Source organism: Ochlerotatus camptorhynchus, unplaced genomic scaffold (assembly GCF_037179485.1).
Source record: "Ochlerotatus camptorhynchus isolate MF236.1 unplaced genomic scaffold, CSIRO-AGI_Acam_v1.1 ptg000357l, whole genome shotgun sequence".
In the NCBI taxonomy this organism is placed as follows: Eukaryota; Metazoa; Arthropoda; class Insecta; order Diptera; family Culicidae; genus Ochlerotatus; species Ochlerotatus camptorhynchus.
In genome coordinates this window covers 3,687,120-3,831,298 of record NW_027040845.1, presented here as the reverse complement: position 1 = coordinate 3,831,298, position 144,179 = coordinate 3,687,120, and the positions used below count along the sequence as shown (strand labels likewise).

General features: G+C 40.0%; 6 protein-coding genes across 8 annotated transcripts; 3 read left to right on the top strand and 3 right to left on the bottom strand.

Moving 5' to 3' along the window:
* Window positions 1–28,702: 28,702 nt before the first annotated feature.
* Window positions 28,703–32,932, bottom strand: Tgs1 (Trimethylguanosine synthase 1). Of its 3 annotated transcripts, none has more exons than XM_065231421.1 (5): window positions 32,846–32,932; window positions 32,438–32,742; window positions 30,948–32,235; window positions 30,112–30,880; window positions 28,703–30,057 (listed from the first exon to the last, which is right to left on the bottom strand). In XM_065231421.1, the coding sequence occupies exons 2-5, from the start codon at window positions 32,643–32,645 to the stop codon at window positions 29,365–29,367; spliced, it is 2,958 nt and encodes a 985-aa protein (XP_065087493.1). In that variant the 5' UTR covers window positions 32,646–32,742; window positions 32,846–32,932; the 3' UTR covers window positions 28,703–29,364. The 3 variants fall into 3 exon arrangements, with proteins under 3 accessions (XP_065087493.1, XP_065087494.1, XP_065087492.1); XM_065231422.1 differs by having other exon boundaries at window positions 30,118–30,880; XM_065231420.1 differs by having other exon boundaries at window positions 28,703–30,880.
* Window positions 32,933–37,599: 4,667 nt separating this feature from the next.
* Window positions 37,600–38,506, top strand: maf-S. The gene is made up of 3 exons (XM_065231574.1): window positions 37,600–37,696; window positions 37,898–37,933; window positions 38,017–38,506. Exons 1-3 carry the CDS (start codon window positions 37,658–37,660, stop codon window positions 38,383–38,385), a joined length of 444 nt encoding a protein of 147 aa, XP_065087646.1. The 5' UTR covers window positions 37,600–37,657; the 3' UTR covers window positions 38,386–38,506.
* Window positions 38,507–66,681: 28,175 nt separating this feature from the next.
* Window positions 66,682–83,490, top strand: GstS1 (Glutathione S transferase S1). Its single transcript, XM_065231647.1, has 7 exons — window positions 66,682–66,762; window positions 68,405–68,559; window positions 69,503–69,670; window positions 75,368–75,510; window positions 75,608–75,773; window positions 76,465–76,632; window positions 82,789–83,490. Exons 2-7 carry the CDS (start codon window positions 68,427–68,429, stop codon window positions 83,097–83,099), a joined length of 1,089 nt encoding a protein of 362 aa, XP_065087719.1. The 5' UTR covers window positions 66,682–66,762; window positions 68,405–68,426; the 3' UTR covers window positions 83,100–83,490.
* Window positions 83,171–84,623, bottom strand: LOC135709262 (enoyl-CoA hydratase domain-containing protein 3, mitochondrial). The gene is made up of 2 exons (XM_065231561.1): window positions 84,510–84,623; window positions 83,171–84,451 (listed from the first exon to the last, which is right to left on the bottom strand). Exons 1-2 carry the CDS (start codon window positions 84,543–84,545, stop codon window positions 83,657–83,659), a joined length of 831 nt encoding a protein of 276 aa, XP_065087633.1. The 5' UTR covers window positions 84,546–84,623; the 3' UTR covers window positions 83,171–83,656.
* Window positions 84,624–88,892: 4,269 nt separating this feature from the next.
* ScsbetaA (Succinyl-coenzyme A synthetase beta subunit, ADP-forming) lies at window positions 88,893–107,666 on the top strand. Its single transcript, XM_065231541.1, has 8 exons — window positions 88,893–89,101; window positions 89,712–89,803; window positions 100,324–100,476; window positions 100,543–100,705; window positions 100,769–100,897; window positions 100,971–101,106; window positions 106,069–106,493; window positions 106,565–107,666. Exons 1-8 carry the CDS (start codon window positions 89,036–89,038, stop codon window positions 106,739–106,741), a joined length of 1,341 nt encoding a protein of 446 aa, XP_065087613.1. The 5' UTR covers window positions 88,893–89,035; the 3' UTR covers window positions 106,742–107,666.
* Window positions 107,667–114,577: 6,911 nt separating this feature from the next.
* LOC135709218 (transcription elongation regulator 1) lies at window positions 114,578–130,734 on the bottom strand. The gene is made up of 7 exons (XM_065231468.1): window positions 129,647–130,734; window positions 128,495–129,572; window positions 128,281–128,431; window positions 115,851–116,123; window positions 115,468–115,781; window positions 115,245–115,407; window positions 114,578–115,185 (listed from the first exon to the last, which is right to left on the bottom strand). The coding sequence occupies exons 1-7, from the start codon at window positions 130,653–130,655 to the stop codon at window positions 114,892–114,894; spliced, it is 3,282 nt and encodes a 1,093-aa protein (XP_065087540.1). The 5' UTR covers window positions 130,656–130,734; the 3' UTR covers window positions 114,578–114,891.
* Between the last annotated feature and the right edge of the window lie 13,445 nt (window positions 130,735–144,179).

Genomic DNA, 144,179 nt, shown 5'->3' with positions numbered 1-144,179 from the left:
AGTGAAAACGCTTTGCTATTGTAGTTTTAGCACATAGAACGGAAATAGGCGCCATGATACGACGAAGTAGCGCGGCTCCCTACTAGCTTCTTTACAGCAAACAATCAGATAAAGATTTCAAGGGCATTCACAAGAACCTCAATACCTATTTTGGTTTGTAAAATTCCTCATTGCACGAAGAATGATTTTTTTTATTAAAAATTGTTTTTTTTTTTTTAATACATAGTTTTTAAAACCAGGAATTTCAAAATGGAAATTCACTTGCCACCCTGCTTACCGCTAATCGGACGGTGGTGTATTATAATGCAATTCTGCTTTACCCAACTATTGTGTTGCTCCTCTGGTGAAAAACACACCCATTCTCTGCTTGACCGTCAAGCAGTACAGTTCGGTTTTTAGCGTTTTTACACGCTCTCTCGAGTTGTTCGCTAGTTCGATGCGATAGTGTTCGCGCTTTTTTTTTCGCGGTGTTTGGTGAAGCATCGTTCCACCCCAGCATAGGGAAAACCGTCGCGTGTTGACGCGACTGCTATTCCATGACGGAAAACGCTCCCAATCGGACACCGCCAGTGCTCGAATGGCATCGAAGAGGTGTTGGCGTACAATCCTTACACCATCCTGGAAAACGGCGATGAACCGAAGATGGAAAAGAAGGAGAAAATTCCACCGTTCTTCGTAAAAGGATTTTCGGAAGGCTTGCGGGAGAAAATCGACTTTTACATCGGTAAAGGTCTCAAGTGTACCATGCGCCTGTGCACTGACGGCATCAAGCTGATGGTCCTAGCGATGCAACACTACAAGGCCGTCGAAGCGTTTCTGTAGCAGAAAAACGTAGAGTATTGAGGTGACCAAGCCGCTCAAGGTGGTCTTGCGTGACCTTCCCGACATGGAAACAGTCACACTGACAGATGAATTGAAGCAACATGAACTCAAACCACTCAACATCTTCAAGATGAATCGTCATGACGCTTCAGGTAAGGTAAGTACCGCGACCAACTGTATTTGGTCCACCTGGAAAGGAATTCAACATGCTTGAAGGACCTTCAGAACATTCGGGCCCTTTTCCGCATCGTGGTGATTTGGGAACATTACAAGCCAGTCCACCGTGATGTGCAAACTGCATGCTGTTCGGGCATGGAACGAGAAACTGCCACATGGCCTACCGCTACAACAATCGTGGCAAGCAGCACGCGTCTGATGCCTGCAAGATAATGGAGGACGCAGACCCCAATTATCGATGAACATTTCAAATGGTCCTATCTGCTTTGCACTGCTATTCAAACAGATTTTGCGTTATTTTTACCACATAGTTTGATAAAGGAGGTTCTTATCTACTGTCCAAAACGTCAAATTCAGCAGGCAAAGGTTTTGCAGCTGAGTTATTAACGAAAGAGAAATTCGTTGAAGAGAATCGATCAATGCAGATAGGACCTTTTGAAATGTTTATCGAAAATTTTGGTGCAGCCCATCAGGTACCAGTAAGACACGCCCGAAGCGAGTAGAATTCATTAATATCAGCAAAAAAGCCTCTAGGCAGAATCAACCTGGCCGCAGAAGGGTGCCGAACAACAACGGACAGATCTTTCCAACGGTGCCAAATTCCGGTGCTACCACCACTTCCACTCAACAACCGTTTTGCTGTTGCTGCTTCATCGGTCCCTCCAACATCTGGGGTACCTAACACTCCGGTCGACAGTCATATGCAGAAACTGCATCTTGAAGCACATCTCCACCTCCGGGGCTATCGTGAATGCATGCTCCCCCTTTACCAACGATTGAGAACGCAGACACGCCGCTTACAAGGGCGGAACTTGATACACTCGTGACAGAAGTCATCATGGTCCAACGCACCTGCAGGACCCGAACTGAACAGCTTCATGCTGCCGTATCTTTCATCAATAAGTATGAACAGTGAAGCCAATTGGAACGCCTGCTTGCTCAAGAGTAAGAGCATCGAGTTCGTTGAATTCCTCAACAACTGAAACATCGATATCGCCATCATCACCGGCAACAGTCGGCGCAATCAAAACGGCACCATCCTGTACAACATCTTGAGTCCGGACACTCCCATCCGGTTGAGTAGGTCTGGTGCCCCGTTACGTGGGTAGATCACCTTTTCGTGGTACGTTACGGGATGTAAGATCTACCACCGATTCCTAGTCTTGACTACTTCAAACTAGGGGTACAGGATTTTTCAGTAATCCAAGGAACACATCTTAGTCCTTGGTACTTTTTATGCCTTGTTGATAGTGATAAGTCCTCGGGTTGCCTGGACCGAGGATGATCTTGAAACAAGGAAAAAATGAGTTAGCTAGTTTTCATCTATGTGATTCCTAATCTTCTATTCATTGTTCTCTAGTTTGAAGTGGTTAAGACTAGGGTTCTGATGCATGGTCATTATGGGTGTCATTGCTTATTTTTGTTGCTAAGGAATCCAATTTTGACTGACAAAGGGGCGCGCCTTTGGAGTGTGTTCCAACTTTCCGCAGGGTATAAATAGCGGGATCTTTCATTTAGAATCGATTCGGCATGCACTAAACTAAGGAGACGGGCTATACTACAATATATCAAATAACTGGTCGCAGTGATGTTATGTCCCAAACAAAGGAAAGAAAGAGTAGGTCTGGTTCTCTCGCTACCATCAACATCTACATCAGCATCTTGGCCAACAACATCTCGCAACCTATGGTTTACCAAGAACTCAGTTCGGACCACTATCCGGTGGGTTCCTCCGTGAACTGTTTTGAAGTTTCCCGACGCAACTATCACCGCGCTGACTGGGCGCAGTTCCAACGCTGCGACTATGCCGTCCAGTCGGAAACGACCGACGACATCGACCGGTGTCTGCGCTCCATCGATGAACTGATTTCTCGGGCCAGAGAGCAAGCCAGTAATCAGACAGGTGAGTAATACTCTGAACCTTGACAGACCCGCTAAAGACCTTATTAGACACAACACCATTCGTAGGCAGTGGATGGTGGATCTAAAAAATAACAAGATTCGTTCTCTCCCAGATTGTGCTAAGCCGTTCTGGAAAATAGCAAAGATTAAAAAAAAATAAACCGAGGCCCATCCCTCCCCTTTCCACTCTTAATCAGAATTCTGATCCACCCTTACTCATAACCCCAGTTGAAAAGGCCAATGCTCTTGGTCAACACTTTGTGAATTAACATAACTCTGGCCAAGGTCCCACGAGCCTGCAGTATCGGAGGCAATGTCCAGAGTCGCTGACTTCTTTGAACACCTTGCAGCGGTCTTCAATAAGTGTTTGGTGCTTGGCTACTTCCCTGCATGAAGTCATTCCAATCCACAAACCTGGCAAAGACCCTACCAATGCCAAAAGCTATTGCCCCATCAGCCTCTTGACCTCCATCTCGAAGCTATTCGAAAAGTTGATACTCAGCCGTTTACTGGTGTTTTCAAATGATAATAACATCTTTCTCAAAGAGCAACTCGGGTTTAGGAAAGGCCACCAACTCGCACGGGCTACTAATATCATCAAGCGTTAGCCATGGCATTTTTGGACGTTGAGAAAGCGTTCGACAATGTTTGGCATGATGGCCTAGTGTACTAGCTGCATCGATACAATTTCCGGATCTTCCTTGTTAAGATCACCAAAAACTACTAGTCGGGCAGGTCATTCCAGGCCTTCTTGAACAATTCACAATTCACGTTTAACGTTGATGCAGGAGTCCCTCAGGGTAGCCTGCTTGGGCCTATCCTATTCAACATCTTCACGACAGATGCGAGGTCAGATCTTCCTCCTCTTCCGGGTGATGGTATTTTGTCAATGAGCTTACCATCAATCATAATGTCGTTGGTCGAAAGGTACAGCAGCAGCAGCTTTCCCACCCGTGTCTCCTCGAGATCGTTAGGTTGACGTTGAGTTTGGTAAAGACGATGATCAACCCGATTCGTGCCTTCCTCAAAATTGACCTTTGCTCGTTTTCTACTCTCTATATACTGCTGTGCTCTAACGGAACTATCAACTCTATACTTTCATCTCCTCATCTATCGTGTAACATTACCACTTTAATTCTGATATTTGACGTTAGGCATTTCCAACTGTGTAAATCGTTAACTTCACGCATGGAGTAATATCAACCGGTGGAAACTAACGATTTTAAACTGGCTCACTACTTGACTAGCCTATTGGTCCTAAGCAAATCGATTAACGGACGAAATTCTAGTACTACACAATGTTTGTTTTGATTCGCTATGAAAGTTTGACAGATAAAATGAGGGGTTAGTGGATTTTCCTATGTTTCGAGGGGTGAATCGATTAGCTTGGGACCAAAGATAGTACCAGAGCTGAGCCAAAAAGTTTAGCACGTTTCTTCGGGACCTTCTGGACTTAGGGTTACCTCTATGATAATACAGACATGATTAGTTAAAGTAAAATTAAATGTTTTGTTTAGAAAATATCGTGAAAAATAGCAAAACTAAAGGCTGACTAAAAGTAAATTGGTACGAACAAAAAGACCTGTATTTCATGATTCAATAAGTTTAAAAAGTCCATTAATGGTTGCTTTACAGCAGGGTTCCTTCCATTAATTTTGGCTAAAAAAATGTTTTATAAAATTATGGAATAATAAGATATTATAATAATATTTTGTTTAAGTAAACAACAAGAAAAGATTGTGTAGTTTGTGTTTGACACATAATACCAGCCAATGTTGCTGCATGAGAGTCGCAATAAGCGATTTTGTTATTTATCTCACCCACTCTTCACTCTTCACTCTTCGCGAAGAGGCGATCAGAAAATCGCTCATTGTGGCTCTGTCAAAGCTAAATTTGCAGGTTTTATGTGTCAAACACAAACTTTAAAAATTTGTCTTGTTCCTTACACATACAAAATACCATCATAATATCGTATTATTCCATAATTTCCTAAAACATTTTTTTAGTCAAAATGAATGGAAGGCACCCTGCTTTACAGTACTTTTATTAAAACTTCAAAGTTACAGCATCAGATGGTTACATTTCTCCATTTCGAACGAAAATCTCGAACCTTCCTCTTGATGGAGCCCATCAGCGCCCGCACAGTGGAAACGGACACGGAATCAGCGTATTTCCAACAATCAATACGAAACTAACGATATTAAATTGGCTCACCACTTTAGTAGCCTATTGGTCCCAAGCAAACGATTAACGTACCCTATTCTAGTTGAAATTCTATTACTACACTATGTTTGTTTTGATTCGCTATGAAAGTTTGACAGATAACATCAGGGGTGTGTGGATTCATGCAGAACATGCAGGGGTGAGTGAAATAGCTTGGGACTGCTTGGGACCGTTGTTCTGGTACTGAGTGAGCCAAAAATAATAATGATTTTCTTCGGGACCCAGTGATCTTAGAGTTACCTCTATGGTATTTCTTCCATTTGACTACCCCGTCGCTTCGTCGAAGTCGCTGCTTTGAAATTGCTCAGTATTTTTCGGTTGGTCGAAATTCCGGGCAATTCGGAGGATTCATTAGCTTTGGGACCAAATCGATCTTGTTGGTAGCAGAACAACCTTGGAGTAGTGGCAGCTGGCCAAATCGGGCCAAAAGATGACTTTGCCACTATGCTTGGGGATGACCGCTTTTTCAGGCATTCTTCGATGTAAACTTGGGATGTCATCGTCGAGGATGTGACGAATGGTTCCGTTTTCAGGCCACAACTGCAAATCGCTTGCCAAATCATGGCCTTCTTCGCGATCTTGTCTGGCAAACACGAACATGAATCTTCCCGGCACATCCCCACGTCCAGTCGCGATGTGAAAACTTTTGATCGAGAAGCTGCTTTAAATCGAGTTTGACGTATTTTTCGTCTTCGATCAAAGTGCAGCCCTTGTGTTTCGTCAAAACACGGTCGTACAAGAACCGCCACGGAATTCTGCTTCATGTGCCGGTTCGGATGTTTACTGGCTTTGTACGACCTGTATCCTTCCCTGGCAAGGATGTTCCGCACCGTTTAAAAGTTGGCGTTGTACCGTCTGGCACATCTCGGATCGAAAGACCGGGGTTAGCTTTAACGCACCTTAACACCTTGCTGCGCAGCTAACGATCCCTGGTTGCAGTTTTTTCGTAGGTCCGCTGACTCCTTTCACTCAGGGTTTCCTTGTAGGTTTTGAGCACTCGACAAACTGTTGTTTTCGGCATCTCCCGCACTTTAGCCAGCTTGGAACCGGACCACTCTGGATTTTCCAGGTGTTTGTGCACACTATTTTTTTCTTCTTTCGAGTTCCATTTGACGTTATTTCCGAGGGGGCGACTCTATCTAAGATGCAGGAAAAATGTTGCTTTGCTGTTGTGAGATGCTCGCACACTTAGTAGATATAAAGAAATTTTAAGAAGATTTTGAAGATTTCCTGTAAAAAGGTGGCGAACGATGCGAGTAGATGGATTTATAAGCAAGAGCTGAAAAAAGATTTTTCGTAGATTGGTTTGCTAGCGTGATATTTTCTGACCATCTTAAATTGAGATTTAGATGTGTCGCACCCCCTGGTTATTTCTGAACGCGATCGACTACTTTGATCAAACTTGCACCAGTTGTTCTCTATAAAAGTGTAAACAAACCACTGTCAAAGATTTTCGATTCCCAACACTCCTCACGTACTGCTAGCAGCGTGAGGAGTGTACAAATTTACTTTTAGTCAGCCTTTAGGTTGTCACACCCATAGGAGCCTATGGCAAAATAAAGTTTCAACTGCGTTTTGCTGTTTTTGTAGATGGGACTGATATGCTTTTATTGGAAGATTATTATGTAATCAAATTGCCCCCGGATTACGGTACGTATTTTCCAGCCGTTAGCGAACCCTTTTACTCAGTTGTTTAAATTTAGTGATAATTAATCATACGAACTAAAAATTAGGTATTTTATAAAATATCTCTCCAGCAACCGTCCAAAATGTACTGGAAACAATCTGGTTCGTGTCTTATGAATTGATGTCTCCCGGTGAAATATCAGTCGTTAAAAAGTGGAGACGACTGATACCTAATTCAGAAAGTAGTGTGCAAACATTTGTTGCCACCATTTTAACGATAAATGGGTGAACGGCCAAACTACAGTTCACGATATAAAAAACGACATTCAATACTATTACAACACTACACTACACTACACTACACATCACATTTCTAAAATATATCAGTGTTTGTATTTGATAGCTATGCCAGAAACTGGATCATCTGGAATATGCGGTGCGTTTGCACGAATTTACTTTTCTCAACGATAAGTTCATTTAAAGATCCTCTTCCTAACCTATGGGTAGTACCATTTACTATTCGGCACTCTTTTCCTTGCATTCTCGATAGCGTAGGGCACGTGCTCACGAATTCTTCGGTGTGTGTGTGTCCGTCCTATGCTCCCATTCAACAACGTTTTGATAAGTAAGTACTACGGCGTGTAACCATCGTGACATCCATCACCGACGCGGCATGAACAGTCGAGTGGTTGCTATAGGTACAAATTTGTTGTACTGCGAACGGTTACCAAGCAACCAAGCAGCTACCACCTACGTTTAACGAAATTGCTCCAACCTTACCCAAATATCACTATAGGACTGGCCCTGGTACACGGTCATAATTTCAGACACAATTGCACCCTCGGGACGACATTAACCCTTCGAGAGTACACTGTGAGGAGATGGAAGAATGTGACAATGGTATCGTGAATTACGGAATCGCATGCTGTGCTGTGTCGAATGTTCAATTCTCAATAGCGTATAGGCGGATAGCATGCCCACGAGCACTTTGGAAGTTGTTCAGTTCTAATATATTGCTCAATCTATATAGCAAACATATTTCACAGAATTTAAGCTTCTTGTTGCCTACTTCATTGAATTTTTCATGTTTAGTCAAAAACAAACCTTGATCTCTTATATTTACAATTTACACATTGGTCAGCTCCAAGCAACGTCGTCTAACTCGAACTCTTTTCTTCCGAGAAGAGAGCGAAAACCGGTCCTGGTGTAAATGATGCAATCTACTCAACTGCAGTCAAGATATGCAGTATGCGCGGTGTCCGAATCAGCCGACATTTTTATTCGATTCTATCATCAGCGGGGGTTCACTCACGTCTTGATTCATGATTACATGTAGAGGATAAATTCTTTAGCTATATCGATTAAATCTCTACTACAAGCTAAAAGCAATCATCATCATCGATAAAAATCTGCCAGTCAGGAGAACATTGGTCGATTTGACGTGTTGCAACAAAAGCAGGCTTTGCCCTCCTGATGTAACCTGTTTCGCTGAGAATGTCTTTCGCCATGAACCGTCATCGCATTAGAGCATAACCACACAACACAACTCCACCTGCGATGGCCGCGTGCGTGCAGAAGACCTTGAACATGAACTTTATGACATCTCATCTGCCTATGCGGTCGGTCTGAATGGTGCTGGTGCTGGGGTGTTACGTTTGTGAGGACTGTGGAACATGACGATGATGACAATGGTTTCGTCCGTACTTTTCTGCTCTTCGTAGTTCACCTATACCTGGTGGTGGGGAACATTTTCTTATCATACCACCGACGCGTAGAGTGTACATTCAAATTCCGCGGTATTCTTCGGAACAAAACTACAGCGTTCAATCTCGTCGAGCTGAGTCGATAGTCGGCCCTCGGGGTCCCGGATCGAAAGCCGATTTTTCTAGCAATATGTATACCCTTCTCTGTAAGAAGGATAACAAATCTAAGGCAAAACCTTCAAGGAAAATACCATCATGGGTGAAACTATTAAGCACTAACAACTAATAACTACCATATCCGAACGATAACCCAAATGATTGAACAATTTCTTTGGGGGTCTCCCGCATAAACGCAAACCATCACTTGACCTTACCGATAATGGTTATAAATTGTTTATAATCCCTCCTTAACTTTAACTGAAATGGTTTTGGAACCTTACATGAACGTTTGTGTGATAAAGTTTTAACCTTATGTATTATGGTTTTTAGGAAGCGGACCTTACAAATAATGGGTCGTTAAGAACCATTACCATTCCAAATTCTTGTTTTCTCCATACACGCAGAGAAATGGATTGTCCGTTCAACAAAATATTGGGTCAAAATCAATAAACATGTTTGTTATCAGAAGGCTAACAAACTTTTTTTTTTTGATTTCTACCCGGTATGTTTATTGATTCTACAATCGTGATAATTATCACCACCACTAGATATGATTGTCGTTACAACAATATTTTTTGGTTGGGTCCACAATCATGTTTGTTAAATCAACTATAATGTTTAGTTGAACTGAAAATGGTAGGTTAGTTGTATTAACAAACATTTTGTTAACTTAATAATGTTCGGTAAAGATTTTTTTTTGCTCACGAAGAAAAGTTCATGATTTGTTTTTTATTGAATTTTTATTGTTATTCCATATTTATATTCAAATTACATTGCTGCCTTGTCCTCAAGACAACAAATCAAGAAGACTGGCAACTCTTCCATTTTCTCATACGAACGCTTTGAAACAGGTACAATCACGTCATCTGCCGCTTACAGGCAAATGCTTCGAACGAATTTGATAGCAAAGATTACATCCTCAGAAGAAAGGTTTGAGCACAGACAAACAGACGTAACTCTTTGAAAAAGTTTTTCTTGAAAACATAGTATCTCAAAACATATGACCTCAGTAACGACATCTCTCGGGCTTCTCGCGGGAAACAAGCTTGCTCGCTAACTCGTAAACAATATTGCATAAAAGTTCTATAGAATGTATTGAAACGTCAAAGTGATCAGATGCCAGCGCTGCGGCGAGTAGTTCGCGGAACTGATAATATTCAAATCAATCGTTAATTGCATGAACGAAGATACACAATGAAGAGTTACGTCTGTTTGTCTGTGGTTTGAGTATTTGCTCATTTTTCTATGCGTTGCTTCCACCTTCACTCAAGCGTAGCGCCATTGTATCTACCGCTTGGATTCTGACAAAGTTGCCAGTCTTCTTGATTTGTTGTCTTCGCTTGTCTTGACAGAAGCTTGACATGATCGATCTTTCTTTTGCAGAGTGAGTGAGTAGATAGGTTGCAGTACACTTTTCTCGAGATACTGAGGTTTTCTCAACGTGTCCGATAGGAGCTTACGTGTGTGACAGAGTTGGAAGACCCTGAAACATGAGAAATAGTACCTGTTACTACGGTGAATAGAAATTGAGGGGGAATAGCAATAACAATTAATTATATGATTTGAGTAGTAGCTATACTGAAGATCCGAGAGATGTCGCCCCTTCAGTGGTAGGAAAATCATTTTTGCAGTATGGAGAATATCAGAAAATCCACGATTTGTGGCTAAACATGCTTTCACAAAAGGAAACAAATAAACGAGTGTTTACCTTATCACCATAGTAATGTACTCGTGCAATTTTTGTGCATCTAAAACTGCCCATAAAGACGATAATGAATAAAAACTGAAAATTCTCATGCATTTCCAAATGGTTTCCTACCATTCCCATACATTCGAAGTGACTGGCCCTCTGGATGTGGATGATGTCAAAAACAACAAAACATGATTAATTTTCAAGCGATGTAAGACTTAAGTAATCTGTTAACACATACCTTATTATATCGCCACTGGTTCTGTCCATGGATAACCTTAGTACTTTCAGCTAGGAACGGCACCTGGACTAGCTCCTCGACCTCCTTCCTCTGTATAAGCCGGAGCGTAGGCAACGAGTACTTATTTGCTGATAAAAAAGCGTCGCTCATTTTTTAAATTTGTTTTTGTTTTTTTTGCGGGTTTTTTTTGGGGTGATACTTACTGATGAATGCGATAATAACCTCCAAACACACGTCGAATTGCTTCAACAGTTTACCCGCCTCCAGCTCTTCAGGGTCCAGTTGATCAAAAAGTACTTCCTCAAGGAATTCCTCGACGAGCGACTCCGCATCCGCTTCCGCAATTTCTGAATTCTCGTTCATTTTGCGACAAAATGGTGCCAATATTTACACTCTGCATTTTTTGTACACGCTTCGAAAAACATACTCACTATCAACAAAATAATTTGTAGATTCGAATAACATCATTGTCGGTTCTACAAAATACGTTTGTTCAAACGCTAAAATGGGATTGTTGATTTAACAAACCAGAGAAGTTGAATTCAACAAATAATTTTGTAGATCCAACTTAGCAAAATTTCTGTGCGTGATACATTTTCGGAAAGAGAACTATATTAGAACGTTTTTACTTATGGTTTGAGAACATTAATGATTATGGTTATGGTAGTCAGTAAGGTGCATTAATCGTTTTGTATTATCGCTCAACTTTACGTGGAATATATCGCGAACTGATAATTATTAATTTACAGGCAACCAATTCGCGATATATTCCACATAAAGTTGATCGATTTTACAAAACCATTCATGGGCCTTACTGACTACCATAACCATAACCATTAATGTTCTCAAACCATAAGTAAAAACGTTCTAATATAGTTCTCTTTCCGAAAATGTATGGAGAAAACAAGAATTTGAAATGGTAATGGTTCTTAACAACCCATTATTTGTAAGGTCCGCTTCCTAAAAACCATAATACATAAGGTTAAAACTTTATCACACAAACGTTCATGTAAGGTTCCAAAACCATTTCAGTTAAAGTTAAGGAGGGATTATAAACAATTTATAACCATTATCGATAAGGTCAATTTATGGTTCGCGTTTATGCGGGCTGGTAGGGGAGAACAGCCCATAATTCACCCTTGGGGTAAAAAGCCCACTTGTAGAAAATTAACGTTAACTTTTCCTCAAATGCAATTTGAGGGTAACGTATGTGATCATATGAATGTTATGTGAATTTCAGGTAAAAATAATTAATGTTGTTATTGGAAAAATATCAAGTGCGTTCCCAATGGAAACTATATGAAAACTTTTTTCAGTGTATGGATCTAAGATTTTGCCTATCGCTAAAAATATGCTATTTATCAATTGTATCTAGGTGAACGCGTCATTGGGACCGTACTAATGGATATTTTGGTAGCTATTGAAAATCTAGTCGATTGTATTTCCTCCTAGTTGTTAAAATCATCGACTACAAATTAAGCATATGTCAAGAGGTAATCAACTCTGCACACTGTGCCAATACACAGCATGGCACACTATTCGGCACTTTAGGACAAACGTTAACAAGTTGAATACAATCAACATAATATAAAACGGCATCACTGTCGAGAGTTGACGTTTTGCCAATTGTTGCTAAGGTTAACTTCTTTGTTTACTGTATTGGGCTTCACAAGGGGTTCGGATTTCAAGGAAAAAATCTGTGAGGATTTCCTTGCACCTATTTGTATCATGAAACTAAGTTTATCTCATCCGATTCGTAGCGAAAATTCCAGCGGCTCGTGGTTTCGTCCAGAATAGCTTCTGGCCAACAGAGTTATTCCACACCATGGTCGGTCGGTCGAGAGGGTCGCTACGACACTCAAGATGGCCAAAAAAGGTTCCCTCCAGCAACGGTTGGTCAAATGCCTGTAAGATCGTCCAATACGGCGGTACGGTGCGAAATACAATCGGCGAACTGAATGAACAACAATACTCTGAACGACGACGATATTGTGCCAGCTGCGGAGGATTTTTGTTTTGTTTTACAAGGTTGTTATGCAGAACGAACGATAAAGAAAAAAAATCACATCATAGAAGGTGTGTCTGATGGGTCTTGTATTTCGGCCAGGTTTGAATCCCGGTCTGGCCAAAGGTCTTCCGGGATGAACATTTTATCGTTTTCTCCTACGTTTTTCCTCAGGTATCCTTGCCAGTCATTGGTTTCAATTGGTATGGACTTCGATGGGAAGTCCACAGGACTTTATAGGGATGTCCATACAAATCCTGATATTTATTGGGGGATGTCGATACGTATTAACCTCAAATATTCCATCAGATCTGGACGATTACCTTAGCAAAAAAATAAAGTACCGTATGCGTGATAATGTTTGCACCATCGTACAAATAAGGTTCCCGTTTCACCTGTGCATACAATGCTTTGGTTTTCTTTGCATACACGTAGCCTATAGCTTATACCGTAGTAGCAACAATCAATACGAAACTAACGATTTTAAATTGGCTCACTACTTGACTAGCCTATTGGTCCCAAGCAAACGATTAACGTACCCCATTCTAGTCGAAATTCTAGTACTACACAATGTTTGTTTTGATTCGCTATGAAAGTTTGACAGATAAAATGAGGGGTTAGTGGATTTTCCTATGTTTCGAGGGGTGAATCAATTAGCTTGGGACCGAAGAGAGTACCAGAGCTGAGCCAAAAAGTTGAACAAGTTTCTTCGGGACCTTCTGGTCTTAGAGTTACCTCTATGGTAGTAGCATAGAGGTAACTCTAAGACCACTGGGTCCCGAAGAAAATCATTATTATTTTTGGCTCACTCAGTACCAGAACAACGGTCCCAAGCAGTCCCAAGCTATTTCACTCACCCCTGCATGTTCTGCATGAATCCACACATCCCTGATGTTATCTGTCAAACTTTCATAGCAAATCAAAACAAACATAGTGTAGTAATAGAATTTCAACTAGAATAGGGTACGTTAATCGTTTGCTTGGGACCAATAGGCTACTAAAGTGGTGAGCCAATTTAAAATCGTTAGTTTCGTATTGATTGTTGGTAGTAGGCTGTGTATAAAAGAAAATGATTTACTTAGTTTGACAGTTGCACCACAGACAAACAGACGTAACTCTTCATTGTGTATCTTCGTTCATACATTTAACGGTTGATTTGAATATTATCAGTTCCGCGAACTACTCGCCGCAGCGCTGGCATCAGATCACTTTGACGTTTCTATACATTCTATAGAACTTTAATGCAATATTGTTTACGAGTTAGAGAGCAAGCTTGTTTTCCGCGAGAAGCCAGAGAGATGTCGTTACTGAGGTTATATGTTTTGAGATACTATGTTTTCAAGAACAAGTTTTTCAAAGAGTTACGTCTGTTTGTCTGTGGTTGCACCATAACGAAGTGGCAGCGTATTCGTTATTTGTTCCACGCGCAAATGTCACAAAAAGACATTTCAATCGCCGTGGGAGTGTCCCAGTGAATCCGTCAAAAGAGTTTTAGACCGAGAAAAGAAAGGACAACTATCCGCGAAGGTGGCCGCAGGTCGTCCGAGGTCAGCTCGGGTTCCGAGGGTTATCGCTGCTATCAAAAGGAAGATTCGGGTGAATCTAGTGCGTTCAATAAGGGAAATGGCAAAGGAACACGGGATCAGTGACTTTACGGCACGGAAGATCGTAAAGGAAGATTGCGGGGTGAAGTCGAGGGCACGAAAAAAAAACTCACATGATTACCAACCGCATCCGGGAGCTACGAGTCGAACGATGCAAGAAAATCTTGAACTTCCTTAAGCGAAAAAATCCGGTAATCCTGGTCACCGACGAGAGTATGTTTACCGTCGATCCCGTATCAAATTCCAGAACCGACCGGTATATTAGTTCTCTTCCGGTAAAAGACGTGGCCGGCGAGCACAAGAACGTGTATCTGACCAAGCATCCTGCTAGCGTTATGGTGGTTGGATTGGTGGCTTCCGATGGCAAAAAAATCGACCCGGTGTTCATTCCAGAAGGCGACAAGGTCAACACGGAGGTCTACATCGGGATTTTAAGTAAGTATGTTCTTCCGTGGATCAAAGAACAGTAAGGTCCGAAGCCATATGTTGTATTTCAACAAGATGGGGCTCCGTGCCACACCTCGCCTTAATTGCAGCAAGTGAAAACTCGATCGACGATTAACATAGTTTAACCACAGTGACCTCTATGGTTGTACTTTGTACAACACACATGAGTTTTCCATTGCCATTTTGTTACTGAGTTACCAATCGATCTGAAACCAACGGGTATTCCTCAAAATACTTGTTTTAATCGAAACAAGCAATACTTTGATTACAGTAAACACCTAAACATGTGGATAATAGGGAAAATGTAAATGGAAACCGCGTAAACTGTGACCATACTACGTGGAATTTGACTTCATTGATTACAACATGGAATAAATCGAGATCCTGATAAGGTAGAAAGTTACTGTCTCCGGAGCTCATAGTCTTGTCGCTGGCAGACAGTGGTTCAGAATTTTCTCACTAAGTAGCGCTAGTATACATGTGAAATTTTCCCATGTGATATTTCTGGAGATCCTGACCAAATAGAAAGTTACTGTCTTTCAAAAAGTTTTTCAGGCGCTTAAAGCCTATTGCTTGGTGCTCAATAGTTTAGAATTTGCTCACTACGTGACGCTAGTATACACGTGAAATTCTCATATAAAAAATCTCGAGTTCCCAAACAGATAGAAAAGTACTGTCTTCGGCATAGTTGTTCAAGCAATCAAGGCTTTTTCGCAGGTGGACAGTAGTTCAGAGTTTTCTCACTTTGCTGCGCTACTATACATGTGAAACTCTTACATATAAAATATCTCTAGATCCTGACCAGATAGAAAGTAAATGTATTGGGCAAAGTTTTTCAGGAGTTCTAGACCCCTCGATAAGACATTTTGAAATTAGCCTAAAATGAAAGGGAGACTCTAAAAATTAATTTGGTGGCAGCTTCAGCGATATTGATCTTTTAAGATAATGTTTTCCATCTGAGATACGTGTTACCACTAATTTGTCAGAGGTATACAAGTGGAACGACTCACCCCAATTTATGTATTCGCAAATCTACATGAAAATCTTCGCCAGTTAAAGAAATCCAGAATATATTTGTGCGACCCACTTAGGCTGATGTAAATTGTATTTTCATTTTATGATATTTGATATGCGAGAATTGCCGCCAAGTTTTGAGAAATTTCTGAACTACTGTTCATCAGCCAAAAGATCTTTATCTCCTTAACAGCTTTGCCAAACACAGTAAATTTCTAGCTATTCAGGATTTCGAGATGTTATATATATGCGAAGATTTCACGTATATCCTAGCACCGCATATTGAGAAAATTATGTACTGTCGACCAACGAAAAAGTTTTGATCTCCTGGACAATTTTGCCAATGACAGTTAAGCAGGTCTCGAAATATATCTAATGCGAGAATTGCACGTGTATACAAGCGCAATTATGTCCACCAACCAAAAGGCCTTGCCCCCCTTAACAACTTTGCCGAAGACAGGAATATTCTATTTGGTCAGGATCTCGTGATATTTTATTTGTGAGAATTTCGCGTGTATACAAACGTCACGTAGTGTGAAAATTCTGAACTATTGTGCACCAAGCAATAGGCATTGACCTCACGAACAACTTTTTCGAAGACAGTAATTTTCTACCTGTTCATAATCTCGAGCTATAGCATACGCGAGAATTGTACACGTTTACTAGTGCCATGTGGTGAGAAAATTCTGGGCTACTGTCCACCAGCCAAAAAGTCTTGACCCCCTGAAAAAGTTTGCCAAAAACAGTAACTTTCTATCTGCTCAGGATCTCGAGCTATTATATATGCGCGAATTGCATGTGTATACTAGCACCGAGTAGTGAGAAAATTCTGAACAACTGTCCACCGACGAAAAGATCTTGACTTCCTGAACAACTTTGCCAAAGACATTTACTCTCTATCTGGTCAGGATCTAGTGATGTATGAAATGAAGAACTTAACATGTATACGAGCACTACCTAGTGTGAAGATTCTGAACTACTGTTCACCAGCAAAAAGGCTACGATCTCCTGAACAGCTTTGCCAAAGACAGTAACCTTCATTGTAGTTTCATTTTTATACCTGTGATCTTGACTTTTATACCTAGGGGATGAGTACTTAGGGGGTTAGATTTTGAAAAGTTCTTTAGTGGGAATGACACTGATGAAGACTGCACATTGTAGTCGAAATACGTATCTGTCATGGATACCAAAATTAATTAAGTGGAATTAAATGGAAGATAACCTTTTTTGCTGTTTTACAAACCGGATGTAAAAAAAATACTAAACTATAGTTTGCATAAAAAAACTTATTTATGAGGATACAAATATGGTGTGTATTGTTTCATCTTGCCCCATACAGTGGGTAAGTTGAAACACACATATGTATTACATCAGTTTCACGATGAATATTCTCATCTATTTGCTACTAAAACATCACGCAGAAAAAACACTCAGGCGTAAATTAACAAAATGTTTTGTTATTTTTAAATACGATATTTCTGTTTGCTTCAATTCATAACAATGTTTTAAATAAATGCAGCACTCCATTTAAATCAAACTAATAAAATTGTTTGAAATGCATGTGTCAAACGGCCAGTCTGTGTCGGCATTCATTTCATGAAGATCTTCACCACATCTTTTCAACTATGTAAATATTTCTAATTTATTTCATACTAGCTGAGTGTGCCCGGTCTTGCTCGGGATTCAATATTAGCTTGAGTTTATGCGCCGATTTAAAAAAAAAGCATGCCATATTGTACGTAGCCCCCCCCCCTATTATCTAAGGGGCTACCCCCTATGATTATCTCCTTATACCCCTACACTCGCCCCCACATGCCTAATTTGGTTCCATTTGCTTGATTAGTTCTCGAGTTATGCAGAAATTTCTGTTTTATTTGTATGGGAGCCCCCCCTTACAGAAGGGGGAGGGGTCTCGAACCATCATAAGAACCTTCCACGGCCCCAAAAACCCCTGTATACAAATTTTCACGCCAATCGGTTCAGTAGTTTCCGAGTCTATAAGGGTCAGACAGACAGAAATTCATTTATATATATATAGGGTAGACGTACCAGTTATGGCTATACGTTCCCATTATGGTATGTTACAATTATGGCCTATGGAATTCCATAGGCCATAATTGAAACACACCATAATGGGAACGTATAGCCATAACTGGTACGTCTACCCTAGATAGATTATTTCTTTAAAACGAAGAGTTTGATTCGACCGAGGTTTCGGCAATTCCAAGCATACCGAAAACTACTAGGCCGAAATCAATGGCAAATGTATCTCAACCAGGAGAACCAGATAGGTGGAAGGTGAAACTTTCAAAATAAGCATTTACGAATCTTCCAGTGCGCAAAACAGTCAGGTTCATTGAGTCATTTTGATATGAATATGAACTGCCATCTGCCTCATCATTCACTGCCTCGTGAGAGTCTGAATGATTGAGAGGTAAACGAGTCACTGACAGCCGAGCACTCAGTCAACACGTTTATTCTGCCGTGAGGGTACCCAATATTTGTTTTGAATGATTGAGCGTACATTTTCTATGGAAAAGTGACTCAATTACATGCTGTGTGAGCGAAGTCAAGCGATGTGCGTCGCCTGCTCGTGAGCGACTGAATGTTTTTGTTGGCTCTTTCATTGCCTCGTCCTTTACCGTTTGGTACAAACTGTCTGCACAGAGCAATGGATTGAATAGTGCAGTGCTTTCACACTCAGCCTAGGCAGTCAATAATTTTACTCTCTGGAATCTTCTATTATTTCACATTTCCAGATGCGGATATGCTCAGTGGACACAAACCATAACAACAAGGAAAAAAAATAGGACAAGCCCAACTTCCATCAAGCAATCGGAGATGAGACGAACAACGACTACCGATACCGATTAAAATTCCTCCACCGTTGAATATGTGTCCATCCAGATAATTTTCCCCTATCAGATAGTGACCCTCACTATTCCTCCAAAATATGGCTCCACCAAACTTCCAGGAGCGAAATCATCCATTTTCTAACCACAACGTCTGGCTCGGAAGATTTAAGAGAACCATCTCTTGTTGAACCATCATCGTCACCATCAGCCACCATCGCTGCACTTACAGCAGATGCACTCGCTTCCAGCAACACAAATAGTTAACATTAACACCAACAACATCAGAATCAACAACAGAATGGCTCTGGCTATGGCGAATGTGACGAGAATGCCAACTTAATTAAGCGAACGTGACAAACAGTGACTGCTTAATTGTCTCAATCGAACAAACGAGAAGTTACTTCAATGTTTACTACTTTTACATGTTATTTGCAATTTTTTTTTTCAATAAAGACAACCTGGGCATTAAAAAACGATTAATAAATAATCAAAATTATGTTTCAAGACAACACAAAACGTACATTGCTTCAAAAAATGCTTCAATTTGATCCAAGCAAACATTTTGTTTAAATCAATAATAACCGAAGACCAATTCAATAAAGTTAGTAGAATTATTTCAACTCAATGTTTTGTTGAATTACTCTATCAATTTTATTGATCCATATTCTATTCAAAATTTTGTTTAAAGTGAAACGAACTTTATTTGATTCACCTATGTTTTTTTCTGCGTGCACTATTTGACTAGCCTATTAGCAACAATCAATACGAAACTAACGATTTTAAATTGGCTCACCACTTTAGTAGCCTATTGGTCCCAAGCAAACGATTAACGTACCCTATTCTAGTTGAAATTCTATTACTACACTATGTTTGTTTTGATTCACTATGAAAGTTTGACAGATAACATCAGGGGTGTGTGGATTCATGCAGAACATGCAGGAGTGAGTGAAATAGCTTGGGACTGCTTGGGACCGTTGTTCTGGTACTGAGTGAGCCAAAAATAATAATGATTTTCTCCGGGACCCAGTGGTCTTAGAGTTACCTCTATGCTATTAGTCCCAAGTAAATTGATTAACGTACCCCATTCTAGTATAAATTCCAGTACTACACTATGTTTGTTTTGATTCGCTATGTAAGTTTGACAGATAAAATGAGGGGTTCGTGGATTTTCTTATGTTTCGAGGGGTGAATCGATTAGCTTGGGACCGAAGATAGTACCAGAGCTGAGCCAAAAAGTTGAGTTCGTTTCTTCGGGACCTTCTGGTCTTAAGGCCGGTGCACAATAGATACGTTTTCAGGTTTTTTGACACTTAGCCCATGCATTATCTGTAAAAAAAACCCGAAAACTTATCTATTGTGCACCGGCCTTTAGAGTTGGGGGCGACCCCAGCGTAGTGGTTAGCATTCATACCTCTCACGTCAAAGTCACGAGTTAAAATCTCACCCGGACAAGTCACGAATGACCCAAGAGCGTTAAAGTGACTATTATAAAAAAAAGTTCTAAGCTTTTTGAATTTCAAAACCGCGTCCTTCTATGTTTTTTTCATTGGCCCAAAAAAATGCCAATCTTTCCTTACTTTTTGGCCATTTGAATGAGAACCTCCTCTTAAGACTGAATTGGTTAATTGCACTGTCGATACCAAATCAAACATGCTTACCGCCATAAGACCATTCAAGTATTAGTATTCCAAAAAAACAATGTACACGGTAAAAAACATCATGTTCGAGTGAAGTGATTTGCTGTTGAATTTGCACTACTTGCCAAACATTGCAAATCGATGTGCAAATCCCTTGGAAGAGATCATATCGAAGCACGATGAAATCAACAGCAAATCACTTCATTTTAGATTGTATTGAACTCGAAATGTTAAGCATACTGATATTAAAAAACTACCACTTGAATCATTATCATGTTTGACATAACATATTGCCTTGTTATATGTTAATCAGAATATGACCATAGAACATATATCATATTACTACCCAGATCACATGTCTCCAAGTGATATTGAACAACATTAAAAGGCTTGTAGTAGAAGCAACAATCAATACGAAACTAGCGATTTTAAATTGGCTCGCTACTTGACTAGCCTATTGGTCCCAAACAAACGATTAACGTACCCCATTCTAGTCGAAATTCTAGTACTACGCAATATTTGTTTTGATTCGCTATGAAAGTTTGACAGATAAAATGAGGGGTTATTGGTTTTTTCTATGTTTCGAGGGGTGAATCGATTAGCTTGGGACCGAAGAGAGTACCAGAGCTGAGCCAAAAAGTTGAGCACGTTATTTCGGGACCTTCTAGTCTTAGAGTTACCTCTATGGTAGAAGTAAGATTGAGCAATCAATTTGATAAGTTTGACAATGTTTTGTAATAGAACTTATCTGAGTAATACACTATTATTGAATACAGCATTAATTTCGTAATACTCGCGCTCATTATTTCGGGTGGAGATGGTGAATTATCGCTTCTCTCGCTCTTAATTAATTTGTTGTTGAATTGCCATCTTCGCGAGTAATGCTTGGCATGTGCGTTTTGACATTTGCTTCCAAAAGCAAAACTAATCAAATTCAATGGATGAAAACAGTGGTGTCAATTCAAATGATAATCTTTTTGATTTAAAGGTGTTGTACAGTATTTATTTTTCAACAACAAATCACTTTGTTTCAAAACGCAAATCACTTGAAAATCAATGATAAATCAATTCGATTCGTAGTGCCGCATGACAGACTGAGTCAAGTGCAAAAGCATTTGGATTAGACTTCACCCCGGTAATCCAGTTCATTGAGTTCTACACTCTCGAGGCAAGGTTATCAATCATACGGTAACATGAAAGTAACACTGGCGCAAAATTTGTGCTGAATTAAAGACAGACCTCAAAATATCTGTATAAACATTTACCTTATCAAAAAATCTGTATATCTGTATAAACCTATTCTTGGTTTAAAAACTGCTAAAAAAATCTGTATGAATACAGATTATTCTGTAGTTTTGGCATCCCTGATCATCAGCAGCGAGTGTTACATTTTGCCTGTGAGCAGCGACCATTACTGGTGATTGTTGTTTGCTATCAATGAGCTGGATTACCGAGGTGAAGCAATCGGTTAAGTTGTGTGAATAAAACCCCTGTATGATACAAGCAATTAGTGACGTCACTACTTGCGTTTACGTTGATTTTTTGGTTTACTAATCCAACAATATTTCACGATCTGCTTAACCTCTCTCTGTACCACATTGGTTTGCTATGGCTCCACCTCTCACTGCGTGACAAAATGTTCTGTCAGCGATAGTCCGTTGATGCGTTGACGAGTGTCGAGTGAGTGTCATGATATTTTGCATCACTGATACTGTCATTACTGTTCATACTATCATTGTGTGTGTGTGTGTGTGTGTGTGTGTGTGTGTGTGTGTGTGTGTGTATTCCCTATAACCCCCACTGGCCGGCAGTGTTATTATGGAAGAACTCTCTCTACAATGTCGCATTTATGGTCATTGTAGACAGCTTTAGTCCGGGAGTTAGAAGGTGATAGCTCTATTGCAGATCCAGCAACCCATTTCAGAATGTCTGGAGAGTCACGCCCATTCCGAGGTTACTTTCACTCACAATAAGCCCCGCATGTATGCATCACCGTTATCAAATGGATATTGGTGATACATACACACTTCCAGGTTCGAAAATATTCTTTTCAACCCTGGCATGTATTTAGTGTAATTTTGATATTTTTTTTTTAAATAAATGGAAAGCTCTCACCATATTCTGCTCTTCCGCCGTCGTTATTTGCTTCTTTTGGAATCCCTTGGACTTTTTCTCTAAGGCTTCGTATTTCATTCCGTGCTTCACCGGCAATTTCCTTCCGTAGACCGTCCTGGTTCTAATATGATTCTGCCTTTTTTGGTCGGTTTGATGTCCACCATATGTTATTGAATTGCCATGGTGATCTGGGACGAGGCTCACGTCCAAAGTCACTGGTCCATCGAGCGCTCCGTTTGCGAAAGGAGAATGAAAGAAATACGAAAGGAATCAGTTTCAAGAAGTTACAGTTTCATCAGATTCCCCAACTAACCATACTCAAGCACAGTACGAATATACAAGCTATATTGCGACTATATGGTTACTTAAGGGGGTATTCCCAATCTTTTGCCTTTTTTCGGCCTGTTTTTCAATTAATTTTTTTTCAAGGAAAATGAATAGTAATGCGCCTAACTCTTTGGGATTCTTGTTTATTGAACATTAAAGTTTACAAATAATTTTTTTTCGACATAAAAAAAGACATTATTGACGTCACAAAATGGCGACAAACAGACCCCTGTTCGCCGCAAACGCCTGGACGGGCGAAGACTTTTCTCTGGAACGGCTTCATCTGAAACAGATTTCGTGATGAAATAATAATCTGCATAAGATTCTCTGGAGCTTCTCCCGTTGGCAGCAAAAAATCTTGCAAATTAACAAAATGGCGGCCATATGAAAAAACAGGCGATTTTTAGCCCGCTTTTTTGCAGCTTTAAGGTGCTTCAAACAATGTTAAATGTTAATATTTTTGGCTGAAAGTGGGAGAAGCTCCAAAGAATTTAATAAGGAACAAAATGCGCAAAGATTCAAGTCAATATCTCTTATAGTTTCTGAGAAAAATCTTCGCCCGATAAAAAAAATGTGGTTTCGAGAAAAACGCGTTTAAAGTTTTGACTTTAGTTAAAACCATTTGGGGGTTCTTACCATTAGTCAGCTATGCCTAGACACCGAATTCGCTGATCGGAAAACGGCTTGGAGGGATGAAAGTATATAGTCTAAAGTACAAAAAAACGTGAAAAAAAAAATTTGATTTTTTGAAAAAAAAAGGTCGGGAATACCCTCTTAAGTACTCATATGGCCGTCAGAATGGTTCATCGGTTGCGAAGTGAAGTATTTCTGAAAGTGATGCGTAATATTCCTCAATGTTTTGAATTTATCCTACCTCAATGTTATTTCACAGACAAGCAGACACAACACATTGAAAATTTATAAATGTAAACCCTACCGCCATCTGTCGTATATACTTTGATGGGCAACACACTCAACAGATGGTTGTAGTGTGTAAACGTCAAACGCTAGGGAATTGATTATGTGCACCACAAATGGCAGAACTACCAACTAAGAAACATTTAAATTGACCGTTAAAAACGACTTTGATGAACGTTTTAAGAGTGTTATGTCTCCTTTTCTGTGATCATACCTTCACTATCGCAACTTCGGGTAATCTGCGAAAGTACTTGCATTTTTCTCAGGCACTTTTGATCTAACTGCAATTACTCTCTCATACTCGAAATGTGCCACGACCAAATTGGCACAACGACGCCCTATACGCTCTCTGACCGAAGCGCAGGGCTGTTCATACTATCATTGCAACTAAATTAGTTGCAATGATAGTATGAACAGTAATGACAGTATAATATTTATACTAATTGAATAAAATTAATATTTACCTGTTTTTAATGATCGAGATTGCTGAAAAGTAAGAGAATTTGTTAGTTGATTTTTTCCATCAAAGAGAGGAATCCTGGGAAAGCATCATCCTCGTTGTTAGAGAAACCTCTGAAATCCGGGATGTTCAGTCGATCATCGCTACTTGAATCACTGAGAGTATCTTCCGAGTCTTCGTATTCTGATTCCACAATTTCAGTGGACAATCTTGTCGTGGCTGTTTTAAACTCGCTTCAGTTATTAGTCACCTCTTGATGCCAATAATCTGCCGATCGACCGCTTTCTTATACATGGTGCCTTGCGCTGGTCAATTTTCTTCTTCTCCCGGATCCCGTACTAAATGGCATCAGGAAGATCTGTTGATGGTTCTGTTTCTATGAAAATAAAATGATGTTCTATCTCTCTGTCATGGCCAGGCATGGAAAATCATTTGCATTCATTTCGTGCATTCATTTACATTCATTTGCCTCTAACTTTTTTCTTCAACAGCATTCCGCAAATGTTCCGATGATGTATAGAGCTTTTGTAGGTTTTGTTATTAGTTACAACGTTTGTTAACAAGTCTAATCCGTATCTCTTATGCATGACGAAGCAGAGCGAACAGAAGCCACCACTGTTTTTCAGTGAATGTATTTTACATTCACTGAAAAACAGTAACAAGTTCTGCCCGCTCTAGTTCGTGATACATAATAGATACAGATTTGAGTTGTGAGCAAAATATGTAGCTAATAACAAAACCTACAAAAGCTCTATACATCATTTTGCGGAATGCTGTTGATGAAAAAAGTTAGAGGCAAATGAATGTAAATGAATGTATGAAATGAATGTATGAAATGAATGTATGAAATGAATGCAAATGATTTTCCATGCCTGGTCATGGCTACATGTTGATCCAACGTGCAGATAGTTAATATAGTTGCCTTCTTCAGTACCCGTGTGATGTCGCATTCCAAATGTTTTGAACCAAATAAAAAAATTGCAGCCATCAACTCAATCATTTAGAAAAACAATTATTTAATTTTTGCTAGTAGTTAAATTAAGACGCATTTTTTTTATTAAATTTAATGCTTTAAACAAATGTGCGAGAGCCACAAATGAAGAAAAACAAAAGATTTTTCAAATGGAATGAAAAGTTTGTAAATCGGTTCCCTCCATTTAGGGATATTGACAATTTTTTTTTTTTTTCTTTGGTTTGTTTTCCGTCGGTCTTGTTTTCCGTGCTGAGCACCAATGCTACCGACGCCAGGAAGGCAGCTCCCACACCTGGACCCTACCTATCGACCCATCAACTCATGAACCGGGGACCAACGGCTTTACTTCCCTTCCGAAGGAAGGCGTGATCAGAGATGTTATGCCTCAGAACATCCCGGCGGCGATATTGACAATTGAAAAGAGCAATTTTTTTCAAAGAAAATCGCCTTTAACTTTCTAATAAAAAAAGATAGTAACCTGATTGCTTCAGCAAACATATGCGTCATCAAATGTTCTACATGTGTTCACAACAAAAAATTTACGAGAAATGAACGTATGAAAAGATATTCAAAGAAAACCGATTTTTAGGAGCCGCCCTAACCTGCTTGTTTAAAATAATCATAACTTATGAACCATAAGAGATAGAAATGTGATGTCCTTAGCAAAGTTGCTTCAAATTGATTGTTCTATAACTTTTTTAAACATTGCATTGATTTATCTCAAATAATAAAAAAGTTTGTATTTTTAATTCACCAATGTTACGGACCACCCTAATTAAACTACATAAAACGATACACTCTAGAAAATCTTCACGTCCGATTTACGTGAAATATCACGTAGCTGATTTGTATTTAGAAAATCTCAAATGTTACGTGACGTTTAGTAACTTTGACCTGCATAACACGTCATGTCCACTAAAAATGTTGGTGAAATTTACCGTATATTCACGTAAACAGATTTAGTGTACTTGTGTTTGTGTGTTTGGAAATTCGATACTTCCGTGAAACGAGATTTACGTGATTTTCATCAGGTACGCAAAAAAAATCAATATGGCGTCACCGAGCGTGGTGGAAGAACTCCTCAAAGATTGAAAATTCCTCAGCGCTTGCTGCAAATGTTGGACGGTAATTAGATTCTTTTATATTAATTTATTTATGATTATAGAGCTTTTTGACGTTTAATCGGCGCACACTACTGCACCATTTAAATCGAACGAGTGCAAGCAAGAGGGAAACAGATTAGTGGGAAAACAAACCGTCCATTCATTCATGTGTGCTAGATAGAGAAAAACGATTAAACGTCAAAAAAGGTCTATACGTAGCCTTTTTCAAGTATTATAATTTCAGACGGTGACATCAGCATTTTGAGTCTGCAAACAGTTGTTAATATTTTGTCAGAAATAAAAAAAACTCATACACGTTTCTACCTTATAATAATCAATTAGTCAATATTGTTATTGTTATTGTTGTTGCTCAGTTCACACCCTGGCAGGCTGCTGCCTACCGATCTGCACTTAAGCCAGGCATGAACCTACGGAAATTTAGTCGCAGCCTATGCTAGACCGTATAGCATAACGACTTTCCTTTCACTAGCAGGCTTTTTGGTCCCACTAGCGTCCGATTTGGGGATAGTAAGAGATTGAAAGAATAAAGAAGAGAGATAAAAGATTTTGTTGTTTTCCTAAAAAAAAAAAAAAAAAACACCGGCTTGTTGTGTAACATCAGGTTTGTTCACTTTCATCCGTTCCAAGGGGCAACGTCCATCGTCGTCGTACTCAAATACCTGGGAACATCAAGAGGTGCACAGGGCCAACGTGAAAGACTTCCAATCTGGGCAGCTGCTTGACCTGGGCCCAGGTCAAATTCCTATCAAACACTTGCCTGCAGACTTCGTTTCTATTGCTATCGGCTTCTGATGACATTTACATCTAAGATCCATTTGTGAGGCCACCACCCACAAGTTATATACCGCAGGCAGCGGTTGATGAGACCTGCAGCTTTTGAGTGTTCTTCACTGGTGCTGCACAGATTCCACGTTTTAATCGAAGTTTCGAATTTTGGTACGTTGACCAATCTGATTTGATCTCGGCTTTTTTGTAAATGTCATATTATCACCGACCTTATTACCATCACCTTAGTGTGTGACATAGGTGTACGCTCCTCTGTGTTTTCGTTACCAATGCAGTTAATTTGACACGTTTGTTGCATTCCCGTATGTCTCAATATTATTCTTGCTGAACCACCGTCAAACCCACTATCCAGAGGCAGCGAACCACCTTAACACCTGAAATTATACAAAAACAAATTAAACATTAGCACAAAACCACCCCCCCCCCCCTTTCCCCCTTCCTCGATTGCAACAGCTCCAAGAGCCATGCAACAGGATCATTTCGTGCCTCATGACAACTTGATCCAGTTGCTTCCAGGTTCATTGTTTTGGCGCCAGCCGGGAGAGACTTGGTCCTGTACCAAATGCTTTCCTTGTCTCCATTCCGCTCAGCTACTCGCAATTGATTGTGATATTAGTGGGCGGAATATTACAATGTGAGACAATTCAATGCAGACGTCTTCCAAATGTGGCCGATCGTCAGGTAAAATCAGTGGGTTACCACCTGGCACCTCTTAGCAAGCACTATGCTACGAAGCGGACCGGAAGTTTTAATGAACAACCTCCCCCTATAATAATCAATTAGTCAATATGTTACAATTTTATGAGTAGATATAAGTATTAATTTAAACACGTGAAATTTATATCTTCCCGATAAAATTGCATAATATTGACTGCTTCTATATATACTTCCCATTATTCTCATTAAAAATTCACGTACAAATTACATGAAAAGCATTTTAAACAAAACGGAAAGCTACGTAAAAGTTACCAGATGTCCAGTAGTTTTCACCCCGATTTCACGTAAGCAGTACGTGGAAATCAGGTCTTATTTACCTGACTAATCACGTAGACAATTGAATTTTGATAGGCTACGTGCAATTCCGGCAAAAGTTACGTGAAAAATAGGGTGGACGAAAACCACCTATTTTCTCACGTCAATCGGACGTGGAGATTTTTCAGAGTGAAACTTTCCCGAAGACACTATACAGGGGAAATGGCTCTAATGTTGGCCTATGGATCTAAGATTGGGCCCATCGCTAAAAATCTGCTATTTATCAATTGCATCTAGTTGAACGCGCCATTGGGACGGTACTAATGGATATTTTTGGTTGCTATTGAAAATTTAGTCGATAGCTGAATTTATGTATGGGCCCAAATTAGGGACACTTAAGCCGACATTACATACATTTCCCCTACCTAAAAGCGAAGACAACAAATCAAGAAGACTGGCAACTTTTCCAGAATCCAAGCGACAGATACAGTAGCGCTGCGATTGAGTGAAGGTGGAAGCAACGCATAAAAAAAATGAGTAAATACACAAACCCTTCGTCTGAGGATGTAATCTTTGCTATCCAATTCGTTCGAACCATTTACCTTTGAGCGGCAGATGACGCGATTGTGCCTGTCTCATGCCGGTTGTTAGAGAAAATGGAAGAGTTGTTGTTGATTTGTTGTCTTCGCTTAAACTGACAGTTTGGGCTCAAACATTTTTGTCTTCCTAAAAACGACTTTGGGACCATGATGTCAAAAAAAAGTAAGGTTAATTTGACGATGCAGCTTCCTATAATATTTGAAAATATTATAAAACCTACAATCCTCCACTTTAGTAACGTCGACCCCCATGTCCAGCGGGAGGGGGAATTCCCTCCGGTGAATGTTCGAAACAAAAACAAAGCCGACCACTGTTTCGTAGCTAGTTGTCATGATACACGCAGTTGCTTTATTCTCCGTAATCCGATCGTGACGCGTGTAAATCCACTACAAGTTGATATCCGTCTCCCGCACCGTATAAATGGATGAGTAGTTCAATCGTATCCGTCTGCTGTCGTCGAAATTCTTCTCTTTGCTATGATTTTTTTTTTTCATTTTCAATCTCTTAAAAAACTAAACTAAACTTAAAAATTGCTGCAGTTCATTTGCTATGGAAAACGAGAATGTTAAGTTAGACATTGAAACTATTGGCATATTGGTGTTGCTAGTATGAGCCGGAAAAAAAAGCTAAACGAGATTGTCGTTTATTAAAGTAGTAAGTAGCAAGCAAACCGAAAGAACGAACGGTTTTCAGTTTGTTTGGTGGTACGTTAAATGCGCGTATCTAACTAATCAAAAATTGGCTAACCAGTAAATCAATCTATAGTATTTTGTCTTACACATTATGTTCATTATTGCTAGGTATAAAAAAATAAAAATCTGCTTTCTGGTGGCTATTGCTATCGAGCTGATATTTTTTATCTGATTCTCTGCTTATGCCTCTTTGTTTTGTGTGTATAAAAATGAACGCAAGAAAACAAAAAATCTCCAAAAACAACACTCTTTTCCATTTAGTAATCATCCGTGGTTAAGTAAATCTGCTAGCTCACTCATTGACGAGATCGCCGTAGTACGCGGTCAGTGCAATCAACTTCCGATCGAGGAAGTTCTGCTCGATCTCCACCCCATTGTTCGGTCCGGCCAGCATCGTCAGCTGTTGGGTGTTGGAATTGCGAGGCAAGTACATTGCAACGTTGTGACTTACCATGCGAGCCTTGCGCATCAGTTCCGTCGCCGGAACCGGAATCAACGACCCCTCCAGATCGTACACCTCATCCTTCAGATAGCTGGGGCCACCCCACGGAGGAGACAGGAATATCGTGTCCGCTCGAAGCTTATCCGCCAGCTGGAGGAAATTTCCCGTGATAAATTCGATCCGATCGGCCACTCCGTACACCGCGGCGTTGTGTTTGGCCATTTCGATCTTCTTGGGATCGATATCGATCGCAATGACCTTGCTGCAGGTGAAGGCGAACTGGATCGAGTTGCCACCGCAGCCGCAGAAGGCATCCACAATCAAATCGGACCGGCAGCGTACGGCCGTGTGCGAGGCTACCTTTTCCGGTGTCACGGAGAACCAGCTTTCCCGGTCCAACTTGATGCCGGCGTCGAAGAGCGAGAACAACGAGAAGCGCTTGTACCAGTACTTCAGCAGGGACTTGTCGTTGGCTATCTCCGGCGGCAGACTGGCTACGAACTTCGGCTTGCGCTTCTTCTTTTTCTCCTTCTTTACGGGGAGCTGAAAGAAAGCATGATGATTGAAGATATGCTGCGTTAGAGATGGGCCAATTACCTGCACCTGATCCAGGGCTTCCTCCGACGGTGGATTCTCGTCCTGTTTGTGTTCCTCTTCGGTTCCCTCTTCCTGCGATTCCGATTCCTTGTTTTGCAGCTGACTGTACTCCAGAATGGTGCTGGATCGCACGCTCGACGAGACGCTTCTCGGCGGAACCGCTCCGCCCGGATCGTCGTCATCGGAGGAAGTGTGCATCAGCGCTTCCGGTGCGGCATCTTCTTTCTCCGATCCTACCGGTGGTGCAATCTCGTTCCCATCGTCATCGAAGTACGTGTGCTTAGGCTTGTGGTGCTTCATCTTCAGCACCCGATTGTGCAGTCTTATGTGCTTCTTCCGGTAGACCACCTCTCCGGTAATGTTGATGATGGAATCGGCCGACTCGCTTCGATTGGCCGGATCGGAAAAAGCATAACCCATCAGTTCGAAAGCCGCCTTTAGCCGGTCGTTTGGTGTTTCCTCGGTGTCACTTTCGTGACTTCGTTTCAAATTGATCGGACGGTCTTCCGGAGGGTCATCGTCATCATCGCCTCGATTGGTGGTCTTTTTGGACTTACCGAAAGACGTCGGTAGGCCGTACGCTTCCAGAGCGCTGGAAAGATCCTCTAGGACGTGGTCTGGTTTACATTCTTGGTTGGTGTTGTCGGAGCTTTTCTGCTGATCGGATTGACCATCCGATGGGGCGTGCGATTGCTCTTTGTTTTTGGGAGATGCTAGATCTAGCTTTAATTGTGCGACCATTTCGGGAAGCTGTTCGTTGGCTGAAGATCTATTAAGATAAGACAACACAGTGTGATTACAAATTCACCTAACAGTACATCACAAAACCGACTTACTTGTTGTGCAACATTCCGGATCCGCTGCTGCTATTCCTCTTCCGTTTGTGTAACTTGGTCCGCAAATCGCAACCTTCCTGCTCACCACTTTTTTCCGCCATGTACATGTTGTAATGTGTGGCGTACATTTCCTGGAAGTGCTTCTGCCACAGGATCTGCCAATACTGCTCGCCATCCATGGCGGACTCATCCTCGTGTATAATCGATTCTCCTCCAATCGCCAATACCATGCCACGGCTTCCCACCAGGCATTCCGTCTCCAGCATGTCGGAACTATTCGAACTCTCTGTCTCGGACGAAATCTGTTCACTCATACTGGACTCGCTCAGATTCGATGATTCCGAACTAACTTTCGAACTGCAGAAGTCATAGCTCGAGATTGTCATGCGTGTCACATTGGTCATCGAATCCGTGGTGCCAATGGTCAATGGAATGCTGGAAGTAACCGAGTCGCATCGTGGACTCAACAGGGCTTCATTCTCGGTCGAACCAGATCGATGTGTGGTCCAAATGTCATTCCAATCATCTGCACGGGTGCACGGATGGGGCGAACTGGTGGTGACAATAATTTCTGTTGGTGCTTTCGGTTCCGAATCCGCCTCCATTGTGTCGAAGGAAAAGTGCTTGGAAGCATCGTAAGTCGTGTCCGGAGTGGCTTCACTCTTGGAATGTGGTGAATTGCAATTCGTTTCGTGCTGTTCGTGCTGGTGAGCCTGATCCAGGTACTCCGCATTGATGTAATCGCTGTACTTTTCAATCCACGAAGCCCAAATCAAAGACTCCCCGTGCTTGTTCCAGTACGATTCCCAAGCCTCCTGCAAATCCTCCCTTCCGAAAACCTCCGGAAGACTATTGTTCCGTTCTACATGCATCATCGAAGTTACCTTTCCGTCATCTACCAGTGCTTCCTTGACACCTTCGAAAAAACACTCCTTCCTCTCGAAGTTCTTTTCCGAAATATCCGCCCCGCTATCGCTCGAATGCAATCCATGGTGAGCCATCACAGTACCTTGGAAAATATGCTCATGCTCGTCGGTGCTACAATAATTGGTATCGGAATGTGAAGCACTTGCACTGAAGTAACAACTTGCATCACTAGCACCGCAATCCCGGTCCCACTTGACCACACTTCTCCCAAAGCTAAGTTGCTTCCTCAATGGTTCCTCGCTAAATACATCGTCCTCGACTTCCTCCACGGCTTCAAAGGTGTTTACCTTCGCTACTTCCCGTTCGCCAACTGTTTTCTCCCTTGGCTGCTCATGATCCACTAGGGGCACTTCCGACATAGCTGGAAAATTACAAAAACAAAAACCATCACCAAACAATAAATCTAGGTCACTCCCAAAAATAGCTTCCCCAATGAAATCAAAAAATCACATCCATCCTCCATATCAATGCACAAAAATCGCTGAGCCAAGTTCTTTTTTCTACACAGACATAACACAGAGACATGCAAAACAAGATGCAGAAAAACTGGAAACTCTACTTACTGGGCTCGCCCCGTTCCAGGGTCGACACGTAAACATCGTAGTAATTCCTAATGAAGACACGGCTGCACAGGCAGTAAATGCCCTTTTTCTTCTCCTTGCCAGCAGCTACGACAGCACTACCTAAACCAGCTTCTCCATTCGTCCCCCCCGTCGGATAGGATAGATAAATCTCCGCCAATGGTTCCCAGTGAGCTTCATTAGAATTCATTTTTTCACTGCACTTTTTCCTGATTTAAATCCTCCCCGCCTGGACTCGTCCAGGGGTTGAGGTGCTGCTCGAAGGTTGCACAATGCAACACCGCGAGCTGAAAACAATCGAAAACAGCAAGGAATGATTAGTTTAAAACCCGCAAACTATGGCGATGGGAAAATTTGAGCTGTAACATTGATTTTTCACCAATAATTTACCTAACATGGGAGGAGACACCAAAATAGAGTCGACATTTTCACTAACCAGAACGCGAGATGGACGGACGGGACGAGAGACGATGTCGCGATGCAATATGATGGCTGCTACACTGAACCAAATCGACCTCCATTTATAGAATGAAACATCATTCAGTTGCATCCAATTTCAATGTTTCTGAAAACCGTATGACAAAATCAGTCGGATGATTTTCGTTTCGGCACAAATCTATCGGTGGGAGTATTTAATTTAAACCATCAACATAGTCATTTTGCCAATGGATTTTTTTATCTGTGTAGCTATAGGGCTTGAGTGAGCCAATAATCATTCGATGCCAGGATGATGTTTTGGTTCAGTGTAAAGAGCACTTTAATGGCTGCTTTTGACAGTTGTTTACAAAAAAGAAAGGGGGTTCGGTATTTACACCATTTACACCGATCCGGCCAGCGTTGCCAGATATACCGATTAACGCGAGGATTAACGCTATTTATAACGATTTCCTATTGATGAATCTACGTTACGGTCGGCCAGTAGATGGAAATGATGTGAAAATGATAATGACGTTTTGCTAGCTGTCAAATCGTATGGAATATTTTTTAGTACATTATCACTTTTGTGGTTTTGGATTTCAAACCTAGGTGTCGCATGCACTGGTGCAGTTTTGCGTAGATTTATCAATATAAGGCTGCACGAAACGAAAATTAATTATTTTATTCATGTGTTTCACTTATACATTTTTGTCAAAACATCAGCCTTATACAGTCCATAATACTAACCACATAGGTACTAAAATTTATTTATTTATTTTATTTCGTCAACCAACGTAGACTATAAAGTCTAAATTTTGATGCAAGAAATCCGTGACCATGATGCAAGAAATCCACGGAATACCAGATCACCATCGGTCGATGGTTGTTCCCTCAATTTTTGCAATCAAGTACCACCATGTAAGTAACGATAAAAGATTTTTCACAGATGGGTCAACCATAAATGCTTCCACTGGATTTGGTGTATTTAATCAATTTCATAGCGCCTCTTATAAACTGCAGAAACCATGCTCAGTATACGTTGCGGAACTCGCAGCTATATTTTACGCAGTAGAGCGAATTGCCTCACTACCTTCTGACCATTATTTCATTTTTACGGGTAGTCTTAGCTCATTGGAGGCTATTCGTTCAATGATGCCGATGAAGCACTCCTCGTATTTCCTGCCTGAAAAACGATCTAAACTGAGTGCTTTATCTAACTGCTCCTATACTATCATCTTAGCTTGGGTCCCATCTCATTGCTCAATTCCGGGTAATGAGAAAGCGGACTCGTTGGCTAAGGTGGGCGCTATGGAAGGCGATATTTTTGAGCGACAAATTGCCTTCAACGAATTTTTCACCATTGGTCGTCAGCAAGTCCTCATCAGTTGGCAACACAAATGGAATGATGGTGAATTGGGAAGATGGTTACATTCTATTCTCCCACAGGTGTCGAACAAACCATGGTTCAAAGGGTTGGACATGAGCCACGGTTTATGTCCAATCACTGCTCGTTAGACTCGCACTTCTATCGAATTGGGCTATCAGACAGCAATTTATGTGCGTGTGGCAGTGGTTATCACGATATCGAGCATGTTGTTTGGTCATGTACCCTACACCGTGTTGCCAGATCTGAGTTATCCACATCCCTCAGGGCCCGAGGAAAACAACCCGCGATACCCGTTAGAGATGTCTTGGCGAGCCGAGATCTCGACTATTTGAATTTAATTTATGTGTTTTTAAAACGGATAGATCTGTGGATTTAGTAGTTAGTGTCATCTTGTGTTCTCCCAAGTTGTTAGCTGCCCATCGGTGTACCCCCATGTTTGTCTTTTTCATCAGAGTGTCGCTTAGTTCGAGATCAAGAGCACATTGCTCTCCAAACCTTGTGTTCACAATCCCTACCCTGCCATCAATTTGTTACAATTTGGCACCCCTAACCTCGAGATAGCCGCGAGTAATCGGCCCCCACTTTACTAACGTTAGTTTTAAGTAATTTTGTAATCAAATCAATGAATATTGGCTCCGCAAAGCTATAGCAAATGAGCCTGGAAAAATAAACGCATTATAAAAAAAATGCCTTATGGAGTAAAAATATTGTTTTAGTTTATGCCGAGACATTGTAAAGTCAATGGTATCGCAGTATTGATTGTAAGAGGCCATCATGCGGTTTAATGGCCCATATTTTGCATAATTTGTGCGGTGATGTTTTATGGCAAATAAATCGCTTTCGGAGTTGCATGGAGTAGGTGCATGGAAATTTAATTTTGGTAAAAGTTCTGGGTAGTCAATGCGCTGCGAAACGATATCGTTTACAAATGAAACCATTGCATATTCACGACGCTCTTTTAATGTTTGTATGTTTATAAGCATGCAGCGTGGTTTATATGATGGAAGAGGAAATGATGTCCAACCTAATTTACGAAGAGCGTATAATAGAAATGGTTTTTGTACGGATTCTAATATTTCTTCGTGCGTGATTGAAAAAGGAGACCATACAATGCTGCAATATTCCAGTATTGACCTCACATAGGCAATATACAGTGTTTTAATTGTGTAAAGTGCTTGATAAAGCCTAGCATGTTATTTACCCTGTGAATAATTGTGTTTTAATGGTCTATGAAAGTTAGTTTAGAGTCTAAGATAATTCCTTAATCCCTAACTCTTTCACATTTTTCTACATTTTGATTTCCTATAGTTCAATTGAAATATTTGAAATTGTTCTTTTCCTGCTAAATGATATTAAGTTGAATTTTTTACATTTAATTCTAGTAGACTTTTTGGCACCATATGTAGAATATGTGTATTTCATTCCGGAATATATTGATGTCTTCTTCCCCTAATAAAAATAACCATAAAAGAGAACTTAACGACGTGTTCGGGGTATCATCCAGACCATTTGTGGAATAGTTTACCCATTCGGGATACAGTTCGTTTATGGTATTTGTTTATTAGGGTCATTTCTTATTTTTAAAAAGAGCTTCATGTCGTCGGCATAAATAAGCAATTTAAGTTTTTTGAGAATGAAAGAAATGTCGTTTACGTATAGAATGAAAAGAAGAGGTCCCAAATGAGAGCCTTGGGGGACGCCTGAAGTGACTTGAATTGGGCTCGATTTCTTTCCGTTGAATTTAATTATTTGTTGGCGGTTAGTTAAATATGATTCAAGTCATTTTAGGAGCCCTGACTCAATTCCAGTTTTTTGCAATTTAAAAAGTAGCATTGGTATGTCTATGCGGTCAAATGCCTTGCTAAAGTCTGTATAGAGAGCTTCTACGTGGTTTCCATTATCCATTGCATTCAATGAATAGTCTATAAACTCAAGTAAATTTGTCGAGGTCGAGCGACCCTTGAAAAAGCCGTGTTGCATGTCAGTAATTCTATTTTTGATTTGGAGAAATAATTTTTCGTTGACAATTGCCTCGAAAAGTTTAGGAATGCAAGAGATAATGGCTCAAGATGCTCACACTAGTGAAAAATCTTCTCTCAGTCCTAGCATCTACTTGCATGGCACATCATATTTTTTGCAGGAAATCTTCAGAAACATCATCAATCCATAAAGGTAACTCTAAGACTAGTAGGTCCCGAAGAAACGTGTTCAACTTTTTGGCTCAACTCTGGTACTATCTTCGGTCCCAAGGAAATTCCACTAACCCCTCATTTTATCTGTCAAACTTTCATAGCGAATCAAAACAAACATTGTGTAGTACTAGAATTTCGACTAGAATGGGGTACGTTAATCGTTTGCTTGGGACCAATAGGCTAGTCAAGTAGTGATCCAATTTAAAATCGTTAGTTTCGTATTGATTGTTGATCAATCTTCTTTCTATCTATTCAGCGTGCGCACAGCTATCCACAGCAAAACACAATTATTCCTGCATCGTAGATAGAGTCTCGGGTAGATCTACTCGAGACTCTATCTACGATGCAGGAATAATTGTGTTTTGCTGTGGATAGCTCGAGTCACCCCCTCTCGGGTAAAATTCGGTATCCCAAATAAAAATCACCAAAGTTTTAAAAGCTCGCAACCACCGAGTTTCGATTGTAATAGTAGAGATTGCTGACGTTTATCGTATCGGGAAAAAAACTTCATAGCGGAAAATTTTCCAAATCACTGTCACAACCTTATTTTAGAAATCTCTATAGAGATTGCTGACGTCTATCGTACGCACACTACGTCACGTATACGTATACGCAAAATGTTTTCATCGGGAAAAAAAACTTCATAGCGGAAAATTTTCCCGATGAAAACAAATCACTGACACAATCATACTTTAGCAATCTCTATAACAATTAATAAGTTTTATTTGTGACAGAAAGAAACTTCTCGATGACGCAAACTGAATACCTTCCTTGATCTAATTTTACACCGCACTTTTCTGTACATAGAGATGTGAATCGTTTATCATGCGTCAAAAAGTATCATCGAAATCTCGAGACCATCAGCAGATCGTGCAGTTGAACAATATCGTATAAACAAAAAACAAAAATAAGGTTGAAAATCCAGTAAAACCACCCGCGTTTCGTATATAAATTAGTATTTTATGTTTTACATACGCTGTTTAGTAGATATTTCGTCGAAAACATTAGGAAAAGTTAGGTTAAACACAGAAAATAAATCTTGAACGTTCACAATTCAGCACAAAGGAACGAACGACAGGTATTAATTATATGAAAATGACTTGCAGTTTTTATTCTGCTTCAATACGGGTTTCCCTTTACCATTCTAGGAAAAAAAACTCCATTCCAGTAAGCCTCAGTACAGTTTCCAGCATAATCGTTCCAGTAATGCCACAGGACATCAAACGGGAACGAAAAAGTACACAGGTAAGCATCGTTGAAATACACTTCCACGACTTGCACCATTACTGCTACCGCAAACGCACTATGTACTCGGTGCCCTTGAAGAAGAAGTGCCAGTCAATTCGAGTTCACTCTCACGGTCGCACACGGTTACACAGCTTAACACCGAATTCACAGCATAAAGCACCAAAGTAGAATAAAGTTTCCCCCTCTCTATCCTTGTAGTCAACGATGCATTCGAAAAGAAGTCACTGGAATGAAGTAATTATCACAAGCCACGCTGGAATAAATCTCAGAACCTTTATAATTAAAACTATTTTCCCGATTGATTTACCTCGTTGCAGGCTCCCCTCTCGCCGTGCCCCATTCCGGACATCAGTGACGATGAGCTGGTGTCGATCTCCGTCCGGGACCTGAACCGCACGCTCAAACTGCGTGGATTAACTCGGGATGAGATCGTCCGTATGAAGCAGCGCAGAAGGACGCTGAAGAACCGCGGCTATGCTGCCAGCTGCCGTATCAAGCGGATCGAACAGAAGGACGAACTTGAGACGGAAAAATCGCAGGAATGGCGCGATATGGAGAAGATGCACGAACACACCAACAGGATGCGGGACGAGGTCGATGCTCTGCGCAACAAGTACGAGGCGTTGCGGAAGTTTGCCATTGACGAGAAGATTCCACTGCCGCCGGAGTTGGATATTTTAGGATAGATAGAATGTGGATTCCATTAGTAGGTAGCTGTCGAGTGGCGGGTGGTTTCGTAGTTTTACGTTACATTTAAGTTCATGTTGTTATATTTACCTGATCATCTAGATTAATTTTTTTAACTTATATATTTTCAATATTTAAGTTTAGTTTTATATTTAGTTTGAAGTTCAAACTGTGCAAATATACGTGCAAACCTACTAGGTAAACTTGATAACTGAATCTATTTTTTGCTATGTTTAAGCTGCGTGTAGCAATGGGAGAGTTAAGAGAAATACTTCAAGCCGAACAATGGATTAGGTTCTAAGTAGCATTGACAGATTCTCTTAGTCGATGTTCACGGCCATGACCAGTTCGATAAAATATGCTATTATCTAGCATCTAACACGGCAAACACGGCAAGAAACGGGCTTTGATGTCTTAATCCTTTCTACCCAAGGTGTTTTAGTGTAATCAATTAGAAAAATCAGTTACCCTTATTTTCGTTTTCGTTCGAACCGTATCTCTGGAGTGTCTTTAGATATTGGCCTGGGTTTTCTTCCGATAATAGAAGAACTAGTACCAGACTGTTATATTATTTTTACAAAAATCGGTTGTAATTTCAGGAAGTTATAGCTCACAATGTCAAATGCAGGAATGCAACGAGTTTTGCCTGAAATTAATTATTTTATTGGTCTCAACATTCGAAATTCTCATGAACATAAATCACATTTCCTAGAACAAGATCATGATTTTCAGAACAGAGTTCTCGATTCTTTTACTTTTGTTGCCTTTGCTGGTGCCCTATACACTTACGCGGTCGTTTCGTTTATTTTGTGGAACAATGTTCATGATTTCATGATTTTTATTCCATGGCTTTCGTAAACGAAAAATTGACTTGAGGTTCACGAATTTCGGAATTTTTTTTCCCGTGTAGGTAGTCCAATTACCTTGCTGAACATTGATAGCAGCAGTAACGGCGCCGGTGATGTAGTGGTAAGCGTGATTACCTCTCACCCCAACAGGCCTGGGTTCAATCCCAGTCGGCGCCGCCGGGATGTTCTGAGGCATAACATCTCTGATCACACCTTCCTTCGGATGGGAAGTAAAGCCGTTGGTCCCCGGTTCATGAGTTGATGGGTCGATAGGTAGGGTCCAGGTGTGGGAGCTGCCTTCCTGGCACGTCGGTAGCATTGGTGCTCAGAACGGAAAACAAGATCGACGGAAAAAACAAACCAAAGGAAAAAAAAAATTGATAGCAGCAGGTATAGATGAAGAATTTGAAGCCTGTGAGCTGACGTGATGCGTTTCCTACCTGTCGCCTAGAACGAGATTGTACGATCGCTTTGCATGTCTTAGATTCCCAAAAATTGGATTTGTGGTTTTCACCACAATTTGAACATTTCAATTTCTTAGGATCTTCCTTCACAGGACAGTCGTCCTTTGCGTGAGAGGAATCACCACAATCATGCATTTAGCTGGCATGTACCAATGTTTGTTCCTGGCACTTACGGCACTGGGTTTGGAGGTTTTGGAAATTTCCTCCAGGCTTCCTGAAGTGTTCTTACTTCACTCGGACAAGAAGCACAACGTTAGCTATTTCCAAGGCCTTAAGGTTATTTAGCTCACTAGACTTGAAGTGAACTAAATGAAAATCATTAGAAATCTCGTTGCGTGAATCGCCAGGACGGTATTTAATTTTCATTTTGATTACTTGGACTGGCTGAACTCCCAAGACATCTTGTAAATTCATTTTGATCTGATCTAGGGATTCACCATTGAGCAGACCTTTCAAGACAACATTGCAAAGACGTTCCGTTTTGATGTCTTAAGTTAAAAAATTGTGTTGCTTCTCAGTAAGATACTTGAGAAGACGTTTGAATCCGTCCAAAGATTTAGCCAATACACAACATTCACCCCGAAGGCTAATTTTAAGTGAAAACTTGATTATAACGAAGTTCAAAAGTACCGTGCGAAGAGCATGGAAATCAGAAGTGGTTACCACAATAGGGACAGGGAGGACCTTTTCCTTCTTGGTATTAATCCGGAAAGTTTATTAGATTTCTTCCTGGATGATGGATCATTATCATGGCGGCAGAACAATAACTAATTTTATCTGTTAGGTTCAATTTACTTTGATGTTTTTTCGAAAAATTCAAGAGCAGTTTTTTTCGACGCATTAGTTCAGATTGCAAAATGTTCGCACTATTCGATTCCTTTTGCTATTCGACACACAATGACGCGAGCTTTTAGCAATCTGAAATAATGCGTCGAAAAAAACTGCTTTTGAATTTTTCGAAAATGCATCAAAGTAAATTGAACCTTAAACTTGCATATCGAATCAAAACAAGCATAGTGTAGTACTGGAATATTGACTGGAATAGGGTACGTTAATCGATTTGCTTGGGACCAATAGGCTAGTCAATAGACTGATGCAAAATTTGAAATTTTTGCTCCACAGTACTCAAACGGTTCCAAATCGGGCCCTGATTAGCCTCCCAAAATTTGAACCCATTTAGTGAAAAACTGGCTTGGCACAAACCATTTGAAGTTTATATTGGAATTACTATGGAGAAACCATAATTTCGGTTCATAACTACCTCAAAATTCACCAGTTTACTATACTTTAAAAAATGATAGCTGAGCTTGTTGAAAATTTTCTCAGCTACAACTTTGTTAAAGACCACTTTTCAATCAAATGTAAGGAACAAAACTTATAAATGATTCAAGTCACTGATGTCTTATGATTATGCTCAATCAACTGTTCAGCAGGCAACATTGGTGTTCATGGCGCGTAGAATAGAGGACAAAAATCATGACTACTGTGTCACACTGCAGAATACAGTGCTGCCCACAATACAGTTGCTTAATCTTGCCGTAAGATTATCAATCTCTTAAACAATTAATAACTATTTAATTTGACGTTTGGCTGAAAAACGATTTTCTGCAAAGTTGTAGCTGATAAAAATTCCCATTAGAATAGTAAAAGAATTTGTTAACAGTACAATTGACCAATGCACGGAATGAACCGCATGGATAAATTTGAAGTTTGAGCGGTGCCGTGTTTACTAAAAATGAACACATGAATAATACTCGCGTAACATTTAAAATTGGTCTATCAACTTATGTACACAAAACTTGTTAGACATTTTTCGCGCGAACCGAAGTACGCCCATGCAAACCAACAACACCATCGGGTAGGGTGAATTCTCCCTTTTCCGATCGTGGTTTGGTTTGCGTGGGTGTTCTTCGGCTCGTGAGAAAAGGGCCTTACAAGTTGTTTTTAAAAGTTGATAGGACATGTTCTAAAGCTACGCGAGCATTACATCATGTGTTCATTTTTAGTAAACACGGCACCGCTCAAAAATCAAATTTTTTCGTAAGTTCATTCCTTGCATTGGTCAATATGTAAAAGGGCTAGACCATATAAACTTCAAATGGTTTGTGCCAAGTCAGTTTCTTATCAAATGAGTTTAAACTTTCGGAGGCTAACCAGGACCCGATTTGGAACCGTTTGAATACTGTGGAGCGAAAATTTCAAATTTTGCATCAGTCTACTAGTCAAGTAGTGAGCCAATTTAACATCGTTAGTTTCCACCGTAAGACTGCGGTAAGACCTCGGGTAAGACTTCCTCCAGCAAAAAGTAAATAGACCGCACAAGAGGCTTGACTGGCGGCCATGTTTTTGATGCTATCATCTGCTTTTGTGTTTCTGCTTGTAACACGATTTTCCGTCGCTTTCCACCATGTACACGTCTGGCACGTCAGGCGGCCCGTTTTTAAATAAGGCCCGGGATGTTGCCGTATATGATTGATATGGGGTTGCCAGCCTCCTTGACCGCACGGCAAGAAATCACAATGCGGAATGAGAATAATCAGGGTGGCCAGATAATTTTTGTCATTATCGGTAGCTTCTCAAAACTTTTATCGGTAGTTATTGGTAGGCCGTCTTAAGAAGCCTTTCCCGATACTTGAAACATTTGTGAGCAGGGGGGACTCTGCTCCAGAACAATACACTGTCTTTCAGTTTCTTCTGCTTTAAACGTGTCGAAATCAATATTTCTAATTCTAATGCTAATTCTGACCACAAGGAAAACAAAACATTGGTATTGCACATTTTTCAAGATTACAAAAAATCTGTGATTCTCGGTAGGAAAATTAAAAAATCGGTAGTTTTTAACCTTTCGTCTGTGAATCGGTAGGCATCCCGAAAATCGGTAGGAATACCGATAAATCGGTAGGTCTGACCACCCTGAGCATAATCATTTCCTTTCCATGGTAGCACAGGTCCGTCTTAAGTATGTGAATACAGCATAATTCATTTCTCGAGTTTTTCAAAAGTTCGTAAGCAACAAATACAACAAAATCGAGTTAATTTATGAAACCTATCGCTCTTCTATCATTGTATGTGCTACAAAAACACCCATTTAAAATTTATAATCATAAATATCAAATTGTCAAATGTACGTTTATGAATTATGGGCGCTTGATTTTACTTCGGTCATTTTGTCTGCCTAGCAAGATTGGTACTCATTTTCTAAAGCCGGGCCATGCAAAAGCAAGCTAACGTTATAAGTAGGGGTACCAGTCATTTTCCCGGTGTTAGGTACTCTATTCTGAAGTCTGTGAAAGGGAATCTAGAAGATGCAGAACAAAACGACCAATGTAACACTCATTGAGGAAAATCATCCAATGTAACATGTCTGAAGTACAACTTGACTAGTCAAAGTGATTTTTTCCCAAATCCAAAAAAAAAGTGATTGGAAATAAATCAAACGTAATCGTTATTAGATTTCACACATAAGATTTCAATTGTCCAGTTATAGATTTTATTGTAGGAACATATCCTTTACATTCACACATACCCTCAATGTACACTGCTTATTATGTCAAAAATGTGCTCCATATTTTGCAATGGAATGTTGAATGAGACTTATTTGTTAAAAGTGCTAGTCAAAACGGATTCTGTGATACTACCCCGAATGTCACTACCCCGAACGCCATAACCCCGAACGCCGTTACCCCGAACGCCATAACCCCGAACGCCGTTACCCCGAACGGTACACTACCCCGAACGCCGTTACCCCGAATAGTACACTACCCCGAATGGCCATTACCCCGAATGGCGACTACCCCGAAATTAAGACAAATAGAAGAACAGCAAGGGATAAATTTTTGAGAAGGAAATTTTCTTTTCTAATTAACCACTTCATTCGAGCACTTAAAATGACGTTTACTACCACTCGAACTTTGAAATAAAACATTATTTTGAGATTTTTTCTTCTAGAACCTCGAGAAAAGTAGCCAACATTTGTGCGTTTTATAATTAAAAATAGAAATTAGTTGGTCCAGTTTTGTGAAATCGCTGGTAGAAAGTCACGCCAAAACTGCTTGACAAAGTGGTCAATTTATACTGAATACAAATGATAGGATTCTATAACATTCCCCAGAAAACCATTCCCCAGAATGCACCATTCCCCAGAAAAGCATTTCCCAGAATGAACCATTCCCCAGAATGTACCATTCCCCAGAAAAGTATGCCATGTATTAGATTGACTATTTTTGTTTATTATAGTCATTCCTGGAATATTCTTTCGCGTATATAAAAAGAAAAGAAAAACTTATTAGGATATGTTTATAAATTACGTAGACAGTTTAGGGAAGGGGGGGGGGGGGTTGGCAATTGTGCACGGTCCATACAAATTTAAAAAAATTTGTATGGAAAATTGTCTACGCAGGGGAAGGGGGGTCAAGAATCCCAAAAAAACTGTCTACGTAGTTAATGAACAGCCCCTTAATGGCTCAAGGGGGTTTCCCATCTTTGAAAATATAACAATAGGAAATAATTAATTCTTTGGATATACGATAAAGAAGGGAATATTCCTTTCTTTTAATATATAAGGAAAATATGTAATCAATAGCTTTTGGCAAGGGATTCGGGGTAATGACCATTTGGGATAATAACGTGTGGAATAATGTTATAAATTTGTAATCAATAGTTTAACGTTCCATGCACCGATTTTTCAATCCATAACGAGAAATTCTTCAACTCAGGTCTAGACTCAGGTCGAACAATTCTTTGATAAGGTTTAACAGTTTCCGACTGGTATTGCATATTGAATTGGATTGCATATTAGACCCTTTGACTTTTTAAATGGTGAACGAAGTGCTCGAAAACTTGAAGGTTGTCATTTTCTAAAGAGCTTTAATATGGTTTGGAATTGATAAATATATAGTTCCATAAAAGTAAACGTAGTGTATCATCAATTTAGTAAAGTGAAACTAATCAGAGAGTTTAATCACAGACAACAGACACAACACTTTGAAAAAGTTTTTCTTGAAAACATAGTATCTCAAAACATAGGTCCTCAGTAACGACATCTCTCGGGCTTCTCGCGTAAAACAAGCTTGCTCGCTTGCAAGCTTCAAAATTCCAATAAAAAATTATCATTTAATAATATAAATATATATAAATATATATATAAATTCCAAAACGAAATTTCCTTCTAAAAATGTACCCTTCTTTTGACCCCTTGCTGTTCTTTCATTTGTCTTAATTTCGGGGTAATGGCCATTCGGGGTAGTAGGGCATTCGGGGTAATGGCCATTCGGGGTAGTAGGACATTCGGGGTAATGGCGTTCGGGGTTAAGGCGTTCGGGGTAGTGACATTCGGGGTAGTGTCACAGAATCGTCAAAACGACATATCCTAAGTAACAATTTAGGTTTTATAAGAGTTCTGTAGACCATGATTTAGACTTGTAGCATGCTTTAAAACCTCCATAAAACTAGCAATGTTACTTGGGGTGATTTTTTTTTTCATATTGTAGTACGCAATTCAAAATATACACACTTAAAACAGATTCGCGAGGTCGGCATTAAAAAAATACTGAGCTGACACGGCAATTCATAATTTACTGATATTTCGACAACAAAAATATTTTCTTCCGAGGTTGATCAAAAACATTTGCCGAAATATCAGCATCTAATTGTACCGAAAATTTGCAAAGTATTTCACTGAGCACATCAGTAAATAGAAATAATACCGAAATCAGCAATCGCGTTTACTGAGATTCCGGTATTGGCCTCATCCATTGCCGAATTTCGGTAATACAGCTGTCACTTTTTTTCCACCCGCAATTTTTCAGAAGATCAGAAGTCAATCGTTGTCTGCGTCTTTTGTATCGAAATCAACTTTAAATCGCGGAACAATGAATGAATTTCTGGTTCAAGTGCAAAAGGAGGACGTAAGGATCTACGATCTTTTTCGCACACTACCGATCATAAGTTTAAGGACATCCCCAAAAAACCATGCAAATATGTTTGTTCAATGATCTCTCATTTTACGTTCAATTTTCGATCTCCAAAGGTTATTTGTATGGTATGAATGGTATAGCATAAGTGTTCTACTACTACTTTTATTTCAAAATTTGGCCAACCCAATTCTGAAAAAATCAGTCACGATTCTTCAGAGTAAATTTTGAAAAATATTGTAACTTTGGGTGAACTTCTAGCACACAAAATTTAAAAATTATATTGAACAATTTGCCTACGAGGAAGGTTTCATTCAATACCTTTCAAATGATCTAAAGAGAACGAAAATTGGACGTAACATGACAGAGATATGAACATAAAAAAAAATTCATGTTTTTTTTGGGTGTCCTTAATCTTATGATCGGGAGTGTAAGTACCCAATTGTTGTTAATATCGCAAATATATTTTTTTAGGATAACTCGTCTTCTATCACCTGTTTTTTTGCCAGCAACCAATTTTTGGTTATGTTGAAGAATTTCAACAGCATATACACATGCATATCCAGAATACGCATTTTAATCCAAACGCCGTATTTTACGACTGTTTGTTCCCTAAATGCAATCCCTATATAATCATTTCAAGTCTTCGAAGCGTCATATAGTACAACATTATCCTGTTCACTGTTTTGTTTCCACGCTTGCTAAAAAAGTAGAAGGGTCTGTGCCTAGGGGCACGAACGGAAGCTTGACGTAGGACCGCTAGTAGACGGAATAAATGTGAAGAGCATTTAGTTCTTTTAATTGATCAATTTTATATTATCTCAACTCTTTCCGTTTTTGAATTGTAGGCGTACCAAACTTGTAGTATTTTTTTTTCAAAGAGAAAGTTGATTAAGAGAATCAATCAAAATCACTTGCACCCCAGCTTCCAAGTTTTGTTACAAGATTACAACCCTGGAGAGCATTTTGTGTGGTCGTTGGGGGATTGTGGTTCTGAATATGGACAAACAAGCACAGATAAATTCTATTCCCACTCTTTACTGATGTAAGCTTGATGGTCCTGAAAAGGGCCGTTTTATTGAAGAAGACATCCATGGCCACTTACGCTTGGCGTGTTTAGTGTAGGTGACAGCATCACGGACCTTATTTTCCAGGAACACCTTCAGCACACCTCGTACATCAGACCGGAGATACGTTTGACACCACCACGGCGAGCCAGACGACCGATGGCGGTTATCTCGAAGAACTTTGCGATGACGCTTGGCGCCTCCTTTACCAGACCTTTTTCTCCTTTGCCACGACCAGTCAATTGTTGCTTGTTAGGTGTGAAGGAGTGGACTAGCTACCACCTTCCTACTGCTGCTATTGCTGTTCACCTCGCCATCCGAAGCGATAATGAGCTAATGCCATTTAGTTTTTAGTTAGTTTAAATGATCTTTATTTTAGTTTAACTTGGACGATTACCATATAAATTTTTAACTAAGTGATTTAATGATTTCTTCATCTTTAGGTATGGGCAAAATTCAAAATTTGTTTTACAGAATTAGTCCTAGACTTAGTACACGGTCGACCACCTTGGTGGGATTGGTTTGTTTTGTTTTTAGAATTTGAAGAGAAACTACTTAATACTACTATTTACAGCTTAAAACTAACCTACTCTACTATATACACTTAACCTACTATGTACAAATTGCTTATTAAAGCATGTTCAGAAAGATTGCATTTTTGAATAAATTTAGTTGTCATATCATCAATTTTGGAATCTACTTTGGGAATTTCTGCCTCTTGATGGAGGTCTGCTATTCTTGTGTCGAATGGACGATCTAGGATCATCCTCAACACTCTATTCTGTGCAACCTGGATTTTGTTCCTGTGGGTCTGAGCGCACGATTCCCACACCGGGGCGGCATAGAAGATCGCGGGGGCTATGATCTATTTGTAAACAGCCAGTTTGTTTTGCCTTGAGAGGCGGGATCTGCGGCAAATGAGCGGATACAAACACCTAACCAAGGCGGAGCACTTAACTAGGGTTTTCTCTATGTGCGAGCGGAACAGGAGCTTCTCATCGAACAACATCCCGAGATAAGTAACATCAGTGGACCACTCGACCCTTGTGCCATCCATTATTACGGTACAGGAGGGAGACGGTTTAAGTTTTAATGATTGTCTGTGAAGGAACATGATCGCTTGGGTTTTCGAGGCGTTGATTTTGATTTTCCACGTGGTGGCATAATCAGTAAAGGTGTCAAGGCATCGTTGGAGCTTGTTCGTAATTTCACGAGGCATCCTACCCTTGACAGCTATCGCGGTGTCATCTGCAAACAGAAAGAACACGCAACCGTCTCCTAGAGGAGGGATGTCCGACGTGTAGATGCTGTAAAGCAGTGGTCCCAGCAGACTCCCTTGCGGAACACCTGCTGGGATCGGAAATTGTCCCGAAAGGGAACTATTCAACGACACCCTGAACGACCTTTGCTGGAGATAGTTACGGGTGATTTTCACAAGGTATGGTGGAAAGTTAGAGTTACAAAGCTTGTATATAAGTCCGTCGTGCCAGACATTGTCAAACGCCTTTTCGACGTCTAACAAGGCCATGGCTGTGGACTTGGATACAGCTTTGTTACTTCGGATGTTATTCATCACCCGCACTAGCTGATGATTGGTGGAATGCCCCTTGCGGAACCCGAACTGTTCCGGAAGAAGAATGTCATGTTCCTCCACAAACTTGTTTAGTCGGCTGAGGATCAATTTTTCGAACAGCTTGCTCAGCGCTGAGAGCAGGCTAATCGGTCTGTAGCTTGACGGTAGTGAAGGGTCTTTCCCAGGTTTGCGGATCGGGATGATTTTTGCCACCTTCCAGATGCTTGGAAAGTAGTGCAGCTCCAAGCATCTGTTGAAGGTGGCAGCTAGCAGCGAGTACACCCTCGGGCTGAGATTTTTCAACGCTAGGTTGAATATTCCGTCAAACCCGGGAGCCTTCATGTTCTTACTGTATTTCAGCGCTGAGCAAATTTGTTCCTCTGTAATCCGTTCTTCTGGAGGGACGGCACAAGGGGAGGCATCTAACGTCAGGACGCACTGCGCAACCTGGTTCTCGAGTGGACTTGGGATTTTAGAGCCAAGCAAATGCGACTGGGCAATGTGCTCCCCAATCGCATTGGCCTTCTCTTCGTTGGTGATAAGCCGTTCGTCATTGACTCTAAGTGGTGGAATGGGCTTGGGGTGAGACTTCAGCACCTTGGCAACCTTCCAGAATGGTCTGGAACGGTCGTCCAGGTTCTGAACGAGCCGCCCGAAACTCTCGTTCCGGATTGAGACCATTCTTGAAGCGATCTGCCGATTCAGATCGACCATTTCGTATTTACGCTGCAGATCCCCAGTCCGCTGAAACTGGCGTCTACGAACATTTCTGAGCCGAATCAAGAGTTTGGTGTGGGAATCAATTGCTTGAAACTTACCCCTCACAGGAACTCGTCGAACGCACTCTTCGTCAGCCACGGATATGGCTTGATGGAGACCCTCCAGGGCCCGGTCGATGTCATCCACTGTGTCGAGCGGTGGGTTGTCGTCGATGTGGCGGTCGACCACGCGTCGAAACTGAACCCAGTTGACTCGATGGTAGTCCTTCCGCTGGCACGGTGCAGGGGCCACGTTGTAGCCCAGCTCGGTCAGCACCGGTTGGTGGTCCGAACTCAGGTCGTGAGCTAATGCCATACAGCAGCGCTCTTTTATATCTTTTCAGGTTAAAGCAGAATGATGTGCAACCAAGTGGTATAAAAGCTACAAAGACTCCTCCCATTATGAGTAGTTTGCTATCAAGTAGCGACACTGGCTCTTTTCCTTTTGCGTACACGGCGAATGAGAACGACCCAAATTTGAGTTTAGTTCACTCATAATCGCCAAAAGTTCAGGAACTCAGCGATGAGTAAATTTGTCTCATGGTTTCCTGTGGAAAACCTAAAACATCTGCCAGAAAATGAGGAAATTGACGAAAATTTTATTCAGTCTCGGAGTAGTACCAATAGACTGAGTGGATCCAATCTTTACTTTTCTCAAATTCGGGAATTTTTCCCTGGAAAATCCAGGAAAAACCTGCGAAAACATGAGGCAAATTTACTCATCACTGAGCTCCTGCACTTTATTTCTTATTTCTGAGATAACTAAACTCAAATTTGAGTCGTTCTCATGCGCCGTGATATCACCTTGAAAGATATCGGCGCCGGTGGTTAGCGTGATTACCTCTCACCCCAGCAGGCCTGGGTCCAATCTCAGTCGGCGCCACCGGCATGTTCTAAGGCAAAACATCTCTGATCACGCCTTCCTTCGGGAAGTAAAGCCGTTGGTCCCCGGTTGAGTTGATGGGTCGATTGGTAGGGTCCAGGTGTGGGAGCTGCCTCCCTGGCGTCGATAGTATTGGAGCTCAGTACGGAAAACAAATCTCGCGTCTCTTTTCAATAGGTCCTATCTACATTGATCGATTCTCTTCATCGACACTCTCTTTCGTAAATAACTCGGCTTCACAAATGTTTCCTGCCGTCTTCGTCGAATTAGATGCTAGATTGTTGCTTCTTCCATCGAAAATATCCGGCCGTGGTGGTTCAAAGTTGATCAAGTACGATCAAAGTAATTTGTACCCCTGCTTCCAGTTTAATTACATGAGCATTTTGTGTGATCGTTGGTTCTGAATATGGACAAACAGGCAGATGAATTCTATTCCTACTCTTTACTGTAAAGAGCCGTTTTGTTGCCAAAGTTGGTGGTGATTTAACCTCAGAAACCAAACAGAGTGCGTCTCTGTCACTTCAAAACGTAGATGGCATCCATGGCCGCTTACGCTTGGCGTGTTTAGTGTAGGTGACAGCATCACGGATCTCATTTTTCAGGAACACCGTAAATCAGACCGGAGATACGTCAGACATCGCCACGGCGAGCCAGACAATGTATGGTAGTTATCTCGAAGAATTTGCGTTTGGTTCTGAATATGGCGATGAATGTGCAAAATATTACGCAATTCCATCCTCCCTATTTGCACGCGCCCGAGGATCGGAGGCGAATGCCACTTCGACTTGTTTCGTCTACTTACTACTCTCTGACGACTGTGCTGGGGAAGCAGCATATGCATGTAGGTAATTGGTGGATTTGTTAGTTAAATCAACGCTTTCGGGCAATGCTGGACATTTACCAGTTTTTCAATAGTTTCTTGTTAAAAATCAACATTCGGAAGCATTGTTGTCGATGCGTAGCCATATTTCTGATCGATTGGAGATAAAACTATTGAAATTGTACCAGAGGCAGCTGAGTTATTAACGTTCAAAATCTTTCTTAATTTGTTACATGTTCCATTTTCGGTTTTCACAAAGTGTACCCCCATATAGAAATCAAAGACGTAGTCCTACGTCAAAAATCAAAATATGGGTCGAAAATATGAATAATTCCCCGAGTACTTCCCAACGCATCCCAATGATTCCAGAAGCCTACGGCTATTCGTTAAACCGGATCAAGGAATGTGTATCGCTTGGTATTTGTCGTCTTTCAAAGGACATTTCCCTTCCTCAATCAAAAGTAAATGATATGATTAAATTTTGTGAAACATTGGTTCATATGTTGGGTGAATATTTCCAATACATTTCTGGCACCAAATGGTATCGATCAAGCATCTAAGGAAACTGTGTAGAGTCCACAAATGGCCACCACGTAGATACATGCACTTCCACTTCGAATTTTCAACTACACAAATCTCGGAAATCAGCGCCCAATTTCATTTGAAATTGCTGCTTCATGTATGCTGCAGTGCAGCAAACATGGAGTAACAATTTGAATGTTGCACGTGTCGTAGAATCTGATATTTGTCCACTTAAAGTTTCGAAGTGGTCACGAGAATAAATATGTCACAGCGAATCACCATAAGTTAATCCTGCTCTTTATGCCGGATTGGGAGGAATAGTGTTTCAAGTAGGGGATAGTCGGAGTAACAGTAGGGTTTTTGATCTAATTTCCGTCCTACTAAGGACAATCCTTGCTTTATCCCTCTTTCTTGAACGGGTTTTAACAATAAATGAAATGTTTCTATCAAAGATGACTTCCAAATTTATTCCCCTTTCATTAGTTACCGTTTAATTTGGTAAAGAGCCACACATTGTTTTTTTATCTAGTTCATTTATTTGGAAGGCTCAATCGCGTTAGCTTTACGGAGCCGATAATTCATTGTTCACTGTGTGTAACAAGATTCACTTAATTCTATGTCTAGTAGGAGTTGGGCCGATTACTCGCGGCTTACTCGAGGTTAGAAGGGTACATTTTCGAAGGATAGGATCAGGGGAGGAGCTTGGGGTAGGGTTTCGTTTTCTCATCAGAGCGTTGTCGCCAGTATGAACGGTAGTGCTGTTCTAGCTTCGTCCGGAGTTCGACCGGCTATGGTGGGTGACCAGTGGGCGACGATGAGACTCATCGAGACGGGGGACAAGACAAACAAAAACTAATAAAGAGAGACAAAAGACAAAAGGAATTAAATTCTTATACTAGACATTTGAAGAAAGACATAAACGGACTGCATATAGCAGAGATCACGGGTTGCCAACACGTCTCTGATAGGAACATAGGGTTGTCTTCCTTGGGCCTCGAGGGTATTCAAAAGTCGCTCTCTGGCGGCGTCATTATCCGTACATTGCCAAACTGCGTGTTCGATGTCATCGTAACCGTTTCCACACCGACAGATGTTGCTGTCCACGAGGTTTATTCTATTGAGATGAGCATCTAGCGAGTAGTGGTTGGACATAAGTCTACTCATCACGCGAATGAAGTCACGACTTAAGCCCAAGCCTTTAAACCACGCTCTCGAAGAAACATTAGGAATAATTGAATGTAACCACCGTCCAAGATTTCCAGTGTCCCAATCGGTTTGCCAACTCGAAAAGGTACTCTGACGCACTAAATGGTAAAATTCATCGTGTGAAATTTGCCTGTCATACAATTCGCCTTCCTGCGCGCCCACCTTTGCGAGAGAGTCCGCCTTCTCATTGCCTGGGATTGAGCAATGTGAGGGGACCCATACAAAGGTAATCATATATGATCTTTCGACCAGTACACTCATCTGCTCCCTTACCTTTGAAAGGAAATAAGATGAGTGCCTACTTGGTTTCATCGACCGAATAGCCTCAATGGAACTGAGACTATCCGAGAAGATGAAGTAATGGTCTGCGGGCATGTTGGAAATCATCCCCAATGCGAAGTTGATTGCTGCCAGCTCAGCAACAAAAACGGAACAAGGTTCCTGAAGTTTGCGGAAGGCGCTAGAGTTTTCATTGAAGACACCGAAGCCAGTGGATCCATTGAGACGGGACCCGTCTGTAAAATATCTTTTCATGCAATTGACTTGTTGGTACTTTTCAGTAAAAATACGCGGAATAATAATAGGTCGAAGTTGATCGGGAATCCCATGAGTTGCTTGTTTCATGGTCAGATCATATTCAATTGAGGAACTGCGAAGCCACACATTGTTGAGATATTGTTAAAAATCTAACACTGCTTCCTGATTCCAAATTCGTCCTACGAGTTTCAATTCCGTCCAAACGCATTGAAACGCCATTGGATTTTCTTCGTCGTACGGGTGAAGGTAGAAAAAGCGTGTTTGCTAGGAGCGCTTCTTTTGTTTTGAGAACAATGAGTGTAAATATTTACACAATACGCTCAAATAGGCTTTGTGTTGTAGCTTGTGAACTAACGCATCGGTACAAACGTATTACTGATTTGTGCACGGTGAAATCATTGATTATACAGATGTTTTTTGCTAGATAGAACGGAAATGGGCGATTACGACGAAGTAGCGCTCTACCCTATAGTAATAGTAAAAGTTAGAAAGTAAATGTACAGAGGACCATGTTTTGCAATGCCTGTAAATCTTGTTTTATGATTTCATTTACTCGTGTTATTGAATAGTTTAGTGATTGATAATGAACTTACATTTTGTCATTTAATTAGTGTTCAAAGCTGCTCAAATCCGTGGAAAGACTCCTCTTCGCTGTCCGGAGTAAAAAATCCTTCGAAGTCTGACAATCGTATTTCATCTTCAGTGTTTTCCGTCTTCACGGAATCTTCTGAATTTTCTTTTTCTGACTCGATCAGTGCGTTGAATAGTTTCTTTGTAGTCGTCTTGCATTCGCCACGGTTGTCTTCTTCAAAACTTCATCGTCTTGATCTAAAGAAAAGAAAATCACCACTTGATCAAGCCGAATTCAAAGGTAGTACCTGTGTGATGTCGCATTCCAAAAGGTGTTGAACCAAATAAACAAAAATAATAATTTATTTTTGCAGCCATTAGACTCAATTGTTTAGAAAAACATTTCATAATTATAAACTACACAATTATTTCATTTAGATTTGTAGTTAAATTCAAACAGACTTTTAGTCCGCTACATTACAAACTGACATCACTAGTATGCATCTTTCAAAATGTAAAGATACAGACAAACCCTGGGATCTGGTTACAGTTAAGCAATCCTCAAGGCCCAGGGCAATAGACTGAAAAATATTTTATATTTGAGGTAAAAACAATCGTAATTGCAATAAAAATGTCCGCTTATTTATTAAAACTTTTTATGGGTCAATCGAGATTGCTAAAGTATGATTGTGTCAGTGATTTGTTTTCATCAAGAATTTCCGCTATGAAGTTTTTTTTTACCGATGTAAACATTTTGCGTATTATACGTGACGTAGTGTACGTACGATAAACGTCAGCAATCTCTATTTTAAAACCATTGGTTTTTAGTTTGACAGTTCTACAATTTGATTTGACAAGCAGTTGGTAATCAGGAGATACATGGGTTCGAATCCCATTAAACGACAAAAATGTAATAACATTTCTAATATAAATTTATCAGTACAATAATTGTTTGTTCGGTAATCCTGGATTCAATGGAGATGTACAATATATTGAATAGATGGGAATTGAATCTTCCTTCTTCGATATCATCATTGTGCTTATCCGGATGATACGAAAGATGGCAGCCCTACGTTCCGCTACGAACATAAGAAGCCTAAAAGAAGAAAATCAGACATATTTCAACTTGACATCGGTTTAAATAGCAAAATGTTACTATTACAATCTTGCCAAATGAACCTCTCTGTGTAACGCATAAAGAATGATCGTAGGATTTCGCCTCGGCGCGGCCTATTTACGCCTAGCGATAACCGATCGAAATCGAATCTAAGATTCACTAAAACCATCACTCGGTATCAGTTCATTCTCTGTTCGTGGCGGAAATCTGTGTTTCTAGTACGAAATCAATCCATCGCAGCACCACCGTGCCAAGTAAACGAACCCCGTGCTAAACTGCATTCTGCAAAAGGTAAACTGTTTGGTCACCACCATTCGGAGACAGCTGTACGTGTGCTCTGCTCACAGAACTGAATCATCCCACATTCTAGTTTAGCAGCAATTGATGCCAACCAGAGAGCACATTGGGGCATTTTTGGTTTCTTAGAGGTTAAAGGCACAAGATCGTTCTTGCTTATTCGTCGTCGTCGTTGTCGTGGCCAAGCTAAATCAAAACGAAAGACTCGTGATCGTGAAACGTGCACGACGCGATCGATGGCCTAGCGAGTCTTCTGATGCCGACCGATGATCGCATCAATAGAGTGTGATTCGATAGCACTAAAAATAAGTATTGTTTTTGCGGCGTGGTGTTCGAGGTTTTCGCTTTGACCGCATTTTTTTAGGCTACCTACCTAGATCGCACACACCTAATCAATGATCCTAGGAAGGATGCGGTGCCGAATTGAGTCATTAACAATTGAGACATTTCGGCCAAGCTCATCACTTAAGGCATTATTTTGAATATGATAGGTGAAATGTATGTAATGTCGGCCTAAGTGTCCCTAATTTGGGCCCATACATAAATTCAGCAATCAACTAGATACAATTGATAAATAGCAGATTTTTAGCGATGGGCCCAATCTTAGATCCATAGGCCAACATTAGAGCCATTTCCCCTATATCAAACAATAGGTTCACGTTTTATTCATACTGTCTAATGTATGTGATAAGATAATAATAAGACGAATAATTCGGGTGTCAAATTGTCATTGCAAATCATTGCGAAGTAGAGACTGGAAACAAACCGCACTGATAGGAAACTGAGAAGCTAATTTGTATTTTGCAAACATGAACAGAACGTTATCGAGTAAAAAGCGCTATGTCACTAGGGTTGCAGTGTGAAGAGCGTGAAATGATCATGCCACTTTCTATGGAATGAATTAATGTAGTGATAAGATAACAGAAATAGGTACATTTCGTCATCGTTTCATGACATTCATTTTTTCCACTGACGTCATTATGAAAAATAAACCACAATTGTCTAGTCCAGTGCTGCAAAATCTCGACAGTACGAGGTGATATTCCAAATTCTGCTTTGGTCACTCATTTGAGCTAACAGTCATTGTCAAGGCAAACCATGTCAATTGTCAGTGACGAACATGTGCAAATTTTTTTTATTAGCTAAATTTGTAACGAAATTAAATTACTTGAACAAAATAATTACATGGAGCCGTTAAAGCGAACAAGTATCTTCACCCTTATCTGATTGGATAACAATAACACTTTTTGCTACCAGGTTAATCTTCGTCATTGATGAAAATTTAATGAGATTTTGACGAAAGTTTTTTCTGAGGATCAAGTCAATCAGTGACTACAAAACAATTTTGTCAATATCGCGTGAAAGTCGATCAAAGACAATTTCAAATCTCAGCACTGGTCTGGTCTCTTTCTGGAAGACTTCCTACCGTAGCAGCTCATTTTATTGGAGTGATAAGAAAGCCTTATATGGTCAATACACCCTACAATCTGGTTGTTCAACCAGATAGGGTTGATGCTCGATTGTATCGTGCATGGAGTGGTTGTACGACCAAAATGACGGTTAGTCTATCGGTTGAAGTAAAACCAAAGAGGTTTGATTTTACAAGCGACCGACTAGTTGTAGTGTGCGTGAAGAAGCCACATAAGCTTTTATTTTAAATAGGTTGGCCAACAGGTTGAAGCACTGATTGGTCCACAGATTGAGGCTTAAGGGCCACCCACGTTAGATCCAGATCTGACGCGTTGCGGCAAAGTGACAGCTAAATCTATTGTCTAACTGTCAAATTTACGGCAACGCAAACGGATCTAATGTGGGTGGCCCTTTACAATCAAGTTGTAGTTGGACCCATTATCGATTAAATAAAATGAAAATCACTCAAAATAAAGCGAAGGTAATTTTGAGCAAATGACGCAAATTATGCGTGCAATTTAGATAAACCCCAAAAAAATTGCGGGCTAATTTGCTTTAAAACTCACACATCAACCAATTTTACCCACACTTGAAACTTACATTGGATAAACTATGTATGGAGAACAACTTTGTCGAAGAACGCAAATCGAGTTATTACCATTATTTTGGTCCAGTACTTCGCGTGCTAGGCGCTTAATACAAAGGTGTCACACAAAGAAGAAGTCGACAGTGAGCATGCATAAGGGCCTATACGCGATGATCGATTCTCTTCGTCGATTTTCTCTTTTGTTAATAACTCGCTAGATTTAACGTTTCTCGATGCGTTTGCTGTTGCTTTTGATAGCCAATACAACCTGTTACTACTCTGCATTGAACAAATTCTAGAAAATTGTTTCACCTAGCTGTAGCAATGCAAAGAGAAAATCGATGAAGAGAATCGATCATCGCGTATTCGCCCTTATGAATGCTCACTGTCGAAGTGTCAATTTGTTTTCTAAAATGGACTAGGACAAGTTTTGCTATAAGAAATGCTCCTCGTGTTTGTCCGCGAAATTTACATCAAAGATTGATCACTTGCATAGGAAATCAATTTGGCAAGGCATTTGTGATCGATCATCTAAAACAGGCAAACCTGTCAAAATCCGTCCGCGTTTTTGTTTTTTTTTTTTTTTTTTTGCATGCTTCCCGCCTGTAATTAAAGCCCTGCCAATTTAGAATCGGTACGCTTTCAATCGGATGTATCTCAGAATCTGTTTGATTTAGAATAAAACGTTAGGGTTCCTGGGGTAAAATGCACCAGTTAAGGAAATCAAGGTGTTTTCCTATTAAAATTAAAAGCAACAGTTAATATCATGTATTGCATAAATACTCTTAAGCATTATTTAGTTGTTTATATTCGCAACATGCATTGAAACTTTGGAAAAAATACCTTAAATAGTGATTCTGGATAAAATAATCTGGAAATGCCAATAATCGGGACAAAACGAGGAGGGCAACACATCTAAATCTCAATTCTCGATGCTCAACAAATCTCACACTGGCGAATCAAACTTCGAAAAATATTCTTTCATTTCTCACATCTACTTGCATCGCGCATCATCTTTTTGGAGGAAATCCGCATAATCGATATCAATCTTCTTTCTATCTACTCAGCGTGCGCACAGCTAACCACAGCAAAACACATTTTTTCCTGCATCAAAGATAGAGTCGCCCCCCTCGGGACAAAATGCACCCATGTTGGGATAAAGTGCACTACAACAAAGGGGCAAGACGCATCATAATAATGAGCCAAAATTCTCCACAACAATGGGGCAAAATGCACTAAAATATGAAATATGACTCTCCTTGCCGTCTTATAAATTATCATGACCAATTGATGCAGAAGAACGCCTTCGTTTTTGACTGCCTCCAGTTTCGATCGTAGTTTTTCAAAGGTCCATGACCGCTTAGTAAATAGACTTCGGAACGTCGCAATTTCTGAAAAAAATAATTGAACTTTGTTCACCGACGCTTAATAATATTTGAATCGCTTAAAAATCTTAACAATGCGGAGTACAAAATTACAGTATATCCAATGCAAACTGTTTTTTGTTTTTATTTACATTATCTAATTGCATAGAGCTGCCAAATTGATGCACTGTCCAAAGCAAACATAGATTTAACTTGTAGGGTAACTAATTTGTTGTAAAAATGTATTTTGGGGTTACCGGCAAACTTGTCCGCAAAACAAATTTATATTTCTTGGGAACATCCATGTTTGCTGTCCACATCCACGTTCGAAAGTCCTAGAGTCACGTTAAAAAGCCTTCACGACGTTCTGACGCAGTTTCCGGTCCACTGTACCGCTTCGACGACGACTTGATTTCACCTTCCGGAAACAGACAAACGTTCCTTGAAACGATTCAGCCCTGCATAGACGGTGGTTTTGGCCATTTTCAACCCCTTGCGATCCTCGTACCCATTCCTCGTACCATGTAGAGTTTTCATATGTTGTGGCAATTCAAGAAAACATAAACTTTATTTTTTAATTTTTGAACAGTATTTCAAGATAAAGACATTGTAAATAAATTTCTGGCGAAAGATTCCAGAATCGACCACTACGAGCGCTGTACCAGACAAAAATAATCATTCTCACCCCCTCCCCCTCCTTCACAATCAGGCTAAGGCCTTGTTGTCCTCTGCTGTTCGAAGAAGTCAACTCCACTCTCCTCGATCCATGGCCACACGTCGCCAGCCTTTCGAGAACCATTTTCACTGGCTCGTCGTCTGGCATTATTACGACGTGCCCAGCCCACCGTTGTCGCCCAATTTTTGCAATGTGGACGATAGATGGTTCTCCCTGCAGCTGGTGCAATTCGCGGTTCATTCGCCTCCTCCACGTTCCGTTATCCATCTGCACTCCATCGTAGATGGTACGCAACACCTTCCGTTTGAAAACACCAAGGGCGCCGTTGGTCCTCCACGAGCATAGTCCAGGTCTCATGACCGTAGAGGACCACACATCTCCTCAAATTTCGTCACCGTCAATCTGAACTCGGGGTAGGAGGCTAACATTGTCTTCCCTAGAACCTTTTCCTCTCATGTATTTCGTCTTCGATACGTTGATAGCAAGTCCAATCCGCCTAGCTTCAGCCTTCAGTCTGATGTACGTTTCCGTCATCGTCTCAAAGTCCCGTGCCATGATGTCGATGTCATCGGCGAAGCCAAAAAGCTAGAAGCTAAAGATCATGCTAGTCGTGTCCATCCCAGCTCTTCTTTTCACACCTTCTAACGCGATGTTAAATAGCAGACAGAAAAATCCATCACCTTGCCGTAACCCCCTTTGAGGTTCAAAGGGTCTCGATAGTGTCCCCGATACTACAACAACGCACATCACTCGATCCATCGTCGCCTTGACCGATCGCGTCAGTTTATCCAGAAATCCATACTCGTGCACAATCTGCCATAGATGATCTCGATCGATTGTGTCGTATGCGGATTTGAAATCGATGAACAAATGTTTTGTGGGCACGTTGTATTCGCGGCATTTCTGCAGAATCTACCGAATCGAGAAAATTTGGTCCGTGGTAGCGCGGGCACCCATGCATCCCGCCTGGTATTGCCCCACGAACTCTCTTGCAAATGGTGTGACAGACGGCGGCATAGAATTTTTTGAGAGTACCTTGTAGGCGGCACTCAGCAGTGTGATCGCGCGGTAGTTGTAGCAATCCAACTTGTCACCCTTTTTGTAGTGGACATACGACACGTTTCATCCACTCCTCCGATAATATCTCCTCCTCCCAAATCTTGGCAGTGCAGCGCTCTAGCCAGTGCTGCACCACCGTATTTTGATAGTGGTAGTTGATTTATACACCAGTTGCTTTGTTGTTCTTCAGCCGACCGATCTCCTCCTCAACTTCGTGAAGATCAGGGGCCGGTAGCCTGTCGTCTTCTGCGCGTGCTCCAAGGTCTGTTGCCGTGCCACCTTCGTTTTCTGCTACTTCACCGTTGTAGTACTTCATCAATCTTCTCTCTATTTACTCAGCGTACCCTGAACGGTAGCCGCACGCTGACTAATATTCGATGTCTACAGTTTCGGAACGGTTATGACGCAGGAAGTTAGTGGTAACTGGTAAAGCTGGCGGTCGTGTTTGCTCCAAGTAATCCTCCCTCCGATTGTGCTTTTTCATTAAACAAATGGCAGCAAAGGAGTCGCAGGGGGATCTGTCATTTTCAGTTTTATATTATTATGGTTGAGGATATGGTTGCACGTAAATATATGTTTTCGGTTGTAGTTTTGACAGCTCGGTCAACCCGATGAAACACCCAAAAACACACATGAAACACAATAAGCACAGGCACAAGGTGGCAGAGTGACTTACCCCCTGGCCGTCGTACACCTGCTCCAGCAGTTACCTGCTTACCCAGTACTACAAAGCCGGTTCCCAGCTCTGGTAGAAAGTAGCCGCTCGATGCCCCCTTTTCCATACCTTTTGTCCCGTCCAGCAAAGTTCCTGCAGTGCTACGACTTCGAAGTTGCGTGGTTGAAGTTCGCCATAGATTAACCTATCGCAGCCCGGGAAGTCGAGCGATTTGCAGTTCCATGTTCCGAGTTTACTATCGTTGTCCATATTTCGTCGCGTATCGCGTACTTATCAAAATCTTACCCCCTTAAGTACTCATCCCCTAGGTAAAAATGTCAATATCGCAGGTATAAAAATGAAACTACAATGAGTAGAATCGGAACCTACCTAACTGATAAAAACCAGAGATTTAAATAAACTAAAGGAGATTGCAAGTAAGAGCAAAATGTACAATAATTTTGAGGATTTTTTGATGCCACGTAATAGAAAAGTTGTAAACAGATGTGTAAACGAGGGGGACGACTCTATCTACGATGCAGAAAAGATTGTGTTTTGCTGTGGCTAGCTGCTCGCACGCTGAGTAGATAGAAGGAAGATTTATGTCTATTTTGAAGATTTCCTGCAAAAAGATGAAGCACGATGCAAGTAGATGCGAGAAATTAAAGATGATTTTTCGAAGATTGATTCGCTAGCGTGAGATTTTTTGAGCATCTATAATTGAGATTTAGATGTGTCGCCCCCCTCGTGTGTAAACAAGAGAATATGATGGTGTATGTGATTTAAAATTGATTGATTCAAAGAAACATTGCAAGTTTTATAAAGGTTTAAAGGATTCTTCAAGACCAAATTATGGCCTTCAAGACTATGATAAAACCAAAATTATTGCTTGGGATGAGTATTAGACTGATGCAAAATTTGAAATTTTCGCTCCACAGTGCTTTAACGGTTCCAAATCGGGTCCTAGTTGGTCTTCCAAAATTTAAACTCATTTGCTAAGAAACTGTGTGACTTGGCACAAACCATTTAAAATTTATATGGGAATTCCTATGGGCAAACAAACTTTTTGTTCATTGTCTTCTAGCCTTTTTCTTTATTGCTAAATAGTTCTATCACAGACAAACAGACATAAAACTCACAAGTTGTTCATCGAAAAAGCATTTAACGGTCAATTTAAAAGTAGTTGGTAGTTGGTAGTACCACCAACAATCAATACGAAACTAACGATTTTAAATTGGCTTACTACTTGACTAGCCTATTGGTCCCAAGCAAATCGATTAAGGTACCCCATTCTAGTCAAAATTCTAGTACTACACAATGTTTGTTTTGATTCGATATGAATGTTTGACAGATAAAATGAGAGGTTATTGGATTATCCTATGTTTCGAGGGGTGAATCGATTAGCTTGGGACCGAAGATAGTACCAGAGCTGAGCCAAAAAGTTGAGCATGTTTCTTCGGGACCTACTAGTCTTAGAGTTACCTCTATGGTACCACCACCTGTGGCGCGCATAGTAAATTCCCTTGCGTTTGTCGTTTACACACTACCGCCATCTGTTCAGCGTACTACCCACCACAGTGTACTCAACAGATGGCGATAATGCTTAAGCAACGATGTTTTACAGTGAGAAATATTCAATGTGTTATGTCTGTTTGTCTGTGGTTCTATATCCACTCTTATGAGACATTTTCTCTGATACAACTTTGTACAACTAGCGGCGCCGGTGGTGTAGTGGTAAGCGTGATTACCTCTCACCCCAGCAGGCCTGGATTCAATCCCAGTCGGCGCCGCCGGAATGTTCTGAGGCATAACATCTCTGATCACTGGCGTCGGTAGCATTGGTGCTCAGCACGGAAAACAAGATAGATGGAAAACAAATCAAGGAAAAAAAAAACTTTAGTCATGATTTTTGTGATGACGCAATGTTGCCTACTGAACAGTCAATTGAGCCTAATCATAGGACATCAGTGACTTGCATCATTGATAACTTTTGTTCATTTCATTTGATCGATACGTGGTCTTGTAAAAAGTTGTAGCTGATAAAATTATCAAAAACACAGTTATCACGTTTTAAAGTGGAGTAAAATGATGAATATTGAGATAGATTTGAACAAAATAATTGGTTTTCCCATAGGAACTTCATATAGTTTATGCCAAATCAATTTCTTACTAAATGAGTTCAAATATTAGGAGACTAATCAGAACTCAATTAGGAACCGTTTGAGTACTGTGGAGCGAAAACTTCAAATTTTGCATCAGTCTAATGAGTACCTATACATCAGGGGAAACATGTCAGAAGGGTATAACTTCAAATGTAAACAATGACTTTGATCGTCGATTTCTCTTGAATGACCACACACCCACGGAATCTGACTACATCAGCTCGTAGAACAAACATTTCTCTGTCAGATGATTTAGAGTTAGTTTGAGTGGGTGTGTTGTCATTCGTAAGAAACCGACGATCCAAGTCATTGTTTACGTTTCGAGTTAGACCCTTCTGACATATTTCCCCTGACATGATCTTTCCATGGGGGAGGACGGCTTTAATGTGATTGTCTATTTAGCTTAGAGTTACTCAGAGTAAAGGCCGGCGCACAATGCAAACGTTTTCGGGTTTTTTGACAGATAATGCATGGGATAACTGTTAAAAAACCTGAAAACGTATCCATTGTGCGCCGGCCTTAACTCTGATTTGCTATGATCTGCATCGGAAAAAATAAAGAACAAGGCAAATCTCGCGTAACATTTGAAAAGGGCCTATAATCAAAATGTAAACAAATCTATTTTTGATACTATTCTATAGTCCCGCTTGATAGCTATCAATCGTGTAGGAATGTTCCGCATAACCGGTAAAAATCATAATAAATAACTCGATTTTCAAAACGGCCGGTCGAAGAAAATTTTCGAATCATTTATAGATGCTAACAAAAAAAACTTAGATTAGAAGTAGGCAGATTATTTACAACCATTATCGCATCAGTATCACACAAACGTTAATGCAAAGTTCCACAACCATTTCAGTTAAAATTAAGCAGGGATTATAAACAATTTTTAATTATTTTCGGTAAGGTCAAGTTATGGTTCACGTTTATGCGGGTGCAGCTGCAACCTGAGTGTGACTCCCATGATGAAGGAACATTATTCTGTATCCCGATGTTTGATTCGGATTTTAGTATTCAAGACAGTTAAAATCAACAACAGTGCAATGTAAGTCTTATGCTTTGCAAACGACTTGAAGATTTCAAAAAGTCTTGAACGAACCTTTAACCCGAATTGTTGTAAACCATCCTTTCGGTTTTAGAGTACGGCAGTTTTTGCTTCCAATCCGCAGCAAAAACACACATCCTTAAGCTGCAACGGATTCAATACCGTTGCCTTCGTATTGCTCTAGGCTGTATGCACTCGACTCATACGATGAGCCTCGAAGTACTCGCGGTTGTTCTCCCACTGACAGATCGTTTCGCTGAGCTGTCTTTCTGGTTTCTCATCTGTTGTGAAGTAATGAATCCTTTGGTAATAGAAAACTTTGATAAGCTGCTCGACAGAAATCCTCAAACAAGATTCATGAGTTTGTACTATGAGTACATGACGCTGGAGGTTGGTGCTTCTTCATTAATCTCCAATCGTGATTGCTTTCAAGCCTTCTATAGTTCCTCTGTAAATTTTGATCTGACCATGATGCAAGAAATCCATGGAATACCAGATCACCATCGGTCGATGGTTGTTCCCTCAATGTTTGCAATCAAGTACCACCATGTAAGTAACGATAAAAGATTTTTCACAGATGGGTCAACCATAAATGCTTCCACTGGATTTGTTGTATTTAATCAATTTCATAGCGCCTCCTATAAACTGCAGAAACCATGCTCCGTATACGTTGCGGAACTTGCAGCTATATTTTACACAGTAGAGCGAATTGCCTCACTACCTTCTGACCATTATTTCATTTTTACGGATAGTCTTAGCTCATTGGAGGCTATTCATTCAATGAGGCCGATGAAGCACTCCTCGTATTTCCTGCCTGAAATACGATCTAAACTGAGTGCTTTATCTAACTGCTCCTATACTATTACCTTAGCTTGGGTCCCATCTCATTGCTCAATTCCGGGTAATGAGAAAGCGGACTCGTTGGCTAAGGTGGGCGCTATGGAAGGCGATATTTTTGAGCGACAAATTGCCTTCAACGAATTTTTCACCATTGGTCGTCAGCAAGTCCTCATCAGTTGGCAACAAAAATGGAATGATGGTGATTTGGGAAGATGGTTACATTCTATTCTCCCATAGGTGTCGAACAAACCGTGGCTCGAAGGGTTGGACATGAGCCACGACTTTATACGCGTTATATCAAGGCTTATGTCCAATCACTGCTCGTTAGACTCGCACTTCTATCGAATTGGGCTCTCAGGCAGCAATTTATGTGCGTGTGGAACGTGGTCATCACGATATCGAGCATGTTGTTTGGTCATGTACCTTACACCGTGTTGTCAGATCTGAGTTATCCACATCCCTCAGGGCCCGAGGAAAACAACCCGCGATACCCGTTAGAGATGTCTTGGCGAGCCGAGATCTCGGACATATTTGAATTTAATTTATGTGTTTTTAAAACGGATAGATCTGAGGATTTAGTAGTTAGTGTCATATTGTGTTCTCCCAAGTTGTTAGCTGCCCATCGGTGTACCCCCATGTTTGTCTTTTTCATCAGAGTGTCGCTTAGTTCGAGATCAAGAGCACATTGCTCTACAAACCTTGTATTCACAATCCCTACCCTGCCATCCATTTGCTACAATTTGTAACCCCTAACCTCGAGATAGCCGCGAGTAATCGGCCCCCGCTTTACTAACTTTAGTTTTAAGTAATTTTGTAATCTAAACAATGAATATCGGCTCCGCAGCAAATGAGCCTGGAAAAATAAACGCATTGTTAAAAAAAATGCAAAATATGAAAATTTTATGAAAATTCCAAGAGATCCTCTCAAGGGCATTTTGAGAAGCATTTGAAGGAAATTCTGAGAAAAAGTTTCATGGATTTCTGAAGTGAACTCCAAGGTAATTTTGGGATAATACTTTTCTAAATTCTGAATGGCATACCAAAAAATTTCCAGGAATATTTCAAGTGAATTGCAAAGACTATAATGAAGAGAAACTAAAACAAATTCTAGTAAATTTCAAGATTTTTTCTAGAGAGAATTCCGTGTTTTGCACAGACTTTTATGAAGAATAAGGGGTATTCCCGATAGCAGACATAATCATGAGATTATTGAGAGGAGTCCTGAAAGTAAAAGTAATTCTGATGACATTTTGAAATGATCCGTACTCAGAAATTCAAGATCCAGGATTAAAATAAATTGTCAATATTTAGTGTCTTCGATTGAGAACTAATTTCCATATTCTGGTATTAGACAAATGTTCAAGATTATAAGTGAAATATTTGAGCTATGGGACTTTGAATATTTATTAACAAAAATTAACTATGATAAAGTTCCAGTCACATTTCCGGTTGATTTCGATTCCCAATTAATTCACAGCTCCCGGTTTTCCCAGTTCAGTGACCAGCTTCAGCTGACAATTATGAAAGTGCTCAAAATGCCAGTTTGTACATAATATCCATCAATAAGGAGAAGAGGAACAACTAGTTTCTTGAAATCTTGGACCAGGTTAAGAATCCAAAACCCAATTCCGGCCCAACAGCTTTCAAAGATTGTCTGGTGGCCGACAAAATATACAAAAAATAAATAACACCCAATCCCCCATAACCGCTAAATCGGAATGAAAAAGATTCGGCAAAACATCCGAGCGAAATGGTCGCTATCACTCAAATGAACCAACCTAGCCAGCCACCGCGAATTCGCCGATCGGCTAAATTCTTATCACCTGCGAGCCGAGCCTGCTAGAACGACGACGAATTACTGTTTACCGTCGGGCCGAGTGGATGAATCGAGTGAATCCTTTGCAAATTCGCCCCACAACCGCGACTCGTCCGTATATAAATAATCCGACCACCGGCGAGTGTGTTTAGTCTGACCAAACCCCTAGCACCAGTTAAATATCAACAGGTAGGTTAACGAACGGTTAAGTGAATTCTACTGCTGCAGCAGCAACAACAACGACAACAAGTGGTACGCACAATCGACGGATTTAAATCGAAAGTGTCGAATTTTCTATAGACGGTGATTGATTGGTGAATTGAAACAGAGAAACCAAATCAAAGCGGTGCATAATCTGACTAGTGAGTTATGTAATCGAAGAAGTTGTATCGGAATGGTTTGTGGAATCGAAGAATGGACAAAGTTTGATTGAATTTAGAAACGGTTTATGAGAAGATTTGAATGGGGGAAAAAAATATATGACAATACAGCACACAAGTGGAAGTGTCTGAGGTGGAACACTTTGAAAATGACTCAGATTATTATCGTATGATATGGCTATAACAATGAGCTGGAAGTTGTTTGGACGGGAGCTATAAATAATTCAATTAGATAGAGGCCTTATCGGTCAATTGGTGTGTTATGTTCTAGAGCTAAGAGGCTAATGTGCACACTATCTCTTTTGCTGGCTAATTTGGATATTTGCTCGACTTTACTTTTCATGGAGTAGCATTGAGCTTGGTGTACAAAGTACTAATGCAAAAGAGGTGTACAGAGGCTTAGAATGCCCTCAATTAACAACTATGGAAGTGTTCAAAGAGTATACGTTGTAGTTAAATTCCAGTTGGGACGTAATACCCAAGACGAAGAAGGACCTTTCACTTGAAGCTACTTGATGTCTTCACTAAAGTTGGGTGTTTCTATTGTTTTAATAACATTCTAGAACATGTCAAACTCAAAAGGCAGAGGGTTCTCCTTAAAATAATTCTATCTTGCTAAAACTACAACTACGAATAATACAAATGATGTAGAAGCAAATTCATCTTCCTTATATTAGAATTAACTTATGGTTCAAATGAGTGAACCAACTTTGATAACTTTATTGCACATTAAGTAATTCAAATTCATAATTTTCAAGCACTTCCAGACAGTGAAGGTTGTCACATTTTAGTTCACTTTGCAAACAACCATGCGTCTCCATGGTAAACGTTATTCAAATGGAATTAGGCACACACGTGCGCACTAAATCTGATGAACCAAAGGAACATTATGGAATATAAATAAAGTTAATATTAAAGGTGGGTGGCTCAGTAGTGGAGCAACTAAGGCAATTTAATTTTGAAAAATATATAAACTATGTACATACAATTTTTTATACGTCATTCTATAGCTTTCAATCTCTATTTAGTTAGAAAATATTAATAATATTACAACGTCCTTCAATCATAGGAGCACTGATCCAGTAGTTGTGGTAGTTGCTAACTTTGCATCCTATAATAGTGGAACGCATTGGATTCCACTATTATAGAAATACTTCTGCAGGTGCAATGGAGTCAAAATCTTAAGGAAAATCAATTGTTTTCCGTCATTTTTGGGCTAATTTTGGGCTAGAAATATGCAAATCTACTTCATTTTAGAAGAGCTACCGATGAAAAATAATCTTATCCGGGTTTCCTTATTTATTCCGACACAACCCCTATATGCGATTCTGGGCATGTTGTTGATTAGGCAAAGCAAACCACCAATCACTCGTTGTTTTGAGAAACTCCGTACCAGAACACATACAGTCTAAATTTCGTATCTCATCGCACACCGTATTCAATCTTTACAGCGCATCGAGCCAGCACACAAACATGCCGGATTACAAGGTCTACTACTTCAACGTCAAGGCCCTGGGCGAGCCCCTGCGGTTCCTATTGTCCTACGGCAACCTGCCCTTCGACGATATCAGAATCACCCGTGAGGAATGGCCAGCACTGAAGCCAAGTGAGTCCCGTCCATTGGTAGCTTTCCGATTTACGTTGCGTGGCGTCCCCAATAACTACATTAGTGTTGTTTTTTTCTATGTTGTGTTTGCTGTTGTATTGCTCGATATCCTACCTACCACATAGTCATTTCATTGCTACGATACTTACTTATCTCTAACAAACTGATGAGTTGATAAGTTTTTGCTAACTCACCGGTACTCAGCAGATGTCAGCTCGTAAGCAAATAAAATTTTGCACATTTCATGTCTGAAATCAGTATCTAACGGTCATAATAGATAACGGTTTCAAATTTTACCCAGTACATTCCTTATTGCATAATCCAAAAATTGCTTGAGTGTAATTGCGTCGTGGTCGAGCCACTGAAATTCAATTTGAAGTTGATAACATTCATTCCCTAATCAATCAGCAACCAAGTATCAGCACAGTATTGTCTTTAGTAATTGGTAAACAACTTCCTACCGGCTAATTTTGTCTCGTATCGGTGCCTGCATGCTTTGCGTGTTCGATCGATTACTAAATGCAAGTTGACTTTGTAACGATGACACACGGTTGTATAACCTATAACCCGATGGATTATATCACAATGTCTGTTCATCGTCTAAAAATATGCAGCAAGGAAAACTATTATCTATTGAATCTAATTTTAATATTCGCTGGATTTCACGAAAAGTTATCTTTATTCATCACCCACCTACATACACACACCACGCTCACAGCACAAAACGGCAGCTTTCTCATCGCTTGATCATCCGTTATCGCCATCCAAAAGTCCTATGTATAAATATCACATCATTTAATTATCTGTTTGGTGGCAGCTTTCGGGGGAGGCTCTGGTGTTATCATGCTAGGCAACAGCAACGAACCCTCCTACGAATCGACCATAACCAAACCAAACAATTTGCTTTTCTTTTCTCTTTCTCTTTCCCGCTTGTACCTTTCAGCAATGCCCATGAGTCAGATGCCGGTGCTGTCGGTGGACGGCAAAAAGGTGCACCAGTCGGTGGCCATGTCCCGCTATCTGGCCAAGCAGGTCGGCCTGGCCGGTGCCGACGACTGGGAAAATCTCATGATCGACACCGTCGTCGACACCATCAACGATTTCCGTCTGAGTAAGAAGATTTGCATAGGCTCTTACGGTTGCAATGCCAACCGTATAGTGCCCTAGTCCAGGCGCATGCGAACGTTGCCCTTTGTCCATGTTCAAACAGAAGCGTTTATTTTTTGAAAACTGCGGTGACCTTTTGTTTTGTTTGTTAAACCATACTGCACCACTCCGCGTTTTCTGGGGTATAAAGCTCATCATCCACAATTAGCAGATCTGGTAATTTAACTCTATGTCTGCTTTTCTGAAGATAACACTAATGGCGGCAAGCTCCAATGAGGATTAACTTTTAATACCGTCCCTGTTTGGATGATGTGCAAAATGTTTGCTTAGAGTCGTGTTGATTATCTTTGGTGTTGACATCAAAGCAGCGAGACATGCTTGATCGGGATGTAATCCGAGGATTTTTTTTTTCTATTTCAGCTTCTTACATTTTGAGGTCGATTGTCTGCCGGAGGAAATGGGAAGTTGTTAAACAAGTATTAGGGTAAATGTGCCAGTTTTTGGCCCGATACAGTTAGAAATTATTACCGACTTCGGTAATTTCTTACCGAACTTTCAATAGCTGAACGTTCGGTAAAACTTTGACCCTCATTTCAAAAGATGATTTACTTAATTTTAATTTATAAAACGCTGTCAGCATTGTTTCAATAAACGAGTCTTGCCATTGCGGTGAAACTTTCCTTCTTTTGATGCTTTTAAACTAATTTATTAAAATGCATGATTCTTACCGAACAGTTCAGCTGTTGAAAGTTCGGTCAAAATAACCAATGTCGGTAAACATTTCTAATGCCGTTTTAGTTTGATGAACCAGTTTCGAATCTGGGTTAGTTTCTTCAAAATATCACTCTCGCGGTGAACTGGGTGAACTGAAATGTTGTGTACATGAAATGACTTGAAATAGAAAAGTCAAAAAGGCAATGACAGCTAGCTGCCAAGTGATTGCTCAACAGCAGTTTTCAGCTTAAACATGCACTGGGAATTCCCTTGTTCACTGCTGATTGTGACCGCTGCCATTTTATATTTTCCAAAAATTTATTTGAACACACGCAAATTACGAACTAATTTATGACCATGAAGGAGACGTAATCCAGTATAATTACATAGTACATATGATTGAGGAATATGGACAGTAAGTAGCAGAATCACTATTGAAATTGCATATTTCATCTTTGCTCAAAATTGTATGCAGTTTAACAAAGCCGCGTTTGTCTCGTACCACATTTAAAAATGGGTAAAACTTGTGGTGATTCGGGATATTCTTAGAACCATTTTCTGGCCACCCAGTAACAGAATCGGTCTGAGGATTGCATGTTATAGCTATGCTCAAGATTCTATGCAATTAATAAAAAAAAAAATCGTGTATTTCTAGGACGACTTTCAGTAATGGACAGTTTTCCCGGTGATTCTGGATATCTGGGGATCCTTTCTCCGACCACCCAGTAACAGAATCGGTATGAGGATTGCATATTTCATCTATGCTCAATGTTCTTTCAAGAAATGACCATACCCGGGGTTTTCCGGGAATCTTCAGACCATAAGTCTCTAACTGTTTTTCTCGATCCAACTGGCCAACTACAAGTCCAGTCGATTCCCTATCTGTTTCGCTGAAATATTTTTCAGTATTTTCAGACTGGCTGATTCTTTGTTGTTTACCTTTTTAACATTTCATCATAATAATTTCACCATTGAATGTATGCGTGAAACTGGTCATTCTTCAGGTTGCTTGGTGGCAAACCTAGGTTGGTAACTGGCGTTCAAACTATCAGTTCGACAGCTCTTAGGTTGCAACCCGGGTGAGGGTTCGCTTCAAACTAAAACGGCATAAGTGTGTAGTGGTTCCCTAATTGGCCTTATCTTAAGGCATTTCCTTCTAGAGTCGTTTTTCTTATCATTCTTCGCAGCTTCAAGAGTACAAATCTCAAGATTTACGAGGTTAATATGTAAATTTCAGACATTGCTTGCTTATCCGCAGCAAACAATAAGTGGTAGTTTCAGCTACGAGCATTCGCAAAAACCTCAATATTTTGACTTGTGGAATCACCTTAAATTTCAAGCTTATTCATTCTTCACCACATTTAATTTAATACAAGGCTCCGAGCAAGGCTAGAACATAGATTTTTTTCCTTATAGGGGAAAGTGGGGCAGTTTGGTCATCTTAAGAAAATCATCACTAATCATACAAAATTCAGTGGAAAATACGAATGATGTTTAGTCAAATGGATAGTTTCAAGCCCCTACAAATTGAATAATAAAAGTAAACTTTTGAATCTTATACAAGAGGGTTTAAAAAATGTTCGTTTTGTAACCGAAATTAAACCGTTGGAAAAATGCCTATTTAAGGTTATATTTTTTCAGTCTTGTGAATGACTGATTTTTTACCAAAGCAGCTGTTTCAAAACGTGATTTCATATGAAACAGTCATATCGAGACCAACGATTCAAAAGGCCTCAACTCCATTTTGTAAACAAACCTTGTAAGGCCATTTTCTCGCGATCCGAAACATCCATTCGCAAACCTAAAACACAATCGAGTAGAACAGAATGTCCCCTACCTGCTCATTTTGTTGGTTTGCGTTGGCGGATTTCGGTTCTCGACAAAATGGCCCTACAAGGTTTGTTTAAAAAATGGAGTTGAGGCCCTTTCAATTGTTGGTCTTGATATTTCCGTAGTGATTTGAGATTTGGGTGTAAACAGACACGTCAATCGCCAATTTCTCGTGAATTCTCTACCTAATAACACTATCATGTAGAGGATTTATTGCTCTGTTATTTGGTATAGTTTGTTAACGAGATTGAGCTTTTATTCGTGAGAAATCGGTGATTGACGCGTTTGTTTACAAAAGCAATTACGCCCAAATCTCAAATCACTCCGGATTTATGAAAGAAATAATGCAAACAACAGTTGAATCGACATTTGGTTCTGCTTTCAACCATGATTTCAACATTTCCTGCTCCGTAGTGACAACTTTAGGATGCTTACGTAGTTCGTGCTTCATTATAGGCCCAGTATCTTTCGATCGACCGCAACTCCGGTGTGTTTGGGGGGATTGAGATCCTTCGGCACGAAATTGACCCCATTCGTCTTGTACCACTCCACAACGTCCTTGGAGTAGGGAAAAGATGCTAGATCCGGCCAAAAAATTGTGGGAACGTTGTGTGATTTGAGAAACGGAAGCAATCATTTCTTCAGGCACTCATTCAAATAGACTTGGCCATTTACGGTTGTAGTTGTTACGAAAGGCTTGCTCCGTTTTCCGCACGAACAAATCGCCTGCCACATCATGATTTTTTTGGGAAGCTTCGACACTTGCTGTTTCCTGAGAGACTCTGAAACATCGAACTTGTCTTTCTCAGTAACATACTGGTTTCCCGGAATTTGTTTGAAGTTCGCTTTTACGTATGTTTCATTGTCCATGATACGCTAGTGTGGTTTTGTGAATCTGTGATCTTCAACGCAGTACGAAATACTTGTTCTTGCACTCACTTACTTCCAATCAACAGTTAAACCATAGAGGTAACTCTAAGACCAGAACGTCCCGAAGATACGAGCTCAACTTTTTGGCTCAGCTCTGGTACTATTTCGGTCCCAAGCTAATCGATGCACCCCTCGAAACATAGCAAAATCCACGAACCCCTCATTTTATCTGTCAAACTTTCATAGCGAATCAAAACAAACATAGTATAGTACTAGAATTTCAACTAGAATGGGGTACTTTAAACGATTTGCTTGGGACCAATAGGCTAGTCAAGTAGTGAGCCAATTTAAAATCGTTAGTTTCAAATTGACTGTTGGTTGAACGTTCTCCGAAACGTTTTATGACACGAAAAACAATAGATTGTTGGATTTCCAACATCTTTCCGATGGCTAGCAATTTCACAATGAAACTCACGCAGTGTAAATAATACACACTGAGGCCATCTCACTCAAAATTTCATTAAAATTAACCCAAAGAACAAAATGTTACAGCTTTTTTTTAAGTAATGACATTTAACTGTAGACACCCTTTAAATGCAATAGAATTGGAGTTTGAGGACCCGAACATAAATTTCATTGTTGTTTTGTATTGAGAAACTTTATTTCTTGTGTTTAGAAGTATTTTTATGGGCCTATCATTGTTGATCGATTCTCTTCATCGACATTCTCTTTGATTTACCACGGCTACATAAACGAATTTCTCGGTAAATTATTATTATTATCTCTATTTAGGAGATTTTCAGCCGCAGGCTGGTTCATCTCCGTTTTCTCGGTAAACTCGCAGCACAGTTCGACAGAAGATGATGTTAGCTTGCGCCTGTAACAATACACTCAATGGAAAATTCATTTGCAGTCGGGTTAATCGCGAAAGAGAAAATCGATGAAGATAATCGATCAACAATGATAGGCTCTCTTCTCGTGTTACGCGAGAAATGCTCTACAAAAGGGGTTTTGTTTCGCCGTTATTGTGAAAAGATTATGCTTGTAGCAAATTTTGTTTGGATTATATTTACCTACGCAACATTTAGACAGTGGATTGAGGTATGTCTAGATAGAGCTGGAATTAGGGCGAGGGGGCGTCACATCTAAATCGCAATTCTAGATGCTCGAAAAATCTCTCACTTGGGGACATTTAACAAACGAAGCGATCTTCACTAGGTTCGGGATAATCTTAAAATTAAGACAAACTTCAGGATTGTCTCGAAATTTGTCTAACGGTGAGACAATATTTAATTGTTTTCCGAGTCCATAACAAAATCTGGAAAATTTGGGAAGTTCGGGAAAAAAAATCATAGAAATCATTTTCCAATTGATACTGAATATTGTATATGAGTAAGAAATTGTTGAACAATTCTCAAAGTTTGAAAAAATATAGGAAATTATGCTAGCCTAAGAATTTCGGACTCAGAAAAATATTCAAGGCGTCGGACTTGGAAAAGTTTCTAACATCCCGTTCTTAAAGAAAAGTTTCTGGGACTTTAGGATTTTTTGTAGTGTCGTGGTAGGTACATACCTACGAACCCGAGCAACGCTGTTGAAATTAAACTTTGCTGCTATGATGTAACTTATTTTGAATACTCCAGTTAATCTCATTTTGGTTGACTTAACGGTTATCACAGCAAAAATGAGAGCAAATTTTTACACTGTTGAATCAAACGGAAAACTAATCTTGCTTTCAATTAAATCAATTGCATTACTGATTTTGTATTCATAAACTGAATACGGGCCTAGCGTAAATCGTTAGCATCCGTCCTTCTTATGCTGAAAGACTTGCGTTCAAATTTCACCCCAGACAAGTCACGAATGACCTAAAATGTGTAATACAAAACAAATCAACAGTAATTGTTAGTTCAACGACAGATGAACTTAAATTAAATTTTCAACAAGACGTTAACAGCATAACTTGAAGTTAAATTGCTTTCATTTGAAAAAAAAAAACAACGGAACTCCTTCTGGGATGAAACAACGAAACACCTTCTGGGATGAATAGAAATGACGTTTGAGACAATGTTGTAGTTCATGAAAATTTAGCAACGCTACAAACTGCCCTTGTATATGCAGATTGTACTGAATGAACTCTTTGAAAAGCTTTTCAATATTCGCAATCAGCGTGAAACAGGAAATGATATCCAAATCACAAAAAAAAAAATCAATCAGAACACGGACAAATGGCAACGAACGTGGACGCTAGTGATATCGTGCGATACTAAGCTTCCGTCCATTGTAGAAATCGCTGTTGTATCCTACGAACCCGAAGATGATGTGAAGGAGAAGAAACTGGTCACCCTGAACAGTGAGGTCATTCCATTCTACCTAGAAAAGCTGGACGACATCGCCCGTGAAAACGACGGCCACATGGCAAACTCCAAAGTAAATGCCACCAAAGACTCTTGCTCCGTCGTGGTCGAAAAAGAGTCACCGAACTTTCTCCACAGCTCAGCAATACTAATTCAAATTCTGTTTACAGCTTACATGGGCCGATCTGTACTTCGTCGCTATTCTGGACTACCTGAACTACATGACGAAGTCCGACCTCGTCGCCAATCATCCGAACTTGCAGAGACTTGTTGACAACGTTACGAGCATCGAATCGATCAAGAACTGGATCGCAAAACGACCCCAAACTGATATTTAAACGCCGACACTAACAGAACGATACGTACTTCAAACAAGTACACCCTACTAATACTTCTTCTACCACATTCAACAGAGACTACCACCACAACCCTACATAATCTAACGTCCTCTATAACGCTAGAGAGAAGCAAGTTCAATTCAATGCACTGAGCATCAATCACTTTCACACGCATCCACCAACTAGACAAGTGAATAAGCATTACACAACTTTTTTATAAGAAACGATAATAAAAAGAAACAATCTTAAAAATATGATTCAATAAACTCCACCAACACATTTTATCTGGCAAATCATAAGCAGAAGACATGTTTTCCTTGCTGCACCCCATCTGAAATGGAGGTCCACAATCGGTTTTTTTTTTTAAGATAACGTATCTTCTGTCGCTAAAAACGTGTCTGTTTATATTCTATAAGTATGTTTGTCTCCTGCTGATAACAAACAGCGCCTCCCAACCCGAAAATAACGTAAGTCTACCCGATCCGCCCATGGCAATAAGAAAGCTGCTTATCATCATTAACTACACTCCTATTACACCCAAAAGAAAAAACTCTTTTGATTCCATCCTACAAATCCGGAAAGCATCCTCAGACAATGCTGAATTTGAAGCAAATCCAGCTTGTATTAAAATTTAACAAGCATTTCTCTGCTTTTTTCTCGCTCTCCTTTCCCACCCGTTTCCATTGCAGCAATGCCCATGGGACAGATGCCGGTGCTGGAGGTCGACGGCAAGCGAGTCCACCAGTCGCTGGCCATGTGCCGCTACGTGGCCAAGCAGATCGGGCTGGCCGGTGCCGACGCGGTGGAGGAGCTCCAAGTTGATGCGATTGTTGATACGATTAACGATTTCCGTCTAAGTGAGTATAATTGTTAGAACAAGGTACAGGTGTACGGTCACGATTCAGATCAGGTGTAAATCAGGTGGCATATTCCTGTTGGTGGAGTCCCCTGGCAATGTTCACATACATTGTCATCCTTGCACATAAGGGTGGGTTAAGTTTGCAGGGCGGGATGATTTAAAGGCATTTGATTTTGATTTGGATTTGCGGCAGAATTTGAATGCTATAGGATGTGCCAAGCTTACGCACGGTTTGATACTGATTATAACAGTAACAATGTTGTTTAAGAAACTTTTTCCTATAAAATGGCGTATATTTCAATGTTTAGACTGACAACTCGTAGATAAATAAGTTGTCTTTCTTGAAAATCAATTCATATTATTTGAGGAAATCACTATTTTATGATTCTTTATTCAGTGTAGGATTTTTTTTAATGGGAGTTCAGACCATTTTCTACAATTCACCATTTGACCAAATCTTATCATTTTGGAGACAAATTTTTTTTTTTTTGTGAATATTGAAAATAAATTCAACTCTATTTCAAATGGTATTCTAGATTTTTTTTTCTTCTATAGGGAAACATTATTATCGTTATTATAAAGACTTTCAGCCAAAGGCTGGTTAGTCTATTTTGATTGAAAAGAGTGGCTCTAGATGGCCTCCTCCTAGTAAAAGAGTTTCAAAATGGGTGGGGGATTCGGAAGAGTTGAGTAAAGTTGAAACCCGTTGTTTGTTGATGTCGAGACTCTCTGCAATATAAAATTTCCATTGTGTAGATACAATTCGTAAAATCGTGATGTCCTCCGTTGTCAGTTGATGATCCTCGGTAAAAATGTGCTTTTTGGCCTTATTAACCTCCGCTATATGTTTTTTGAATCTAGATGCTAGTTTGTCCTACATATAGGGGAAATGGCTCTTATGTTGGCCTATGGATCTAAGATTGGGCCCATCGCTAAAAATCTGCTATTTATCAATTTTATCTAGATGAATGAGTCATTGGGACGGTACTAATGGATATTTTTGATTGATTCAATTCCCCTACCTACTTTTTACAGAGATTAAAGTTTATTTTATATACACCTACTTTACTTTAAACATGAGCTGGGTCTTTAGTTCATCATAACAATGATTTTAACTGATTGGGTCTACTAGTGAAAACTAAATCTAATCCGAATTTTTTCAACCATGGTTTTAGCTTACTAGTAATATTTTGATCAAATGGAATGGACACTCGTCTCAAAGATTCAGATGCTGCAGTGAAGGTTGTTAACAATCTCCTTTGTAGATTTTTTTGTTTTTTTTTTTATCGATGATTGCCTGGATTGTATTTAGTCTCCTTGTATCCGTCGAATCTCTCTGTTTCGAAGATGTACTGCAATTGCTTAACCTTTCCAGTATCACTGAATGGAAGAGTCTGCACCTGATAAATCATGTGATGAAATTCGTGAGTTAACTTTATATCCTTGTGAATTTTGTTGATCTCATCTAAAATTTGTGGAAGGGCTTTTCGTTTAACTACGCTGTAGACATCGTCGACAAACCTCCACCAACGGCTTGGTAATAGCAACCGGTGGAAACTAACGATTTAAAATTGGCTCACTATTTGACTACGCAAGTAGCATTGCAAGTTTTATCGTGGTTTTATAGCATTCTACAAGTCTAAATAATGGACTTCAGAATCCTCATAAAACCCAAATTGTTACATGGGTAGCCAATTGGTCCCAAGCATATTGATTAACGTACCCTATTCTAGGCGAAATTCTACTACACTATGTTTGTTTTGATTCGCTATGCAAGTTTGACAGATAAAACGAGGGGTTCGTGATTTTCCTATGTTTCGAGGGGTGCATCGATTAGCTTGGGACTGAAGAGAGTACCAGAGCTGAGCCAAAAAGTTGAGCACTTTTATTCGGGAGCTTCTGGTCTTAGAGTTACCTCTATGGTAATAGCATAGAGGTAACTCTAAGACCACTGGGTCCCGAAGAAAATCATTATTATTTTTGACTCACTCAGTACCAGAACAACGGTCCCAAGCAGTCCCAAGCTATTTCACTCACCCCTGCATGTTCTGCATGAATCCACACACCCCTGATGTTATCTGTCAAACTTTCATAGCGAATCAAAACAAACATAGTGTAGGAATAGAATTTCAACTAGAATAGGGTACGTTAATCGTTTGCTTGGGACCAATAGGCTACTAAAGTGGTGAGCCAATTTAAAATCGTTAGTTTCGTATTGATTGTTGGTATTAGGGCGTAACAGCCTTTGTAAACAATGACTTCTCTCGTTGATTTCTCAGAATTCAAGGCACGCCTGCACAAACCATCATATCCATCGGGTAGGAGAAGTCTTCCTCTACTCGATGGTGATGTTGATTTTTCAGGGAGAGCCATGACTTCCGAGAAATCATCAAGAGAAGTCATTGTTTACAAATGCTTTTACACCCCAATTCCAGCTCTATCTAGACTTATAGCAACAATCAATACGAAACTAACGACTTTAAATTGGCTCACTACTTGACTAGCCTATTGGTCCCAAGCAAACGATTAACGTACCCCATTCTAGTCTAAATTCTAGTCCTACGCAATGTTTGTTTTGATTCGCTATGAAAGTTTGACAGATGAAATGAGGGGTTATTGGTTTTTCCTATGTTTCGAGGGGTGAATCGATTAGCTTGGGACCAAAGAGAGTACCAGAGCTGAGCCAAAAAGTTGAGCACGTTATTTCGAGACCTTCTAGTCTTAGAGTTACCTCTATGCTTTAACCGTGTAAAAATAACCGTGTAAAAAAACCGCGTAAAAAAACCGTGTAAAAAAGACTTCAGTGTATTTATTTATTTTACAGTGAACCAGGAATTCATGAAAACCGTGGAAAAGGCGCGAATTCGAAATCGCCGGTAAAAAATCGGGAAAATCCCGTGAATTTCGATGACAAACCGGGAAAAATAAGATTCTGGACCTTTAAACAATTGCATGACCCCTGGACTGGCAAATGTTTTCAGGATGCAGTCACTTTCAAGAACTAAATATTATGAGAATTTTGAAAATATTTTAGGATGAATTCTGCAGATAACAACAATGTTTTTAGATAAAATACCAATAGATCTTTTCAAGAACTCTAAGACAGATTTCACTAGAACTCCCATTCATTTGTGGGACTTCAGACGTTCAGAGAATAATCTTTAGGTAGTTCTTTTGGAAAATTCATGACGATTGTGAAGCGGATTCCAGGTCCATTTCTTTTTTTTTTATTGGGTATCAAGCTGGAGCTGCGTGACAGCTTAGTTTTCAAGACTTGACCCATTTGAATAAATGTTGCTTCTATCTTTGACAATACAGCAGAAGGGCTAGCCTATGTTGGCCGGTTGAACACTGGATTCCGTTTGTATTGTTTCAAGATAGTTATAGAAAAAATGCTGTGACGTGTGCGCGTAGATACATCCGCGTAGTAAACCGATTGAATAAGTAAATCCGTTTCGAACGAAATATCTAAATTATGTAAGTTACGAAAACCGCGCGAATTCCGAAAGCCGACACAATATGAATTATGTTGCGACAATTGAAATCAAAATCAGTTTTCATAATGATAGGAACTGCAAACTTCAATATCGACTTGCTTTTGTTAACCGACTTTACTCGGGAAGGGAATCGAATTTGGAGAGAGCAATTCCAAAGGAATTCTAAGATGAGTTTTATGAGAATTCCGAGTTTAATTCCAAGAGCATCTCGAGCAGAATTTCAAGGGTATTCTGAGGAGAATTCCAAGTAAATTTTCAGAAGAATTTATTGGAGAGCTCCAAGATAATTGTGAGAAGAATTGTATGAAAATTCTGAGGAGAAATGCATGAAAATTATAAGGAATGTTCAGACTAATTCTAAATAGAATGCAAGGAGTACGTAAAGAAGTTTTAGTAAGTTCCGGGAAAACTCCGAGAAATTACAAATCGGGATTTGCTGGTCACCATTATTATGGGTAATGCAAATTTGATTTTTGTTTTATGTAACCCAAAATTTGAAAATTTAGCTCTTTTTAAAATCGTTTTCCACTCTACGCTTTATCCTTAAAGTAAACAAAATATTTTTTTTTATTAATAATTTATGAATTTATCATTAAATTAGTTACTCATACGTAAATTTATTTCTTCTTTGTTATTTAATATTTGCCTCTCCTCGACCTATTTGAGTGACGTCGGACATAAAATGAAAATATTATTTGCATCATCTTTATGCCTTATTAGACAATCAAATAATAATAACAAGATAAATGTTGACAATTTTTAGACAATCTATTTTAAAGACCTCGGATATAGAAACTTTTGAAACACCTCAAATCTCATTATTCTGGAACGAGGAAAATTTTCCAAGATGGAAAGATCGTGAATTCACCGGCAAATTAATCTGACTCATATTTGAGTCAAGTTCACAAAAATTCGCAAAAACGTAGATCACAAGAATGAGTAAATTTTTACACAAAGATGCTGGGACTTAAGCATTCGAAATCTCTAAGACAAACAAGTTAAGCTCGGAATAATTTTCATATGTTGAATATATGGAATGTAAGTTCATAGTCCTTGAAAAATTTAAATACTTCTGAAACGTTAATAACATTTTATGATCTTGGCCATAGGTTTGTAAAAAGTGACTTGCTACCAGCCCTGTAATTAATGAGTGTTAAATTGGTCGTTTTACTCTACACCATCTAGATTCCCTTTCACAGACTTCATAATAGAGTACCTAACACCGGGAAAATGACTAGTAGCCTTACTTATAACCTTGAATTGGGTTTTCATGACCCGCCTTTAGAAAATGAGCACTAATCATGCTAGGCAGCCAAAATGACCGAAATAAAAATCAAGTACCCATCATTCTAAACTGAACATTGGACAATTGTTTACCTATGATTATCTTAAACAAATGAAAGTAAATTAATTTAAATGGGTGTCTTTGTAGCACATGCAATGATAGAAGAGCAATAGTTTACATCGATCAACTCGATTTCTTTACATTTGTTACTTAGGATCTGTTGAAAAAGTACTAGAGAACTGGTTTTTGTTATGTAAACATAACCAGTGTCATTGAAACCAAGCGATATTTACATTCCAGATTGGGTACGGTGAGAGCGAAGTCGAAAGCGAAATATGAGATTGACAAATTCTAAAAAAAATCACAATACTGTTCTCCAAAATATGTGTCTTAAATTATGGTCATGAAAATCATTGACACGTAACTTTCGTTGGTTTTTTCAAAGCGATATCTTCATTGGACATTCATCGAAATTTAAGGGATTTCACCAATGGCGATTACATGCAGGTTTGCTTTAGTGCATACGAAATTCAACCGAGGGCGCTAAGATTATGATTTATGCTAATGTATTCACACTTATTTAAAATAGTTCCAGTGCATCAAAATTGATTAAATTTTGGATTTCGGGTCAATTTTTAATGCAGATTATGAATATGCATTTACCTCACTACCCATGAACAACCCAATTGAGTTCTTGAGGCATGGAGGTAATTGCATATTTATAATCTGCATTACAAATTTTGGAGAACTGAAACTTATTTAGTTGCAATGAAAGAACTTTCAATACATGCAAATCAGCGAAAAATATGGCAATTTTGTAGAAATAATATGTCGAACAAATTGCAAGTTCAACTTCTATTCTATTGAATTTCAGGATTTGACAGATTGCGATTACTTTGCCTGATGGAATAAACTGACTTGTTGTTTTCACATTTTACTTGATCAAAGTCTTTAGTTTTAACACATAATTTGAAAGTAGATGCCAATGGATACATATATACTATATTATAATACACTACACTACACTATACTATACTATACTATACTATACTATACTATATGTACTATAGTAGATAGCGTCGAAAAATTTACGAAAATCCACATGGGACTGATTTGCGATTAAAGGCAGTACAGTATTGTATAGTCTATTCTTATGTTATTACGCAGAGTTATTATAATGCTCCAATATGGGTTATCCTTGATTTAACAATAAACAGCGATAAAATAGAACGCCACTGCAATCACTAATGGTGAATCGTGCAGCGGTGCTCCTTTATCTTTCGCTTAAATTAAGCCTTCATCCTGGTTCAAACTATTTCTTTCCTCCCGGATGTCATCGAAACTAATCCAACTTCCAAACTACCATCCACAGAGATTGCCATCGTTGCCTACGAACCGGACGACATGGTAAAGGAAAAGAAGATGATCACCCTCACCAACGAGGTGATTCCATTCTACCTGACCAAGCTGAACGTGATCGCCAAGGAAAACAATGGCCACCTGGTGCTGGGCAAACCGACCTGGGCCGATGTGTACTTTGCCGGTATCCTGGACTATCTGAACTACCTCACGAAGACCGATCTGCTCACCAACTTCCCCAACCTGCAGGAAGTCGTGAATAAGGTGGTTGAACACGAAAACGTCAAGGCGTACATTGCCAAGAGACCAGTGACTGAAGTCTAAGAGGGAGAAACCCGAAAACGCCAACTCTTCACAGCATGGAATTGAAAGCAAACTATAAACTCTACGCCCAGCAAACATGATGCCGTGATGTAGTCACACAGCGAATATGGTCATAATGCTAAGGTTTAACGCTACGCTAATATTTGTGCTGTTTTAGTTTAGGATAAGTCGCGCGAAAGAATCAAACTTGTTTTGGGAAGGAATTGTATCTATTCCTGCTGAATGGTGGCATCTTTTATAAAACCGTATTTCACTAATTGAACATTGTACATCTCCACAGTAAGAGAATATCTAGAATCTAGTCCGTAGTTCGTACGTTTAAAGTGTAAAGAAATATTTTAAGTTGTCATAAGAGGGTCGAGAAAATACATTGTGTGTACGTCCAAATCGATATTATGGTACAAGTGGTTTCAATTTGAATGCCGAAAAACTACAGTCCAAATGTATCAGGGACTTCGGATGAATAAATGGGTTACTAATATTTCCAAACATCATGTAAACGTATAAAATGCAGTAACAATTTTCAAAAATAAATGCACAAATTCTCACCGTTTTACTCACTGGTGCTTCCACACTGGCTTACGCTTTTCCACAAAGCTGCGAATGCCTTCCTGGCCATCCACCGTCGACAGATTGTCAGTCATGACTTGTTCTCCCTTCCTGTAGGCATTGTTCACGTCCATTGCTATTTGTTCGTAGAAGAATTGCTTCCCCAATGCAATGACAGCTCGACTTTTCGACTTTATTGCATTGCAAATGGTGTCAATTTCCTGATCCAACTGATCGGATGGAACAACTTTACTAACAAGCCCAGATTCCAGAGCTTCCTGAGCACTGATAGGAAGCCCGGTAAAAAGCATATAGGATGCCTTCATACGTGGAACAGCTCTAGCCACGGCAATTCCCGGGGTAGAGCAGAAAATCCCAAAGTTCGCTCCAGGAGTAGAAAAACAACTCTTATCACTACAGACGACCATATCGCAAGACGCGACAAGCTGACACCCGGCAGCCGCTGCCAAGCCATCAACTCTGGCGATCACCGGCACTGGAGCCCCCAAAATAACACCAATCAGTTCAGAACACTTAGCAAACACTTGTTTATGGAAGTCGGATCCCCTCTCAACGGTTAGCTCCTTCAAATTATGGCCAGCCGAGAAAACATGCCCCTTGGCGGAGAGTACAAAACAACGCACGGTCTGATTGTGTTGATTGGTAATGATGTGCTGCTGGATACTGTCCATCATGTCAATCGACAACGAGTTACGGGTTTTTTCATTGTCCAGCAGGATGTGACCGACTCCATCCCGTTCGGTGAAGGTGCTCAGCCAACGGAAGGCACCGAGTGCTGGAAGCTGAAATTACGTAAACGTTTTCATGGGAATACTAGTTGCGTAATAAAATATGCTATACTTTATTGGAATGCAGTGAACTAGCTGTTCTAAGCATTTTTTTTATGTTTAAGAACTTAGTTGGAGAAACAAGATAAATTTTAAAATAAAGTTATCAAAAATACAATGCTCAACTCGAGAACAGCTGACAAAGGAACACAACAAACGAAGCGAGATTTTAAAAATATAGAGATGTGAGCCGATTAACAAATTAACAAAAAATAAACAAATTGACCTACACAGTAGAACGAATGCTAATTTCATAGGCCAAAGCTCGAACCAAAATGTAGAACGAGTTCTTATAAATAAATGGTATACCAATAAAATCATTGAGAATCAGGAACAAAACAAATCTAATAATGTTGATTAAAAGACCCCATACAAAGAAAATCTAAAAATAGCTAAGACTAACAAAAAAGGTTATTTTTTTTTTAAATGAATTCCATCTCAAATATCGAAAACAAATTTGAAGCTTCAAGATGTTGCTGACGAGAGACATTTTTGATCTACCAGATTTGACGAAATGACAGAAGCCACTTTGCCTAAAATAATTTGGTGGTACATATTGATGCTGCTTCTCACAACTCTTAATATAAGGTAACTATCTAGGGGCAAGCAAGCTATTATCAGAGTGAATATTTTTGCACCGCAAGGGGTAATCAAACACATCGTGGCACACTGATCGGCGCGTCATGGCACACGATGACAAGTATGACACAAAGTATAAAATAAAATGGCATCACTGTTTTGTGTTGACATTTTGCCAATCGTTGCTAAGGTTTACTTCAAAGTAAGGGTAAAAGGATTTTTTGTTAGTGCCATTTTCCAGCGAAATTGTCCCCAATTATAATAAGAGATTGTTTAATTGGGATGAACCTCTACATAAAGTCCACACAACGGCGCCGGTGGTGTAGTGGTAAGCGTGATGACCTCTCACCCCAGCAGGGCTGGGTTCAATCCCAGTCGGCGCAGCCGGGATGTTCTGAGGCATAACATCTCTAATCACGCCTTCCTTCGGATGGGAAGTAAAGCCGTTGGTCTCCGGTTCATGAGTTGATGGGTCGATAGGTAGGGTCCAGGTGTGGGAGCTGCCTTCCTGGCACGTCGGTAGCATTGGTGCTCAGCACGGAAAACAAGATCGACGGAAAAAACAAACCGAAGAAAAAAAAAATAAAGTCCACACGGCTTTTTAGAGATGTCCATAGTTTCAGGGAAGTCCAAACGAACTAGTGAGAGTCACAACGCCCCGCAGAATAGGCCAGAATTAACTAAGTATTAACTCGATAGCCATAGAATCAAGACCGAGAGTCAATTGAATGGGTAAGGAGCATTGCAGCGATAATGTGCGGTGTCAACAACACCCCGGTACCGAACGGTCCTACCATTTTTCAGATGTATCTGCAATCGCCGCTGATTCTCCCGCATAACACCCCGGTACGATTGATGGTTCACCAATCGGTCAGCCGTACAGTTTGTTCGGATTCGATTGACTGTGAAGGTCTCTCTACGCTCTTTCGCAACTGTTCGTATCACCGACGGCAACAGCAACATTAAGAAAGATGCTGCTAACAGAATTGTGGAGGTAAACACACCGGAGATAACAGTGCCAATCTGAATCGCGGAATTAATGAACGAAATTGGAACCGGCAGCAGTTTCAGGGAGATTAATATGCGATTCCGACATGACCATGGATAAAAAATATACCAAACAGATACAAGGAGGAGGTAATCATCAAACAACTGAAACCAGTATCGAGATTCTGGACCGACATTTGGATACACCATCGACGAAGTAGTTTGACCCCCCTCCTCCCTCCATAAAGCGGAGGGGGGAGTCAGACGAATTTACCACCTAACCACGACTGCTGACACTTGGAAGCTACTGCAGGTCTATTGCTGCTACTACTACCGCCGGTGGGCATTTTATGTCGAGTCTTTCTTATCTTTCAGATTGTACCATTGCCCGAGTAGCATGACGATATTGCAGACAAGATTCTTGTTCCACTTGCCAGTTGGGTTCTTGGTTTTGACAAACGTCTGCCAGAATGGCGCACGGTAGAGAACTGCCTTCTCCTGAATGAACAGCTTCTGCCATCAGTCACCCTTCTCCTTCCCGCGGAAAGGCTTATCTTCGAGTGCCACTTCTTCCTTGAATCGGATGACCGGCAACCAGCTCGTTGAATATTATCACGACTTTTTTCCGTCCTTGACTTGAAAATGTAAACACACAATATCAAAAGTCATAAGTGCATGGTTGCCAAACTCATGGGCTACTGAGCTTGATTGCCACACTTCGGCACGTTCAGCACAACGCTTGACCTGCTTTCGGCAAAGATTTGGATGTACAGAGTTGAATACCCCTTGTTGCACCGAGTACCTTAATAAAAAATAACCATAAACGAACGATAACCCAAATCATTGAACTATTCCACAAATGGTTTGGATGATACCCAGAACACGTCGTTAAGCAAATTAACCATACAATTTTTATTAGGGTAAATTTGAGCAACTCATAATTACTCAAACATGATCAAAGTACTTTAACGACCTTACCTTTATTAACAAACTAAATACAGTGTGAATAAATATTATGTGACAGAATGATTATTTCGGTATTGTTTTATTATATTCATTTATTAAATCAATTGGATTCATTGCATCATGAATTATCCTGATAAGGGTAATCTAAGAACTATGCTATAGAGGTAGAACAGGTAGAAAATGCCATATCCAGAGAAGGACTGACATGAAAAACAGATCTGTAACACCCAGCAAGACGTGCTTTATGAGAGATTGCCAAGCGTGTTCGGCAGATCAGAGGTTCTACAATAGATCACATCATTCGAACAGGTAAAATGGCGTTTCCTACCACTCAAACTTTGGCGTGGAATAGTGCTTTGATTTTTTCTTCTTCTAGAACTTTAAAAAAATAGAGGCTTATTTATGGTTGTAGGAGCTCAGTCATAGCCTAGTCAGTAAAGGCACGGTATTACCAAGCCGGAGGCGGCGGGTTCGATTCCCGGTCCAGTCGAGGGAATCTTTCGGGTTGGAAATTTTCTCGACTTCCCTGGGCATAGAGTATCATCATAGAGGTAACTCTAAGACTAGAAGGTCCCGAAATAACGTGCTCAACTTTTTGGCTCAGCTCTGGTACTCTCTTCGGTCCCAAGCTAATCGATTCACTCCTCGAAACATAGGAAAAACCAATAACCCCTCATTTTATCTGTCAAACTTTCATAGCGAATCAAAACAAACATTTCGTAGTACTAGAATTTCGACTAGAATGGGGTACGTTAATCGTTTGCTTGGGACCAATAGGCTAGTCAAGTAGTGAGCCAATTTAAAATCGTTAGTTTCGTATTGATTGTTGGTATCATTGTGCTTGCCACACAATATACAAATTCATGCATTGGTATTGGCATCGAAAGCTCTCAATTAATAACTGTGGAAGTGCATTTAGAACACTAAGTTGAGAGCACGCAATAAGCTAATATGCGCTAAGCAATAAGCTTGAAATGCGAACAAGAAGAAGAAAGAAGAAGAAGGAGCTCAGTCAAAGTGGACCAAAGAGTCCAAACCAACTGTTGAAATGAGTGGAAGAAATGAACTGATGAACACAATAAAGATGCCAAACTGTGCACCTATATAGAGCGTATGAAATAAACAGTTGATGCAACAACTGATTGAAGCAAGGATTGAAGTTTATACTCGACACCGACATGTACATGTACAGTCACTCCAGTATTATGGGCCAGCTAATCAGTATCATGGGTCAGTCAGTTCTGTGTGTTAATCAAATGGAAGTGGCCGATAATTGTGGGTGACCCATAATACTGGGATGACTGTACTAGCTAGCATGGAGGTAAGTCTAAGACTAGCATGTCCCGAAGAAACGTGCTCAACTTTTTGGCTCAGCTCTGGTACTATCTTCGGTCCTAAGCTAATCGATGCACCCCTCGAAACAGGAAATTCCATTAACCCCTCATTTTATCTGTCAAACTTTCATAGCGAATCAAAACAAACATTGTGTGCTACTAGAATTTTGACTAGAATTGGGTACGTTAATCGTTTGCTTGGGACCAATAGGCTAGTCAAGTAGTGAGCCAATTTAAAATCGTTAGTTTCCACCGGTTGTTACAACTCTGTAGTCTGAACAAGTCATTAGAGACATTTAAGCCGACATTAAGGATACGTACCCTATATACTAAAACCTAACAGTTTATAGATTTTATACCCAAAGGGTGGGATTTTGACCACAATGAACACACATCATTGCACTGTGAATTTGGACTACACGATGACGTCATCGATTGTGCATCACACAGCGGCTGACAGCTGATTGTAGTATGTCAAAAAGTCACAATCTGTCAGGCCGGAAGCGAAACGTCAACTGCGCGAACTTTCTCTCCGCGATTCGTCCCGTGTTGAGTGCACAACCAGCGAGTAGTGAGTTTTCCGAGGAACTTTTTAGTCATTCGCGGCGGCATCAAGAGCTTAGTGGTCGAGTGTAGTTTGTGGTGCGAGAGTTATCGAACGGTTGCTAGCAAAATGGCGTCAATACTGCGAAAATCTAGCCTGGTTCTGGCCGATCTGGCTGCCAAATCATCACCCCGGGTAAGTCTCGATCACGCAGGGACACGTGAGTGCTTTAAGGCTAACCTGTGTGCAAGGTCGCACGCGATCTATAAAAAGCGAAAGGCTCTATAAATCAATTTGACTTTGTAAAAGATTCCGTCGCACAATCCAGCATTTATGTAACACCTTTCAGCCAGTCAGAGTAAAGGTTTCGCTCTCGCTGTGCCACGGCACAGCTGCTTCTCTGTTGGCTCTCTTCTAAAATTAAATTTGTGACACATTCTCAACAGAAGTAGCAAAATAACAACGAAGTTACAAAACTCGGTGGCTGCTGGTCGAGTCGTAAACAAAACAAATCAGCTGTCCATGTCTAGGTAGTATTTTTTCTCAATTGGGCTCACAGCTGATAACCCGTAGACTGTTGGACCAAACTAGTGAACAACATAATCGCAATGTTTACATTTTTAAAACTAGTCGCTGTATTTTGATCACACAGAGGATCAGGTTAGTGACGTCAGCCCGGTTGGGGAGAATCATGTGCACGTTGGAAATTCGCGAACGATACCAGTTAAATGAGTCATCTCATATTTTGCGTGCTTTTGTGAAACCGGTTATCGCTAATGCTGGGAATGTATTCCTTTCATTGCAGGTTTTGGGAAGTGCTGGTCAGAGACGCCACCTAAATGTACAGGAGCATGTGTCGTACACCTTCCTGAATGAGGCCGGCATTCCAACGCCCAAGTAAGTATAATCATGTTTTCTCTATTGGTAATAAACATTTTCGTCGGAAGCGTCGCGGTTATCGTTGTGTTGTGAACTGCTGTGGTGTTCAAGTGCATCGTTATCTGGTGTCTAGATTAACGGGTTCAATCTTCTCGTTGGCGCTATCGGTAAAAGACATGACGCAATTTTGACACAAGACCATATGACACCTTTCACGCGACCAGATTGAACTTGCGATTTGATATTAATTTGTGTTACGATCTGTGTGTTGGCAGGTTGGTGTTATATATTTCTGTCCTTATCTTAGTACAGCGTATTTCTTTTCGCTTGTCAGCATCAGTCAATTCGGATTGCGAATCAATAACCGGTAGTGACGTACGTATGTTATGGATTTCCTATGCATATTTCAAGGGACAAAAAAATACAGAATAGATAATTAGAGAAAAAAAGCTCTGTGAGCAATGATCCTAAGCAAAATCTTGAGAATACTACAAAGAATTCTGAGTGAATTATCAATATAGTTAGAACATAAACAAATTTTGAACATTTCGAACGCAGAGCCTGAGTGCATGTCAGTCTCCTGTTCGGACTATTAGTTTTTTTTTTTTTAATCCTGATAATTTAGAAACTAGGTGTTTTCTGCAAATAGCTCAGGTGACTAAGACCTTCCAGCTGGGGTACCGATTAGCGCAGAATTCTCGCACTACGTGGAACTAGTGACGCTACCTGATCAACCAACAGCCAAAATTCCAGACAATATAATTGAAATTCGAAAAACGTACTTGTAACAGCTCTTTGAACTTTTTTTTTCAAAGAAACCTATCCTTTGAGCTTGGAGATTACATTAAACCCTTTGATATTGACAAACAAATTAATAAATTACTAGCTGACCAGGATTGTTAATCGATAACCGTAGATAACGGCAGTGTTAACGTCTGCTGGATTATCGATTAACAACCCTCTGTAGCTAACCCATGTTGCCCAGTGACCTATCTTACGCCACCTTGTCCTACTACAAAATACTGCTGTTTTCGAGTTGCTGATAATAAAACAGCTTTCTGACATGCAGATTAAAAATGAAAAGGCTGCCGAAGAGCAACAAACTGCCTGCGAGATTTAGAGCGTTGTAAAAATGTTTTACAACAGTGTTTAACTATTCCATCGATTGGAATGGCTGGAGCAGCTGGCAGCAAGCAAATGGAATACTAACAAACACATGGAATCGGGAAAACCGGGAAAAAGTAGGGAATTTGAATCCGTGAATTTCAATGACAAATCGGGAAAAAATATGTATTCTTGTCAGTCTAAGCAGCGTCTGCGCTTTTATTAGAACAATTCTCGCTGAAATCAGTCCTTTTTTTTGCACGAGGTTCTTAAAAATATTTTTTTTTTTGCACTCATTCAGAAGTTCTAGTTATGAAATAGGAAAAATCGATCGGTAAAGGTCAAATTGATGAACCCCTCGGTAACTAGGGGCTCTAACAATTTAACAAGAATGCTAAATTTTTGCGTATTCTTGATGCATTAAAATAATTATAACTTTGAAAATTTTCAAGAAAATCCCTAAGATTCACACACCATAATAAAGGCAACCGGTGGAAACTAACGATTTTAAAATGGCTCACTACTTGACTAGCCTTGGTCCCAAGCAAATCGATTAACGTACGTCTAGTCGAAATTCTAGTACTACACTACGTTTGTTTTGATTTTCTATGAAAGTTTGACAGATAAAATGAGGGGTTCGTGGATGTTCCTATGTTTCTAGGAGTGCATCGATTAGCTTGGGACTGAAGAGAGTACCAGAGCTGAGCAAAAAAGTTGAGCACCTTTCTTCTGGACCTTCTGGTCTTAGAGTTACCTCTATGATAAAGGTGCCGAAGTCAACATTTACCCTATTTTAATGAATCAAGATTAACCAAAAATTGAGCATTTTTGAATAATGCTTGAGCTCCTGATTACCGAGGGGTCCATCAATTCGACTTTCTTTTCTTTTTTTCCTTGATATTTTTTTCGTCGATCTTGTTTTTCGTACTGAGTACCAATTCTACCGTCGTCAGGGAGGCAGCTCCTACATCTGAACCCTACCTATCGACTCATGAACTTATGGACCGGGGACCAACGACTTTACTTTCCTTCCGAAGGATCAGAGATTTTATGCCTCAGAAAATCCCGGCGGTGCCGACTGGGATTGTATCCAGGCCTTTTGGGGTTAGAGGCAATCACGCGAGAATTGCTCATTGGCATTTTCTCAACGTCACGCACACATGTGACTTATTTGTTACATTTATTTGCTACTTGCTGCCAGGCATGGAAAATCATTTGCATTAATTTCGTGCATTCATTTACATTCATTTGCCTCTAACTTTATTCTTGAACAGCATTTCGCAAATTGATGTATACAGCTTTTGTAGACTTTGTTAATAGCTACAACTTTTGTTAACAAGTCAAATTCGTATCTCTTATGCACGACGAACCAGACCGAACAGAAGTCACTACTGTTTTTCAGTGAATGTATTTTACATTCACTGAAAAACAGTAACAAGTTCTGCCCGCTCTAGTTCGTGATTCATAAGAGATACAGATTTTAATTATAAGCAAAAGTTGTAGCTCATAACAAAACCTACCAAAATTTCATACATCATTTTGCGGAATGCTGTTGATGAAAAAAGTTAGAGGCAAATGAATGTAAATGAATGTATGAAATGAATGCAAATGATTTTCCATGCCTGCTTGCTGCTTTATCAATTGGAATTGCCAATCGACAAAATTGTCCAAAATGGTTTGAAAACAATTTTACAACGCTCAAAACTTCTCAGGTGAGTGTGACTATTGTCGGCAACCTCTTTTTCTTCAACAAACTTTTCATTTAAACTGCGTGTGAATCAACTGTTCTATTATCAACAGTCTTGAAATCAGTTGCATTTTAACTGGCATAGCAGCTTTGCCCAGTCGTAAAAATGTTATCAGATTGAAGCTGAAAGACTTTGAAATCGGTCACCGTAGAACCAGTTCTAGATACTCCGGATCATGGTTCCACATGGTCAACTTTGATATCTCTCAGAACCATGTCAAGCGACATATGAAATCACATCTACTTGACGAAATATGATTAATGGCATTAAATCGCCTACATTTGTCCTCTGCACCTTTATAACAACACTGTCCAACAAATCGACATCGAGCCATATGACCACCTTAGAATCTGTTCCGGATATTCTCGATCATGGTTCCGTATGCCTAAATTGTAAATCTTTGATAACAATATCAAGCGAAATATCAAATCTCTATTCGACCAAATATGACAAACGGCTCTCAAAACATAAAGCAGTATGGCCACCGTATAACCAGTTCCGGATGTTCTGAATTATGGCTCCACATGGTCAGATTTGACATCTGTCATAACCATATCAAGCGACACATCAAATCACATTTTCGACGAAATATGACCAACGACTCTAAAAACGAAAACCATATGGCCACTGTAAAATCGGTTCCGGATATCCCGAATTATGGTTTCGTTATCGTTCGGAATCATATCAAGTGACATATCAAATCACGTCTACTCGGCGAAATATGACCAATGGCACTCACTCAAACAACATCCATAGCTCCATACATCAACCGTAAAACAGATTTCAGATATTCAGGAATATGGTAAATTTGTTATTTATCTTAACCATATCAAGCGACATATCAAATCATATCTACTCAACAAAATATGACCAATAGCTATAATAATAAACAACAGAGCCTTATGTCCACCGTAGAACCGGTTCTGGATATCCCTAATTATGGTTTAACATGGTCAAATTCGTTATCTATAATTGCCATATCACATCACAACTACTCAACGAAATATGGCCAATGGCACTCAAAACAACAATCATAGAGCCATATGGGCACCTAAAAGCCGGTATAAGATGTTCCGAATATATACTGAATACGCCAGATCTGATGTCGATATCAACAGAATTTCAGAAACATAAAGACTGTGCTCGAAAAAAATACAACAAACAAAGGCTAAATGCCCGCTCCTTGAACTTAACGCTACCCATCAATCCTTGCGCCATCTTTCTTACACACTTTCATCCACTCTTTCTTTAAATCCTTGTCGTTTTTGAAGACCTTCCCTGTTTTCCGGAGCTTGCCCTTCATAATCGCCCAGAATTGTTCCAATGGGGCGAAGTTCTGGCGAGTTTGGCGGATTTGCCTCCTTCGGCACAAAAACGACATCGTTTTCTTCGTACCACTCCATCACCGGTTTCGCGTAAGGGCACGATGCCAGATCCGGCCAAAACAGAGTGGGACCGGAAATAATGACAGCCGACGCTTCTGGAGGCATTCTTCTTTATATATTTTGCCATTGATGGTGCAGGTCGTTATGTACGGCTTGCTGAATTTGCCGCACCCACACTAAGTACTTCTTGGCAAATTTGTCGACTTGCTTCTTCCGGAACATTCAGGCGGGACTTGCCGACGAAAAATTCCAGGCTGGGGATCTGCGTGGCGTCCGCTTTAAAGTACGTCTCGCCTTCCAATACGATACATTTCGGATGCATCAACCACTCGCGATACAGCTTCCTGGGACGGGATTTGACCACAGTATTCTGTTTATCGGTTCGGTTAGTCGCCTTCCTTACCTTAAGACATGAAGTCCGGCCCGGTTCATTATCTGCTGGACGAACCAGATGGAAAAATTGACCTAGGCCACGTCCCGAATCGAAAGGTTCGAATTAACCACTTCATTCGAGCAGTTAAAATGACGTTTACTACCACTTGAACTTTGAAATAAAACATTATTTTGAGATTTTTTCTTCTAGAACCACGAGAAAAATAGCCAACATTTGTGCGTTTCATAACAAAATAGTAATTAGTTGGTCCAGTTTTGTGAAATAGCTGGTAGAAAGTCATGCCAAAACTGCTTGACAAAGTGGTCAATTGCGCTTGAAGTAATCTCTCACCTTCCTTGCGTTCACGGGGTCGGTCGTCTTCGCTTTTCTTCCGCTGCCAGTTCGCTGTTGAGTCGTCTGGGTCTCCAGGAATAATTTTACCACACGGGACACGGTCGAATTGTCGATTCCAAACTGTTTCGCGATCCACCTGTGGGACTGGCCTGGATTTTCCACGACCGCTACCATATTTTTTTGTCAAAGCACTTCTTGCTTGGAAGCCAGCTCGATAACCACTCGACAGATTGTGACGAGATTTTGCACATGTTAACATTACACTCTAAACTAGTTAACTCAAAATTTCATCAATTTTTACCCATGCAATAAAAAGTTATGCACAAACTTGAACATGTGCAGTTTTTGCTATCACCCAAGCTTGTAGCGAAATTAAATTAAATAAGCAAAATAAATCCATGGAGCTGTCAACGTGAACGCAGTTTTTCCTGAAAGGTCCTCCGCCAAAATTATGGCTTAGTCGGCTGTGTCCAGTTCGGAGCCTGGATAGCTCGTTTTGATCCGGTTGATTCCGGAGGTCCGTCCATGCCTCCGTGCTTCCTTTAATCTTCCGGATAAAAGGTCCCCTGGTGCTGAACCACTGTTCGTTCCATGCCTTTCGAATGGTGGATTTGACCTATCGCCTGATGTCCTGCAACGGCACTTTGTCAGTGAACCTGGCACCGGATGGTCCAGATCCAGCAAGGTGATCCGCTGCCTCGTTGCGTGGTATCCCACAGTGTCCAGGTATCCACGTGTATACAGTGCTGCTCGGGGCAAACTTCACGGTAGCCTGGATCCACGGATGTAACGGAGCTGCCGAACGGAGTTCCTGTATTTCACTGTGTGAATCCGTCGGGATGAGGATTGGTTGGCTGACAGGTGCTGTGGCTGCATGGAAGATTGTAGCGGCTTCAGCAGAGAAGACGGAGCATTGCGGCGGTAGACTGTTGCTGACAAGTAAACCACTTCCGGATACTCCGATGCCAACGCCTGAGTTGGATCGGGAACCGTCAGTGTACCGGTGTGTAAATTCGGCATAACGATAACCAACGAGTTCGGCTACTGACCGACGCAACCCTAATAAAATTGTTATGGTTATTTTGCTTAACGACGTGTTCCGGGTATCATCCAAACCATTTATGGAATAGTTCTATTATTTGGGTTATCGTTCGTTTATGGTTATTTTTATTAGGGAAGGCCAGGGAGTTGTCACCTGCATGCTTGGCATGCACAATTGTACACACCAACTGCTCATTTGTTAATAACTTTTCACTCAGTTGTTGAAATTTGTTTTTCTTTAAAGTAATTGATAGATTAGGATCATAGCTTACTATAGATATGCAAAGAGTAGATAAATGAATCAACACCAATGAATTTTTACACTTAAAGTCCGAAATGTGCAGTGAGCATTTCTCACTTCATGTTTACAACGCAAAAACAAATACAGTTTATTACTAGAATTCAAATCTGCTTTTTTGTACGTACCTATAACAAACTTAAAATCTATGCTATCTACTGTTTCAAAAAGAGTTATGTTTCGTCAACTGGGTGCAAAGTTATTAACAAATGAGCAGTTCGTGACCAAAACTGTGTATGCCAAGCATGGTCACCTGTCTTTAACCGGCTCTTGATTCTGTGGTCTATGTTGGTATCGGAAGAGAGCCAACTCTTCTCTCCGTGCCAGTGGGCCCTAGCCACCGAGGGGAGGTCGACTCTGGCGATCGTGCGCAGGAGTCGAGGAGGAAGACAGATAACCTTAGTTTCACGTACCCACTTGCAAATAGTAGATGTCGCCACAGAACGTAAACAAAGGGGCTTCCCTTCATCGCCGCAACGGTATTTCTCTATGGGAAACCAACTTTTTGTTTCACCATGTATAGATGTCAAACAACAAGCAAGATTGCCATATGAAAAGAGCGAATTTATGATTTTCGTGGTAAAAAGAAATAAATCCAAACAAATTGAAACATATTAATGGAGCTCTTTCTTATATAATCGAATGGAAATAAAACTACTTGAATTAATTCTATTATATTATGCTCTTGAATATTCTCCATTCTCATTTTTTTCGATATATTCGATGATAATCACATATTTTCGTTTTACAAATCATAGTGACTACACAAAAAAAGATTCATAAACTGATTATGTATATGCAATAAGATTAACTTTAAAATAACAGAGTTGGTTGGAAATGCTAACATGAAGCTTTAGTGTGATGAATTATTAGCTAGAGAATGATCTTTAGAAGAGGGTAGGTGGATAGTTCCGTTAGAGCACAGCAGTATGAAAATTGAATAGAAGTTGAAAATGAGCGAAGGGCCATTAATGCGACAGTTTTTTGAAGATAGAGGCACATCTTTTGCCTAACCCGTACGATGTACGCGGAGACTTGAAGTATGTCTCCAAGTCTACAGGCAAAAAATGTGCGTCCCTCTTTTGCTCATAAACTGACTGCGGCTGTGGAATAGTTCTAGCGACGTTTTCAGCACTACCTAAAGCCCCACGTTGCGAGAGCATTTCCAGTCGATGGTGTGTTATAATGCAATTCTTCTTTACCCAACTATTGTGTTGCTCCTCTGTAAATCGCTAACTTCGCGTATGAAGTAACATAAAAACACTTTGAATGTAACAACTCAAGGCGGGAGTAACCGTCAACAATGCTGATGATGGTACAGCACGCAACAACCACCCTACTGCCTTCTCTCTGAGATGACCAAGTTGGTCATGACGAGAGGAGCAACACAATAGTTGGGTAAAGAAGAATTGCATTATAACACACCATCGACTGGAAATGCTCTCGCAACGTGGGGCTTTAGGTAATGCTGAAAACGTCGCTAGAACTATTCCACAGCCGCAGTCAGTTTATGAGCAAAAGAGGGACGCACATTTTCTACCTGTAGACTTGGAGACATACTTCAAGTCTCCGCGTACATCGTACGGGTTAGGCAAAAGATGTGCGTCTATCTTCAAAAAACTGTCGCATTAATGGCCCTTCGCTCATTTTCAACTTCAATTCAATTTTCATACTGCCGTGCTCTAACGGAACTATCCACCTACCCTCTTCTAAAGATCATTCTCTAGCTAATAAATCATCACACTAAAGCTTCATGTTAGCATTTCCAACCAACTCTGAAAATCGCTAACTTCGCGTATGAAGTAACATAAAACACTTTGAATGTTTAAATGACATTTAATTTACTGTACATCATTTCCGCATTCACCCTATAACACTTCTGAAATTTGTAAGTTTGACAGAACCACCAGCACCAAATTTTCGGGGTACACTGGAAATTAAAGAGCCTGAATTTATAAAGAGGCGACATCTTATCCATTTGATGGGTCTTCTGCTCGATTGGAATGACTTTTCCTATGACTTTGACAGACAATCGATTGTTCCAATTTTGACATGTCGTCTCTTTATAAATTCAGGCTCTTTACTGGAAATGTACTGGACTTGTCAAGTTGCCCCCGGGTTGGTGGTGGTAGTTGTAGCAAGCTTTTTGTCTGTATCGTGGATTGCTTGTTATTTATATGTGTTTGGATTCGCTGTGTGAGATTAATAATTCAGTGCCAACATTTCATTATGTTTTATAAGTGAGCTATTATTTGTGAGAAATCGTCGACTAAAGCCATTGTTTACAATTGTAATTACGCCCTTTGAAATGTCGGGACTGAATTTTTCTTCTAATGACAATGTCAAAAATAATGTTGTCATTAACGCGTGTAAACTTACAATAACAGTGACAATACTCAGCACTGGCACTAATACTTGGGCATTCAGAGAAGTCTGACATAATTTACGCTCAGCAATAATTTACTAGAATTGGGTTGTTTAACTTCAAAACATATACCGATTTTTATACATCATCTGATAGAGCTTTGCTTTCTGAGCACAATGATATTTTTATCGATCCAGCAGCCATTCATCTCGATTTTTAAATCAAGATTTAAATTTTTGATCGTTGACACTAAATTTATTCGTTGACAGCTCGCTCCCAAACAAAGTCCCACCAAGGGGCGCTAAATTGTGATTTTTGCTAATGTAATCGTACTTATTTAAAATAGTTCCAGTGTACCAAAATTTATGAAATTTTGCATTTCGGATCCATTTTTAATGCAGATAACGAATATGTATTTACCTCAATAACCCTAAACAACCCAATCAGATGAAGGATGGTCTGCGTTCAAATTTGCGGCTTGCAAGGTTGAGATTGCAACTTAAATTGATTCTTCGTTGATTTTCAGTAAACAATTCAAAACATTGCTGATAAATTCATCAAAAAATCTACTAACCTAGATCAATCCAGCTGTCACGAAGCTTTTAATAAAAAATCTCCTGCAGGTCTATTTACGCATCGAAAAAGATAAACCAGTGACCTTCACTTGAAAATATTCCACAGCTACAACATCACACTCAAGCGTTCAATTTAAAGTAAACATAAATAGGAGTGCTAATCTATTTCGCCGTCACGCGCCATGCAGCGTATTGATGATGCCTACCGTCATGCCACCGCTTGTCGTTAGCGGTACCGTGACATGCTCTATTACCGTGGGGTTGAGAGCGCTTGAAGTTCAAATCAGTTAGAAGAAGAAAAAAATTGCAGTGATTAATGTTTCATGTGATTTGCAGTATTTTTGCAGCTTAGAAAATCATAAAAATTGCAATGGTTTAACATGTCATTGTACCTAATACCGCGCTCTGGAAGTGTAACATTTGAATCATCCCTATATTAAACAAACGGAGTGCATCATGAATCGAACCTCCGTTTCTAACGTTGTCCAGAGCCTTGTTCAATTGTTCCAGACTCCAAAGTGTAAAGCATACATTGTTTTTAAGTCATCCTGCTGCTGAAATCCATCCACGGTATTCAGAGCTAAAAAGTACGGCAGTGTCCTAAATCCGTGGTTTTCTATTTTATCCACATGTTTGTTTTCACGTGTGTGTAAAAGCAATCAATGCCACATTTTGCATCTGTATTTGATGATCCACAATTATTTATCATTTTTCAGATTCAAAAATCTGTATAAATCTGTATATTTTTTTTTTACTAAAATCTGTAATCCGTAATACAGATTTCTGTATCGAAAATTGTGTAAAAATCTGTACCATTCCAGAAAAATTGGTAAATGTGGCAACACTGGTGTGTAACCAGTTGTCAAATTTGTTATGCCTTAGTAAAGATGACTGGATAGGCTAATAATAATTCACCAATGTACGCAACGGTATTAGGTGCTGCGCGAAATTACAGCGAGTCACGGTATCGCCGCACCAATGGTCTTCCATATCTCTCAACCACAAGTCAACTGATCTACTAATAGCGCTGCGGACAGACTCATAACATAAATATAACGTAGCACTGACTGCGGGTATACTACGTAGTAGCTTGATCAAAGTTCAATTAACTCACTCACCGTCTCTACCACTACAGTCATATGCTGAACGTTGACCGATGCTGATTAAAATAATTCACATTGTTGTTGTTCGCGGAACTCGATGAACCGGATTTTTAATTTGAAAAGCAATATACACTGAGATCGAAGACTTGTTCAACTAATTCATTTGCACTTTCTACCAATTCTTTTTTTCAGATTCGGCGTGGCAGCTTCCTCTCAGGATGCTGAGAAGATCGCCAAGGGACTCAACACCAAGAACCTGGTTCTCAAGGCACAGGTTCTGGCCGGTGGCCGTGGCAAGGGTACCTTCAAAAATGGTCTCAAGGGAGGAGTACGAGTGGTGTTCTCGTAAGTTTATGGACGATGGGAAACTTTGAAGAAGGTGTTTAATACAGAAATTAATGTCACCAACAGGCCACAGGAAGCGAGAGACATTTCCGGCAAAATGATCAAACAACTGCTGGTGACCAAGCAAACCGGTGCCGCCGGTCGCATCTGCAACACGGTGATGGTAGCCGAACGTAAGTTCCCACGCCGCGAGTTCTACTTTGCCGTCATGATGGAGCGTGCCTTTAACGTAATTCTACAAGTGTATGCCCTGGGCTATCGACTTTCTTAACTAATGATTCAACTACTTTAGGGTCCAGTTCTGATCGCCTCCTCTCAGGGTGGTGTCAACATTGAGGAAGTGGCTGCCGAGAATCCGGATGCCATCGTCTACGAACCCATCGACATCAAAGCCGGTCTGCAGAAGGCTCAGGCTTTAGCCGTAAGTTGCAAAATATGATTCTCTGCTATTATAGTTGGACTTACTTAACTCAAAACGATGATATTGACTTTAGATCGCCAAGAAAGTTGGTCTGGAGGATCACGCTGATGAGACGGCCAAGATGCTGCTAAACATGTACGATCTCTTTGTCAAGAAAGATGCCTTGCTGATTGAAATCAACCCCTATGCTGAAGATGCTGGTGAAACTTGTAAGTAACACTTGCTTTGATTATCGTTTCACCCCATAACGACTGAGGTTTTGTATCATAATACCTAAATACCCAAACTGGAGTTTCCCTACAAATATTGGTAATCATCTCACTTACAGATTTTCATTCTTTTCTTCTCTTCTTCATGCACAAAAAAAAATCGAACATACGAAAATCAACACATTTTTTTTCACATGTACTCACGTAACTATTTTTCAATTGGATCCCTCCACCTACACGCACACCACCTGACACATTGTTTTTGTTACGCGTGTGTGAAATCATATCCACCTGATCCTCGTTTAATGCACCAAACAAACAATAATGCATGGGTTAATGCGCACCGAATCGTTAAACAAAAAAAAAACGTGTGAATGTGTGTGTTCGAAAATCGCACAAAATTGGCTAACCGAAATTGAATTCCAATTCAAATGCGCAGCTTCGGAGTGTAAGTACAAAAATCTCGGCTTACATTAAGAAATATATCGCAAATTTATGAATGCTTGGGGGTGGTTGCTTGGCGGGGTTTCATCTTCTTTGTGCTCAAATTTCCTGCATGTGTTCCTTGTTTTTTTTTAATTATATTGTGTTCTATTATAGCCGCATTTGTTTTAGCTCTAAGAATTTTAAGTTATCTTTCAGTGCATGATCAAAATCGATTACACATCAAAATAGAAGAAAGGTTACAAGACAGCAGTCATGCGAAAAACTTGGAACAACCTGAATTTTGAAATAGTTTTCAAAATTCATGACATTGGAAAAGGTTTTCAACTAGACGTATTCCAACGATCCAGGATCCATTATTTTCTTGAGTAGTTTGACGAGTCGATCCACACTCTCTAATAAAAAAATAATTTACGTCAGAATTACATGAAAATATAGGTAGCTTTCGTCCATCTCTTTCTTCACGTAAGAACTACGTGATTCTATGGTAGATTTATCCCTTCTTTATTGAATGAAGCGTACGATATTTTCACGTAAAAGTTACGAGATTTTAATAATGTTTTTCACGGATTTTCAGTGTGGTAATTATTTTGAAGCCCGCTCCCAAATGCTGCCATAAATTGCATTATTTTAAATAGGGTTTCGAATGCATAAACCAATGGTGATAATATACACGACCTGCATATATTAAACTACATGATTTTACATGATAATTCTCACAGGAAAACGCGGCAAATACGTTGCAGTTGTCCTGCAAATAATAATTAAAATTTATGTATTTGCAAATCGGTTTTAAAATCTCGAGTTAATTAATCTCAATGAAAACAACCTAACCCAACAAACTGACACCAAAGTTGCATCATCATCATATTGAATGGCATTATTACTTGCAAATCACTTACCATTTACGTGAAATTCACCGAATATCGTCCGACGTGAAAATCACGAAACTTTTATCAGGGTGGCCAGTGAATTTTCATTTTAAAATTCCCGGTTTTTTCTGGTTTTCCCGGTTCAAGTTCTCAGAATATTCCCGCTTTTATATTTGCAATATCACGTTATTTTCGAGGTAAGAATCTATTTGAATAACTTTTTTTCAGACTAGAGATCTCTTGTGATTGTGAAGCGCCAGAATTTCGCTATCGGGCTAAATGGGTCATTATAGCAAAGTTTAGAGGGAGAAAAATTAAGAAATTATTTTAAAAATCTTGAACTTGATACGACGCAAGACATTTTTTTTTAAAGTTTCGTGATCTGTACGAATATAAATCTTAAAAACAAATCTCGATGAACATTTCAAATGGTCCTATCTGCTTTGATCGATTCTCTTCATCGACTTTCTCTTTTCATAACCACTGCTATGTAAACAGATTTCGCGCTAATTCTACCACATAGTTTGATAAAGGAAGTTCTTATCTAGCGTCCAAAACGTCAAATACAACAGGGAAAGGTTTTGCAGCTGAGTTATGGATGAAGAAAATCGATCAATGCAGATAGAACCTTTTGAAACGTTTATCTAGAAATGTAATCTTAGGAACAATTTTAATTTCTAAGATTCTGAGGCTTTGACATGTGTTTAGAGTCTTAGAATATGCCATTTTTTTTTTAGAAATTTATGACTTATGAAATCCTAGATTTAGAAGAAAAAAAAACATTGGATTTACAGTTCCTGGAAAATTTTGCTCGCTTGGAAAAAATTTCAGGTTTCTAATAATTTGAAGAATTTTAAAAATTCAAATGAGCTCTGACAAGATTCCCAAACTAATTCTAGGATTAACTCCTGACGAACTCTTAGAAGAATTACAAGGTAGTTGTGAGAAGAACTTCAATGGAGAATCCTAGTTGATTCTGAATAGAATTGTATGTGGATTTTGAGGAGAATTCAAAAAGAAATATAAACAGAATTCAAAGGGTTCTCTGATAATAATTTCAAATGAATACTGAGGAAGATTCACAACAGAACTTTAAGTAAGATCCGAGAAAAATGCCGAAGGAATCGTGTTCTGCGGTAAATAAAGAAAAATGCTGAATAATTTAAATTACATTCTTAAGAAAGTTTCAAGAAAATTCAGCACAGAATTCCAAGGTATTCTGAGAAGAATTCCAAAGCATTTCTGATGAGAGTTTTGCGAAAGGTCAAATAATTTCAAAGGATTAAGATGATTAAGAGGTGAATAAACCATTTTTGAGCTGAAGAAACATATGTAAGCTCAAGCTGTTATTCAACTTTCTAGTTTTGTTGCAATAAGTTAAGGTTTATTGATTTTCCCGGTTTTCCCGGCTTCTTTTCAAATTCCCGGTTCGCTGGCCACCTTGTTTTTTATCTGAATTTCTATTGTTATTTATGTGAAATCACGTAGATTCTACGTGAATCACGTAACAATGATGGAAGCTGAATGGTTCAGGAGCTACGCGATTTTTCACGTAACAAGGACGTGCATAATTGTTAGAGTGTATGAAGCTTTGCATAATTCTCGCGTAACTTTTCAAACGGCCCTAAGTAACAATTGTAAACAAATCGAGCTAATCGATACAAGCAAGACATTTGGTCCGCCTAACATGATATAAGTGCAAGAAACCCGTGTTCATATGTGCGCACCTATACTTATAATCTATAGACATCACTGACGTCAGTGATGTCTATAGACAGCGAAATGTTAGCGTTCTGTGAGTAGATTATCTTGTACGTGTTTTTTGAGATAGAAAAAACAGGATCAGTTATGGTAAACTAAATCCAATTTATTTTCGATAGAGCAATCTTGGCTTTTACGAGAGTGAATGATAATGTGAATTGGGATGTGGATTTGGAAAGATTTTACATGGGGATCGTTTCCCCTTTCAAATGGGTGGGGCTAAAATCAAAAGAAGAAGGGCTTTTTACATATGCTAGTGGAAGAAGTGACATGTAAGTAGCTAAGTAGCATATTTTTCGATTTAGAGCCAATGTATGGCAAGCATAGACCAAAACAGAAAAAGTTCAATAAGTCAGTAATCTTTGAGATTTGATCATATGATCAATTCAGGGGAAATATGTCAGAATGGTATAACTCTAAACATAAACAATGACTTTGAACATCTTCAATGATCACACACCCACGGAATCTGACTACACGAGCTCATAGAACAAACATTGCTCTGTCAGATGATTTAGTTAGTTTGAGTGGGTGTGTTGTCATTCGTAAGAAACCAAGTCATTGTTTACGTTTCGAGTTAGACCCTTCTGACCTGTTTCCCCTGATTTTTTCCTCAAATATGATCTTCTATCACCCCTTAAAATATTTACTCTATGGAACCGACCACCCTGTTATATTGTAGGTAGGAGTATGTACAAGAGCAAGTAGAAAGTAGGGGCAAGGAATCTAATATCTGTTACATCTCCCTTTTCAAAAAAAAACAACTACAAATTTAGTCTAATATAACTGGTTTGACCGTTCTACCCTTGTTACGTATGGCTAAAGGCCACTATTACTATTGGATTAAGTAACTGGCAGAGAAAGTTGACCATGTGTCGCGATCCATCTAACAACGCGGCTATCGGTAGACTTGATGTATTTCCAGTTTCCGATGACGGACAGCTGAGATCGATTCCTTCTTCAAGAATGGTTTCGGAGTTAGGAGTAATCGAGACAACGGATCTCTTTACATGCTTCATGTTACGTCGAACGATGTCACCGTTGTTTTTTTCTACGATGATAGACCGTGGTGTGTCCATTGTGGCGATCACTTTACCCGACTCCCAGGTATTAGTCAATCTATTTTGCACCAGTACAAGCTCCTCGATCATAGTAGTCCTTCTGCTGCTACCCCTCAGCTTCTAGAGATTTCTTGACATTTGCACTGCAGCAAACATGAAGTAGCAATTTCAGGTGAAATTGGGCAATGATTTCCGAGATTTGTGCAATTGAAAATTCGAAGTGGATGTACATGTATAGCCTACGTAGCGGATATTTTTGGACTCTACTAGGAATCCCTTAAGTACCACGTGAACCTCCAACTGATCCTCGGTTTTCTCTTTCGGGTTGCACCGCAACAGTCAAGTTGCTATCGAATAAACAGACACAGTGAATCGGGAAAGTTGGAAAACCAGGGAAAAGTCGGGAATCCGAAATTACCCGGAAAATCTGTGAATTTCGATGACAATCCGACCTCTATTCGAAAAAAAAGGTTTTGGATCTTGAAAAAATGTATTCTGACGTGGGTGTTTGAAATTGACTAAACCTTCTGGAGCATTTTGGTTTTACATATTTCTGAAATGTTGCAGAAATCAACCTTCCGTTTTTTAAACTTGGTGGTGGACTATTTGCTAACCAGAAAAACATTATAATATTTGCTTTCATAAATCTATATACCTACATGTTTTCAAACAGCTTTTGTTGCGTTGCGTTGTGATTAACCCTTTCGCGTTCTACAGTGTTGGTATTGGACATGGTTCACTGTTCCGGCCTGGTTATGCTTTTGCAAGCAATTGCACGCCATCCTCGCGGTCTGTTCTAATGTTCAACTTTCGTTCACCCACAGACTTCGCGCTGGACGCCAAGATGCGTTTCGACGATAATGCCGAATTCCGCCAGAAGGACCTGTTTGCCAAGCGCGATCTTTCGCAGGAGGACAGCAAGGAAGTCGAAGCTTCCAAGTTCGATCTGAACTACATCGCCCTGGACGGTTCGATTGGTTGCCTGGTGAACGGTGCCGGTTTGGCCATGGCCACGATGGACATCATCAAGCTGCACGGTGGCGATCCAGCCAACTTCTTGGACGTTGGCGGCGGTGCTAGCGTGAAGGCCGTCAAGGAGGCATTCAGGATTATCACGTCCGATCCGAAGGTGCATGCTATTTTGGTTAACATTTTCGGTGGTATTATGAGGTGCGATGTCATCGCCGAGGGTATTATTCAGGCAACCAAGGAACTCAACATCAAGATGCCGATCATTGTGAGATTACAGGTACGACGGGGTGGTTCAATATTCTATGATTTAAAAGGGAAAGCAACGAAATGTATCTATTCAATTCGCAGGGAACGAACGTCAACGAGGCCAAGGAGCTTATCAAGAAGTCCAAGCTACGTATCCTGCCCAAGGACGATCTGGACGAGGCCGCCATGCTGTCCGTCCATCTGGCACAGATTGTACATCTGGCCCGTGAGGCCCATCTGGACGTTAGCTTCGAACTGCCCGAAAGTTACATTCAGTAAAAATGCTCTAGCGTAGTCGAACAAGTAACGTAATTTATTTGCTACTCTGTGTTCCTTTCCCAAATGCCCTCAATTTCCTTATCCCGAAGTCATTGTTTCGAGCAAAAATTAAACAGCAAAATTTGCAGAGCAGAAAACACCTGTGTTGAGTCCTTTGGCATAGCACAGTAGTTATTATATCTCAAATAGGTAGTTTTATTTTCGTGCATCGTAGTTAACTTATTTCAAGTTTAACCATAAACACGTTACGTTTGTTTTCAGTTAGCTAGTTAATTAGGAATGTTTATTGAACTAATCGATAATGGCAGCCCACTACGCTGTTTTACATGTGTTGAAATTATTCTAGAAATCCAGTTTCCTTCGAAGTGAGAAGCTGGAATCATCAACTGAATAGACTTGAATGTTTTACAAATCGCAAAAAAAAAAACATCGCACCGCTAGGTATAGTCTAACATTGTTAAAAAGTGCACACAAATGTCAAGCATAATAAACCTACTATACAGAGCTAGGAATACCAATCTATGCTCGTACAAACCAAAATAGAATAACCAACCATGAACTTTTTTTAAATCGAGCAATATTTTGTTTGTCAATCTCCCTTTTGTAAGTTCAAATAGAAAAAAAATCTTCAACAGGTTACAATTAAATCGTAATAAACGAGGTAGTGCAATGAACCCACTTTGACTTTTGGTTTCCTTACTGGGTAGACAATTCTTCTCTATTTTAAATTGGCCGATCTTGAGATGCAGTATGGAAACGTGATTTGATGACGTGAGATCGGCTTTCGATCGATTTTTGAGCTACTGGCTATTTGGAAGCGCGCGTATACAATGTGTTTTGGAAATTTTGTATATTTATTTAACTAAGCCAACGTAAAAAAAAAGTGGATATCGTAAGAATAATTAAATAAAACCGAAATATACAACCGCTGGTGTTTTTATTTGAAAATCCGAAAAACATAATTAAAAAGGAGATACTTCATGAATGTCAATATCAGACTTAAATGAGAACATGTAGGGGAAATGGATGTAATGTCGGCCTAAATGCCCCTAATTTGGGCCCTTACATAAATTCAGCAATCGACTAAATTTTCGATAGCGACCAAAAATATCCATTAGTACCGTTCCAATGACGCGTTCATCTAGATAAAATTGATAAATAGCAGATTTTTAGCGATGGGCCCAATCTTAGATCCAGCAAAACGGAAAAACACCTCAATTGAAACAAATCATATTTTAAAGTTTGAAAATTTAAATGTTTCGGATTAAGACTCAGAATTTTTAAATTGTAAATCATGTTAATATTTCACAGTTTTTCACATTTTATAACTTTTCAAGATTCTGACTTCAAATTTTTTTCAAAGTTTGAATATCTTTAATACCTTTTCAAATTTCAGAATTTAAAAAAAAACCACGACTCTTGGACTCCAACCAAATTTAAGAATTTAGACACTTTGAAAAATTGTCTATAGAATTTCGATGATAATGCAAAACGAGGATCTACGGATAATTCTAAAGGAGTTTTGAGGACAATTCCAAAGGAATTTGACTAGAAGTTCCAGGTAATTTTGAGAAGCATTTCAAGAAAACTGTAAGGAGAACTGTAAGGTGAATTACAAGGTAGATCTGAAAAGACCATTATGGCGATTATTATAAGAATTCCAGGGAATTCTAAAGCAATTTTGAAGGAACTTCAGGGAGCATTCCAAAAGAATTCGAACTAGAATTCAAAGTAGATTAACCCAACGACATTGGATGAAACTTTAGGTTGGCAACAGTTAATTTCGGTAAAGGCATTAGATATGAAAACACGGTAAAAGTTGGATAGTGGGAAAAACGAGAATTGTTCCGTTGTACAAATTTAAAGGGAATTTCTAAGAGAATTCATACGGATTTTGAAAGACTTTAAAGGCAGTAAGCTTTAACTCGGATTAAATTTTAATACCGTTGCTGTTTGGATGATCTACAAAAAAAAAAGTTGGAAGGGTTGTATACTAGATACGACCGCAGGGTTGGCGTTGGATAACGTCTGTTATGTGTTGTACTTGATTGTGTATATTATATTTTAGGAATATCCCTTAATAACTCTTTTGCGAAAGTTTGGTGGCCCTGAAAAGGGCCGTTTTGTTGGGCTGATGTTGTTGGCTTTGCTCTACTCTGTCGCCCTGGAGGAGCTTTGGAATGATGTTGGTAGTTCGAAGACAGACAGCATCTCCCCTTCCAGCGTTTCCACACCAGTATAGTCCCCAAATTTAAGTGTAACTGTGATATTCTGGAAAGAAATTTTCTTCAAAACTAACTCTTTGTCGAATTATTGGTGGCCCTGAAAAGGGCCGTTTTGGTTGTGGTTTTGGAATGATGGTTATGCCGAGCATGGGTACCGGATGGCGATGGCGATTTTGATGAGCGGTTTGCATGCCGGGCGCTTTGCTTCAACCACGAGTGCGGTGAACTCCGGGTAAATATTATTACCAATCAGTAGAACAGCGCTAGGTGGTATGATGAACCGGGAAATCCACTCGAGATATCGAGAGGGTAGATGGTTGTTTTGGAGGTTGTGATGAGGACGATTTTGGAACGGAACGGGTTGTGCTCGATGATGCATCGTTCTTTTTCACACAGTCTGTGAAGACGAGTTCGATTCTGAAATAAGTTTTGTAGAAATGCAATAAAAATGGAATCTATGGCTCTGCGAAGATTCAACTTTCGATATTCAAGTGTCGGAAAGGCATTAGAAACTTAATCGTTAAACTCTTTCTTGATAATGTTGTGGCCCTGAAAAGGGCCATTTTTCCAACGCGCTCGGCGTAGTTGCCCTTGCGGAGCAGACGGTGAATACGACCGACTGAGAAGTGCAGCAGCTGGGCATTCCATGACGGCGGCCCAGTATACCGGAGCACTGGCACCAACGCACTCGGCGTAGTTGCCCTTTCGCCCCCAGGCTCTGGTGCCGTTGCTCTGCTTCCGCTGCTCTGGTACTGCTGCTCTGCTGCTCTGCTGCTGGGTCGACGATCGGATAGACAATGATGGAACGGGCGACCTTGCTGGACGCTTATATAGTAGAACAGAGAATATCAGAGGTGTCAGATACTCGCATCTGATGTCTCGGTTGGAGAAAGTATAAGAATATAAAAAAAAATCAATCGATTTTCACCATTTTTAGACAATGGTTTACTTTTAACCATTTTTCAATAGTTTACAGAATGAAATCAAAAGTTTTGATACATTCAGCAAATTGCTTGAAATATTTCCAATCGATTGATGCCATTATCTCGTAAATCTATCGAGAGACGGTTGAGTTATTATCGTTCAAAATCTTTTAATTTTTCGTAAAGCATCCAAAATGACTGTTTTCAATTTCGTACCCCGGTATGTTGCCGAAAGACGTTATCCAACGTCAAAAATTGCTTAGAGTTGTGTTGATTAACTCTGACGTCAACATCAAAGCAGCCGGACATTCTTGATCGGGATTTAATCCGAGGATAATACCGGTTGGAGCTTACCACCATAAAAGAATTTCCGCAAGGGTTGTCAAAGAGGAGACTTCACAGGCTTTTCGTCTTTATTTTAGTGAATTTTAACCATTGGCTAGCTCTTCACTTTGCAGGAAAAATATCAGAGGCATAAGGCCTGTCTTGGGAAAGTTTGACATTACAGAGTTTTAGTAGGACGACATTTAAAATTTGGACGAACAAGGAATCAAAGGTTCGACGCTAAGTATGTTGCCAATATTCCCCGAAAGGCCGTAGTGTTGCCGCACGAGGTCATACTTCGGACACACGCAGAGGATGTGCTCGGCGGTGGCTGGAATATTACAGACGACGCAGGTCTTGCGGAAAGCTCCTCCGCTGAAATCGTGTGAGAGCCGGGTGTGACCTGTGCAAAGCCTGGAGGTGACTCGTTGTTCCCTCAGGTTCCCAAAATCCTTCCATGGACGCGTGCTCTCCTTGATCTTTCTTAGAAGCGGTCCTTGGTTTGCCAACCATTCTTCTTGCCACCTTGCAGGTTTGGACCCATCGCTTGACGTCCGGAAGTGGAACTTCATCGATGTACCTGGCACCGGATGGTCCCGCCCCGGCCAGTCTGTCAGCGTTGAAGTTGCCAGTGACAACAGCCGTAAATCTACTGGTGGAGGTGTCCTTGTATCTGTCCGTAGCGGGTTGGAGGCAAAGGCCATCGAGAACGATTGATGGAACTATATGTAGAGCAGGTTTGGACAGCCATCAATCTGGGTGATCGCACACTATTTCTATGCGCTCTGTACATTCCACCTGATCGAGTCCGCGACAATGAACTCATCGATACTCGGTCAGTTTTCACAGTTATCGAAAGTGCCACTCCAGTTGATGAGATATTCATTTTTGGTGACTGCAATCTGCCAGGCGTTTCGTGGAGTTCATCTCATAGCGGATTCCTGTACCCAGATCCTGATAGCTCTATATTTCAAGCAGGAGCTATTAGCCTTCTCGACAACTACAGCGCAGCGACGCTTTCTCAAATTAACCACTGTGCACTAACTAAGCTAGTTCCACATCACCCTCCTCTAATTGTCACTGTTGAGGACAAACTCGTGCGTGATTTCGACGAGTATCCTGCTACGGTTTCTTATGACTTCCGTAAAGCTGACCACCGTAGTATCATAGATGTATTGTCTAGCATGGTATGGGAGAACATCCTTGATCCAGATGACGTTGAGGCTGCAGCGCAAACCTTTTCACATGTCTTGGCATATGTCATTGACAGACACGTCCCGAAAAGAACTCACCACAAAGTGTCTCACCCTCCCTGGCAGACGAGAGAGCTACGTAGGTTGAAGTCAATCAAGAGAGCAACATTGAGAAGATTTACGAAGTATCGCACGCTTCCTCTGAAACTACATTATGTGAGGCTGAATCACATGTACCAGCGAGTCAGTCGTGAATGCTTTTCAAGTTTCCAACGAGGCATCCAGTGCAAACTTAAGCTACACCCGAAATCCTTTTGGAACTACGTGAACTAGCAACGCAGGGAATCCGGCCTCCCATCGTCTATGGAATTCAACGGAGAAGTTGCTGCCACCGTTCCACATTTTTTCCGAAAAGTTTGCCAGTGTATTTACTAATGAGACCATATTAACCTGGGAAGGAACGTTCCAGTAAACGATCAAACGCTGGGTGCAATTGATGTTAATGCAGAAATGATGTCTAAGGCCACGACTCTGCTCAAGTCATCCTTCAATCCTGGACCTGATGGAGTTCCATCTGTATTTTTGAAGAGACCATATTGCTAGCTTGTTAATTCCGCTTCTTCGCCTGTTCCGAATGTCTCTCTCCAGTGGCATATTTCCATCTTGCTGGAAATTTGCGCACATGTTTCCCGTCCACAAAAAAGGAAGGAAACGAGCTGTGGATAACTATCGAGGAATTACATCGTTAAGTGCCGTTTCGAAGCTATTCGAGCTAGTGATTATGGAACCGTTGCTGTCCCATTGCAAGCAACTAACGAAAACAACAATCGATAATAGGGGAATTTACGTATTCTCGTCAGTCTAAGCAGCGTCCGAACTTCTATTAGCGATTTCTCAGCGTCACACACATACATGACAGGTTTGTTTGTTGACATTTATCTGCTGCTTGCTGTTCTACCCATTCCAATCGACAGAATTGATCAAAACGGGTTGAACATGTTTTTACAACGCTCCAAACTTCTCAGGTGAGTGTGACTATTGTCGGCAGTCTCTTTTTCTTCGGCACCCTTTCCATTTGAACTGCGTGTTAACCAGCTGTTCTATTATCGGCAACTCGAAATCAGTCGTATTTTGTAGTGTGTATATGTAATTTAAAGAAAAATATGGCATAACAGGATTGCACAGTCGTAAAAATGTAATCTGATTGAAGCTGAAAAGTTAAGGAATCGGCTTAATACATTCAGCGAAGAGTTTTGATGGGAAAATACTGCGAAATTAACGTTTCAATTTCGGTTGCCGAAAACAGTCAATGGGTGCCGAAGCCATAATTTACCCTATATAGCAATGACCTGCATGGCCCGACAATCGAAAGCATGAATCAGGTGAAAGACTTGGGTGTGATCTTGGATTCGCAGCTATCATTCAAGCAACACATTGCATATGTTGTTGATAAGGCGTCAAGAACTTTAGGGTTCATTTTTAGGATAGCTAAAAACTTCACTGATATCTACTGTCTAAAATCTCTCTATTGTTCGCTTGTTCGATCGACGCTTGAGTATTGTTCAGCGGTTTGGAACCCAAACTACAACAACGGTGCCGAGAGAATTGAATCTGTTCAACGTCGCTTTCTTCGTTTTGCGTTGCGTAGATTGCCTTGGAATGATCCGTTTCGATTGCCCAGTTACGAAAGCCGTTGTCAACTTATCAACCTAGAACTTCTCCGGGCTAGAAGAGACACAAGCAGAGCCCTAACCGTGGCCGATATCCTGCAAGGAAGGACAGATTGCGAGGCTATCCTGAGGCAAATTGACCTGAATGGTCAACCCCGACCGCTTCGTAATAACCTTATGCTAAGACTGCCTCTACGTCGCACAAATTATGGAGCACACGGTGCGATTTGCGGACTGCACAGAACATTCAACAGAGTTGCATCTGTTTTCGACTTTCATCTCTCCCGTGATGCGCATGCGCTTCGTCGAAAGTTTTCTTCTGTTTTTCGCCGGCAGGAGTAACTGACTATAAGATATATGTTTTTTAATGTTTTTTATGTTATGACCATGCTTGAATGCATTTTTTTTACCATAGTTGATAAGGTTAACATCATTGGGGCTTCATCCAGCCTGTGATGTAAAACAACAATAAAACAATAAAACAATGCCACAATGCCCCGGAACCCAGACGAGCACTGTGTTTGGGAGGCTGATGATCCCCTGAATCCACGGAGGAGTGGGCATGTGTGAATCTGTAAAGATTAGGACTGGTCGGTCGGATGGTGTGGTTGCTGCTTCGAAGATCGCCGCTGCATCTGCAGAAAAAAAACGAGCGGTTCTTTCGACGAGATCTTTCCCGCGATGCCTATCCCACCTCCGGTGTGTGATTTGGAGCCGTCGGTAAAACGGTTCGCATGCCTGGGGTACCCGGAATTTATCATCTCCGCAACGGAATGTCTGAGTGCCGCCGAGTTGTCTCCTGCCCTAAACTGGTCCTTAATCCGGCTTTCGATGTTTAACGGTATCGATTGCCAACTTTTGACGTAAGATTACGTCTTTTGGTTCCCCTATGCTACGTTATTAAACCCTTTCTCATCCAGAAGGTTTTTCGTTGTTTTTGAATATAGAAATGCGTTTTTGAAAATTGTTATTGCAAAACATGTTTCTGATTAGAATCAACAGTATTTTAATTGTTTTCAATATCTGAACTGTTGGAACAACAAGAAGAGATATGGATGAAAACAAAGAGCACACAAAAAAGCTTTAATCAATGCTGGCTATTTTATGCTGTATCAACGTACCGAAAAGTTGTGGATCACCTGTGCTGTCACGGGAAGGAAAGGGTCTATCATAGCTGAAAAAACGTATTGGCAGGAATTACTTAATATCAAGGAACCATCTGTTAATTTCGATAAGGTTAAGTTTATCTTGTTTATGCTTCAGATTATTCAAGCAATTCAAAATAATAGAACGAGCAAACCAACCACCCTTTTTAGGCATGTCAATCGTTGGGTTCGTTTGTGTTAAACCATTGAAGTCACTGAGCTATGATTTAATTTCCAACCACCTAAAGCAATTCAACTGGAGAGCGCATAATGACCCCTCTGGGAACCGTGAATAAACCAATAGACTATACCTAACTATAATGGCTGTCATCCAAGTAAAACCGATTGGTGTCCTGTTTTTGCTACGGATCGCTTGTGCCTAAAATTCGACAAGCTTGTTTATTCGCATTTCTTTTCCTGGCTGAACATATCTACGTCTAAACGCGTTAACAACCTGCGTCAGGTCCAATTTCGATTTACCGCCTTCTTTAATCATATATGATAGTGTGCTTAGTAAGCTAAGTAAAGAAGAATAAAATAGCCCTACCATCTAATTGCAAACCTCCAGCCGCATGTACGCGGTTTTCGGTTAGCATTAATTTAGTTTAAGTTTCAAGTCATTTAGTTTAGAAAACAGAATATTATATATAAACCACACACTTACTTGCATTTACTTCCTCCGGGAAGATTCGCTGGCCGTCGGCGGTGGCGGTGGTCCTTTCTTGTGCAAATCCTCCAAATGCCCCACAATCATCTGCGTCCGATCGGCATGCATGTGGTTCAACACCAGATAGCGCTTATCGTTACGCAAAATGTCCTCGATTTCACGCAAATGGTTCCCGTTTTCCCGATACGTGTCCCAGCTTTTGTGGGTGATAAATTTGCACTCTTTGAGCAGCTCACGGAACGACAGCTTTGCGTTCATCGTCTTGTCCTTGACGTACTCACGGAACTCCCGCTCGCACTGAAATGACGGCCGTTAGTCGCAAATGGATTTGTAATCCTAGAGTTTCAAGCACTCACCCGTTCGCTGCTATTGTACTTCAGATAGCGAGGATCCTCGCGGATCGTTTTTTTGATCTCCTTCCATTGGCTGGTCAGCTCCAGCGATGAAATTTCGTCCAACATCTCGCGGAATTTGTCACGCTTTCTCATTGCCAGATTGTTGATGTGTTGATTGAAGAGACTGTTGGAAAATTTGATTGTCAACGAACATTTCTCATCAGTGATCATTACGATTACTCACCCTTCGCGATCCTCACGATCCAGAAGTTCGACCAGTTCCCAGCGATGATCCTTTTTGAGCTGCTTTTTCACTTCCTTCCAGGTAAGATCCGCATTCCGAACGAGATCCGCCAACAGGGCGTTGAAGTGACGAATAGCCTCGTCCCGTTGATGCTGTTGACGTCCCTTGTCCCTATCCCTAAGATGGGTAGCCAGCGTACGCTGGACTTCTTTTTCACGCTCTTTAATACTTGCCTCGGCGCGGAGTCTTCTCTCGCGCTCCTTCTGCTGCCGTTCCGCTTCGTCGTCCGATGTATGTGGGTGCTCGCCGTCCTCCTGAAAGAAAATTTTACGTCACATTCATCCTGGAACTCACCCTACTATACAGTGTAGCGTTCAACATACCTGATCACGTTCCTTCGATTCGGTCCGATCCCGGGACGAACCACGACGATCGCTGGACCGTCGATCGCGTCGCTTGCGTTCCTTCTCCTTGGCACGCTTCTTTTCGTCCTTCAAATATTTTATATGCTCTTCGAAAAGATCTTCGCGTAAGAGCGAATCCGAGATGGCACGATAGCGACTATCCGATTCGAGCCGTTTACGAACATCGTGGAACCGGGAATGCCGAGTGATTTCACTGTGCTCACGAAGCATCACCAGAAAGTCCTTTCGAATCTGCATTCGGGAAGAAAGTTGAAGGAATTCAAGAACAGAATAGACACAAATTACTCATTCAGCAGGTACAACAGAACCTTACACATCTAACTTAACATCGATGCTTATCAAACTAAACTGTTTGAATGATTAACTTCAAGATAAGCATTCAAACAACGAATCTGAAGCTTAAGAAAGACATTATGGGCATTAAGCTGAAATTCAGAAAGTTGTTACGTATGTCCTGGAAGAAATGTCAGTTATTTCAAAAGCAAAGGGACAATCGCATTTACTTAAATAGAGAATGTATGGCTGTACAAAAGCGAAAGTTTGATTTGCACTTAAAATTTGAGTTGTATCAATCCATCCATCAAAGATTAATCTCCGCTCAGCGCTGCAAATTTCCTGACCAATACAACTCAGATCCTAAGTCCTCATCAACACTACGCATTTTGTACACAGATCGCTTCCCTGGGGGATCTCATAAAAACAAGACAATGTTCGAATAGTACCATTGAAATCCACCATCCTTTCGCGCGGCTAGCTACATCGGTGCTGCTGGCATTGGGTCCGTTCCGACGATAGATACGAACACACTGAGTCTGCGTCGTCGATTGCGGGAACACGAAAGAAAGGGAATTTTGACTGTTGAAGTGCTGGGCTTCCTCAGAGTGACACCAACTGATTGCAGCAGCTCTTGCGATAGGATCTCTAGTAGCAGTAGTAGTAGTAGTAGTGGTAGAACGATTACCTGCTGGAGTTATATAGTGTTGGATAACAAAAGTTGACATAAAAAGGGACCAACAACGGTGATTTGATGTACATGTATGTAGTTTTTTTGAAACGTCTATTTTACACTTTACGTGGCAGTCAACAAAGGGTTATAGCGATAGAAGAAAAAACAAAAGCGCGGGGAGCTCAAAGCCACAAGACCCGAGACCTCGCGTGAGAAAAGATAAATTTTAAATTTTTCCAAAGCTTAGAGGATTTAGAAAATGAGCGACAGTTAAAAATCTTGAACACTTATATGGTGGTATGCTGCAATAAGGATTACACTGTATAGGCCGTTTATATATATGACTGACAAGGGTTTAAAATGATCCGGTTAGTGCTGCCACTAGAAAATTTCCAGCACTATGACAATTTAAGAACATCAACAAACAGTTATTTTGACCTAATTCTCAAAATATAAAACGAATTTCATCCCAAAGCGTCAATGGGGCTGGCAGCACCTACTCCCAATCCAAAGAGAAAATATCTCAACTTACATTTGAAAAGGGCTGATAACAAAAAAGGTCGACATTACATCTTATTAGAGCAACAACCAAAATTGTTAAATGAAGCAATTTTAGGTAATTCCGGAGAACTTTGATATTTGGGCGTAATTGCTTTTGTATACAAATACGTCAATCACCGATTTCTCCCGAGTAAAAGTTCAATCTCGCAAACAAACTATACCAAATAATAGAGAAATCATTCCTCTAACTGTTTGTGTAGACAGCTTTTTAGATTGAGCTTTAATTCGTCAGAAATCGGCTATTTACCTGTTTGCAATCACGCCCTAATCTCGGAGTTCTTCGGAATTGTCCAATTTTCATAACAAAAAAAAAATTCAAACGTCAATTTGTCGAAACTTATAGCTCACCCACGCATACTAACACCATCATAGGGTAAAGTTTCCCCAACATAATGTTGACAATTTTTGTTTGATTTTTTTTTATAAAAGCAAATATGTCCTTGATTTCCCACACTCAGGGTTGCTTCCACTCACTTGCTATAAAAAATGTTTTCCGGAATTATTAAATTATTTGCTTGTAAGTTAAAAGAAGAGTTTGTAAAGTATGTGTTTGACACATGAAACCTGTCAATTTCGCTTTCAGAGTGTCACAATCAGCGATTTTATGATTCGTGAACCTTCACTCAGGTTTGACAGGTTTTATGGGTCAAACACTTGCCTTTCAACCTCTTCTTGTATTTAACAAGTACAAAATATCATTATAACATCTAATGATTCCAAAATTCGGCAAATCATTTTTTTTATAGTAAATGAGTGGAAGCAAGCCTGCCCACACTGAAAATAAAATCAATGAAACCAATTTTTCTCATGAGTCTTTGTAGAGAAAAAAACAACAATTTTTCAAAATGTGATCTTATTTCCGTGGAATGTTTCTTTCAAAGATGACTCCTAAATTGATTTGCCTTTCCATACATACCGTTAGATTGGATAAAAAGTCACACATTGTTGGGATATTGTTAAAAAAAATTGCACTGCTTCATGATTCCAATTCCGTCATACAAGTTTAATTTCCGTCCAAACCCATTGAAATGTCATTGAATTTACTTCGGCATATGGATGAAGTCAGGGTGGCAAGTGAATTGCTGATTTTAAATTTCTGGTTTTTACCGGTTTTCCTGGTTTCTTCTATAAACATTCCTGATTTTTCAACAAAGCTTTAAATCTATCAGTTTTGCATATTTCCTATAATTCTTCTACATGATAGAAGTCTTAACTTAACTATATTATATAGGGGCAGTGATGGAAAAGTTTGCAAAAACTCACTATGACCCGCGAACTTTTCCCTTGGAGAACTTCGTGAAATATCGCGAACTTTTCCAACACTGTATAGGGGAAATGGATGTAATGTCGGCCTAAATGCCCCTAATTTGGGCTGATACATAAATTCAGTAATCGACTAAACTTTCAATAGCAACCAAAAATATCCATTAGTACCGTCCCAATGACGCGTTCATCTAGATAAAATTTATAAATAACTGATTTTTAGCGATGGGCCCAATCTTAGATCCATTTCCCATATTTATTTAGTGAAATACTTCAAATTATATGCTTCGTATGCATACACTCAGAATAATTTTCACAACAATGCTACGTGAAAACATACGTAGATTTTTTCCATCGTAGTTTTCACATAAGAGGTACGTGATTCTCATGTAGGTGTACTCATTTCATGAAACTTAACTGTCATAGGATTATCACATAGAAGTCACCGACCAAATGGTGACATTCATTGGAGGATTCTAGTATGAATATTTGACACTGTTTATACAAATATTTCCTTAATGTAGATAAAATCTTTAAGGTATTGATAGTAATAAAAGTAATATTCCTTTAATTTATTAAAATTTACTAAATAAACCACATCAGCATTTTTTATATTCAATACGCAGCACAAATCTGGACGATCATGGAGATGGGTCTAGATGCTTTTTTTTTCCCTTGATGAAGAAACTGCTAGACAGCTTGACATCATTCTGTTGCGTACGGTGAAACAGTCAGTTTGTTTTTCACGTAGCTTCAACGTGTAGATTATTTTGAGTGTACTAAGCTGGCTTGAAAAAACACTGAAAAAAGTTTTCACTTAGTTTCTATTAGGAACGAACATAGTATTTTTCCAAAAACAAAAACAATGATTTTTACCTGTATATCACATAGCATTAGAAATTCTATATGAGAAATCATATAGATTTCATTGGACACATAACGTTCATGTGATTTAGTGGTGCAATTTCCAATTATGGGATCACATGTAAGTTATGTGAAATTCACATGGATATTTTCCACGAGTTATGTGATTTATTTTATGAGTGTACAATAATTATTCCATTCGTTCGCTGAGCTGTGTTGACTTTTCATCAAACAAAGGGCATTCGCTAACTAAAATGCATATCATGTGTCAAACCAGATAATAAAAAATATTTAAAATACGCTTAAGGCCAAGCCTTTTTTAACTAGAGTTACGTTGGAACATCTACCCGAGTCAGCAGGTGAATTACGTGCGAAGTGCATAATTCTGTGTGAAGGTGAAGAATCAGTGAAAATAAATGTTAGTTAGTTGAATTGTCCTTTTTTAAAAAGGTTATCACGGCCAGACACTCGTGATTCTAGTTCGTTTAACTAAATGGGTACATTGGTCCTTAGCGATATTGGCATTTATATGTCATTAACACTCCGAACACGAAGCCTTCGGTAGAATGTGTAACGGAAACTTGCAATGTTTGAATGGATGAATTTTACAATCGATCATTTTCAAATGTTACAGAAAATGAACAGTGAACTATTGGCTTCGTAAAGCAAATTCAATTGAATCTTCCAAAAAACCGATCTAGCTATTAAAAAAAAGTGTTAACATGTTTGGCAATGCTGTTTTAAAACAATATTGCGTATTTAAGGGTTAAGATGTTTCATCTGCTCGTCGAGTAATGATGCTTCTTTTTGAGCAGTTGCATGTATTTTTGCTTTTAACATTTTGAGCAACTTTTCGTTTCCTTTCAGCATCGCTGTCCCTATCGCTAGTATACTGTTTCTTCCTGCTGATAGCTTCCTTGTACCGATCGTAGGAGTTTTTGGCATATTGCACAAGACTTTTCGTGATTCTGACATTCGTCAAGCCTACAGCATTCAATATTGCATTATAAACAATGCGCTGAGCCACAAAGACTTTCTTCCGTCTGGTTGATCACCAAGCACTCCTTATTCTGCGAAAAATTCCTGTTCCAGCGTGGCATTTCCATGCGACAATACAAGAATTTTCGTGACGAAACCCATAAGTTTTGAAAAATCTTTACCAGCAACATTCATAAGCCTCATCCACAATCTGTCCAAACGTTCCTCACTTCAGCGATAATTTTCCAAATTTTACTTTAAATTTAAGAGCATCGCACAACTCATTATATTCCACTTTAATTTTGTCCGCTACCGTACCATTACACTCAGGTCTTTTTTTACACGGGGGATACGTACTGTGTAAAAAAAAACCGTATAGAAAAAAAACCTACGAGATTGTGATTTTTCACATGTTTAAATGTTTTAAAATAATCGGATTTTGATGCCATTTGTAATTATAGCATGCTATGGTCCATATAGACATATTTTGAAAATTTCTGTATTTACACCAAAAATTGTGATTTTTTTTAAAGTATGCCATTTGATTACCTATAGCTTGAAACGGATAATGTGATTGGAATCAAGTCGATAGGTTGTATCGTTGTCGAGAAACCGTTAAAAACGTACCGTGTAAATCGCGAAAAACCGTGTAAAAAAAAACCGCGTAAAAAAAGACTTCAGTGTAATATTATCCTTCTCCACTAATTGATCAAGACAAACATTCAACTGCTTTTTAGCTGTTTCAGGAGAATTCGATATAACAGCAAGATCGAGGCATCTCTGAAACTTTCCCAAGAATCTGACATATTGAAATACCTTCAACGTTCTTATAATTAGCTTGTTTTTCAACAGTCTGGCACTTCAAAGATTGACAATGTTGGCTAGAATTCCAAAGACATTTTTAGCTCGAGAGATAATTTCAATGGGGGTTTAATAAATATTAGCGAATTTTAAGGAGAACCCTTCCCACATTCTACGACGAATTATAAAAAAGTTCTGAGGAAATTTTCAGGAGTGTTCTGAGGAAAGTTTCAAGAAAATAATTTTTTTTTTTTTAACTAGTTCGTTTATTTACTAGGCTCAGTCGTGTGTGACACTTTGCGGAGCCAAAATCAGTAATGTTTGATTTACATTTTAAATAGCAGTATTGCTAGGTTAGTATTGGGTACCAATTACTCGTGGCGGGCTCGAGGTTAATGGGTAACAATTTCAATTGGAAGGATCTAGGTAGGAAACTGGTTTCTGAAGCCTCCTTCAGATACTACTCTCGGACGGTTGATCAAATCCTGACTGGGCAGGGGCAAGTAGCACAGGAACAGGAGGATAATAAGACTGGGACACAATGGCGGGAAATTGTTTGGAAAGGAGGGGATAGTCACATCAAACTCTAACATCAGACAAACAAAGGAATTCGTAGATCGCTTGCATGTAGGGAAGATCACGTGTTCCCAATACATCTCTTACTTCACGGAAGGGTTGTCTACCTCGGGCCACTAGGGTATCCAATAGTCGTGCTCTGGAGGCGTCATTACCCGGGCAATACCAAACTGCGTGATCGATGTCATCATAACCGGTTCTGCACCTACATATATTGCTGTCAACGAGGTTTATTCTATAGAGATGTGCGTCTAGCGAGTAGTGGTTGGACATAAGTCTTGACATCACTCGAATGAATCCCCGACTTACATGTACTAATGGGAAAAATTCATCATGTGAAATTCTTCTATCATAAATCTCGCCTTGTTGTGCGCCCACCTTTGCGAGAGAGTCTGCCTTCTCATTGCCTGGGATTGAGCAATGTGAGGGGACCCATACAAAGGTAATCATATATGATCTTTCGACCAGCAAACTCATCTGCTCCCTTACCTTTGAAAGGAAATAAGATGAGTGCCTACCTTGTTTCATCGACCGAATAGCCTCAATCGAACTGAGACTATCCGAGAAGATGAAGTAATGGTCTATAGGCATATCGGAAATCATCCCCAATGCGAAGTTAATTGCTGCTAGCTCAGCAACATAAACGGAACAAGGTTCCTGCAGTTTCCGAAAGGCGGTTGAGTATTCATTGAAGACGCCGAAGCCAGTGGATCCATCAATGCGTGATCCATCAGTGAAAAATCTTCTATTGCAATTGACTTGTTGGTACTTTTCAGCAAAAATGTGGGGAATTGAGATAGGTCGAAGTTGATCTGGAACTCCTTGAATAGCCTGTTTCATGGAGAGATCGTAGTCAATGGGGAGAAAATAATTAACAAACTTCAATAGCAGGTCAAAGGTGAATTTCAAAAGGTTTCTGAAAAATGCTTATAGGTTAACCAAAGGAACTATAATGAATATAACAAGAGTATTCTATACATAGAATAAACTGAAGTGCGAGCTTTCAAGAGAATACCAACAATACTGTAGAGTGAATTTCAAAAAATTCAGTAGATGGTGAACGTTTGAAGGAAATTCCAATTATAATCAAAATTGTTTCTAGTGTCAGAAATTTTACTTGTTAATATATATGTTTTAAATCATCACAATTGGGTGGAAAACAAAATAAGTGCCATTTTTTATTATCTAATCCTAGCCCATACTTTAAGAAAAATCTAAAATAAAATGTTTCTAACAAATGTTCAAGTTAATTATAATGAAGATAATTGAAAATCTGTTATCGAATAAAATGGGAGATCTCTAGCAAGACTAGCTTTTCAAACACAATTTTGTAAGTTGTTAAAGATAGATAGATGAGATGAGATGAGGAATTGGGAATGTCTTCGATAAAATAAGAAATCTTTGAACGTTCACCAAATTGTAAAATATTGAAATCCTTTTCATGCAAAAAAAAAACGCGCAACATCAACGCGGATACTAACGATGTTTTATCATTTTGCTTTGCGTAATTGTCGGAGTCACAAAATATTGTAAAATTGTCTAAATGCTAACCGGTTAGAGTTGATTAGGGGCAGGAGGGGTATAGTGAACGGGTGGGGCATAGTGAGCATTCCGCACTTTGGCTCTGGATCTCCAGCTGCATTAAACAAATCAAGTAGGTTCTATATCATTATGATATTGATCCTACCACCATCAACTTTGTTCCGCACGGCCGGAAGACCAAGCTGGGGCATGGGATGCTCACTATGCCACACCTGTTCACTATGCCCCTCTCACCCCTCTTGGACAACATTAAAAGGACTGTTATTGCAAGGTTATGATCCTTTTATAAGTCTTGGTTTAAAAAAATATGTTCGAAATGGTCAACATTTACCGAAGCAGGAAAAATTTTAAATTATATTAGACTCCGAATTTAAAAAAAAAATCACTGTCTGGTGCAAATAAAATTCAGACATCGAACAAAACATGAGTTCGTCTATTCTTTGGATCTTAATTTTTTGCAAGCTTTAGATTCCTTAAACAATTCGTAAAACCAATTTATCGCTTTTCCACCCTGGTTAATTAATAATTATGGGTTTCTTCCTAATGTTATTGAGCATGATTTCTGTCATCGTTATCAATAATTTGAATGCGGTAGCTTAAAACTTTTTGCTAAGAAAATTCTTGGAAAAATTGAAAAAATATTTTGTGAGGGGTTTCTAGGGAAATTAAAAAGATCCGGGAGTGGAAAATCAGAGGATTGTAAGACTTAAAACTAACTTAATTTTAATACTACTAGAAAAAACTTGAATCTTGAAGACAATCCCTATAGTTTTGAAAGGTTCTGGCACCCTGGATACATTATTTATAAACATTTTGTATTTTTATACAAATTCATAAAATACCGATGACATATGCCAAAGTATGACTGAAATTCAGTTTCGGTTAAACGACGATCGACCTAGTAATTCATACGGTATAATAGCGTTCGGTATAATGGTGTTCAGCTAATCGACACGTCTAATCCCCCCCTAATTCGAAACCTGGCTACGCCCTTGAGCAACAACTATCAATCGGTTATGAGCCGAGAGAAAGATACACTCGAAATAATTCACACGTTATTGTTACGTGAAAAATCACATAGAGTCACTCTATTTCCGCTTCTGTCAATTTTACGAGACACAAGTAGAGTCTACGTGATACCACATATGCATCAACGGAAATTCCTTTTGGAAGTCGGTAGATTTTTTAATGAAACGTACGTGATTTGCACATACACAAATTCTATGTGCATTTCACGTAAACCCTATAAGCGATTCTCACATCTGAAAGAATGAATGAGTTAGTCACAATATGGTGGCATTGCAATGTGCATGTTTACATTCCAGTGAAAATCTAGATAATTTTGTTACCTATTTATTTGCGTGGAACAATTTCGTGTTGTAAGTATGATAACTAAACAAATTATGTATAGAATTAAAAGTTATTGTTTTTTTTTTTGTTTCAGTATACCGGCAAGAAGTACCATGAGTTAAACTCCCTTACATCATATGATTGTAACCAAGTTTCCGTTACTTGTCCCGTTCGAATTTATGTTCCCCCTGTGTATATATTGACCGCAATAAAGATATATTGGAATCAATGAATACTATACACTCAAAATAATCGACACGTCAAAGTTACGTGAAAAATCACATAAGGTATCTCGTTTCCCTATTCTATCAGCTTTACGTGACTCACGTAGCATATACGTGATACCACTTGAATATTAAAGAAAATTTATGTTGAATACTCTAACGCTCCCAATGAAATTTACGTGATTTCCACATAGACAATTTCTATGTGCGTTTAACGTAAACCTTACATGGTTTCCACTTCTGAAAAAAAACAGTGCGACACTCAGCATGGTGCACAACATGGCGGCTAGATAAAGAGATGTTTTCGTTATTTTTATAAATTAATTTCAAGATGTAAGTATAAGATACGGGTTATTTTTTCCCATTGTCAAAACTCATTTTATTATTTTATTATTTTTCACAGGTAGGTGGCAAGCAATCCAGCAGTTCCCGCGGAAAAATAACTTGGATTATCACCAACCTTTATGTTATCACCCTGCACCTGATTGGAATTATTAGTGTTTCATCGGATTTCATTGCGGCTTTTTTATTGAATAAAAGGGCATTAGTCTGATATATTGTGAAAATTCATTATAATAATAAAAAAAAGTATATAAGTATCGCCAAAACAATAGTACTTAAAACCACCATGACATTCATTAGCAAAATCACGTAAGTTATATGTGATACTCATGTGACGTTGAAGCTTGACGAAATGAGTGCATCTATATGAGAATCACGTAATTCTTACGTGAAAAGTACGATGGAAAAAATCTACGTATGTTTTCACGTAGCATTGACGTGAAGATTATTTTGAGTGTAGCTGAACGGTGGATTCGTTTGAGGCTCGTGATCAGGGCGTCACAATATCAGCTTCAATCGACCAAATCGATGCGACGAAGAGACTGCTGGCTTTCTTTTTCTGTTAAAGTCGAACAGCTTCGCAGCATTCTAGAACCTCAGTCGGCGTGCACAAACAAATGTTCAATCGCTTGTCTCTCTTTCTCCCGTCGCTCCATTGGTCTTCCTTTCAAGCTTCGTCGAAATGGATGAGCGAAAGAGCGCTCGACTTTGATAGTTTTCTCTTTCATGAAACACATCAACAGAGGTTTCATGACGTATATGACGGAAAATGAAATAACACATTTAAAGCATTTCTCACGTCAAAACACTTGAAGATTACACGTCATATTTCTAATTTATCTTCCATCGATATATTTATCTAAAAAAATGATCGAAAACGGGACATAACGCATTTTAAACAAATTGAAAGAGCGGCGATAGAGTGTTCGTGAAAGGGGATTGAAAGCCATAATGAAGTTCGTTTAACTAGAAAATCGACGTTATTTACATTGAAAGCGATGAGCAAAGCAACGACGAGAAGTTCCACAGCCAGCCTTTCCTTCCAAGCGTCCTTCTTTTTTATTTTCGTTTCTTGCTGATAGTCTAGCTAGGCGTTATAGAAATGAAGCGTCGAACACGTATGTATGAGAGAAACAAAACACGAGTTCATTTTAGAGCTTCGAAATTGTAGAGCCCTGCTCGTGATAAGCCTGTTAAGCGGCACAGTGATTGTGAAATTCTGTTTTCGGACGAGAAAATGTTCCTGCTACAGGATCACCACAACCAGCAAAATGATGGGGAATAATTGAATCCTCCTAATTTGCAATTAATGTTGTACCAAGCTGCTAGTTATTGGAAACCAAACGTTTGATTAGCGAAAAGTCACTTCTACTGTATTTTAAATCAATATCAAGAAAAATCCACGAGAAGTTCACTAAACAGCATTACGTAGTCTACGTCAACCATGCGGTCAATTTTTTAGTTAAAAAAATCGTTTCTTATGCACAAATCACATAAATATTGCGAGGAACAAAATGTTACTATAAGTTCATGTTCTACGATTTTGGTCAATTTGGAAGTTCCAGAAAAGTTAGCATTTTTGATTAACTTTCAAATAAACATAAGTTCAAATATCTAAAATGTACTTTTTGTGATTGAAATTTTAAGTTTTAATCATTTTCCAATCCAGTTTTTTACAACTTTCTTTCAGACTATGAGTTATTGCAAAATATCGAATGAGCCGTATTAAAAAAAAATAGGCGTGAGTCAAATTGGTCGTTGGTTCATTGCCCCTAGCGAACGAAGTTTCATGGAATTCTGAGAGGTAAAATCTATTTTACACTATTTGACCTGGAGCAGCTCTCTATATTAATCGCATCTTTGTGAACCTTTTCCTGGAATTTCTTGTTCCCAGTTAATAGATTGTAGCCCGCAACCTTCATTAAGACATTAAGACGCGAGTATCCGATCCCCTCTTCTACTAACTCTAGTATTGAAAAACATTATAAAAAGTTAAATCGAATCTCGGCTCCGCAAAGCTTCCGCATTGAAGCCTTGAAAAATAAATGATTTGCAAAAACAAAAAGGACAATGATTCATTAATTGAACTGTATATAGATAGATAAAATCGGAAAATATAGAAAACAAAGCCATATGATTTTTAGAAAATAAGGCTTCAGTAACAAATTTTCGAATTAGTTAATTCAATTTACAACAAAACATGTAACTTTTAGTGCACAGTGTAAAATGTCGGTAGTTTACAATATCGATTCTAATGGATAACTCATTTCTGACAAACAAATCCATATGGGACTGTTGTTTTTATGGGCAGTAAACATCTAGCATTATCGTCATGTTTTTCGATAGAAAGTAAAAGTAAAAAGTTTTCTCAGTAATTACTGAAAGTGGTTACTGTATAGCATAGCAATTAATACGTCGCTAAAATACTTAATTGCATGCATTAACCTTCCTAACTTCTGCTTCATGAGCTTCCAGCTTCAGATGCACGAGTTACGGAACATGTTTGCTCGCTTTTTTTTATAGCGAAATAGGCACAAAAACGTCAATTTGGTTTTGACGTCAAACAAAATCGTGTTGTATTTCTGCTCAACGCAAAGCCCCAAAAATTTAATTAATATGCGAAAGTTGAGAATTTCTCAAGTGCACGAAAATACGGCCATTCACGCTACAACCGCACAATACTCATCAAAAATCGCTCAGGCGCTCAGGACCAAATGTTCAACGAAATTGTTAATTAAAATGTTCTCCAATAAAAGCTAGGGACCTTCCATCGCTATAATCCTTCCAGTTGCTGTCACAACTAGTCAACATATTCAAATCTTGGGCAAATGTTGACTTGTAAAAGTATATGTCAAAAATTACATGGGAGTAAAAATTCAAAGAAAACAATAGAACTGGTACATCCTGACCACGGCAATACCACCCATCCATCACAACTCACCTGTTCCTTTCTATTCTGCTTATCCTCCTTCTCCCGTTTGCGAACTTCAACGATAAACTCGTTGAAGAGGCTTTCACGTTCCCGTATCTTCTCGATCACTTTGAAGCGATCGTCCTTGCCGTATTTCTGAGCAAATTCACTGAATGATGATCTGAAGAGAAACAATATATTAGGATTTTCTGTCTCCGGAGAATTCAACCCGCGCAAGACATACTTGGCATGTAAGTGGGCCGCTTCCAGCAGAGACCGAAACTCCTCTCGCTTTTGTTTCATCTTGTTCTTCTTCTCCTTGCGCTCTTCCTCGGCCCGGTCCTTGACGTACTTCTCGAACACCTGCTTCCTTTCCTTGGACGTTAGAAGTAGATACCGCGGATCGAACACGATCTTATGCAGTTCCTTCTCCCAGGTACTGAATGCCGAAACTTCCTTCTCCTTCAGCATTTCCTTGAACGATTTCATCCGCACATCCAACGGCACCAGAGCGCGCTCCCTGGATGCTCGAACTTCGGCTTCCATGGCAAGTGCCTCTTTCTCAGGATCGGTGGTTCCCTTGATACTGGCGGCCGCAGCAGCCGATTGCGACGTCTTGATGGCCGCTTCAACATCGGTTTTAAACTTTTTGCTGGGAACCTCTTCACTTTCTTCGGTACTTGATTCCGAGTCCGACTGTTTTTCAGCAGGTTCCAAAATCGCAGGTTTTATCACCTCGGTTTCTTTTGGAAGAGTTCCCAACAGTTGCTGCGGTGGTACGGAAATGGCCTTGTCGACATCGGCTCGCTCCTTCAGATCTTCCGGACGCTCCCAGACCGATGTCCGCGATGATGGATTGTAGAAGAACACCCGACCATCCCCTGTCCAAACGACACACCACGGTGTTCCACTGATGGGAGTGCTTGATATCGGGCGACTTTTGTCCAGCGGCTTAGCCGCTTTAGCTTTCTCTTCTTCTTCTTTCTTCTTTTTCTCGGCTTCGGCTTTTTTCTTCTTCTCTTCCTCTTGCTTTTCATTCTTATTGTTTGCCATAAAATTAATCTGGTCGAAGACCATTCCCGGGGCCCCACTGATTTGATGCAGCCGGATCGGAGCACCGCCAGGTGTGGACACCTGAGTTAGTTGAGTTGGGAATTGTTGAATCTTTACGCCTCCGCCAATCTGACCGGGCATTCCGGCTCCCTGCACTAGACTGCTCTGGAGTGGTGGTATAATAGGCATCTGCGGTGGAATCGGTGGTGCGATGAAAGGAGGAATTGCTTTCGGTTTCTGTCGAGCGTTGTACAGTGCCAATTTTGCCACTAGAAGAAAAAAAAAACAAAGAACAAAATTGTAAATTGTAAATTCATAAATCAATAATTCATGCATCACTTACTTTCCATATCTTTGATTGCCTGCGGTTTCTCCCAGACGCTCTCGCCCTTGGACGCATTATAATAATACGGTCTACCATCGGGAGCCTTATGCTCTGTCCACGCTATGGCTTTAGCCGCGATAGTAGGATCGATTTCGTTCGTCTTAATCTCAGCAATGGCCTTTGCCGGATCCATTAACGGAGACATACCCGGTGGCCATTGGCCCGGGCCTCCACCTGCGGCGGCAGCTGCAACAGCAGCTGCTTGATTCCAAGGTGGAAAATTGGGAAAAGAAGGTGGAGGCATTCCAAACGGTGGCATTCCCCCCATAAACGCTGGCGGTGGCCCGGAAAAACGATGAACTGAAGCCGCTGTAACAGCTGTCGGAATAGCGGTAGTAGGCACGATATTTCCCACTGAAACACCCATCAAACTTGGAATCGGCTGCTCTAGTTTGAGCTCAAGTAACGGTTTGGGTTGAGGCGTTTGTGGTTTGTTCATGGCTTCTACTTCCGCTTGCGACAGCACTTTAATATTCGGTCCTTCCGGACGAGTCCAAGTCGTCTCACGCGTTAATGCATGGTAGTAATATGACTTTCCTTCGGCGGTTTTCGTTTCTACCCACAGTTCCTGTGTCTGAACCGGGGGAGTGGCAAGCAATGGAGGAGGTGCATGCATTGCATTTCCGGGAACAAGCCCGGGGATGCTGCCAGGTGTGCCAACACTAGGAGCAATGCCTCTAACGAAATTTGGAGCCATACCCCGCAACAGGGATGGTGGATTGGCCAGCAGGGGCACTTTTTCTTTTGGTTCTGCCACAACTTGCACCGCCGGTGTGACCGGATCATTTTCCACCTCAGGAACATCGCTGCTTTGCGGCTGTTCTTGTTGCTGCTGCTGCGCTGCTATGGGTACGACTGAGGGTGCTTCAATATCCTCCATTTCGACATCCGCTGGCTCTGTGTCCACTTCTCCCGTAGGCTGCGTGGTTGTTTCGACACTTGCCGAATCATTTTCACTAGTTTCCATCACGAGTTTTCCGGAAAAAGCTGAATAAATTGCAAAAATGTCACCGAAAGAACCAATTTGCTTGCGCTTTTTCTTAACACAAAAAAAAATTGCTGTCAAAATCCAAACCAAAACAATTCATACGCCCAGGTAGCGGATTTCAAAATGTGGAATAAGGCTGTGCACATGTAATTTGAAACTTTGTGATGAAATATTTCATTAGAAAAACTTTTATCAAGTAGAGTCGGTGCACTGAACCAATTTGACATATTCCTGTTATGTGGAAATCTAATAAATTTGCGCTATAAGATAATCCATTGAAAATGATATGATTGAAAATGTGTCAGGTAAATTCTATATGAATATCTGATGCATTTACAATGCTGATAATTTGGTAACTTTTATGTGATCGTCATATGATAAATGAAAATCAGTCAAATTATAATAATTAACTGAAATGGATTTGAAACCCATAAGCATAAGCTTTACGTTTCACCACAATATAATATATGTGTCATAAATCAATCGAAGTAAAGTTTATGTGAAAATCACATGAAATTTACTTCTTCTTTTGACACATATATTTAATCGATTTCTAAAAATAAATCGAAAAATAAACATCAGGCAGTGGGAGCTTTCACAGTTGTGTCTTTTTTTTATTGTAGCTGATTTGGGATTCGATCAAGAACTGTTGAGGTGTGATGCTTTCGGTTTCTGCGCTCGATTCCACTGGGCCACGGCTGACTTCAAGATTGAGCTCGTTCAATTAGCATGAAGTAAGAACAGCTCTCCCGACATGGAATGTAGTGCAACTTTATGCTCGTTTTGCTAGAGTGAAGACAAATAGCACTGACAAGTTTATGTTCCGTTTCGGTGGTGTCGTTTGTTCAAATCTTTCTTAATGCGCCTGTGTGCAATAAAACAACGACTAAATTATATGAGTTGATGGAACTGGTTCATGAAGTTCGAGTACTAGGGCTGGAATCTGAATTAGCTGTGTAGAAGGCTTACAATTAGAATCACAGCAAAGTAAATATTGCAATAGAATAATTTTTTTTCAATCTCAATACATTCTTTTCCGGAACCCCTTATCTTATGAAACAATAACAAACAAAGATTATTCAATACAGTGTCATTGTTGTTAGCAATATTTACAATATCAACAATCATTTTAATGAGTGTACGACTTGGTGTACGATAACATCGTTGAAAATTGTTTCAATAATTTATGAAGAGCAATCATGTAAGATGTATTTTATTTTGAGCGATATTCATCCCAGAAAAACATGCCAAAACAAATGTTTGCTGTTGGATTTCTTAAAAGGCAAATCTATATGACTATATAATGATTGGGATAAATCTGTTTACAATCTTTAAACCTCAAAAATCAAAGGAAGCTATTCCAATGAGATATGAGATATACATGTTTTCCTATACTGCAAAGTTAAATGACAGTCCAATAGTTTCTACATGTCTGTTTACACGTGACATATCAACAAACGTCAAAAATCGTTAAAAGCAACTTCAATAAAATATACATGATTATCTTATAAGATATATCTTTTAGTGAGCAATATTCATCATGAAAACAGGTATATTGTACTGAATTATCTAATAATGCAAACTTATATGATTTTCCATTACTTTCTAGATGTCTGTTCCCACATATATCAACATGACATATCAACAATTTTTCACCATGAAATATATCAGACAATATTCATATACTTTTTACCTATCGCTAACCACGTTCGAAGCCAAGTTCGAAGCAAAGTATTATCAAGTACAAAGTATGTGAAATTACGATAGAAATCATTCCATATCGCAGTCATAGTTTTAAAGTGATAATACAATGGAATCTATCAATCATCACATAGAATGAATAAATCTGCTGACATTGCTATGTTATAAGATGGATCCAGTAAACGGTACATGTCGATTTGTTTCAGTGTGTATAATGAGTCACGCCAAGAGTGAAGCCAAGTCTACCTATTGAACTGTCAAACCGGCTACCTATTGAACTGTCAAACCGGCTACGATATATCGTGCAAAGTACACCAACATTACGATGCTATGAAAGATCAACGAAAGGTATTGCAATAAAATATGAAATATAATCGAAGAAATGATCATAAATACGCAGTGAGCAATAAATTGTCATGGGATACGTTTGGTAATGATCACTTATGAGAATTTCTACTATTTTTGGTTAAGATAATTTGACTAAATCACTGATATAATGATTTACTACAGCCGCTATTTATTTATTTTTCTCGCTGGAAGTCATTTGAAGTTGATGTAGAAGCATAGAGGTAACTCTAAGACAACTGGGTCCCGAAGAAAATCATTATTATTTTTGGCTCACTCAGTACCAGAACAACGGTCCCAAGCAGTCCCAAGCTATTTCACTCACCCCTGCATGTTCTGCATGAATCCACACACCCCTGATGTTATCTGTCAAACTTTCATAGCGAATCAAAACAAACATAGTGTAGTAATAGAATTTCAACTAGAATAGGGTACGTTAATCGTTTGCTTGGGACCAATAGGCTACTAAAGTGGTGAGCCAATTTAAAATCGTTAGTTTCATATTGATTGTTGGTAGAAGTCCTTTGTTGCCAAGTGAAAAGAAAGGGAATCATTCGAAAACCGTGATGCGAGTTCAACTTCTTTTCTCTTGGCGTGACTCATTATACACCGACTCTACTATCAAGCGCTCTTGCACTCTCTTGCACGGTTAGAAAAAAAAAATTCCCAACGGTCAGTTAACTTTTACCTACTTTTGACTAGTTTGTCTCTTTTGGCCCTTCTAATGTTGTCAAAAACGGAGGAGCATAACCACCCAACAGGGGTAGTAAAGTGTGGGAACCCAACGCTGAGTATAATCATATGTACCTATTTTTGGGTACAACTAACTTACTTTTGGGTAGAAAGCTAGTGGAAAATTCCATACGAATTGAACCTTTATCATTTATATTTATGGTTTTTTGAAAGTGAACCTTAATGGGTTGTTTAAGAAATTACCACTTCAAATTCTTGTTTTCCTCATGCTTATTTGGGAAAGGAATTATATTGGGACCATTTTATTTACACACTTAGAAAAAAATCACCGACTTCGAAAATTCATTTACCGAATTCTCAACAGCTGAACGGTCGGTAATGTTTTCGGTAATCGAGAACATTACCGAAAAATCTGTAAAGTGGATCAGCAAAATTAGCTGTCAAATTTACCGAACGATCGGTAACGTTAACCGATGTGCATTGCTTGATATGTATTCGACATTACCGGAGAATTGTAATTTTGAGGACGATATGCTAATCGAAAATTACCGAGAGATCTGTATTTTTTTAAAAAGGTAACCGACCCAACTGTAATTTGCTTTAATATTGTTTCAAGGTGGCGGTCACTGCAATCCATGCAAAAATTTGGCTCAGTCGTGATCAATGTGTTAGCACAGACAAACAGAAGAAAATTCTTCAAAAAATATCGTCAAGCGTATTTTGCATGCGCACTAGCACCAACAATCAATACGAAACTAACGATTTTAAATTGGCTCACTACTTGACTAGCCTATTGGTCCCAAGCAAACGATTAACGTACCCCATTCTAGTTGAAATTCTAGTACTACGCAATGTTTGTTTTGATTCGCTATGAAAGTTTGACAGATAAAATGAGGGGTTATTGGTTTTTCCTATGTTTCGAGGGGTGAATCGATTAGCTTGGGACCGAAGAGAGTACCAGAGCTGAGCCAAAAAGTTGAGCACGTTATTTCGGGACCTTCTAGTCTTAGAGTTACCTCTATGCTAGCACCATCTATCATCCGCATTTCCAAGTATTTATGTGCAACCAGAGCATCTCTCGTTCATGCCATTTTTTCACCAGTTGCTTTTCCCTCGTTCTGTCAACGCGTCAGCTGTGTTGAATAAAAACAAAAAAGATGGAAGTCAGTGATGTCGGTTCTACACAGAAAAAAAAGTTGTTGAATATAACGTTGTACGATGTACATCGATTTTGCGAACAATACATCCATAGAGGTAACTCTAAGACTAGAAGGTCACGTAGAAACGTGCTCAACTTTTTGGCTCAGCTCTGGTACTCTCTTCGGTCCCAAGCTAATCGATTCACCCCTCGAAACATAGGAAAATCCACTAACCCCTCATTTTATCTGTCAAACTTTCATAGCGAACCAAAACAAACATTGTGTAGTACTAGAATTTCGACTAGAATGGAGTACGTTAATCGTTTGCTTGGGACCAATAGGCTAGTCAAGTCGAGAGTCAAGTAGTGAGCCAATTTAAAATCGTTAGTTTCGTATTGATCCATCCATCCATTGATGTAATATTGTATCTGCTTTTTGCTATTACATCATTATTTCATACATCAGCTTGAATTATATTGATCGATATTACATTTTTTTTTTTTGCTGTGTGCTAAATTTTCCGTAGATGTATAGAATTGATTGAATTCTGCAGATATACGGATCCATTGGAAAACAAATCACAGAAGCTAAGACTTTTTTGAGGGATTTGTTTTGTTTGTTTAGTGTGCTTTTTCTTTTGCTGGAAACAAGTTTTTAAACGAGGTAATGCATCACTAATTAGTGCCCTTTCTACCACCGCTCATCACTTTAATGTGTGTACAGCAAAAATATATAATATCAGGCATAACATTTGATAACGGCACAAAAGAATTTGTAAATTTGTTATTCCAATACCACTTTCGGAAAGGTGATAGTTGCCCCTATCCGATGATGTTGTTGGTTTGGGTGGGCGTACTTTGGTTCGCGTGTAAAGGGCCTTAGAAAGTTTGTTTACAAATGCTTTTGTGCCGTTATCAAATGTTATGCCTGATATGTATCAATCAATGAAATTCATGGTGAAGTATTGAACATCAATAACTGGCAAAAGGGGTAAAAGTTGATAGAATATTACAGTCATCAACATGATTTGTTCTCGAATTCTGTGTTAATCGTACAGCGTAATATCAACAATCAATACGAAACTAACGATTTTAAATTGGCTCACCACTTTAGTAGCCTATTGGTCCCAAGCAAACGATTAACGTACCCTATTCTAGTTGAAATTCTATTACTACACTATGTTTGTTTTGATTCGCTATGAAAGTTTGACAGATAACATCAGGGGTGTGTGGATTCATGCAGAACATGCAGGGGTGAGTGAAATAGCTTGGGACTGCTTGGGACCGTTGTTCTGGTACTGAGTGAGCCAAAAATAATAATGATTTTCTTCGGGACCCAGTGGTCTTAGAGTTACCTCTATGGTAATATTAGGAACGGAATGACTAATGTGCAGCACTTTTGATGTAATATTCAAAAACTTTGTTTTTTTCTGTATTCGTCAGACGTGGTATGTGTCTCCAGTGGGATGCCTTGACCACTGGCTTGCTCAATGCTTCAGTGGCGCCACCATGACAAATGCAAGCATATTCCCAACTAAAACATTATTTGCGATGAATTTGATTGTGAGCGTTATGTCTGTTTGTCTGTGCTTATAGGGTAATTTGCCAATTGTTGCACACCACCCGATTTTTGCACATTTGACATTGTTTACTGTGCAGCATTTATCTATGACCACAAAGTTTACCAATCATGGTGACATGCTAATCAGTGTTGAATGATTAAACATGTGTTTTTGATATTCAGTATAAGCAATATTATGATAAAACATGTTCTAAATATTTTTGACATTGTGCATATGATTTCAGGCGATTTCTTAATGTTTCAGCTAATAATCCTCAGTTGCAAAATAAGCTATTATTAGCTCAAAATGCAATTAAATTAATTAATCTGTGCAGGAAGATGTTGGTTATTATTTTATCAATCGATGAATAGCAATGCAGCTATCAACCATCCAAAATTAAAGAATGAATAATAATGTTCAATAATTGGATCACATTTGGACTCTTGGTGCTGAATTATTGTCTATAGGGATAACGCCTAAATGTATGCAACGTTTCATATAAACAGCTGCTGTGTTTTTTTTCATTTCGTTTATTTGGCAGGCTCAAATGTTATAAAAATAACTTAGCGGAGCCGAGTAACATGGAATACCAATTTTCGTACTCAAAATACAAAAAAAAGATATATAAAATGCATTTTATCATAGGATTTTTCTGGGTGGCGATCGAAGCGGCGACAAAACGATCTTCTCCCGTGCACGCAGCTTAATTCTTTCCCGAATTTGTTCCTCATTTTCATTGAACCCGAATCGTGATCGCTGCTGCTGCTTCTGAACGTCGTTTTCCGTTGCATGCTCTCCGCTACTCTCGTCGGTCGTCGGGGTCGTTACGTCCATTTCGTTATTTGCAATCAACATAACCAACCCCGTGTCCGTTCCCTGGTCGCTAATGACTAACGACTCACCTTCCACCACTACACCAGCATACGTACTGCTGCTGTTTTGTTTTCTTTCACTTAGCTGCTTTCCTTTTTCCTTCATTTGCTTCTCCGGTTCTTTCCGAGTCTTCCGCTTGGGGCAGGAAAGCTTCCGGTGTCCGTCCGCCTTGCACAGAAAACATTTATCTTTGTTGCCATCATAAAAAATATTTCCTTTGCGATTGACGAAAATGTAATGACGTGGGGATTTCCTTCTTCACATCCATATATATACCGCGTACTTCACACATCTTGCACCGTAGCAACAAAAGGCAACGAACAAAGAGCAACTATACAATAGCGCGTCTCGAGAACAGGCTATCACGTGGTTCACACCGAAATAAAAAATCGACTGCTGCTGTAGACAGCTGTGGGACAACTGAGCTGCTGCGTATGTTTTATTTCTATTTTTGACTGGTTCATTAAAATGACTTATATCTTCATTGATAAATTAAGCCATTCTAATTTTGCTTAAAATTTAATAAATTTGTCATTAAACTCTGTTTAATCATATCGAATTTAATCATGCATGACTACTGCCGAAGTAATCATGGCTCGAACTCAATAAGGTGAAGCGGGAATTTGCATACTTTTCAACCTTTTTTGATTTAATTTATTATTGAGTGTTAAGTACACCATACCATAGAGGTAACTCTAAGACTAGTAGGTCCCGAAGAAACGTGCGCAACTTTTTGGCTCAGCTCTGGTATTATCTTCGGTCCCAAGCTAATCGATTCACCCCTCGAAACATAGGTTGATACATTAATCGATTTGCTTGGGACCAATAGACTAGTCAAGTAGTGAGCCAATTTAAAATCGTTAGTTTCGAATTGATTGTTGGTAATATCATAGAGGTAGCTCTAAGACTAGAAGTTCCTGAAGAAACGTGCTCAACTTTTTGGCTCAGCTCTGGTACTATCTTAGGTCCCAAGCTAATCGATGCACCCCTCGAAACATAGGAAAATCCATGAACCCCTCATTTTATCTGTCAAACTTTAATAGCGAATCAAAACAAACATTGTGTAGTACTAGAATTTTGACTAGAATGCGGTACGTTAATCGATTTACTTGGGACCAATAGGCTAGTCAAGTAGTGAGCCAATTTAAAATCGTTACACTTACTTACTTACTTAAGGGTCCTGTGCACCACCAGCGGTGCAAAGGGCCAACGTGAAAGACTTCCATCCTGGGCGGCTGCTCGCTTTTGCCAGAACCTGGGCCCAGGTCAGATTCCTATCGACTTGCTTAATTTCCTTATTGAGGCTCCGCCGCCATGAGCTCCTGGGTCTGCCTCTGCTGCGATGTCCTGCCGGATTCCAATCCAGCGCTTGCTTGCAAATTTCGTTTCCGCCCCGTCGAAGTGTGTGGCCGACCCACCTCCACTTTCGCTCTCGAATTTCTGTTGCTATCGGCTTCTGATGACATCGACGATGGAGCTCGGCATTCGAGATCCCGTTGTGAGGCCACCAGACACGAATTATATACCGCAGGCATCGGTTGATGAAGACCTGCAGCTTTTGAGTGTTCTCCGCTGATACACACCACGTCTCGCTGGCGTATAACAACACAGATTTCACGTTCGAGTTGAAAATTCGGATTTTGGTGCGTTGACTTATCTGGTTGGATCTCCATACGTTTCGTAAACTCGCAAAGGCAGCCCTAGCCTTCTTGATTCGTGCACCTATGTCGCTCTTGGTCCTGCCGTCCGACGCTATTTGGCTGCCAAGATATTGGAAACTTACGACCTTCTCCACTGCTTGCCCCACTAGCGTAAAGTTGGAAGGGTTGCCCATGTTGACATCCAACGATTTGGTTTTGTTGACGTTGATGGTGAGACCCGCCGCAGAGGAGCGTTCGGCTAGGTCATTGTCTCACACCAGCGACTACCCGGATAGGGTCGGACAAGGCTCCGTTATGCAGAACTCTGCACGTGAAAGCCTCATAATGCGCTTCAATGAGGTTGACGATTTTATCCGGGACTCCCTTGCGTCTCAGGGCGCCCCACAGATTCTCGTGATTGAGACGGTCGAAAGCTTTTTCGCAGTCAATGAATACCAAATAAAGGGACTCTTGGAATTCATTGACCTGCTCCAGGATGATGCGGAGCGTGACAATATGGTCCACACAAGATCTTCCGCCACGGAATCCTGCCTGCTGCCGTCGGATAGTCGCGTCGATCTTCTCCTGTATCCGATTCAGGATAACTTTGCACAGAACATTGAGAACAATACACAGTAACATGATGCCTCGCAAATTGTCACACACAGTCAGATCCCCCTTCTTTGGGACCTTCACTAAGATACCCTGCATCCAGTCGGCCAGAAAAGTCGCGGTGTCCCAGATATTACAGAATAGTTGATGCAACATTTGTGCGGATAGCATGGGGTCAGCTTTGAGCATCTCTGCTGATATCCGATCGACCCCTGGAGCCTTGTTGGATTTCATGCTTCGGATAGCTGCTTCAATCTCCTGCAGTGATGGGGCCTCGGAATTGATGCGAGTGATGCGCCGCACCCTAGGCGGATCATGCCGAGATGTTGATGGCTGGTTGGCCGTCGAAACTTGAAGAAGTTGTTCGAAGTGCTCTAACCAGCGTTTCAGCTGGTCAGTGGGGTCGGTAAGCAATTGTCCAGTCGTGTCCTTCACTGGCATCCTCGGGTTCATCCTTGCTCCACTCAGGCGTCGTGAGATATCGTAGAGGAGGCGTATATCGCCAGTGTTTGCGGCTTTCTCCCCTTCGTCGGCCAGGGAGTTCACCCACGCTCGCTTGTCCCGTCTGCAAGAGCACTTGACTTCCTTCTCTAGAGCCGAGTACCGTTGACGGGTTTCGTTCTTGGCTCCTCTGGTTCTCGCCCGCTCTATCGCGGCTTTTGCTTCTCTACGCTCCTCAATCTTCCGCCAGGTTTCATCTGTGATCCACTCTTTCCTCTGGGTGCGCAGCTCACCCAAGTTGTTCTCGCTTGTTTCTATAAAGGCATTCTTGATGGTCGTCCATTGTTTTTCTACGCTTCACCTTCTGGAACGTCCGCAGCTCGAGTCTCAAGTTCTTCAACAAAATACCTTTTTACCGCTGGATCTTCAAGTCGGCGTGTGTTGAACCGCCGCCCGAGTCTCTCCTCCCGTTGCTGGATCCGCGCCATGCGTAGGCGGATTTCGCCGATTAGAAGGTGATGGTCAGACGCGATGTCGGCGCTGCGTTTATTCCGGACATCAAGAAGGCTCCGTCTCCATTTTCGGCTGATGCAGATGTGGTCGATCTGATTTTCGGTATGTCCATCACGGGAAACCCACGTGACTTTGTGCACTGGCCGATGGGGGAAGAGCGAGCCCCCGATCACCATGTCGTTATTGCCACAAAATTCTGCGAACAGCTCACCGTTCTCGCTCATTTCGCCGAGACCATGGCGTCCCATGACACGCTCATAGCATAGAGGTAACTCTAAGACTAGTAGGTCCCGACGAAACGTGCTCAACTTTTTGGCTCAGCTCTGGTACTATCTTCGGTCCCAAGCTAATCGAATCACCCCTCGAAACATAGGAAAATCCACGAACCCCTCATTTTATCTGTCAAACTTTCATAGCGAATCAAAACAAACATTGTGTAGTACTAGAATTTTGACAAGAATGGGGTACGTTAATCGATTTGCTTGGGACCAATAGGCTAGTCAAGTAGTGAGCCAATTTAAAATCGATAGTTTCGTATTGATTGTTGCTCATAGTCCGTGTTGTCGGAGCCGATCTTCGCATTGAAGTCGCCAGTGTAGATCTTGATGTCACCCTTTGGAACCTTATCCACGACGGCATTCAGTTGACTAAAAAAAATTCTCCTTGTCCTGTAACTCGGCAGCATCGGTTGGCGCATAACATTGGATTATGGTAAGGTTACGAACCCATGTTCTAAATCTGGCAACGATTATCCTCTCATTAACAGGCTCCCTAGGACGCTAAGTAGGAGACCAACTCCACGATGGCGGGGAGCGTTTTCACCTCGAATACCAGAGTATAGTAGTACATGTCCCGACGGCAGTTTGTGTTCTCCAAAGTTTGGCCAACGAACTTCACTCAGTCCCAGGATTTCTAGCTTCATGCGTCGCGCCTCGTTGGCGAGTTGTGCCAGTTTACCCTGCTGGGCTAACGTCAATACATTCCATGATCCAATTCGTGTCCGTTGTTTTGCGCTAAAAGTCGTTGCCGTTAAATCAGTTCGATGTCTTTCTTTGTTGGTTTCTGTAACAATTGTAAAGGTTTCAGAGACAGTAGGTGGTTGGCCTAAGGTCTCCTATCCGCCGTGATGGGGCTGCCATCTTAGGTGTAGCTTCTGGGGAAGAGCATTTCTTATTCAGCCGCTGGATGCCAGTCAGACGCTGTTTGAGCCGCACCTCCATGGTGAACAGACGCTCGGGTTGGCGAAGCATTTCCTCTATCACCGTGCTATGGTTACCGCGCCAGTGTTCGCGTCGCACCTCCTCACTCTGCTATTGTCGGATTGACAACATTACCCAGGCTACGCCAACCAGCTGTGTCCATGTTTCAGCTGGCAGTCTTTTGTGATCATATGACTCGTGGAGGCGTGAGGTAGGAACTTGTGAGGACCGGAGCTAGGTATATCGCTCCTTCCAGATTGTCACTCATCATTTTGTAGCCCAAAAAAAAAATCGTTACACGGAAAACGCAATTATTTTTCCGGTCAAAATAACTAGGGGAATTTACGTATTCTCGTCAATCTAAGCAGTGTCCGCACTTCTATTAGCATTTTGTGACTATTGTCGGCAGCCTCTTTTTCTTCGGCAACCTTCCCATTAGAACTGCGTGTTAACCAGCTGTTCTATTATCGGCAACTTGAAATCAACCCCATTTTAGAGTACGTATGTTTCATTTGAATAAAAATCTGGCATAACAGGACTGCTCAGACGTACAAATACAATCAGATTGAAGCTGAAAGACTAAAGAATCGTTTGGGTGCATTCAGGGACGTGAGTTTATGGGAAAACATAGTGAAATTAACGTTTAAATTTGGGTTGCCGAAAACAGTCAATGGGTGCCGAAGCCGACATTTACCCTATATTGTTCAATTGTTTTAGAGGTAACCCGAAACTATAGTTGATTTGACTATATATAGAGGGCAACAACTATAGTCCATAGTTGGCTCCTCGGTTGGCTCAACTATATTTTTCAATAGATGAACAAACGTCAAACTTCAAAATACAACTATGCTTTAGTTGATTCAAGAAAACTATTGTTAGGGAAGCAAAATTTTACAATGTTTATTAAACGAACTGATCTTCATTATCGACATATTAAGGAAGTTTGTTTTGCTTCATTATCGATCTCAAAAACACAACTGCAAAATCATAAAAAAAGTGAACAAGAACATTCAACTTAAATTTGAACCGTGTTCATCTGCATGAGAGCCAGCTATCTTATCGCCTGCTCAACGCATCACAAGTTAAAAGTATGTGGATTTATGATGATCATTTGAAACCAAATTGTATAAATGAATTACATTTGACGGTTGTTATAATTGATCAAAGTTATAGTTGAAATGAGTATAAGATGAACAGTTGAATCTATTAGGTAGATATGATTGAGTTGACGGTCAAATTAATGTTGGAATAACTATAGGTTTCTTTCAAACAACAATATTTTTCCATATGAAAGTAACTATTAGGATTTTTATGTTAACTTAACGAATTTGTTCTCCGTGTAGTTTCCACTGGTTGGTAATATGATTTCAATGCAAATGATGCGTGCAACAATTGGGCCCTGAGCCCTAATAAAAATAACCATAAACGAACGATAACCCAAATCATTGAACTATTCCATAAATGGTTTGGATGATACCCAGAACACGTCGTTAAGCAAATTAACCATACAATTTTTATTAGGGAGGTGCATTCAAAAAAACTTATTACAAGGAAAGCTTTTAAGAATATACACTAGACTGATGCAAAATTTGAAATTTTCGCTCCACAGTGCTCAAACGGTTTTCATCTGGTCCTGATTAGCCTCCGAAAATTTAAACTCATTTGGTAAGAAACTGACTTGGCACAAACTATTCGAAGTTTATATGGAAATTGCTATGGGAAAACCAAACTTTTTGTTCATTGACTTCTACCCATTTTCCATATTGCTTTTTCGAAAATTTCTATAACTATTCTTACGGGAAATTTTCTAAGCTACAACTTTGCCGAAAATCGTTTTTCAGCCAAACATCAAATTAAATTGTTATTATTTTTTTAAGAGATTGACAATCTTATGGCATGATCAAGCAGTTGTTCTGTGGGCAACACTGTATTCTGCAGTGTGACATAGTAGCCATGATTTTTTTTTTTTTTTTTTCCTTTGGTTTGTTTTTTCCGTCGATCTTGTTTTCTGTGCTGAGCACCAATGCTACCGACGTGCCAGGAAGGCAGCTCCCACACCTGGACCCTACCTATCGACCCATTATTATTATTATTATTTATCTTTATTAGGGAGGCTTTCATTCAGCCTTGGGCTGGTTCGCCTCCAACCTATCGACCCATCACAACTCATGAACCGGGGACCAACGGCTTTACTTCCCATCCGAAGGAAGGCGTGATCAGAGATGTTATGCCTCAGAACATCCCGGCGGCGCCAGCTGGGATTGAACCCAGGCCTGCTGGGGTGAGAGGTAATCACGCTTACCACTACACCACCGGCGCCGTTATAGTAGCCATGATATTTGTGCTCTATTCTTTGCATCAGAAACACCAATGTTGCCTGCTGAACAGTTGAATGAGCATAATCATAAGACATCAGTGACTTGAATCATTAATAACTTTTGTTCCTTACATTTTATTGAAAAGTGGTATTCAACAAAGTTTGAGCTGATAAAATTTTCTACTATCACTGCTGTCATTTTTAAAAGCATAGTGATGTGGTGAATTGTTAGATAGATATGAACAAAAACATAAGTTTTCCCATAGTAATTCCCATATAAACTTGAAATGGTTTGTGCCAAGTCAGTTTCTTACTAAAGTAGTTCAAATTTTGGGAGGCTAAGCAGGACCGAATTTGGAACCGTTTAAGCACTGTGGAGCGAAATTTTCAAATTTTGCATCAGTCTAATATACACTGCTTATTTGCTTTGGAAATGCTTCATTCAAATGTTTCTTGAGGAATTCCTAGT

Bases quoted from the DNA above. Each gene is read 5' to 3' on its own strand.
- ScsbetaA (XM_065231541.1), top strand. From the start codon at position 89,036: ATGGCGTCAATACTGCGAAAATCTAGCCTGGTTCTGGCCGATCTGGCT. The intron at 89,102-89,711 runs GTAAGTCTCGAT...CTTTCATTGCAG, and splicing joins CTGCCAAATCATCACCCCGG to GTTTTGGGAAGTGCTGGTCA. The intron at 100,898-100,970 runs GTAAGTTGCAAA...TATTGACTTTAG, and splicing joins AGAAGGCTCAGGCTTTAGCC to ATCGCCAAGAAAGTTGGTCT.
- maf-S (XM_065231574.1), top strand. From the start codon at position 37,658: ATGCCACAGGACATCAAACGGGAACGAAAAAGTACACAG. The intron at 37,697-37,897 runs GTAAGCATCGTT...CTATCCTTGTAG, and splicing joins GGGAACGAAAAAGTACACAG to TCAACGATGCATTCGAAAAG. The intron at 37,934-38,016 runs GTAATTATCACA...ACCTCGTTGCAG, and splicing joins AAAGAAGTCACTGGAATGAA to GCTCCCCTCTCGCCGTGCCC.
- Tgs1 (XM_065231420.1), bottom strand. From the start codon at position 32,645: ATGAATTCTAATGAAGCTCACTGGGAACCATTGGCGGAGATTTATCTA. The intron at 32,236-32,437 runs GTAAGTAGAGTT...GTAATTTTCCAG, and splicing joins CCTGGAACGGGGCGAGCCCA to CTATGTCGGAAGTGCCCCTA. The intron at 30,881-30,947 runs GTAAGTCGGTTT...TTATCTTAATAG, and splicing joins TCCGGAATGTTGCACAACAA to ATCTTCAGCCAACGAACAGC.
- GstS1 (XM_065231647.1), top strand. From the start codon at position 68,427: ATGCCGGATTACAAGGTCTACTACTTCAACGTCAAGGCCCTGGGCGAG. The intron at 69,671-75,367 runs GTAAGAAGATTT...CGTCCATTGTAG, and splicing joins CATCAACGATTTCCGTCTGA to AAATCGCTGTTGTATCCTAC. The intron at 75,511-75,607 runs GTAAATGCCACC...TTCTGTTTACAG, and splicing joins GCCACATGGCAAACTCCAAA to CTTACATGGGCCGATCTGTA.
- LOC135709262 (XM_065231561.1), bottom strand. From the start codon at position 84,545: ATGCTTAGAACAGCTAGTTCACTGCATTCCAATAAA. The intron at 84,452-84,509 runs GTATAGCATATT...ACGTAATTTCAG, and splicing joins GTTCACTGCATTCCAATAAA to CTTCCAGCACTCGGTGCCTT.
- LOC135709218 (XM_065231468.1), bottom strand. From the start codon at position 130,655: ATGGAAACTAGTGAAAATGATTCGGCAAGTGTCGAAACAACCACGCAG. The intron at 116,124-128,280 runs GTGAGTTGTGAT...TCCCGAATGCAG, and splicing joins AGCAGAATAGAAAGGAACAG to ATTCGAAAGGACTTTCTGGT. The intron at 115,408-115,467 runs GTGAGTAATCGT...ATTTTCCAACAG, and splicing joins GATCGTGAGGATCGCGAAGG to TCTCTTCAATCAACACATCA.